At 39.5% G+C, this 138101-nt stretch overlaps 1 protein-coding gene and 1 long non-coding RNA gene across 15 annotated transcripts; one reads left to right on the forward strand and one right to left on the reverse strand.

Annotated features, from left to right (window-relative positions):
* Positions 1-2647: 2647 nt before the first annotated feature.
* Ezh2 (enhancer of zeste 2 polycomb repressive complex 2 subunit) lies at positions 2648-78760 on the reverse strand. 14 transcript variants are annotated; one of them, XM_078040744.1, is made up of 22 exons: positions 78616-78736; positions 46957-47036; positions 42332-42455; positions 41399-41527; positions 29413-29529; positions 26151-26271; positions 24989-25129; positions 24293-24325; positions 24060-24162; positions 23337-23515; positions 14241-14332; positions 12522-12762; positions 11720-11889; positions 11190-11284; positions 10060-10100; positions 9467-9592; positions 8514-8692; positions 6022-6117; positions 5319-5400; positions 4286-4366; positions 4032-4116; positions 2648-2973 (listed from the first exon to the last, which is right to left on the reverse strand). In XM_078040744.1, the coding sequence occupies exons 3-22, from the start codon at positions 42446-42448 to the stop codon at positions 2913-2915; spliced, it is 2289 nt and encodes a 762-aa protein (XP_077896870.1). In that variant the 5' UTR covers positions 42449-42455; positions 46957-47036; positions 78616-78736; the 3' UTR covers positions 2648-2912. The 14 variants fall into 14 exon arrangements, with proteins under 14 accessions (XP_077896870.1, XP_077896871.1, XP_077896865.1 ...); XM_078040745.1 differs by lacking the exon at positions 78616-78736 and adding an exon at positions 77734-78028; XM_078040739.1 differs by lacking the exon at positions 46957-47036 and having other exon boundaries at positions 41426-41527; positions 78616-78760.
* A 69-nt stretch (positions 78761-78829) lies between these two features.
* LOC144375489 (uncharacterized) lies at positions 78830-90402 on the forward strand. Its single transcript, XR_013435484.1, has 2 exons — positions 78830-79002; positions 86100-90402. It is a non-coding gene; the product is annotated as an uncharacterized LOC144375489 (long non-coding RNA).
* Positions 90403-138101: the final 47699 nt, after the last annotated feature.

Raw genomic sequence — 138101 nt, forward strand, 5'->3', positions numbered from 1 at the left:
CAGCCTGACAGATTCTGCTGGACTTGGACTGGTGGCCAGGCCCACTAAAGTATAGGAACCCAGTAGGCTCTTAATGCTCATGAACAATAACAAGAAAAGAGAAGAATAGCTGCTATAGGACCAACAGGTCTCCTCTGAAATCCTAAATATTTTGGAGCATTTTAAGATGCTTGTAATTTTTCTCTTAAATTTAGAGTTTGCCATACCTTACTGCAAGGAGGGGACCATGGTAACTTAAAATGTTTGAATTAAACCCCCCCCCCTTTTTTTAAGGAATCACAGTAACTATAATAGATTTTTTTTAATATATTATCTTAACTTTGCAGTTCAAACACCTGTTCCTGGGGCAGACCAATAATGACTTCATCTTAATAGGTAAGTATGGACATTATTGATGTCTTAGAGTGTATATAGTTCTCACTGGAATCATTAGGGCTGAGTGTATAAACAAACAAATTTCTACTAAGTCCATTAAGATTCAAAAGAATACTTAGGCTCCTTGGAAAGGTTCACATTCTCATCCGTTTCTGGGAGCAGGGGAGCAGTGCTGGGAATTAAACCGAGGACGTTGTGCATGCTGAGCCCCATCCTCAACTCTTGGTTCTAATCTGATCTTAAAGCTACTTGCTTAAATCACGCGACTTGTTAGTTTACGTAGATTGACTGGTGGGAGTCGTTGCATAGCTCCTCAGGCCTTGGTGCCCAGCAAGAGCCACTCATCTGATCTGAGGTCAACGCCAGAGTTCAAAACTGCCATCTTGGGCAGAGGGGCAGTCAGGACTCAATGGATATACCATGAGGGCTGGCTGGAGCAAGGCCGAGTCAACAATATTGGAAAATAAGCAACAGCTCAAGGTGATTGATTATAATCGTGGTTTTTTCCATACAAATTTCAGGACGTGCTGGATTGGAAGGAACCTGCGCAGAAATGTCACGCTCTGGTGCCTTGACCTCGCGTGTAGGTGAGGTGCTGACTAGCATCAGGCCCCATGTTTAGGTTTCCCCCCACTACACACAGGCCCAAGTCCACCACTGACAGGACCCGATTTAACATGACCTCTGATATATCAAATAGGGATTATGCCAAACCTTTCTAGTCACAAAATCTCAGTAAGTTGTTGAGAACATGAGGAAAGCAGTTCATGATATACACCAGACACTGCTCCTTGGGTGCAACTTGTGCTTTCTTATGCATTTGGGTCTCTGCTCTATTAAGCAGAAGTTCGCTAGTCTCAAGCCCTCGCCCCGAGCTACTTGCACCAGGGAATGGGGGCAGCCGTGCTGACTGGAACAAGCTGAGGGTAGGTACTGTTAGAGTCGAATGATCTTTGAGGTGTTCTGAACAGGCGCATGTGTTAATGTATAGATATATTCCATTTGCTTATGTCTAAACAAGGACATTAGATTATCTAAAGGAAAAAATGACCTAAACAACAATAGAGGAACCACCTCTTCAGGGGCCAGATGCTCTCATTGCCTAGGGTCATGAGAGTGCCAAAGGTGGAACAAGAGGCAACCAATGACAGGGACTGGAACCCCTGTTCTGTTAGAATCAGTCAGCAGAAGTCTATGGAGTGCAGTGTACGGTACCCTTTCCAAAGGGCAGAGAGGCCATTAGACAAATTATATCAACACTGTCACTAGAAAACTGCAAGAGACAGAAGAGCAACATACACGAGGCTAGAATCCAAGACAAGGTATTCTCACTGCCAAAATTAAATGACAAACCAACTTGAGGATTCAAGTTGCTGTGACCTGTGCACAGATGTAAGGTAAACCAGAGGAAATCTGGCAAACGGGGAGGCAAGGTGAGGCATGTTAACTATTACCCCATTATAAAAATTTCATCCAGATGTAGCAAAGGCAATATGGTGCCTAAATAGTAACACATCTAGGGCCAATTTTAGCCATTTGTGAGGGGCCTCATGATAACCAGTGCTTCCAGAGGATGTCAAGAAGTCACCACTTCTGCTGAGGCCACACACAAGAGGTACAGGAACCCCATCTCATGGGACTTTAAGAGGATTGCTTGTTTTAACTCCTTAAGATGTAAAAGTACAGTTTGGTTATACTTGTCATCTTTAGTGGTAGTTCAGGAATCCCAAATGTTACTGCTGTGTTTCCAAGTATATCCAGATGGATATGGCTACATGCTTAGGTGTAAACCCATTCAGTCTAGCCTGTGGCATGGTGGTGTACACCTGTAATCCTAGCAACTTGTGAGACTGAGGCAGGAGGCTTGCAAGAAGGCCTCTATCAAAAAAGGCTGAGGATGGAGCTCAGTGGTAGAGGTCCCCTAGGTTCAATCCCTAATACCTAAAAAAAAAAAAAATAAAGAGCCTAGTTCAATTATTGTCCCATAGAAAATTGAGTCACAGGCTAAGTTTCTCTAAGACACACAGGTGGTTGGAACATATCACACCCTGGTCTTCTCTAAAATCAAACTCTTTACAGTAATCCCCAGGATGTCTGTCAGTGTTATATAATCTATAAATCTGTATTTTGTAATTAGGCAAACTAATAACTGCTTGTAATGCCAACAGGCAATAAGAAGAGTGACAGCACCAAGGAGTAATGTTTAAGACATTCCCAGTGGAGACAATCCTTTCTAGACTCAGTTGATGATGCTTGATGACAGGTGACAACAAGAAGTTCAAGTATTCTTTATTCAAAGTTGAAAAATGTACCATACTGCATTATTGCAAAAATTCACTGGTACAAAACACTTTGCAGCTGGTGAAAAGGCAATAAAAAGTTGATTTTTATACTTGTTACTATAAATTACTGTTACAGTACTTTGCAAATTTAGAATTTTCAAACTGCATTTTCTTTTTCTAAATTGCCCACAGTACTCGAGGTTCCTGAAGCTAAGGCAGCTGTTTCAGAGGAGAGGGAGGAGGAGGTAGCAGATGTCAAGGGATTTCCATTTCTCTTTCAATGCCCACATACTTCAGAGCATCGGCCTGGCTGTATCTGAAACAATACGAAAGAAGGCAATGACCATGTAGCCAATATATGTGGTGAGATGAACCCAACCAAGCCTGATGAACACACACCCCCAATTACACAGCTGCAGGCATGAAGACTGTGCCACTGGTCATCTAGTTAAGAAGCTGCCAAGTTCTGAAGTGGACAAACCCTTGACTACAAGCAATCTTACAGCCTTCTGCCCTGCCCTCCTGGTGCCTTGGCAAACTGCCCCAGGGGCAGCTCTACATCATGGTGTTTGGGGTCTGATACTGAGGAAGCAAAATGGAGACAGGACAGTGATCTGGGAAGATCTAAAGCTTCATATCCAATTGGGGGCACTGAGCCCCCAATATCCATATCCAATTGGGGGCACTGAGCAGCTTTGCCTCCCACCCCAAACCTGCCCACTGCACTTGCTCAGAGCGAGCATGAAACAAGGCTGCTGGGAGGAGAAGAACCCTTATTCAGATCTTTCATTCAGTTCTTTGCCTATGCAGCAGGCTGCCATGAGAGCTGGGTACATGTGGGCCTTAGTATATTCAGTCTCAGGAATTCTTTAGACATCTTCGATCACATGTAAATAAATAATACATGTGCTATCACATTTACCCCAGAGTCTGATGGTGTAAACCAGCAGAGTGGCAGCATCTCTCAAAACCCCAACAGCTTCTTCCCTGTAAAGAACCCATGAGGCAAGCAGGTGGCTATCTGCCAACAGTGTCCCTTCCCAAGTACTGAATAATGATGTATTACAAGTGTGCTGATGCTTATGCGACCTGAAAAAGTCCAGGAGTCACACCCAGCTGTCAACACCAAGGTGAAAAACAGCGTTTTCTGCTTGCATTTTATTGTATTTTAAAAATAAGCATTACTTGTATAATTAATAAAGTGTACTACCAGGGCAGTGTAAGCAGCAATCCACCCATGCCCAGAATAGTGACTAGCCCTCAAAAGAATGCCCCTCCAGCAGATCTATCCAAGACTGAAAAACAGCTTTTGTGTAGTTCATAATGCAGGTACAAAAAAGTACTTAGATCACTTCAGAAATACACTTTACCAACCTGTAGTCAAAAAACAGCTCTTCACCAGTCTGGATGGCTCTCTTAGCAAAGATGCCTATCCTGTGATCACCATTAACCATCATAACTGGAAGGAGAGACAATGGTGTGAGTGGGCAGCTAGCATAAAGGCAGGCCAGGAGGTTAATGAAATGACATGTTCACATAAGAGACTGCCCAGAATTAAAACCCATTATCCCTGGGCTGCAAAGGGAATTCCTGTTAAAGTAACAATTCTGACTTCATAAAGTACCCACCTTTTGCATAGCAGTTAGGATTTACTGAATGATTTGCAAAACGAATTTTGTTACCCTTGCGGGTTGCATCCACCACAAAATCTAAAGAGAAAAAGCAATCATAATCCAGTGAATCATTTCAGTTCTAAACACAACATGATGATGATTCTGGAAATGCAACTGATTACAGTTTTTCAGAGTGCAACTTCAAAAACAAATAAGTCATTCAACCAACTTCATTCAGCATAAATGGCATTTGGAAGAAAATGCTGTTCTAGTTTAGAATTCATCCTTGATAATGCAAGTGACTCTGTCTCAAATGATATTAACTCATCAGTTATAAAAGTACACATTTCTAAGTAAACCATGGCCAAGAAATGTAATCTCAATTTTCTCCACATCAAGAACAAGCATTTGCATTTTCACATTTGAAATAATATGAATATTTTAATGGAACTTATTAATAGGGAGGGGAAAAAACCACTATTCTTCTTGGTCTAGATGACAGTGTCTCCGAATGTCTCGCGCCAAGCACACCTGCATCTTCGCATAGTCATACTACAGATGCTCACTGCAACGGCTATAAAAGGAGCAGCCTTCTTTCACACAGTCTTTGGATGACATCTGGGGAAAGTCTGGGAGGTGCTTTCCAATGCCGTGCTCCCCACCCTTCCCAGTCAGAAGAAAGACCAGAGTATGCTGCACTTAATCTGTTCAACCCTCAAAGTTCTCTGTGCTGTTGCTTCCTCAGTGCTTCAAAGTATGTCTCCTCAGAGCCAGAGTCTGGGGGCCAGCCCCATCCCACAGATAGTGGGTACTGCAGAGACCGATTTCTGTATCCATCTGTTCCCTGAGAAATTACCCAGCTCCAGTTCCCTTTAAGCAGGTAACCTCACCTGAACCAACACCAGGAGACGAGGAATCAGGAGCTGCTCCTAGGGAGCCCTCCTTCCAGTCACCCTGATGACCTCTCATTTCATTTCTAATGCTCAGCCAGCAGAAGGCTCCCAAACCAACCTGAAAGGATCAAGTGCCTTATAGCTGAGAAACTTACCATTGTTCAAGTTGAATAGAAAGCTGCACATGTACTTATCATACACCTTCCCTCTTCTGTCTGCTTCATCTTGAGAAATAATCTAAAAAGACACAGGAAGAAATGTATTAGTGTAGTTGATCAGGCCTGGTAGAACAAACAGGAGCACAAGAGAATCTTGGACCTTCTTGAGAAGACTCTCCAAAAGGGGTCATATAGCCAATCTCTCTTCTCCATTCAGGCTGCACACTGATTCAAAAAAAAACAATGTTTTAAGACTCTAAATCAAAGATATTTCCTTATTGAAGGTAATTAAGCTTGGAAAAAAGTGATTTTTCTAAAGTCTTTTTGCTGAATAAACAGTATAAACCATAGCTTCAAGGCCCAACAATTTTTTTTCCCTAACCCTACAACTAAAAAGATAGGTTATTAATGACACTGTTGTTTTGAGGTCCTTGTCAACTATGTTGTGGATTAAGACAGACACAACACAGCAAAGCTCTTGTTGCCGCTCTTGTCCCAAGGTGGTAAAAACGTGTCCTAAAACTAAAGCAGTCCAGTTACTAAACAAACCAAATTCACAAGCATGAAATAAGCCCAACCTGAAAGGCATTTTATTAGTTCATTAGTCAAACAGTGGACTTGCCCGGTGCAATCAATCCAAAACAAAGAAAAGTTTTAAAAAGAGCACCTGAACACATGTGATTAGTGTGCCGTGACTTACCTCTCCACAGTATTCCGAGATGAATTCATTTTTCTGTACAGGATCTTTGATAAAAATCCCCCAGCCTGCCACATCAGATGGTGCCAGCAATAAATGCTAGAGAATAAATGAATCACATAATCAAAACAAGGAGAGTAAAGCGACTGGTGACAGACAACAGAATGAAAACCAATCTATCGTTTAATAAGTATAAAACATTAAAGTGGTGCACGCCTATAGTCCCAGCAACTCAGGAGGCTGAGGTAAGAGGATTGCAAGTTCAAGGCCAGCCTCAGGAATTCAGTGAAGCCCTGCGCAACTTAGTGAGACCCAGTCTAAGAAAATCAAAAATAAAAAGGGCTGGGGATGTGGCTCAGTGGAAAAGTGACCCTGGGTTCAGTCCCCAGTAACACCAAAAACAAAAAATAGAAAACCAACACCTCAATATGGCCAACAAACTACAAAAATGTTTTGTTAAACAAAATACAGAGGAAAAGTAAAGTATCCAAGTATCCCCCCCCCACACCTTACAGAAAAATGCCCTCTGGGGTTTCAACTCCCCTCTGGCTGCAGCAAATGTGAAGACTGCTGCACTTTCATTTCCCCCTTTCAGTCCTTAACTCCTTGAGCAATTCACTTTCAACTTGAATGGTTCTCTCCAGGCCTTTTCTTCCACTCCCCAAAGTGCTTCCATCTATTATCAATTCAAGAACTTGGCACACTCTGGTTCTTCACTGATGTTCTTTCCTTTGGAGACCCACACATTTCCTCCCTGGTAGAATTCTTTTGGATTTGTTCTTCCCAGTACTTTCTTATGATAACATGAAAAACTATCATGAAGTGGTATTCTGACCTCGTCTGTCCTGCATCCTACTTGGAGCAGAGAATGCCAAGATAACCAGGCAGTTGATAGCACTGGCTAACACTTGGTTCCCAAACACACTAACTTTTCATCATGGCTCATGCTTTGATCCAGAATCTTCCTGTGACCTTTAAAAGGCTTCTTTGTCACCTAAACTTCTGTCACCATTCTACACCCACCTGTCAAAATTACTCAAATACTCTCCTGATCAGAAATGAAATTAGGTAACTATTATTAAGCAAATGAAGGCCAGTGGGTAAAAAGTTATCTATAGTTTTCTATTAACTTATCAGCACAAACAGTATCACCTATTTTCTGAACACACTGAGGGAGGAGTGTGTCCTAAAATGGCAAGCAACAGTGGGGATTAGGAGATTTTTAGATCTGAATAGGTGCATCACAAGAAACAGCCAACATCATGTGATCTGTTGACCTAAATAGGTATGCAACCACCTGGAGAAAATGATCCAAACGCCTAAAAAGAGAATCACCCTGCACCACTAATCCAGGTCAGATCTGCCATAAATACAGATGTTGGTTCAAAGACATAAGGGGCAAAAAAACAAGAGGAATGTTTTGCCCTAGGACAGGATTTCTTTATTTTATTATTTTTTTAAGGGTGGGGAGGAGGGTCTCCTAACAATAGGGTAATCTCAATCAGGTATGGTTCAACCACCTGAGATGTGCATATACCAAACACAAGCAAAAGAGCAAGTAAGGAAGGGTGCAGTGGTCAGCAGTAGGGAGTCTGGAGCCACAGTACCCAGGGCTCAGTTCCTACTCCTTGACTTGCAAGTCGTGTCCTTATCTATGAAATGGAGTAAACAGTTTTTCCTAACTCCCAGGATTATGAGAATTAATGAATTAATACAGAAAGCACTCAAACAGTGCCTGCTACATATTAACTACCTTAAAAATGGTGGCTGTTCAGCCATTAAAAGGATTAATTGAGAAAGCACCTAGTGCCTACCCTAAAAAAAAAAAAAAAAAAATTGAGGATACTGAATTTTTCTAGTACTTTGTGTTGCTAGTTTCTTTGGTTCAATATTTGGCTGCTACTTTTTAAAAAATCACCTACCTGCAATTCCCATTCTTCTTAACTCCTGGCGGGGTTATTTTCAAGGTTATTAAAAAACTGGAGCTAAGTGTACAAAAACTGGGAAATTTTACCTTTGATTCTGCACAAAAAGGAACTTAAAAAATACTTTCTGATGAGAATGGGTCTCTACATTCTGATAGAAATCACCATTTACGTGCACTGAAGCAAAACTTCTAGTTCTGTTTGACTCAGGAAGCTGAGGCAGGAAGATTGAGAGTTCAAAGCCAGCCTCAGCAACTTGACAAGGACCTAAGCAACTCAATGAGACCCTATCTCTAAATAAAATGCAAAAAAAGGGCTAAGGATGTGGTTAACTGGTTAAGTGCCCCTGGTTCAATCCCAGTACCAAAAAAACCAAAAAACAAAAAAACAAAAAACCATGAAAACCTTAAAAGACTCCATCACCAGAAAAAAAGAACCCAAAGAAAAACAACCATTCTTCCTGGTTAGCTGTACTATTCAGGGATCACTTGCACCTTTGTTGCCCCAGCTAAATGGCCTAAGCCTATCCTGACATCCAACAACCATCTTCCACGTGAGACTACGTCTTACCTTTTTGGAGCCCCGCTGAATACTACAGTTCTTGCAGGACACATTTTTACTGTCCCAGTGGTCAGCAGCTCCGCATGTAAGACAGAGGTCAGGATCACACTCTCGGACAGCCAGATAGCATGGACACTGCTTGGTGTTGCACTGTGCTTTGCAACGGCACCCAGGAAAGCGGTTTTGACCTTCAGATATAATGTTCTTCATCACCACCATCATCATTATCATAGTCATCATCACATGTAAAAATTGCATAATGGGCCATAACAAATACTGTGCTGAATGTCTGACTCATTTAAACCCTCACAACCACCTTATCACCACTGTATCGACAAGGAGGTAAGTTAATAACAAAAGTGAAGCCAGTAAGACTGAAAAAGATCACCACTGAGTTCTTATTTTCCATTTTTTATATTAAAGTTCTATGACTTGAAAAATTGGTATGAAGGGAGAGTCTGGATTAAAGAGTGAATATCCACAGTTCTAAACCATTCCAATAGTCCATTGTTCTAAATCTTTCCTAGAGTCCAAACTTTATTTTCAATTACAAAAGTCCATTCCCTTTATGTTACTCTTTCATTCATTCTGAACACTAAAACCCTTCTGACTTTGACAAAAAAAATTTACCCAAAATATTTGGGTAGCTACCTCTAGATTTCTCTTCCATTCTATGCCTCCTTTACTGTGATTTAATTTAAATGATAAAAAAAAAAAATCAAGTGCTTTAATAATTCTGCCTAACTGTACACAAACACACACAAATTACCCAGAGACCAACTGAACACTAGCAAAATGCAGTTATAGGCTCAATAAATACTTGCAAAATAAATAAATTTCCTGCAGTAAATAGCAAGGGAGCACTCCCATGTTCTTACGTTTTGCTTCAAATCACTACTTTAAATTACTGACCAAAGGCTATTTAGTTCTCATGCAACTGCACCAAAGCAACAAATACTTACACTCTGAACTACATTGACAAAACTTCTCACAAAAATTTTGTGCTATCACACAAGGGCATGAACTGTCACAAGGCTGCCGTGGATGGTCACAGGGTTGATAGTTGTAAACATGGTTAGAGGAGCCATCTGAATAAAGAATAAACAGCACACAGCCAATGAATCCAAGGAGATGGGAAATGTGCATCACAATTCACAATTAACAAGAGTATATTCTTCCCTGCTACCTCTGGAGCTTGTTTTACTAGATTCCCTTTATTCTACTTACAATGCTACACACAGTCCTGTCTACTAAATGTTGATAAAAATCACCTCCCACCCACCAAGTGTTTGATCACTTGGGTTCACATCTTCATCCCATTTCCAAAGTGCTTCTCCTTAGTGCTTCTGACTCATTCCATCCAATCAGCTTTCACTTTCCAAAAGAGAACTGACTAGAGATTCATCAACAGACATCTTCCATTTAAACTGTTTTAATATACAGAGGTCAATTAAATTAGAATAGCCCAAACTCCAATCCAGTTACTATTCTAAAGCAAATGAAAACAAAGGAGACATTTTTAAGCTAGTAATAAAGTTAAATGAAAGATGCTAACCCTTTTTCAGTTGTATCTTTCTGCAGTGCGCAGCCCACAACCTGCAAAAACAGAGAAAACAAACTTTTGTGAAGCTGGGAGTCAAAGCTACAAATCCAACCAAGGAACATTTAACTGGCTTTATGTGCACCATTAATACAGCATCACTTGAAAGCCAAAAAGAGTCATATTCTACCCAGCTTCTATTTGCTCACCAGCTCAGAGTGATTCAGGGACAGCTTTCTCACTCAGGTTGCCATGCCAAGCCAAGCAGAAGACCACTTCCTGAACTCTTCCACATTACCTGGTCAGGACTTAAACAGCCAGGCTTCATATGGCAGGTGTGCCCACCTACTGATTTATTCTGATCCAGATTATGTAGATACCAATACTTTCTCTAATGTCAGGCATCATTAACCATCTAATTGTGCTACAGGGTCAGAAATAATAATTCAACCAAAACTTCAGAAGCATCTCTGAAAGGTTAAATTCCTGTGGGAAAAACTTCTAATTTCTTTAAATTCTAAATTTCTTATTAAAGAAATGTAACAAAACATAACATGAGCCTCTACACAATTTCTGAACCATAGTCCAATTGCCTCCTTATCAACCCAAATATGCTTCTTAGTTTAAAAAAAAAAAAGTGGGTTGGGGGAAGAGGTGTCCATTCATGATTTCCCTAACTCTGGGTTTACAAATGGAATGCGCCTGGAAATGCCCAATGCACTTCATCACGACAAGCCTTTGTGCTTAGAGGAGGGTGACCCTTAAAAATCTCAGAATGCAGTGGCACATACCTAGAAAATTCAGGCTCCCAGAACTAAAGACACTTCTAAAACTGGCACAAAGCTCACAGTGGGAAGTGCATCTTTGAACAGTTCATATAACAAATGGCTAAGGTAATTATTTATGTAGTCTTTGCGCCAAAAGCTATTAAATGTTTTTCTTGACTAAAATTTTTATGACTCTTAACATGCCAAATTTACTGAAGCTACTTTGTTTATATAGAAAAATTCTAGCAACTGCCAGTTAGAAACAAGATTCTACAGATTTCTCTTTAACAGGCCAAGTGGAAATGGACCCCTGTGCCAGCAAGTTGGCCTACATGCAGCCCCCACCCATGTGGCTTCTCAGCCATCCGTAGCACATACCGGTGTTTCCTTTTCTTCTTTCTTGGGGGAGTGTCAACATCCTCCGCAGGAACTGGAGCTATGATGCTGGATTCTTTGACTCTAAACTCATACACCTGACAAAAGGCACATACACAGAGTCATCAGAATACTCTGCTTACATAAGGGACTTGTCTGTGCTTACATATACCAGGAAAAGGTCTTTATCATTCTTGTGCTACAGGGTACAGAGCAGAAATCACCACCCCCGCTCAACACACAGGTGGGAAGGAACAATTGCAGTCACATTCTGGTCAAGAGTATGATGATGTCAAGTTTAAATTCTTACTAGATTTTTAAAACCACCATGTCCAACTTAAATATATAAAGTGGGGAAATTTAGTGATACAACTGAAGAATAATTTTCATTTAGTTCTCTCATAGAGGAAAAAATTATTTTCAGAAAATCAATAGGAACTTAATAACCAAGAATTTTCTTTTGTTTGCATAAGAGTTACATATTATATCCATATATTGGAAGATCTTATAACCATTTTAGCAGATCTGCTTACCTGTCTACATGTTTTGGTCCCAATTAACCTAGCAATGGCACAGAAGTTATCATAGTAAGTACCAATGAGGACTCTGAACATCGAGGCTTCAGCACCACTCCACTCCACATTCTCAGGAGGTTCGATATTTGGCTTCATCTTTATTGGTGTTTGACACCGAGAATTTGCTTCTACAAAACCAAATGCAAGTATTGGTCAAGAGATGGTGATTAGTAATAGTAGTAGGAAGTAAAACTCAAGAGTGTGCTTAAGAAAACAAGAGGAAGTTAATCATATTTTTAAAATAAACTAGGGCTAGAAAAAATACCAACAATACTCCCCCAGCAAAACCATGAAGTTGGTATGCAACCTTCTAAAATGAACATAGACTATGACTATTACTATGCATGGTATAGAGTTGATAGAACAGCTAAAACCAATCAGTAATGCAGTAAACTCATCAGTAGTTCTAGTTTTCCAACCAAAATTCTCAGGACATCAAGAATATTAAACCAAAGTATCTAAATTTCATGATGCCCTGTCTGAGAAAGATGGAAAAAGGAAAATGGCACAAAGCAGGAGAATGAATATTAACTTTCCAGTAACCCAGAGGGTTGCTGTCACAGGCCAGGGTAAGGTGGGTAGACAGCAGTGACAATGCAGCCACATATCCTTAAGCAAATTCTCTGGTCTCAGCTCAGACAGTGAAAAATAACCAACCCAGAAAAGTATTCAAAGCATTACTTAATCTGCCACATCCTTAGTCTGCCACAATACGAACTTGCAAAGCAATAGTAAAACCCAAATATCAGATGTGTCTTACCAGAGGAGCTGGAAGTTTCATCTTTTTTCTCCTCCTCTTCTTTATCGTTGTTCTCTCCCCCAGTTTCAGTCCCTGCTTCCCTGTCACTGTCTGTGTCCTTTGACTCCAGCACATTGATGGTGGGGGTGCTGGGCCTGCTGCTGTTGTTGGGAAGCCGCCCCCTTCTGCGGCCCCCTGGGCGTTTTGGTGGGGTCTTTATCCGCTCAGCAGTGAGAGCAGCAGCGAACTCCTTTGCTCCCTCCTACAAAATGAAAAAATGTAGACATCAGGGTAAAGTTTGAAAACACGTTTTGGTGGAAGATGGGGGGAAAAAAAAAAGACACTGTATAAGGCAAATTAGTCAGGAAATTTATTATGATATCTACTGCAAATAACCCTTTGCAAATCTAAACATACACTTGTTAGTGATATGCTTTTGGTGGTTTGAAAACTGCAGAAAGATAAATACGGGTTCAAAATATTGCTATAGTAGTACAGAATCAGGCAAGACAGTTCTACATGATGAATTTGTGAATATATATTAACTTATTACAATTGAGTTAAAATACTATCTCTCTAAATATAAAACATTAAACTTTATATAACAGTATTCTCTCTATATACACACACAGTCTATTTAAAAGTGAATCATTACTACTAAAAGAAACGTATCAATTGTGTATCAAGTCAGACTCCCTATTCCAGGGCCTAAGATAATGCATACCTTTCTTCAGTAATAAAGTATACAAGAAAAACATAAAACATATAAACATGCATGACTCTTACGTCCTATCTTACTACCAAAACCATTTTTTTTTCCTGTGAAGGATGCATTATCACAGGAAGACATAAAAAGAACTATAGGAACAAGACTATAGGGCTATATTTTGCATTCTTAAATACAACAATCCAGTCTCAGAAAGTATAAAACAATGGTAAGAGCATGGTTTATAGAAAGACCACAGAAATATTTCAGATGAGCCAAATAAATTTCTGCATATTAGAAAACAGTATTCAAGAATTCCATTTTTTAGTGGAAATAGAAGGGAGAAGTTTGAGAGTAGCCAACAGTTTTATACTTCGTTCTACAAAAACCAAATTGCTTAAAAATAGGATACCTTCTGCAGGTGCCATTCACTGAATCTTCTGTCCAAAATCCAACAGGCAATATATACCCATTTAGTTCCTAGATAGGAGTGGCTTGGTTCAAAGAGGGGAAATGGTAAAAATAAGATAGTACCCGTAAAAAAACAACTTTTCTACCTCATATTTTCCTAACCCCTTACCTTTTCTCCATCACTTAAAAAAAAAAAAAAAAAGAAAAGAAAAGAAAAACACAACTCTGGGGTCTATATTATAGCTCAAACTACAGAGAACCTACCTACCACTCACAGGAGGGATATTGCTCTGAGATAGGTCTAGGAACTGCTGCACATGATTACTGAGCTTCTGGTGTCTAACTGGGCTATCTGTACTTCACTCTGTAGAAGGCATAGGGTCCTTGATCCTAAAGACCTTGAAATGTTGCCAAAGAAATAAAACATATAAACACAGAATAATACAAGGACTAAACTGTGCGGTACATAAGCTATGAAAGAAACACAGGTGAGAAAACTGCCTGTCAGGTGGCCAGTAGAAATATGGGTACAGACAACACATATCTGTCTTCATCACCTCCATCAAAGTATAAAAGTAAGCCTTCTCAAGAACCCTCTGGAATAACAAAGCACTAAATCTTACCAAATGCTGGTAACACTGGGGTCCACAAGGCTTGTTGTCCAGAGCTGTTTCTGTGTTTTTCCGCTTGTATGTGTTGGGTGTTGCATGAAAAGCTGGAAGATAAATTAAACAGAGTATCGGAATATAACTATAAAGGATGTACTTTTTCACTTTCCCAGCTCCAATGGAAAAATTAACTAAAAGATTACAATTTTGCAAATGTATTATTTACATAACTATCCTCCAAGCTCTTACTGAACTATCACAAGATATTCTCTATTCCTCCTACATCCCAAGTGAGGAAACATAGTAAACTGGAACAATAAATGATTTCTTACTATCTCCTTGCAAGAATAACTAATTTACATAAACTGTGATTATAAACATTGAGTCTTTAATATCAAAGAGTAGATATTCTAAAATAAAACTGTATTTCCTTTTTTTGGGGATTGAACTCAGGTGTGAGATCTCAACCACTGAGCCACACCCTCAGCCCTATTGTGTATTTTATTTAGAGACAAGGTCTCACTGAGTCACTTAGTGCCTCGCTTTTTGCTGAAGCTGGCTTCGAACCCGAGATCCTCCTGTCTCAGCCTCCCAACCCGCTGGGATTACAGGTGTGCGCCACCACACCATCTACTTTTAGTCAAAATAATTCTTTTTTCATTATCAAAAATAAACAAGAGAATTCTGACATCTCCAATTTGTTGATCTCTAAAGAAAGGTCAATAGTAACAGCAGCAGAATGAAATGGGTAGTTCCAGATCACTAATGTCACGGTCTGGATATGAGGTGTCCACCAAAAACTTACATGTGAGACAATGCAAGAAGGTTCAGAGATGAAATGATTGGTTATGAGAGCCTTAACCCAAACAGTGAATTAATCCCTTGATAGGGATTAACTGGGTGGTAACTGCAAGCAGGTAGGGTGTGGCTGGAGGAGGTGGGTCCCTGCGGGAGTGCCTTTGGGTTTTAATATTTTGTCCTTGTTCAGCAGCATTCTCTCTCTGCTTCCTAGTGTGGTGTCTTCAGCCTCTCCACCACACTCTTCTGCCATGATGTTCAGCCTCACCTCGAGCCTCGAGGAATGAGGCCTGCTGTCTATGGACTGAGACCTCTATACTGTGAGCCCCCAAATAAACTTTCCCCGCTCTAAAAATGCTCTCTTCAGGTCTTTCAGCACAGCAGAGAAAAAAGCTGACTAAAACAACTAACATTCAATTCCTCTGAATCACATGCAGTTCAAGAACCTAGGAAAAGCAAGTGCCTCTCTACAGGCAAACACAGTGGTCACAGAAAACAGGCTTTAAAAAGATAGTGTTTTGAGGGCTGGGTTTGTAGCTCAGTGGTAGAGGGCTTGCCTAGCATGCGTGAAGCACTGGATTTGATTCCCGGCACCACATAAAAATAAAACAAAGGTATTGTGTCCAACTACAACACACACACACACACACACACACACACACACACTATTTTTTTAAAAAGATAGTGTTTGAAACCTAAAATTTCCAAATAATATGAAAACAGAAAGATTGTAATGATGCTTCAAAGATAATGAAAGCAGTGTGAACACACAGTAGTACAAAATTCAGAAAATCTCAAGAAAGTGTGCTTCCTCCTGCATGAAGGCAAATGGTATAAATGACCTGTACAGAATGAGACAATTGTGAAAATCATTTTAATTTGGATAAAAATAAGTGAGAAAATCACAAAACCATTTTAAATATAATTGTAACAAGTAAAATTTAAACTTAATTAAATTCTAGAGAACGTCAAGATGTAATACAGACAGTCTGATGAAGGGGGGAAAAGGGGGGAAAAATGAGGACAGTTACTGTTATGATTTGGATATAAGGTATCCCTCAAAACCTCCTGTTACTGCAAGAATATCCAGGTGAATGATTAGATTATGAGAGCTGAAAACTGACTGGTCCATCCTAGTGTGAATGGGCTGAATGGGTGGTGAGCTATAGGCAGGTAAGTTTAGCTGGAGGAGGTGAGGAGATGGGTCACTTGGGGATATGCCCTAGGAAGGCTGTTCTTCCTGTATTCCCTTTCCGTTCCTCTCTCTCTGCTTCCTGACCTGTCAGGAGTCTTCCTCTGCTGAGTCATTCCTCCATGATAAGCTGCCTCACCTAAGGCCTGACCTGTAACACCAGAGCCCCTCCCTCCAATTTTTTTCTCCTTTAATTTGTTCTTATTTAGTGTCTGAGTCATAATGACAAAAAAGCTAACTAAGTGAGGTGCAATGGAGCACACCTGTAATCCCAGCATTTGGTATGGTTAACATTTTGACCAGCTGGGGATGCCCAATTCAAAGATTGAACATAGGCAAGGTTAAGGTTGTACCAGCAACAATGAATTACATCAAACTAAGAAGATTTTCATTAGCTAGAGTTTGCAGTATATTATTTAGAAATACACCTTTGGTAAAAATGTGGTTTTGTTTGAATGCCTCCTGTAGCCCGTTCTATATTTATAAGCTGATTTTGCCCTGACCCAAGTGATTACACAGGTACAAACAAATGCACGTGTGTATGCACACAGATGAGGAAAGCAGCCTCTGCTGGTCCTGCACTAGAACATGTTTCAATCAGAAAAAGAAAAGTCATTAGCAAGTCACAATTAGTAGCCTAATACAAAAACAAGTCAAGATGTAAAGGAAAAATTAACAAACAAATGGTTGAGAGGCACTTTAAAACTTTAAAAGTATGATTTTTAATTTCGAATTGCAGTTAGCTAAAACTAAAAAGACAACTATTCTTATGATTAGATATCCCTCGGAACAATTTCAAAACTTCGATTCTCCAGGAATACTACTTGTTGTTTGTGTTCAAAATAAGTTCTCAAAATATATTTCTAACTAAATATGGGGGGAAATTATACAAAATTACTCAAAAATCATTAAAAGGGAAATCAAGGCAAGCTGCTTTTAAAATTGTGCAGAAAAGGAGAGAACATGGACATTAAGGGCATTTTTATTTAAAAAGCAACTTATGGTTCCCCCCTCCACCCCCTAGCCCAGTGTGAGGGATCATAGACAGGACTTCACACAAGCTAGGCAATGAAAGACATCCCTACCTGCTACCTTTTACATATTGAAACAGGTGTCACTAAATTGCCCAGGCTATCCTAAATTTTCAATCTTCCTGCCTCAGCCTCCTGAGTATCTAGAATAATAGGTGTTTGCCACCAACCTGTGAAATCTTAAAACACTTCAGAGCAAAAATAAAATATTTATAAATTACAATACCCAACTCCAACTTTCTTTAGACCCAAATATGAAACTGAATTGACTAACATATATCAAGTAACCCCTTAGAATATTTTAATGTTTTACCAAACCAGTGTTAACTCAAATACAGAACTGTGGGATCAAAGAATTATAAAACTAGAACAAACCTTAGCAATCATCAATCTCCAGGAGTGATTTTGAAATTAGGAAAGAGAAATAAGGAGAATAATTTCCTCAAGTGCACCTCATTCTGTGCTCTTTCTGTAACTTCACATCTCTCTAATTGGTCTCTAATCATTGTCATTGGCATAATACTTCTCTTACACACTTCTTTATGCCTCTTATCATGTGATTAAATAAATGATCACAAATCAAGAAAAACTGTCAGTTTATACAATTTTGGGATATAATACTGATCTCATCTGCTCTCAGGGTAAAACTTAGTGTTAAGAATAAATTCTTGCCAGGCATGGTAGCTCACACCTGTAATCCCAGCAACTTGTGAGACTGAGGCAGGAGAATCGCAAATTCAAGGCCAGCCCCAACCTCAGCAATTTCAGCAGGCCCTGAGCAACTTAGTGATAACCTGTCACAAAATAAAAAATAAACAGGGCTGGGGATGTAAATTAGTGGTAAAGTGCCCCTGGGTTCAATTCCTACTTAAAAAATTATTTTTAATTGATTTTTTTAAAAATATTTATTTCTTAGTTCTCGGCGGACACAACATCTTTGTTGGTATGTGGTGCTGAGGGTCGAACCCGGGCCGCAGGCATGCCAGAGGAGCACGCTACCGCTGAGCCACATTCCCAGCCCCTTTAATTGATTTTTCTAAAGAATAAATTCTTGGGGCTGGGGATGTGGCTCAAGCGGTAGCGCGATCGCCTGGCATGCGTGCGGCCCGGGTTCGATCCTCAGCACCACATACCAACAAAGATGTTGTGTCCGCCGAGAACTAAAAAATAAATATTAAAAAATTCTCTTTCTCTTTCTCTCTCTCTCTCCCCCCCCCACTCTCTCTTTAAAAAAAAAAGGAATAAATTCTTACTGAATATACATGTACATGGAATTTTATAAACTCTCTTGTTGGGCTGGGGTTATGGCTCAGTTGATAGAGTGCTTGCCTTGCATAAACAAGGCCCTGGGTTCAATCCCTAGCACTACAGGAGGGGGGGAGGAGAATTAAATTCTCTTGTATGTATCAGAGATTATCAGACTTTAATGAAGAATACTTCACAAAATAAATAATGTCAATACTAGGAGAGTAATAACAGTCACAGTAATGATAGCAGCTAATAATGAATACTCTTATTTATATTTGAAGCATGTACTGAGGCTTACAGGAATTATTTAATTCTCACAAGAATGCTCAGGTGTTAGAATCATTGTCTCCATTGTACAGATGAGGGAAACTGAGGTTTAAAGGGGGTTAAGTCACTCTATTAACTACATGGCAAATATGAATTTATCTGACCTTTTTGGGGGATCAGGGGCTGTTACTGGGGATTGAACCCAGAGGTGCTTTACTACTAAGCTATATCCCCAGCCCTTTTTATTTTTTATTTTGAGAAAGGGTCTCACTAAGTTGCCAAAACTAGACTTGAACTTGCAATTTTCCTGCATCAACCTCTCATCACTGGAATTATAGGCATATGCCACCATGCCCAACTACATCTGAACTTTTTAATAATTATATACTCCAAAATGTTAACCAAAAAAACCAAAGGTAAATGTTCTCTCTGATATATAGATGCTAACACACAATAAGGAGTGGGCAGAGAAGAATAGAAGTAGCTTGGATTAGACATAGGGGAATGAAGGGAAGGGAAAGGATGGGAAAGACAGAATAAATAGGACACAACTTTCCTATGTTCATATACAAATACCCAACCAATGTTAACTCCACATCATGTACAAGAATAGGAAGTTATACTCCATTATGTATTACATGTCAAAATACATTCCACTGTCATGTATAACTAAAAAGAATTTTTAAGAAATTTTTTGAACGTTAACCATTGGGTTGGGGTTGTAGCTTGGCAGTGGAGGGCTTGCCCAGCAAGCGCAGGGCCCCGAGTTCAATCCTCAGCAAAACACAAAGATAGATAGATAGATAGATAGATAGATAGATAGATAGATAGATAGATAGATAGACAGACAGACAGATAGAGGAAGGAAGGAAGGAAGGAAGGAAGGGAGGGAGGGAGGGAGGGAGGGAGGGAGGGAGGGAGGGAGGGAGGGAGGGAGGGAGGGAGGAAGGAAGGAAGGGTGTCCAACTACAACTAAAAAATATTTTTAAAAAAATGTTAACTATCAACCACAGACTTCGAAATGCCTTCTTTGAAATTCTAACCATTTAAGGCATTAAAAATTCTACAATCAACATTAGTAGACATTCCAGAAAGAATAATAAGGACAGATTTTCACATATCAAAAAGGATAAACTGATACAACCAGGTCTTATACTTAAAATGGATTTCCTTTGCAGGAAATTCAGATAATAGAATGCATAGTAAAACATTTTTTTCTGTTACGAATTCTGTTCAGGCCAATTTAAGTATATCAGACAACAACCTCTGCTTACTTTCCCATGCTTCCTTCTTCTCACTCCCTACCAAAAATGTTGTGTTACTTGTTTTCTACCCAAGTTAATTCAGTAGCTGACCCTGGTTCCTCAAAGACTAGGTAGTCAATCTTTGGCTGGAGTTTTGATAAAGAATGACCATGATTCAACATTTGTGGATCAACCAGACTCCAATTTACAAAATGGATTGTGATCTAAAAGTAACCGGAAAAATGCAATGACTAATAGCTTCCTGACTAAAGCCATTTATCCTTCAAGGCTCATCAGAACATTCACATCTCTCTAACAGAAACTGAATTCCAGTGCAGGATACCCAGCCTCTGACCCGGATGGATTACCAATCCCTTACCATCCAAACATCATCCTTATATAAACAAATTGGAAGATACTCCTAAAATCTAAGTAACAAGTAAGGCTTAATCAGTAAGGCAACCAACACAGGAACAATAAAAATGGTTAGTTCATGAAGTCCATTTCATGTAGAAGCTGTTAATCATCCTTAACAATGAGCTAAATAAGAAAATATTTTAAAAAATTGAATTCCTTAAATTAATAAAAATGCCAAAATCTCACTAAAAGTGGAGACAGTTCTCTGAAGACAACTCACTGTGTCATAAACACATACACTAACACAAAGAGGAAAAAGTAAAAACAATGTTAAGGATCAAACTCAAACAGAAAAAAAAAAAATCAGTGAAACTAACAGTGGTTGGTTCTGAAGAAAAAATACACAAATTTGGTTTTTGAAAAATATATAAACAACTTCTTCATCTCATCAAAAACAGTATAATGAAAGAATAACCACAGAAATAAAAGAATCAGAGAACATATAGATCAACTTTATGCAAATAAATTTCAAAACCGATATAAAGAATAATTTTCTACAACTAAGAAGTGACAGAAAATAGACTCGCATTAATTTTAACACTGTAATGAATAAAACAGATCGAAATAAAACAGATCAAAAAAAATAAAAGATAAAAAAATGCAAAACCATCAATATTTGCAGGTAATTTAATTATACAGCTTAAAAACTCAAGAGTGTAGCAAGAAAATCACAATAAAGACAATTTAATAAGATAGCAGCTACAAAATATCTAGTGAGAAATAATGGGGAAACAATAGCAACAACAAACTAAATACCTAGAAATAACCTTAGCAAAAAATGCCCAAGGGTTGCATGAAGAAAACACAAGAGCCTCAATCATATGACTGATTAGACTTTACCATTATTTAAAAACAGTCCAGGGGCTGGGGATGTGGCTCAAGCTGTAGCGCGCTCGCCTGGCATGCGTGCAGCCCGGGTTCGATCCTCAGCACCACATACAAAGATGTTATGTCCACCGAAAAACTAAAAAATAAATATTAGAAAAATTCTCTCTCTTTAAAAAAAAAAAAGTCCAATTTTCCCTTAGGTAATCTGTAAACTGAATAGGATTATAATTTGTCTGGTTTTTTAACTAGATAAACCAATTCTAAAATTTGAAAAGTAAAACAAACAAAAATAGCCAGGAGATTGCTGAGTAAAGGTTCACCAGTAGACAGGCAAAAGGAACTTATAAAGTTGAGAAACAGACCAAAACACATATGGCAGTAAGTAATAAGTACTATATCTCAAAGCAGTGAAAGATTTAAACTTCTCAATAAATGATACTACAACAACCAGGTTAACTTTGGAGGTGAAGAGGAGGAGCTGGATTAATAAATCACACTGGAATAAATTTCACATGGATCAAAATTTATATATGTACACACACACACACACACACACACACACACTGGAATTCAGTTTTTGTTAGAGAGATGTGAATGTTCTGATGAGCCTTGAAGGATAGTCAGGAAGCTATTAGTCATTGCATTTTTCTGGTTACTCTTAAGAAGCCTAAAACATACTAGGAAAAAGTGAGAAGAAAGCAAACAGGTAAAGTCAACTACTCTTAAAAAAAAAACATTAATTTGGCTTAAACAACAAACTGTCACTGCAATTTAGATCTCAAAAAAAAAAAAAAAAGACCTAATTTCCTGCCTGGAATTTAGGCAATGAGACTAAGAATAAGAATAGTCACAGAAAACAAAATACAAATCTCTTAAAAATATAGGAGACCCTCAACCCCCATTCAAAGGGAGACTAATGCAAATCAAAACTAAGCTAAAAACCACTTTTCACTTATAAAATCAATTTTTTAAAATCAAAAGTAAGTTTAATAACACTCTACTGACAGGGCTTTCTGGGTACAGGGCCCTTCTACTTTGCTAGGAAGTCTTATAATTGTCATTTTCCCATATGGATGAATTTTCAACAATGTCTACAGGGCATGAGGTTTCTTAGTAAATTTTCCAGGTAAGTGGAATTTATTTAAATGCAATTTAAAAATCAACTACTTTTGAGGCACATAATTTGAAAATGTATCTTACCCTCTTAATTTTCCTAGAATTTGCTTAGATTGTGTGCTTATCAATTGCATGGTTCTACCTTTAGGGGCTTTTGACCCTGAGTAAAGTTATTTTTCCCTGTGTCAAATGGCCCCGAATATTTGCCTTCTTGAGTTTCTGTGACTACCTCTTAAGTTTCCCCAGCAACCCTGCCCCCTTATCCAATGGTGTTTTTTGTTTCCCCCTTCTGGTACTAGGGATTGAACTTATTCCCTGAAATGCCAGGGAAAAAAGTAATATCATATGTACCATCCTTAAATGTCACTAAGAACATTTTATATTTTGCTTGTACTCAAATCCAAATATTTAAAAAACAATTTACCCAGAGGAAATAAATAAACAAACATTAAATAGACAAAAAACTTTACATAAACATCTTTTTAGTCAATTTCTTATTCAACATAATTTGCTTATCAATATCAGCAATTCTGATCTGGCTATCAACTAGTTCTTAATAATACTTTTATTATAAAACAACTGCTTAGTCTTTTTTTTTTAATATTTTCTTTTTTGTTGTTTTAATTGGACACAATATCTTTATGTGGTGCTGAGAATCGAACCCAGTGCCTCACGCATGCTAGTCGAGCATGTTACCACTTGAGCCACATCCCCAGCCCCAACTGCTTAGTCTTTATGGAAAAATCACTGACTTCTATTCCAAGTTAATGGGAAAGAACACTATAAATTAAATGTACATAAAAGATTTCAATACTTAAGCAACAAAGTAAAAAATACAATACTGGAATCATAACATTTTTCAATCTTAACTACCAGATTAAATGCTAAATTCTAGCTATAATAAAAGGAAGGACTTTTCAAACTGCTTTAAGACATAATTCCACAACAAAGATAGAAAATGAAAACGTACAATAATTGCACTTACGATGTAGGAAGCAGTCATACTTAAAACATCGCCGACAGAAAAGCGTATGAAATGAATGCAAGCTTTGCTCTCTCTGAACAGATTTAGCATTTGGTCCATCTATGTTGGGAGTACATTCAGGAGGAAGTGCACCTGGGAGCTGCTGCTCAGTGAGTTCTTTATATCTGACATTAACCAAGAAAAATATAAGTAAGCCTGAAACAAAAACCATTTTTTAAAAAATAAAGTTCCTGAAAGGTTTCCAAGGGTTTTTGTTTGTTTGTTTGTTTGTTTTTCTTAAAACAAAAAGACAAAGTTCTAACCTACAACAATCTTTGCTTTGATAAGGAGCCAATTAAATATTATGCATGATGTATCAGGAAACAAAATCATTTCAGATATATTGTGGAAAAGAATATTGAGTTTTAATTAAATATCAACTACACTAACACTTCTACCAGGATCCATAGAAGTTTTCATATCATGTACTAATGTAAACCACCTGTGTGTATATAAATAAAACCACACGTGTATATAAAAATATACATGTACTTATTCTATCTACGATAATGTTTAGCAGTGTAGACAGAGATTATTTGAGGTATCCTATGAACACTGCAAACAAACAAAGTAGAGTGGCAAAACATCCACAGCAGGTCCATTTGCAATAAACCAAAACAATGAGCCATATAAGTACCTGACTGCATTGAAAGAACAAATCTTTCTTACTTTTCCTTTAGTTCTTCTGCTGTGCCCTTATCTGGAAACATTGAGGAAATGGCTTCAAAAATTTTATCAGAAGGAAATTTCCGAGGTGGACGGCTTTCTTTATCTAAATAAAGAAATAGGAAGAGGGAAAAAAAGAGTGGAAGTAAGTTTTCAAAACCTTTCATTTTCTCCACATGATATCTCAATAACAAAGCTGATTTTGTAAGAAATCATCAACTTCGTGTTTCACTTACTTCTAACATATTGTACACATGTCTGTGGAATACCTGTGGGTCAAACACAAAATTCAAATATGAAAAATTGTAAAAGAACTGGGAGGCAGAACTCTTAGGTTCTAATCCCAGCTCTACCGCTAATTGGTTTTATAATGGGGCTAGTAGTAGCTTAGCCACTTGTTTCTTCATCTGTAATATGAAGAAACTGAATCAAATGATCACTAAGGTGTCTTTCTGTTTAAACAACCAAAAAAAAAAATGTATAAGCTTCTTTGAAATTGCAATCCCAGTCTTCCATTAACCATGGTTGCTAAATAGCAAATATCCACTACAGGCTCTGTCTCTAGTAGGTGACAACTAGTGCAAAGCAGGTAAGTGCACAGCTCTGAAGGCAGTCAGGCCTGAGTTATCATCTTGGGGTCCAGAGTTCCACTTCTTCCCTATGATGTAATCTTAAATAAGTTACTTATAATGATTCTGATGATTGCTCCCTCAAGCCCCCTCAAAAGATTATATTCTTTTCTAGTCAAAGGAAACTAAGATGCTCAAGTGAAGAATAAAACATGGCAAATAATAATCTAATTTTTATTATACTATCAATTCAACCGTTAACAGAAGAATACAGAAAGAAGGAACTAAGTTCTGCTGATACTGTGTTTTTTCCTAAGAATTATGGAAGCAACGGGCTACACAGATACCTAGAATCAGACATACCATCTCGACTATCCTCTAGATCTTTCTGTTTTTCTTCTCTTTCATCGGGATCATCTCCATCATCATCATCATCATCATCATTGTATTGACCAAGAGCATTCACCAACTCCACAAAAATTTCATCATTTATAAACCCACATTCTGAAATGCATCAAGCCAAATGTTTAGAAATAACAGGAGAAAATGGTAACAATAAAAGTTCACATTTCACCTTTTCTCATTTGTATTACATTAGTATTAAAATGAGAAGGGGCCAATAAGACCATTTTCAAGATTGTTGTAGGCAAAATTAGGAAGAATTTATCTTCAACACCTGTCACTTTCTACTGAATCACCCCTCCAAGTTTCTAGGGCCTGGTACTAACCTAAATACTCCACAAGCTGAGGTTTTAGTCTACTTCCAAAGAAAATGATGGAGCTGGGGATATAGCTCAATTGGTTGAGTGATATAGCTCAATTGGTTGAGTGATTGCCTCACATGCACAAGGCCCTGGGTTCAATCCCCAGCACCACAAAAAAAAAAAAAAAAGAAAAGAAAGAAATACCTTATTTGGGCTGGGGTCATAGCGTAGTGGTAGAGCACTTGCCTAGCATGGGTAAATTCTCAGCACACATATAAACTTTTAAAAAAATAAAATAAAAAGGTCCAAAGAAACCTGTGTCCTGCGAACACTTCACATTGTTTCAACTAATAATGATAATGGGTAATGAGGTTATAACATCAACTTAGACACTTAAACAGACACTTCTGGATACAAAAAGCTAAAGTTGTAATTCTGAACACTGCATTTAGGTGGACAGCAGCCTCCTGAGAAAGCCATTTTTGAGCAAGGAGGCTTTTTGGAGCCCCATGCCACATGAACAGAATCCTAGTTCTATTTAAATTGACTATTAATAAATCTTAAAACGTATACACAACTTCTATTTAGTTTACATGTTATTGCCATTATAATTTATGTCATAAGCAACTGTGGATAATTATCATGTGGCAAATAGGATCCTCCAATTTAAAAAAATAGAGAAAACATTGAAAATGTCAAGTTTCTGAGCCCAGGCCATTTCTTTTATTTTAAAAATTGTTCTTTATATCCTGTGCTTAATAAATCACAGTACCTCTCAATTCTCTAGCCCTTATTTTCAAGAGAATAAACATATGGCTCACCTCTATCTCCATGTACTTTTCCATCATAATTTTTAATTAGTTCTTCAATGAAAGTGCCATCTTGGTCTAGAACTTCATCCCCCATATAAGGAATGTTATGTAAAACAGTTTCATCTTCCACCTTGAAAGAAAAATTTTTTCTAAAAACCAGGTTTCTCCGAAGTATCAAAATATTTTTAAAAACTCAATGTGAGATAATTGAAAATGTCTTTACCCATTTCTTTATAGTCTTAAAATACTAATCAGAACAAATACTACCATGACAGGAGAAAACAATGTTTTAAATACTGTATTTAATCTAACATGTCATCATTCCTTTGCCTATAAGAAAACTGCTGCAGATTACAATGTAATAAATTTAAAGATACATTCTTATTTCAGATGTTAAAATGAGAGATATGGGTCTTAGAATTGATGGAATATGGTTTATCAAAATCAACTATAAATATTCATACTAAAAAAAAATGATAAAGATTTTTAAACTTCATTTGATTATCTAATTAAGACATTTAATATAATAAAATTCTAGGATATAAAATACAGTATCAATGCTCCATTAAAGATTATGCCAAAAGAACTTATGCTTGCAATATTCTACAATAACAGAAAATATTTCAATACTTTGATGAATGATATGTGTATTAAAGTTGACTGCTTGTAAAGATGATGGAGGGCTGGGATTATGACTCAGCGGTAGAGGGCTGGCCTAGCATGGGTGAGGCCCAGGTTCGATCCTCAGCACCACATAAAAATAAAGGTATTGTGTTGTGTCCATCTACACCTAAAAAATAAATATTTTTTAAAAAAGATGATGGATGAGTCTATATAAAGGTTTAGAAGACAACAGGGAAGAAAAAGGGTGTAAGCTTTACAAAGCAGAGTGGACTAATGCAAAATTCAAGAAGCAACAAGGAACAGAAAGCAAGCAAGCGCGCATACGCGCGCGCACACGCGCGCACACACGCGCGCACACACGGAGAAAAATTTCAGTGAAGAATAAAAACGACAATAACTGTAGAGTGAACAGTTCTGAAGCATATGCAAAGTGAGGACAGACTTAAATCTTCAGAGGCCTTTGAACAGGGATCTAGTTAAAATAGAATTTTAGAAAGATAATTCTATAACAGAATAGACTGACCAAGACTGACTTGGAGGACAGAGCAGCTATTTCATTTACTGTGAGAAGGTGCAGGTTAGGAGATCAGACTGACCACAGTTGATAAGGCAGAACACATAGGTCAGGCAACAACAGGATGGAAATAGTAAAAGAAGGAAAAAATTTCAAATAATCCCTAAATAACAGAATTAGGACAACTAGAAAATTCATAAAGATAACAGAATTTCAGGGCTGGGAATGTGGCTCAGGCGGTAGCGCGCTCGTATGGCATGCGTGCGGCCCGGGTTCGATCCCCAGCACCACATACCAACAAAGATGTTGTGTCCGCCGAGAACTGAGAAATAAATATTAAAATTTAAAAAAACAAACAAACAAACAAAAAAAAAACCTAAAGGAGCTTTTAAAAAAAAAAAAAAAAGATAACAGAATTTCAGATAAACAAGGAAAACTGAGACAAAAGGGAGGAAAAGAGATATAAAATTAAAATTTAGGCTTTAATATATTCACCTATTCTGATTGAATTTAATGTATATATTCTGATTGAACTTAATGTATACATTGAGTCTTGCTTTCATACATCTCAGTTGCACTAATCCCATTTAAGCCAGCAGTGTTCCTTTTTTTGGATTTAAGCAAATATTAAATGACATTTGGCTCTTCTGTCTTCCCAATTATACTCACCTAATTTTTGCTCCACAAAACATCTTTTTATTTTATTTTATTTTTTTGGACTGGAGATTGAACCCATGAGTACTTAACCACTGAGCCATACTCTCAGCCCTTTTTACTTTTTATTTTGGGACAGGGTCTCACAAAGTTACTCAGGGTCTTGCTAAGTTGCCAAGGCTGGCCTCAAATTTGAATCCTCCTGCCTCAGCCTCCCAAGTTGCTGGTATTATAGGTGTACATCACACCATGCCCTGCTCCAAAACACATCCTAACCATAATAAACAGAAAGTGCCTAATTTGTTTTGGTCACTGACCAAAAAAACCTAGAGATGATACATAAATAATATTTCCTGACAACTTTAAATGTTATATTCTTTCAGAATTTCAGTCTGTGAAAATGTGAAACTTCCTAGAAGGTCTTAACCAGTCTGACTTTCTTTCCAACATTCCACCTAGAGACACAAAATTCTCAAACTAAAGGTTTTTTTTAAATAAAGTCTTAAACACATAAATTTTTTCAACTACAGAAGACTGATTGAAGTTTACATTTAACCATCTACCATAAGAAGTATAGAGGAAAAAAGTCACTAAAGATGTTAAAAATGTCTCTTTTTGAAAACCTCTAGTAAACAATTCTTTAAAGCAGGCTAAGAACCCCCTCCCTCAACATTTTATCAGCTTCCTCACTTTCTATATCAAGGGAATAGTAAAGCCATGCATTTTATTTAACAAGTCAATGTACACTTTAATTTTTTTTGTTTCACCCTCCATTATTTTACCCTATAAAAAATTACATACCAACATTTTATCACCAAAGATAATAGGCTAGGATTATCTATGGAAACATGTTTGCACTTGTTTTCTAGTCCTGAGAACAGGACACATCCTGGTATATATTATCACTTATTAACATGCTCTTAAAATTGTTTTAAATAAAAGTGCTCAATAAAAATGAAAAGCCAGACTAAGATTCTAGAATACTAACTGGCTTCTTCTACAAGTTTCACCTTGTAAATGGCTTAATCATGGGTATAGTTTTTGCTTAAAACTCTTCTTATGGAGAATACAGGAAAAGAGCAATAAAGCAAAAGCTTAAAAAATTATATTCATTATTTTTAAAATCATTCCAAGTGCCTTTTTTTTTTTTTTTTTTTTTTTTGATACCAGAAATTGAACTCAGGGGCACTCAACCACTGAGTGGAGTATTTTATTTAGAAACAGGGTCTCACTGAGTTACTTAATGCCTCTCCATTGAAGAGGCTGGCTTTGAATTTGTGATCCTCCTATCTCAGCCCAGCTGCTGGGATTACATGCATGCACCACCACACCCGGCTGCAAGTGCTATCATGTTGATAAGCTTTTTTAACTTTTACTGTCTTGATTCACCATGACAAATATATATATATATATATATATATGTTTACTTATTTAAAATAAGTTATTATCAAATAAGCAGAAAATATATTACTCACATACCATAAAATTCTGCTGTAAGGGAGACCAAGAATACATTATGGGTACTGAAGCAACAGCATTCAGGGTCTTTAATGGGATGACTTGTGTCGGAAAATCCAAGTCACTGGTCACGGAACACTAAAACAGAAAAAAAAAAGAATTCACTCTGAAGAGTAAAAGGACAACCTTAAGCTACAGTCATCACATTGTAAAGAGCTGGGGCCTACTTGAATAATTTTGAAAAGAAAATTCTTTACCTCAGACAGCAAAACTCATGAAACCCAAAAAGGATCCTCTCTCTTTTCTCTTTATTAATTAAAAAAAAAAAAAAAAAAAAAAAGATTCTTCAGATTTTGCAAATTTTCAAAACTCTCTCATCCTTCTCATACTTACCAGTAAGAATCAAAAACTACTTTTGTTAACCTCAGCAATCTGACCAATCGTTTCACACTTTCACTATAATTTCTTAGCTCATGCTTACATCCCAACCACATATAGGAAAAGTAATATATATGTCAAATCTACACTTAAATCTTAAGAAAAACACTTGCTACATTAACCTGTATCTTTAGCTTCCCTTTTAAGAAACCAAGTGTCATTTGCTCATATTATCAGATGATACACAAATATTAAGAGTAACAGATTCAATCACAACAAAGTGGATTCAAATCAATTCTGCAAAATTGTAATCTCTAGCATCTTTTGTATGCTAGGCACTATTTTGAACATATTACATGCCTCATCATATTTAGTCCTTTTTGTAACACTGTAGGATGGGTACAGTCTTAGCCCGTTTTACAGGTGAGAAAACTAAGGTAAAGAAAGGATAAAGTAACTTGTCCCAGGTCATCAGATAGAGCTATAATTTGAACCCCAAAAGTCTAACTCTGGAGACCCTGCTCTTTACTCTGACAATATTGCCAGGATCTCATATCTCTATGTTTAAGTGCACCTGGTCCCCTGAAATACCGTATTTCATTCAATCTATGATGATACTGACTTCAAAGACACCATTTCTTCTTTCATTAACCAAAAAAAAAAAAAAAGGGCACTGAAGTATGATGTAATGCTTCCCTCATTGCAGTGATTCTAAGAAGCATGCTAGTTTAAGATGTCCAAATTTGGTATCTTTGATTCCATGAAATATGTTAAAAATTTGTGCCGAAATAATCCCAGCACTTTTTACTGTCTAGGAATCAGCTTTTCTTAAAAAACAATACTATTGGGCTGGGGATGTGGCTCAAGCGGTAGCGCGCTTGCCTGTCATGCGTGTGGCCCGGGTTCGATCCTCAGCACCACATACCAACAAAGATGTTGTGTCCACCGAGAACTAAAAAATAAATATTAAAAATTCTCTCTCTCTCTCTCCTCTCTCACTCTCTCTTTAAAAAAAAAATACTATTACCCAATTATCAGGCCTCCAAGGCCTTCTCAAAAATACTGCAGCCATATATTTATAATCTACAATCAATGAAAGCAGAGCAAAAAAAAATTGAACAAAATAAAACAAAAAAAAATCATATACACACATACATATCCAATGTTTAAATTTTTTATTTAAGGTGTCTTAAAAATAGCAGGTCTATAACTGGTGAGATCAAAGAAGAAGTCTTTTGGCATGCACATGTGGTCCTCAGCACTGTATCAGGTTAAAGGGACAATCTTGCAATTATTACAGTCACTGCAGCACAAAACTAATCTCTTCCTTAGTGGAAGTGAAAGTTTAAGGATAGAGTAGTTAGGAAGAACTGTCAGTGATTAATCCATAAATTCACTTTCCAAAAAGGCAAAGATAGTAATACTAGAAAGCTTGTAGTTTAAGTAAATCAGTAAGATTCCAGAACCCACAATCTTTCTCCTTCCTGCTATTTGGCCTCTGATACAATCCTTCATCTATCCATCCAATAATCCAATAATAACAGCAATTAACATTTATTGAGCCCATACTATGTTGTAGGCACTGTGCTAAGTGCTTATATACATGATCTTCATTATTCCTCATTACAATTTTATGATGTAGATAGTTTTCGTACCACAACTCCATGAATGAGGAGACAGGCTGAGAGACGTTAAACAATTTGGCTAGTCAGAAACAGTAAATTACAAAACCAGGATTAAAAACTAATTCTGACTGCAATACCCAAGAGCTAGTTACTATGCTGTAGTTCTTGCTCTTGAGAAGTTCATAGAGCAAAATCATAATAGACCTGCAGGATCTGCTATATAAAATAGAAATACCACAACATGACAGGGGCATCTCCTCCAACTTCTTCAAATTCCTTATTACTATCAAGTCTTGTTTCCTTCCTTCTACTTCACTGGGTTAATCTGAAGGTAAGGGGTAGTGATAATTACTATTTTTTTCATCTGTTAGATAGGAAGGATCTTTGCTTCGTTTATGTCTGAAGGCAGACTGTGACTACATCCAACCCCTACCTCTTTCACACTCCCACTACCCATCAATTCAATTCTGAGTCATACAAGAGTCATCAAGGGACAGAAAATAAGTTATCAGAGGGCAAAAGCAGCTAAAGCAAAGTGTCATTTACCTCTCTATCTTAAAACAACACTCAGCACAGTGTCTCCAAAAAGAAGTAGGCACTCAAAAAATGTTTCTGGAATCAACAGACTACATTTGCTGATTCTCCCTAATGGAGACGTCAATTTCAATTCATTTAAAGCTAAGAGAGCACCTGTGTGGACAACTGATGGTCAGCCCTGCCTCATCAGCTCTGCAGCATTCCAGAACTTCTCCCACTCTTCAACTATTAACCACTCCCCTCTCTCATTTATGAAATAATACTCAAATACAGCAGTATTTGCTGGTAAAACAAGTTTGGGAATTCTTATTTATTGACTTACAGGAAAATTACTCAAAACTCCTAGTTACTTACCAGCAACTTTTATTTTCTTTGAAAATGTATCATCCTTGACAGTTTATGTAATTCAGTCTCATATTGTTTGTAGTAGTGAGAAGAACTTTGACATCATAGGCTTCCACCACATTTTACCTGATCAGAGTCTTGTATCCTGGACTCAGGAAGTCACCAGGAGACCTATATCAGCAAATTAAATTCTCTAATTCTAGTTCTGACTTGAGGGTCACACAAGGAAGTTATTACAGATTATTTTCAACAATGGTAAAGAAAGGAAAAAACTAATTATCAAGGATGCTACATTTTCAGAGAAACGCAGCTTACTGGTAAGTAACCAGGTTCCTCTGAGGATGGATAGACTTACATCAACCAGCTGGTACAATAGGCGGCTGTGTGGCTGGACCATTAGGAGCTGGAGAGGGAAGTCAAGCCAAAAATAGTAGTTGTAGGAGTACACAACCAAACTGAGACTCTTGGCAGAAGGCTGGTTCCAAGTAAAAACTGTGTTATGGAAAATCGTAGAGGGAAGAGCAGGTGAATGGCCTGCAGGGAAGGGAAAGAAATTAACACACCCTACTATGTGCTGAGCACTGTGCCAGAGACTTTACCAAAGTTAAAAAACTTCTTTAAAATTTACAACTATTCTGTGAGGTAGATATGAGTCCCCATTTTAGGGCAGGTCATCCCAAAGGACAACAGCTACAAGCCATTCTTCCTCTGAATAATCTTTAACATGAGTGGGGTTCTGTTCAACGTTCATAAAGTAGGGGAGAGCTAAGATCCATTTAATTCATGCCAGAGACACAATGAACAATTGCCACTGACTAACATACTTCAGCTTTTCTATGTGAGAACAATGAGGAAAGTGCAGGAAGGTTATCACCCCAGGAGAGAAAGGGTCAGGAGAGCATCAGCTGCCATCCACTCTGGAGAAAAGCTGAAGATGACTTCTAAAACTACCTTGTACTCTGTCTTCATGATTTGAGGAAAGAAAAGAATACACCCAGGTTTTAAATTAGCTAGTCTTTCTGGTAAAAATGGATAGTACATAATTTAAATTCAGACTACTTTTAGGTGAAGAAGTACTGAAGAAAAAAACCAGAAAGAGATAAATATTAGTCCAGATAAAGAAACGCAACAATAAAAGTGAGTTTATAATGAGCTTTAGGAAGCAAAAGAGAAAGGTGACTAAAGGAGATATTCTTGAAATAAAAAAATGAGTGGCTCAGACAGGAAAGGAGCAGAAATAAAAGTGGCAAGAAAAAACCCTGTTAGGGTCTTGACAAAGACGTATTTAATGAAAGCAATTAATCAGAGGTGGTAGAGTTAAAGAATAGAGTGATTCGTTTCAGATTTTAAGTTATTTCAGGTTTTGCTGTTAAGTAGCTATATAATACAGCCATTCCAAATTGGGAGAACCACATCTACCAGGCAACATAAGGCTGAGTTGCTTGGCTTCGGAGTTGCTTTTGTGTCAGTTTTTACACCTTTTCTTGGAGGGGACACAGGTAGCATTTAACACAGAACACAGAACATCAGAAATACAATTTCAGGAAGTTTAACCCCTGACACTCTTCCTTGCATCTTAGCTTCGGAAGCCTACATCTAAATCTAGATGATCTAAGTTAAAATCAAGGCAGTCTGGGGGTCTGATGGGGAACTCTAGGGGAAATCATTTCCTCATTATTTACAACTCTGCTAAAAATTTTAGATTTGCTAAAACATTGGAGACAGGAGGAAGAGCAACAGTCATAGGACATAAACTGGTAAAACTATAAAACACTCAAAAAAAGGAAAATTCATGAAACAGGAAATCAGAGCCATGTTCACCCTGTGCAAACTCAAGCATCTAATTCACGAAGGCCCTGTGAACAGAAAATATAATTTCTGTCACTGAAAATAAAAGGAAACAAAAACTAAGAAATGGACATAATATAGAATCCATGATTTCCATAAGTTGTACAGCAAAAATCATTTCAAAGTCTTGCTTAAATGAAGAAAAGCAGAGGTACCAGCTAAAAATGAATAGGCAAGAATTGTCACAGCCATGGGCTGAGAGCCACCTTAACATCTTTGCATAGAAGATCCCCAGTCAAGCTGCTTCTGCTGCTCTTCACAAATTATAACTACCCTCAACTGTTCACTGAATAGCCAACAAGGATACTGAAATGACTGGACAGCTGAACAGAAAGATTATCCTCCCTCTTTTTTTTTTAATCACTAATTTTTTTTCTTTTTTGCAGTTGTAGATGGACAGTATTTCTTTCATTTATTTTTATGTGGTGCTAAGGATCGAACCCAGTGCCTCATACCTGCTAGGTAAGCGTTCTGCCACTGAGCTATAGCCCCAGCCCCAGCCCCTCCCTCAGTCTTTATGCCAAAAGAAATTCCTAATGGTTTAAATGATACTAGAAACAAAAATGAAAACAGAAAACTAAACGACATGGGTAAAGGGCTGGGGTTGTAGTTCAGTGGTAGAGCACTTGCCTCACATGCATGAGGCACTGGGTTGGATCCTCAGCACCACATAAAAATAAATAAAATACAGATATTGTGTCCATCTACAACTAAAAAAAGATTTAAAAAAGAAATGGGTAACTTGTAACCTTGAAGTTGAGAAAGTCTTTTTTTTTTTTTCCTAAGTCCTTAAGAAACAAAAATCAATATGGGGAGAAAAAAACTGTTTAACCAAATATACCAGAAATAGTATCAAAATAGAAAAAAGATCTGCAAAAATATAAAATGTTAGTGTTTCCAATAAAAGCCTTATATCATTTAAAAAGGCCAAACCTAACTTAAAAAGATTAAACACCAAATAGCCAATTCACAAAAGAAATATAACAAGCAGATACTCAACTAAACTATAACACAATTTTTTACCTCAGACTGACATGAGACTAATAATATTTTGTGTGGGGAATATAGATAAACAGACATTTCCATAAACAGCTGATGGGGCTACAATGTACAACTTTTGTGGGAGCATTTGGTATTATCTGTTAAGATTTTAAATATTCATATTGTTTCAAAAACCTAAATGGTCATCAATTAAGAATAGGGCAATAATTATGGTATATCCATTGTTCAAACATTATGTTTTTGGGGGTATTTTTGTTTGTTACAATTCTGGGGATCAAACCCAAGGACTCACGTTTGCCAGCATAAGTTAAGCGCTCTACCGCTATATTCCTAGCCCTCTCTACATATTTTTTTTAAGCAGAATGAGGTCTGAATAGAGATTGTAAAGGGATGGCCCAAAATGACAGATACATTTTAAATAAAACACACTTGAACATACATGCAAGTATAATACAGAAAAGGCTGAAAGAATAAACACCAAAGGGTCGTTGGACTACGGAAACATTTGCCTTTGGTTTTATATATTTCTGTGTTATTTGAATTTTTACAATAATTACTTCACAATGACCTCTTTTAATGAGAGAAGAAAAATAAAACTTTCAAACAAGTTTCATTAACCCAACAGATATTTGAATTAGCTAGTATAAAACTGCCACATCAGCTGCCAGGATGACTGGCTAAATCTGCATAAACCTCTCAAAATATTACCCAAGTAATATTCTTTTATAAAACCTACAAAGATGATAAAGCAGAATCCTAAGCAACAAATTTAAGCCAATTCACATTACCCAGTTAATTTACAACAAAAATTATAGGTCTAATAATTTTTTTATTTATTCAAAGAATAAAATAATTTTTAACATTCCAGATTAGTCAAGCATTATCTTTTGGTTTTGTTTGTTCTATTATTTAAACAGTTGTCAAAATCTGTATTTGGGAAAGAGACAAGATCTCTATAATAGCCAATTTAACAACCATTTTAAAACACAAACTATAAAAGCAGTATCCTAGAAGAAAAACTGTATATTATAAGCACTTCTGCTGCTTTATTATTTACACAAAAGATAAGCATTATTAAAATTTTGTTTTTTAAAATTTTTATATATATATAATCTTGTTTAAAATATAAACTCAATCAAAATGATACACACATTTAATATATGCAGATTATAATATAAACTCAAATGTTATAAATGACCTTCCCTTTCTTTTAATCAAATCCTTTGAAAAACAATAAAATGCTTACATTAGTTTCTTTAACAAAAAAGGGGGGGGCGCACAGCCCCTTTATGTGATCATTTAAGAAATGTTGCATCCATTTCATCCTAAAGAGAGCCAGAAAGCAAACAAATGTTGTAACAATTTAGAAGCTGCACTGGTAGAAAGGACCACAGAGCTAACACAAGACTCCCTTCCCCAAGTGAATATTCAGACAGGCAAGCAGCCACTGAAAACAACTTAAGAGACCAGTTTCTGGAGGAAAACAAAAACAAAAATGAACAGATATGTCCAAACTGAAAATAAACAGACACTTGAGAGAACCACCTATTTCAAAGACATGAGAAAAAATGACTACGGGCTCCCTACCATATTTGTCAAAAGACTCATAATAATCTAAACCTACAGGTCATATAATCCTAAAATTTATAAAATAAAGCGAGGGTGTTACTGTACTTAAAGTTAAGAATGTATTTGAGGGCTGAGGATGTAGCTCTGGGTAGAGCACTTGGGGTAGGGAGTTGAGTAAAAAGCACTAAATTAGAGGTTGGATACCCTAAGAGTTTTCTTCTTCTAAATAGTAACTAAATTTCTGTTTACAATTAACTGAGGAAAGTACAGTACCAAGTCCATAAATAATCCAATATTGTTTACATGAAGTTTTCTTCTTCTTCAACAAAGTAAGTACAAATTGCCACATTCTATTATTTTAATAAAATCACTTACACATACTTACACATTCTATTATTTTGATAAAACTCGCTCCAAAAAAGAAATCATTTACCAATTTCATGTGATAAACAATAAACTTATAATCACTTCAGATATTACCAGGAAGAGTAAATACATAATTTTTTTCTGAAAATTTTTAAGTTATTCACGAATACTAGGATCATTGTGTCTATCTGATGCTGCCTCTACATTAGACACTTTGAAAAGCCCCATGTTTAAATACACACCAAAATTCTCATTCTTTAAATTAGTAAATAAAACAGAACTCTTTTTTTTTTTTTTTAGATATTTTTAGACATTGATGGACCTTTATTTTTTATTCATTTATTCATATTTGGTGTTGAGAATCAAACCCAGTGCCTCACACACACTAGGCAAGTGCTCTACCACTGAGCCACAACCCCAGCCCAAGACAGATTTCCCCTGGAAATATAAAAAAACAATGGTGAGATATTTTTATTAAATTACTAATCATACTATTTGCCCAGAAGACAGGTATTATCTGAGCAAGCTTCTTTTTCATAGCAGAAAGAATTGTTACATTAAAAAAAAAAAATCAATGAAGGAAAAAGTATCTTGTGATTTTTACCATGCAATGGACAAAAGCAGTACAAAAAAATGTATTTATGACAATTTCAAGAATAACTCCTATACAGTTTCTTCACTAAAAACCACAAAAAGAGACAGACTGACTATAAGGAAAAGCCTTAGAGAATACCATTTTTATTACTGCTTGATAAGACAAAACCAATGACAACCATCTACAAGGTATTTTGATAAACAGCCACATATTATGGCAAAGGAGCACATCCCTTGGGCTTCAAATGGGGAATACTGTGGACTTCACGTGTTTGGATTAACAATACCTAGCCTTCCCTATTAGCAAAGTCTCTGAAAATAGACTCACTTTTATTTTTCTCCTTTTGCTTGACCTAGAGTTCATACTCCAGCATTTTAAATGTATAAAGGCAATCTATAAATAAATGGAGATGCTCTAATCAAAGAAAGACAGATATACTCTCATCTGAAAAGACAGGAGGTTGAACTATAACATCTATATGCATTACTTAATAACATTTTGAAGCTAGATGCTCCTTAAAAAGATTAACTGAAGAACAAAGGAAAAAAACAGTCACTGTCTTCCCAAAGTCAGAAGTATTGCTTTTATAAAGGAACATATTCTGAATTAAAATTTCTGTGGACAATGCTACTTAAGTTTTATAATCTCAGTAACAAAAATCAAGTACCCCAAAATATCTTAGAACACAATAAAGACAAGCTCCCTAGGTTCAACTGCAGAGCGCCTGGATCTGAAATTACCATCGACATTAGTCACTCCATTAGGTCAGAAAATAAATTCTTGTCAGACATTCTTTACAAAAATAACCTAGAGAAAATAATTTCAAAACTCACTATATCTACTTCTACAACTTTGGAAAGGAGAAAAGCATAAGAAGGCTGCTTGACTGAAGCACTGAAAAAGTAAAAATTGCTGTTGATATGTCATGCTGCAAGGATTTAAACTGAAGATGTCAGCACTTACATATAATTGGCTTATAAAAGTAAGCAATTAATTAAAACAATGCCATAATGGCACTTCAAATGGGGGATGCTATAGACTTCACATGTTTGGGTCAATAGTGCAGTCTTGAAATTCTACCTAGTCTATACCCACAAGGAAAGTCTCTGCAAAACAGGCTCACTTTTATTTTCTCCTCTTACTTGAACTTTAAAGGCAACCGATATATAGATGAAGATGCTCAAAAAAATATAACAATCAGGGATATATTCTTATCTGAAAAGTTAGAAGGTTAAACCATAATGTCACTAAAGTTCTTTTCAGTCCTAAACTTCATGATTTCTTGAGATAAGACCAATAAGCTTATCACAAACTGAATAAACTTTCTGCTTTCAAAAGTCAGTGATGATGTTTTTATAAGGGAACAAAAAATGAATTATTTGAAGTAGAATCAGCTAGGAAGAGTGATTCAAAAAATGAATGACCCTAATCAGGACAGAGTTCTATGCAATAAAAAATGAATTCTGAAAGCTAGAGACTATTTTCTTCTCTTCTCCCATTTTATGAAAACGTTTTTTCCTCAACTTTTGTGGGGGTACTTATGGAAATACCAGGTTTAGATAACAATTTTGTTTTACTAAAATCCTGATCTCTTCTCACAAAATATCATACACTCAAACATCCAAAAATTAGGTGTCCTTACATTTAATGACTTACCTCCATTTGACAAAAAAGCAAAAATTCAGCTAATAAATATGCACTTGAATAAACCATACTCAAATTTAATGCCAAAAACTTTATTAGTAGCAATTCAAGTTGCACATAAATAAGGTACTCTACTATTCCTTAATGTGTACTCTTCTGGGCCCCCTTTAGATCATCAAAGCAAACCAAGTGATTTCTTCACTCCTCTAAGGCTCAGTTTCCTTCCCTATAGGAAAAAGTATAACATAGCTACTATGAAGATTAATTGAGGTAATATAAAAAGGATCCGGCATAGTGCTAGAAATCACTATTACTGTTAACTTTTATTGTAAATCTAAATTGGGCTTTTTGTAGCATTTTGAGATTTGTAATGGGTAGCAAAAAAAAAAAAAAAGTTGGGCACTGTAATCCCAGTAACTTGGAAGGCTAAGGCAGGAAGATGCAAGTTTGAGGACAGCCTCAGAACTTAGTGACACTGTCAGCAATCCCATTAAACCCTGTCTCAAAACAAACAAAGAAGGAAGGGGGATATAGCTCGGTGGTAAAGTGCCTCAGGGTTCAATCGCCAGTACCTACCAATGATAATAAGTATTTCATGTAATTTTATTTTACTTCTACACAATTCTAAGACTCCTTCCTCCAAAAAAAAAAAAAAAGAGAGAGAGAAAAAAATGAGGTTTGTTTTTCCTTCACCTCAAAATTTCCAAAAGATTACCAGACAAAACTTTCAAAAGAATTACTTGAGGGCTAGGACTATAGTCCAATGGTAGAATACTTTCCTAGCATGTGAAGGGCCTTAGGTTCAATCCCTAGCATCACATACACACAAAACAAAACAAAACAATTCAATTACTGGAAAGCCCTGCACTTATTCACTCTGAGAATGTTTGCAGGGGCACAGAAAAGTCCCTTTCACCCTTGGAATATTAATAAAGCACTTCTAATATCTAGGCTCTAACTTGTACCAAATAATGGGAAAGGTGTCAACATAACATATACATTTATATAATTGTGAGTCAGGATTTATAAATTGTAACATGAAAAAATGTGTAAGTGACTAAGAACCATACCAAGTCATGTGTCACCATCAAGACCAGCAAAACATCACCAAATTGTCATTAGGATCTCATATGTAGCTATTGGGATTATCAGAGTCTTAGAAGCCTGTATATCACACAACTTTGACAAGTCTCATATAGCAGCAAATTATCACTTTTAACAATGTTATATTGAAAAAATGGTTACTCATAAAAAAATTAATTTGTAAGAAATTTCATTGTTTAAGTTTCCCATGTTTAGGCACGCAGATAAACAAACTACTAAAAAGTATAATCTTAATTCCAAATCACTCTCTCCCCTCTTTCTGCTTCAGCTTCCATTTAACTATCCTATGTCATCTCTTTCTACATACACAAGTACTTAAATGAATCACCTAAACCAGAACTTACTGATCAATTCTATCCCATTCAGGCTTCTACCATTTTCTTCTCATCTTGCTGCAAGTGTGTTTTAATAGGATATTTAATTACAGATTATACCATTGATTTATTGCCTTTCTTTGAAAATAGGAAACTGGTTATCCACCTCTATAGAAAAGGATATTACAAGCTCTCAACATTGAATTTAAAAATTCTTATAGAAAATCTTACTATTTGAATAAGAGATATAATAAAAAGCTTTCTTAATCCATGAATATGAAAGAAACATTTTTTGTTACATGGCTAATTCACATTTAAGGCGGGGGGGGGGGGGGTAGGGAGGAAGACAACTGTGAGTCAGGAAGCCTTGCTCTGGATACTGATCTGATGGGGACATTAACATATTCAATTTAAAAGTCATTTTTTTTTAAATCAACAGTCTTAATAAAATCAGGAATGTATCTACCAACAGAGTATATTCTAAACACTTAGAGCTCTGTTGAAGGAATCACTAGCAGTGTGATCTAAGGCAATCATTGGCAATTGCACATGAAAACGAAATAGTAATAAAAATAGGGACATCCTGAGGTCAGTGACTTCTTCCCAATAACCATTCAATGTTCCAATAAGCAAAAACCAAAATGTGCTGATAATTACTACAACATGTTATGTTGACCAACCTCCCTAGTCCCGCGCAATGAGCTCACAGAAGTCATGATGTGCACAGGCTGTATCCTTCGCTGTTTCCATTCTTGGTTTAAGATTTCCGTTCTTTCCAATATTTTCTGACGATTGGAACTAAACATACTCTTTAAAATAACAAAGGAAAGGAGAAGAGAAATTGTTCACTGTTAGAAAATGTGTAACATCTCTAAAGCAGGTTAAAAATCTAATGATTCCTCACAAATACCAGGAACATTTCTTTAAATACATCTACATATATTTTACACTAAACTGTAATCTCCCACATTCAAATAATATAAAAACACAACACCTATTTTTTATTTCAAGTGGGAGGGAAACAGAAAATTATTTCCATCCTTTAACTTCATATTTAAAAAAAGAATTGTGATGACTTCGGAAACATAAAATCATGAAAACACATTCCCTTATATTTGGATCCTCAGTCCACACATGCAATATGAAAGTAGACTAAAAAAAAAAAAAAAAGACCGATTTCCAGTGGGGTGCAATGGAGCACACCTGTAATCCCAGTGGCTCAGAAGACTGAGCAGGAGTATCTCAAGTTCAAAGCCAGCCTCAGCAACTTAGCAAGGTCCTAAACAACTTAAACATCTCAAAATTGTAAAAAAATCAAATAAAAGCACTGGGGCTGTATTTCTGTGTTCAATCTCTGATACCAAAAGAAAAGACTGATTTCCAACTAGGTGAAAATAACCCTTAGATTAAAATCTTTCCATCATCATTAACATACATGATACAATGTTAATTAAGACTGATCAAGATCCTTAAGTTTCCAAGGCCTGAATTGATCTTACTGTAAATATGACCTTGGGTAAAAATGTACTGTTTCAGATTAAAATTTATTAACTTTAGGGAGGAATAAACTAGCCTCAATTATATACGCATTTTTATGGAAGATAAATTTATACCTTTACTTCATCAGCTCGTCTGAATCTCTTGAGCTGTCTCAGTCGCATGTACTCTGATTTTACACGCTTCCGCCAACAAACTGGTCCCTTCTCAGATTTCTTCCCAGTGTGGCCCATGATTATTCTAAAAGCAATGGTTTCATATTAAAATCACTAATCTAACCGGCTTTAATATGATCACCTGCCTTTAATCCTAAGCAAATATTTTTTAAATTTTTTAAATCAACAAAGAAATATACACTTTATACTGCTGATAATTGCAGAACAATGCTCTTTTGTTCTGTATGGTTAAATCCTTACAACACTTCACTGAAAGTTTTCATTTCATTAAACCTTTTTTTTATTTATAAAAATTCTATACTCCTGAAGAGCAGCCATCTTACAGAAGTATGATCTTATTACAGGAATTAAGTATATTACAGCACAAGCTAGCTTTTACTCTATAAGGCCCACATTTCTGGAGGGGGGAGAAAATGTACAAACATTCTATAATTTTTTTCTCATTTAAATAGCTATTGCATAATAAACAAGATATAACAGGATAACATTCAGTCAAGCCCTCTGTATCCAGATTCCACATTCATGAACTCAATCAACCCTGGGTCAAAACATCCAGGAAAAAAAGTTCCAGAAAGTTCCAAAAAGCAAAACTTCAAATTCTTGCACACACCACCACACAGTATGCTAAATCCATGAGAACCAACAGATGTACAGGCATAGCCTCCAACCATTTCAAATTTGAGCACTGTTCCTTTTATCTCTCTTTCTTGTACCACACACAGCTAGGTTTCTGCACTGAACATGCACAGACTTTATTCTTGTCTCTAGTCCCTAAACAAGAGTGTAACAACTGTATATTTAATACTTTCATTATAAGTAATCTAGAAATGATTGAAAGTACACAGAGCATGTGCACAGGTTATTTCAAATATCTTGCCATTATATATAACGTCTACAGATTTTGAAATCCAAAAGGGGCTGAAACCAATCCCCCTCAGATACCAAGGGAAAACTATAATCAGAAAAAAATAAATAAATAAAAGTGAAAAGGAAGTAAAATTTACCTATAGCATTAAAAATATAATATATAATATAATACATGTACATATTAAAATACTTTTTCCAGCACACACTTTTAACCATGCTTCTCACCTTAAACACTGGGTGATAAAAAATCTGTATTTTTATTTCTTGTGTCATTGTCATTTACATAAGGAGGTTCTGCCATTAAGAGGAAGGAAAAGTCTGTATTTTTATTTCTTGTGTCACTGTCATTTATATAAGGGGGTTCTGCTATTAAGAGGAAAGGGAATGCAAAGTAAATTCTCTGCCTTATCTTCAATTGTGAGCTCTAAGCACCAACCATGTTTAGATATGGGCAGAGCCTACAGCTCACCAGATGTCTAAGGCACACTACAGTCCTTACAGTAAGTATAAGTAAGTATCTTTTTCTGAAAACTTTCTTTTAAAGGTATTAAAATGACACTGTATCTTCAAAAGCGTTGTAAGTCACACCATCTTCAATTTATCTTAAGAACAAGAGGAATTTACAGTATTTGAGGTAAAGGGGGAAGGTAGGGGTTTGAAAAGACCAAGCTAACAGCAGTATACAAACAGGAAGGTAGGTAGGAAGAACAAAAGTATAAGGGTACAGCTAGATTAGATGCCGCCATTATGTAATCTGTAAATAAGAAATGATAGTAGCTTTAGACCACAATGGTGATGAGAGAAGAAAATAAACTCAAAAGTACTTAAGCAATTTTCCCATCATATGATTTAAATATGAAAAATGAGGGAGAAGGTAACTTTCTGGCTCAAATACCTAGTAACTTGTTTAGTGCTTCATTTACCTGTTTACATAAAATCCCCAGGCACAGAGAAAAAAAGCCCAAGGAGAAGACTGAGAGGGATAAAAAGGGCCCTGCGATAAGTGGGTATCTTTCTACAGAATATTACCAACCAACAAGAGAGAGAATGCAGATGGTAGTCAAGAGCTCAGCACAGTGGCTCAGGAGGCTGATGCAGGAAGATCAAGAGTTCAAAGCCAGTATCAGCAAAAGCGAGGCACTAAGCAATTCAGTGAGACCTTGTCTCTAAATAAAATACAAAATAGGGCTGGGATGTGGCTCAGTGGTCGAGTGCCCCTAAGTTCAATCCCCAGTACCAAAAACAAAGAGCTGAAGGAAATGGGCAAAGAAATGATTTTTCAAGGGCTGGGGTTGTGGCTCAGCAGAAGAGTTCTTGCTTAGCACTTGCAAGGCCCTGGGTTTGATCCTCAGCACCACATAAAAATAAATAAATAAAGGTATCAAGTTGGGGCTGGGGATGTGGCTCAAGCGGTAGCGCGCTCGCCTAGCATGCGTGCGGCCCGGGTTCGATCCTCAGCACCACATACCAACAAAGATATTGTGTCTGCCGAGAACTAAAAAATAAATATTAAAAAAATAATAATAAAAAAAAATAAAGGTATCAAGTCCAACTACAACTAAAAAATATTTTTTAAAAAAAGAAATTATTTTTCAAGCATGTAATAAATGTTATGAACCAGGCAATGAGGATACAAAATTGAATAAAATGAACACAGAAATATAAATAAAGTCTTGCTCTTATGGAGCTTTGTATTTACCTAAGAACTAGATGACCCATCTTTGGGATAAAGTAGAAAATGGCAAGGTGAAAAATGGTGAGGTGGAGCCAAAGGACAAAGTTAATGAGAAAGTGAAGCTTTATTTCAATAAATAAATAAATAAATAAATGTGGCGATGTTTGCTTTCCTAGCTAGTAGTTGGTGAAGAGATCAACCTTAATTACTCCACCCAAATTATTTTCAGATCACTTATCACTTCAAAGGCCTAGAAACTAGAAAGGAAAGAAATGAGAGAATGGGAGATTATCTGTAGGTTTCATTAGCTATGGGCTCATCACAACTAGTCCATTTGTGGCCTTGGTCCTTGAAGGTAGTAGCACCTCTGTGCAATAAGCCTACAGTAGAAACATGTGTTTAGTTTTAACTGATTTGCAATATGGGTATTACTACATTCTTTTTTTTTTTAAGATGCACAATTGGTCAAGAAATATCAGTGTTTCATAATTAGAAGAAACATGAGTTAGCATTTCATGTTTTAGTAACAGAAACCTTCCTGTCTAAACTTTCCATGTTGTTTCTACCATTAATAATAGTATTTTCTAATAAAGTATGTCATGACAATAACCTGAAAGTGTTCAGACTGTTCTTTGAAAGTATAGGGATATAAAGTATAGGGTAAATAGGCAGGCCCATTAAAAAAGAATACATTTAAGGCACCAATTAGACAGACATTTTACATGAACAAACTCCCAAACTTCCATTCATTACCACAGCATTTGCAACATATTAAAACCATATTTGCATATTTTCACTCCATTCCATCTCCTCTGTAAATTCTTCAATTACTATTCTCACCAGAACCATTTTTATTCATTTGTAAAATCTAGCTGTGTCTAATATGTAGTCGGACTTAAAAACAACAGGAAAAAAACAGGTATATTAACTTACATTGTTGGAAAAAAATCAAGATGTGCCCTCTTAAGAAGAAACCCTCAAAAGAGATGAATCTCAGGGACAATTTGGTCCCTATGGTTCAGCTGTCCCTACCAATCCTGGAGATCCTGGGCATAAAACCTAGTCTCTCTAGAATTCTTTTTTTATTAAGGAAGCTAATAATGCCTTAAGTCCTTCTGCGAACACAACAAAGTTTGGTTCCACATCAAACATACACAGACACACTTTCTCCCCGCCTGGTATGTAGAAAAGCTTCCCCTTCACTCTCTTCTGACAACAAAGATCAAATGCATTTAGTGATCTTTCCAAACAACATAGCCAAGGATTAAAGTACAATTCCAAATATTCATGTAGTCAGAAGGAAATTACTTGCTATTAAATGATGGGGAACTTGTGAAATCGTAGAGTTTTTAATTTTTTCATTCAAAAGATTCATTTAGTTTTATGGATGAAATCTTATTATTTTTATCCAGAATATGAAAACAGCTTATCTTTTTCAAAACAATTATAGCTATCGCCATTAAAATAAGAGTCTACCTTGCTGGGGATATGGCTCAATGGTTAAGTGCCCCTGAGTTCAATTCCCCAGTACCAAAAAAAAAAAAAAAAAAAGATTCTATCTATTGAAACCAAACAAGAGTTAATCTTTAATTCAAAAGCCAAACCAGATTATGGCAGGGAACTTCAAAACCTTAACAGAATGCAATTAACACCTTCCAGAATTATATGTGTATAGGTTAAGTAAACTGAAGTGAAATTTTGTTGTCTATTTTCTACAACAAATTAAACTCAAAGTACCCGAACAAATGCCCTTGTAAACTCACTTTGCCGCACTAGAAAGACAATGTCTGAAACTCAGCAACAATTCTCCATTCTCTGGGAATTTTGTATCAACTGTCCTCTAAGAACTACCAAGTATATGGGAGGGAGCCTACTCAAGCTGCTGTGATCCCAGCCTGCCCAAGGTACCACATATCAATCTGGGAACAGAGACTAGTACAAAGATGGACACAAGACCAGAATCAGTCCAGTCACCATGAAAACCTCAGATTTCCTACAATGCTACTAGGGCAAGAATACTCACTTTCTTCCACTTAGATTTGAATCTGGACAAATGCTGCCCAAGGACTTGCTGAAAGCCACCTGCAACTACCAGAGAAGAACCTGCAAAAAACAGAAAGGATGAGGTGGGGTGGGGGTTCAAAGCCAAGAAATGGACCCTACTTACAACACCTCAGTCCTAAATAAGGCACACCTTGCAAAAACAATTCCAGAACTACTCAGTTACGAAGCCAAGAAATCCCTTTTTTTCCTTAAAGCAGTATGGACTACATTCCTGCCACATGAACTACAGAAGGTATCTTAGCATTGAGATTATATACTCAGCACTGAGTATGTAAGTATGTACTTAGCACTGAGATTATATCAACAAGACCATCTCAATTCACACTAAATAGCTTCTCAAAGCCTGTTTCATGACCATCAATAGCACCATCAGAAAGAACAGTTATGCAGTGGTGCTCTGCTCTCTACCAAGGATCTTTCCAGGTTTATGGAGGTCCCATGATGTAGCTAAAGCACACTGTTCAACCTCTAAGGCGACCAGGCCACACAAGCCCAAGGAGTCAGCATTCTTCCCCATCAGATATTCAGATATGAACCTACTCCACTTTACCTGAACAAGACTCCTCACTCTATTGCCAATGACAGAAAAAGCAATAGTGTCCTTGATATCTTTAAAGTTCCTCCTAAGACATTTGTTTAATCAAGGCAACAGCCATCAATTTCCTCTTGCCAAGTAGATGTTTCTGTTTCTACATGTCTGTGAAAATGAGGTAAGTGAACTACATATACTATTACCTTTCATAACTAAATTAATAGCATTTACTATGACTCAACTGATTACCAGGACAAATAATGTTAAATCAAAAAATCAACAAAATATAAGTAATATAACAATATTCTCAATGTTCTTCCCTGAAAAAAATTTACTTCATGAGATTGTCATAAAATTGCCTATTTTGGAAAAAAATAAATTTCACTTATTTTTCTCAATTAAAATCCATTGTTTTATTATACTGAAATTGTAATGGTAAGATATTATAGGTAAGGAAAACAACATAAAGAGAACCTAGACACAAGGTTATTAAACAATTAGTAACTTGTAAAAATTAATCACCTACAAGAGAAGATCTTATGCGTGACTAGAAATGTAGACAATGTGAAGCCTGTGGAAAGGAAGATCCTGAGAAGAATCCAAGAGAAGCAAATGGTAGCACTAGATAACCATAATCAGGATGGGAGATGGCAAGCAGAGTCATCTCACCTGTTTGCTCTAAGCACTATCTCTAAAGTTCTGAGGCCAGACCTATTCTGGCTCAGCAGGAAGGACAGCAAGCATGATTAACAGTACTTACTTTGGATATGGGGTAAAATTGAGGGCAGCAGCACTTTCCATTCCAAATATACTAACAAGATGGCATTCAGACCTATTTATTCTAAGTCCTACACATAATCTAAAGCACAAAGTAAGAGCAAAAACTCCAAAGCCACACTACCTGGTTCATATCCCCATTCTTCCCCTTACCCAGTTCTGCGTGAACTTGGCCAGATAACTTAACACCTTTGTGCTTCAGTCTCATCAAAAAAAGGTTAGTTAATTCAAAAGTATCTACCTCAGAGTCATACTGAAAAGCCAGGATCTGTCGGATAACAAGCACTCTATACGCACTACCTACATGTGACTACTAATTAATAAAACGGTAGATGGGATCTTCATATAAAAGAGTTAAGTTAGACAACACCTCAATGTTAAAAATTTAAGTTAGGGGATTTCAAAAAAGAAATATACAATGAATCCAACAATATTACACTTTTTTAAGATATTTCTTAGTTATAGATGTATACAATACTTATATTTATTTATTTATTTTTATATGGTACTGAGGATCAAAACCAGTACCTCATACATGCTAGGTGAGCCCTCTACCACTGAGCCACAACCCCAGCTCAGTATTACACTTTTATGAGATAACTTCATGGATGAGGGGGATGAAAAAAGACATATAAAATGGCCAAAAAGGCTAGGGATATATAGCTCAGTGGCATGTATGAGGTCTTGGGTGGACAGGAAGAAAGAAGAAAGCAAGCAAGCAGGCAGGCAGGCAGGCAGGCTGACTATACATAATTTACCAGGTGCAGTGGTGTTCACCTGTAATCCCCAGCTACTTGGGAAACTAAGGCAGGAGGATCACTTGAGTCCAAGAGTTTGGCACTAGACTGGGTAACATAGTGAGAGCTGGTTCTTAATTTAAAAAAAAAAAAAAAGCCAACAGGTATATGAAAAAAAAGTTGGACAACATTCATCCATCATCAGGGAATACTATATCAAAACCACAATGAGGGTCTGGGGCTCAGTGGCAGAGATCTTTCCTAGCACATGTGGGGCACTGGGTTCCATCCTCAGTACTGCATAAAATAAATAAAATGAAGGTATTCTGTCCATCTACAAAAAGAGAGAGAGAAAGGGAGACAGACATCACTTCATTCCAGAAAGAATGGCTATTATTAAAGACTAAAGATAAGAAGTGCTGGCACTGGTGGGAATATAAATTAGTAGAGGCATTATATATAACAGTATGGAGATTCCTCAAAAAGTTAAAAATAAAACCACTATATGATCTGGCAATACCCACTATTGGACACCTGCAGTACTATTCACAATAGCCAAGAAATGGAAATAACCTAAGTGCCCATCAAACGATGAACAGATACCGAAAATGCGGTACACACACACAATGAAACACTATTCATCCATAAAACAAAATGGATCCTGTCATCTGTGACCACAAAGATGGAACTAGAGATCATTATGTTAAGTGAAATAAGCCAGGCACAGAAAGACAGGTACCTTATGATCTCACTCACAAGTGGAAACGAAAAGATTTCATGGAAGTTAAGAGTACAACAGTGGTTACTAGAGGCTGGGGAAAAGAGTAGGGAGGAAGAGAAAGAAAAAGGTTGATCAATGGGTATAAAATTACAATTAAATAGAAGTTCTGGTGTGCTATTTTCACAGCAGGGTGACTATAAACAATGATAATGTACTATGTTCCTCAAAAAAACCAGGGGGATTTTTAATGTTTCCCATAAAAAAAAGTTTGAGGAGGTAATTATGTTTAACTTGATTTGACTATTATACAATGTACATACGTATCAAAACATCACTTGGTAGGTACCCCATTAATAGGTTTCTATGTTCTTAAGTATTAAAGAAATTAATTTAAATAAAAATATTAAATGCATGAGTTCATAATTTTTAAAATTTATCACTAATATCTTTGAAGGGCACTAAAGAACCAATTCCAATTATTGGAAATTGGCAACTAAATAAAGGGAAAGAAAAAAAAATAGGCAAGGAATGGTGATGCTTAGAATCAGAGATATCAGGATGAACTCACACAGATAGACACATGAGACTTGGCATTTCCAAACTCTGTCCACAGAGAACCTGGAAACTGTGATCCCCCAATAACAATAGGCATACCCACAGCACTGTAACTTTTCTTTCTAAATACCATTCTACAATACAAGAAAGCAGGACATGGAGAAATGGTTAACTCTAGAGCTGGGAGAGGGGAATACAAGGCAAACAAATTGTAGAAAGAAAGGCAATGCTAAAAAATAAGGGAAGGGGCTGGGGATGTGGCTCAAGCGGTAGCTCGCTCGCCTGGCATGTGTGCCGCCGGGGTTCGATCCTCAGCACCACATACAAACAAAGATGTTGTGTCTGCCGAAAAAAAAAAACTAAAAAATATTAAAATTCTCTCTCTAAAAAAATAAAAATAAAAAAATAAGGGAAGGGTATGTCAAAAAGAGAAAACAAACAGAAGGAACTCGAAATGGTCAAAGCTGGAATAATTTGAGCAGCAAAATAAATCACAACAGCATTATAACCAAATTAACAAAATAAGTATCCATGATACAGGTGATTAAATAAGTGGGGGAGAAAGGACAAATCTTCCTTACAGGGAATTTCAAATGCATGTATATACTTTCCCACTCAATGCCCTCCCCGCCTTTGGTGTAAGGCAGACTCAGTGATTCACTTCCAAGAAGAGAGACTGGAAGGGAAAATAATATTGTTTCAGTGGCAAAACCAGAAAGACCCCACATAACCAGGTGATCATAGCTAACACTATCAATGAACCTTGCTACTGTCATGTCCCTTCTAAAGGAATGTAATGAAGGGGCATTTCACTCTGTGATATCCTTCCCCCAAACTTCATAACCTGTAACTTCAGTCTAGTTAAAAGACATCTGACAAACACTAATCCAAAGACACTCCTACAAAATATCTGACCAATACTCTTTAAAACTCTCAAGATTTAACACCAACAACAAAAAAATGTAGCTGAGAAACTACCACAGATCAGAAGAGCCTAAAGAGACATAATGACTAAATGCAATATAGTATCCTGGAATGGATCCGGAAACAAAGGCCTTTGTGGAAAAACTGGTAAAATTCAAACAAAATATTTAGTTAATAATAGTGTACTAATACTGGTTTCTTAATTTTGGCAAATATACCATGGTTATATAAATCTAGAATTATTCTGAAACAAAAAATAATTTTTAAGAGAATTGAGTTTTTCTAACAACCAATGTAAACAATCATTTTTTAAATGATAAACAGGGGCTGAAGATGTATGTAGCACAGTTGGTAGAGTGCTTGCCTCACATGCACAAGGCTCTGGGTTCAATCCAGAGCACAAAAAAAAAAAAATGATAAACAGAACAGAAACCATTAAAAATACAAAATACTACTTTAAATTTTTAAATAGGAACAACAAAAATATGCACAGATGATTAAAACTATTTAAAACTGTAGAAGGTTAAAGACAGGTATCAATCAATATAACCAATAATTTTATGGGTCTTAACTTCAAAGGAATTTGAGAGAAAAATTCCCACTTACAATTCTACTACTTTAAAACTGTGCAACATTCCTTAAGAGAATTTAAAAGGAAAAAAAGATTTCCACTTTATAGGAGACTATAAAATGATATGTCCAATTGAAATGGTGATAAATTTAGGCTACATTAGTAAAAATACAAAAACTAAACCAAAAGAGCTAATTGTGCCACTGACTGTACATGTACTGATCAAATAAAACAAAAGGATAATATTCAATTCAGGGCTATTGGGGAGCAGGGAACAGAACATGCAAGTGAGGTAAGGCAAGTAAGGTAAGGTTGGCAAGCAGGCCCCTGTGCTAAGGCACTAAGTGTCCTAGCCATGCAGTAAGGCAGTAGTATGCAGATATCCCATCAACCAGCAACATTTCATCAACAGCAAATCTAGTAGTAAAACAGGTTATAGGATTTTCTCTAGTAAATATCCAAGAATAATTGAATTAAATATCCATTAATGCAGAGTTCAGCAATTACACAATGCCAACACAACTTTAAAGACTTTTCAAAAGGCATTAAAACTGGCATTCAAGGATCACTAGGTATAGAGAGCAGACTGACTCTGTGACTTATAGAATAGTAGTTTTCAGAATGTCTAACCCCAAATTACTCCATTTTGAGCATTAAGTGCTGAGGTAGAATGAATCTATACCTTGTTTGTTCAAGTAAACAATCATCATCTGCCTAGCACAATCCTAAGGTCCAATGTAATAAATCAATCATGCTAATAAAAATGGTCACCCGTGAACTTATCAAATTAATCAGAAGCACAAGGATGCATGAGCATATCAAACCCACACGGGAAAAACCAGGCCCATGAGTTTATGGAACATACCAGACCACCAAATGAGGATAACCTCTTCAACCACAACTCATGAAAGAAGGAGCCCCCTAAGACTGGACACAACAGCACTAACGCTGTTGTCACCCGGTCACTGGTCATGAGCCTTGCCCCAGAAAATCACCACAGCAACAATCCTCTGATCCTCTGTCCTCAAGCTTCAGCACAGCAGTTTCTCTTGCCTGTGACAACCACACAACAGCCCATTTCAATCTGACACTGCCATCTGTCCTGACCCTGGCCTAGAATAAGTTCCTGCACTTTGACATCTCTGTACCTTGAACAAGTTCTTCAGCAGGTTCTAATCTTTTCTGACCACCTACAGTGACTTTTTGCACTCTTCCTTGGTTGTCAGTTCAGCTTCCTAAGCCCCTAAGGCTGCCTTAACCCTTTCTTACTCTTCCTTTAGTGTATTTATTTATTTATACACACACACATTATACGTATATAATATAAACATATACACACACACCTTTCTGTAAAGATACATACAAATATATATATAATTGTATAAAGTGTGAGTGTTATAGTTATTAATAGTTAAAATTGGAATAAAAGAATGTGTGACCACCTAGCTTATGGCTATCAGGTGACCTATCAGTATCTGGTGAAATGCCAATGTTGAGCATGGTGCAGCCTGTGAATTTATTGTTCTTCAATAAATTCTGACACTGTGGAAAGACATAAATGTGTTTTGTCTATGTTAATGGCATATAGCTTGCTAAGAACACTAGGTGGCCCTGTTTTAGTTATTAGTAGGTCCAATTTCCTAAAAGAAAAAAAAAGATTAAAAATTAACACTTTATTAAATATATTTATGCAAATAACTATTCTCTTTAAAAATTAACATCATTTTATTAAATATATTTATGCAAATACCTATTCTCTTTGTTAATATTATGCCAAATTAAAGAAATGGATTATAAAACTGGTCCTGATGTTATTATATCATTCTATTATAAGCTCTAACCTAGGCCATCAGTTTTAACAAAAGGGCATCATTAAATACGTACATCGAATTTGATAGCCTATATTTAATATGTAAATGTGCTTTTGTTTTACCAAAAGCAGTCACTATCTGTACATTTTTAGGGATCATATTAATAAAATTGAGATAAAGTTGATCCTGGAATTCCATTCAACATTCAAAGAGTTTTGGTTGGTTGGTTGGTTGGTTGACAGTTAATGGGAACTGAACCCATGGGTGGTTTACCGCTGAACTACATTCTCAGCCCTTTTTATTTTGAGACAGGGTCTGGCTAAGTTATTAAAGGTCTTGACTTGCAATCCTCTTGTGCCTACCATGCCAGGCTTCAATACTCAAGTTTTTAAAACACCATATTAGAGCCAGGCATAATGTTGCACAGCTGTAAATCCAGCAACTCGGAAGGCTGAATCTCAAGTTTAAAGAGGACCTCATCAACTTAGTGAGGACCTCATCAACTTAGCCAGGCCCTCAGCAACTTAGAAAGACCCTGTCTCTAAATTTAAAATAAAATAAAAAGGGCTGGGGATGTGACTCTTGGTGAAACACCCCTGTGGATTCAATCCCTGGTACCAAAAACAAAACAAAAAAATCATATTAGAAACAAACTATAGGGGCTGGGGATGTGGCTCAAGCGGTAGCGCGCTTGCCTGGCATGCGTGCGGCCCGGGTTCGATCCTCAGCACCATGTACAAACAAAGATGTTGTGTCCGCCAAAAAACTAAGAAATAAATATTAAAAAAAAAAAGAAACAAACTATAGTATTGATATAATTCAGAAATAAAGTGATAAGAACCCTAACTGGGTTGATGGTAGTAGGAATGGAGAGAGGAAAAAAAGATGGTGAGAAACATAACATCAAAATCCAGATGAAGTCATAATGAAAAGGAAAAATAGATCAAAAAGTAATATAGCCCTAAATAAGCCATTGCTATGACAAAGAGTTTGGATGAGACATTAATTATTCACATAGAAGTCAGCACAGAAAAAACCAAAAAGGGTAGAAAATTCAAACACCTTTCTGAAGCATTTGTCTCATGACACATTTAATTTGTTATAGCCATTGACATTTAACATTAAAAATTAAAAACAAAATTTCATACTTTTTAGATTTTATTAAATTGCAATAACAAGCCTATTGCATGTTAATATAAATAACATCTTTTTAAATTATTTTTTAACTTATTAAGTATTACACATTTTACATTTTATCTATTTCTTTAGTATATTAACAGAAGACTGGATTTTTGCATCTGCTTATATTCAATGTATTCCAACAAGTTGTTTTGGTTAAAATGTATGAATAAAATCCAATCTCAAACAGGTTGGCTAGAAAAGGGAAGAGTATCTGAAGAGTCTTTTGAGATAACTGTGGATCTTGCTAGTACACAAAACGTTCTGTGTAAAAAGTGGCTAGCTGAGCCTACAATTCAACCTCATTCCTCAAGACAACTATCATACTTCAGCAAGCAGTGGTACTTTCTTACAAGATTAGTTGCAAGGGGGAATCTGAAATTGTATCAATAAGCTTTTCCTACTCTGCTACATTAACAGTCACTGGCCTATTCATCCTGAATGGGTCCTTAACCCTTGTATGATATAATAATTATCATCATTCTTCACTTGAAAAGTACTGGTCCAAATTTTCACAAGTTGACCCTTTTTTTTAATCCCGTATTTGTTAAACCCATTAATCTCATCAGGAAGTAGAGCTGGGGATGTTTAGTTTAGTGGTAGTATAATGGCTGCTCACAATGTGTAAGCCTCTGGATTCAATTTCCAACACCAAAGGGGAAAAGTCTAAGTACTGGGAAACCGTCAAGCTCACAGAAAGATACAAGTTTCCAAAACTTAATTTTTACTTGAAAGCTCAAATGTTCTCATTGCCAACAAATATAGTCAGCTGTTTTCCTTGAGGTGGCAGGCTCACTTCCTCAACTTAAGGAAATGGCTGCCAAATAAATATCCAAGTCTTAATAATCATAGTTTATCAGTCCCTCTTTTAAATGAAAATGGAGGTTTCCGTGAAAACTAGATGCAGTGGTCCATACCTGTAATTATCTATAATTCCAGCTACTCAGGAAGGTGAGGAGGAGGATCAGAAGTTCAAGGCCAGTACCAACAATTTAGTAAGACCCTATCTCAAAATAAAAATAAAAGGGCTGGGATATAGCTCAGTAGTACAGAGGTTCAACCCTCAGTACCCCTAAATAAGTATATAAATAAGCAGTTAGTGCCTCTAGTCCTTGAAATCCATCATGCACATTCCCATCTTGTTACACAGAATATTAAAAATGTGTCCAAAGATCAAGATTTAATAAAATTAATCCTTTTTATTCCTCCAACAAAATGGAGTTTTGTTTTATACTGCAAGTGCTAAGGAGCCAACTTTTTTTTTTCTTTAGTACTAGGAATTGAGCCCAGGGGTGCTTTACTACTGAGCTACATCTCCAGCCCTTTATTAAAATTTTATGAGACAGGGTCTCAATCTTGTGATTCTCCCGCCTCTGCCTTCTGAGTCACTGGGTTACAGGTATGTGTAAATACGCTCAGCTAAAGTGCCAACAATTTTTTACCCACCACTGCTTTTGCACCATGGGCACAAATGTAAATGCAGTTTTAAAAAAAAATTAAAAGCAAGTAACACCTTAGAATTATATGAAAACAGTTTTGACCTTACAGATCCCCTGAGACCCAGGACCAATTTTAAAAATAGTTACCTTAAGTTTACCTATAAACTATATGAATCAGAAATCATGGTACCCTGCCTTTTCATTTGCCTAACAGAGAACATAGAACAGAAAACTTAGAACACATAATATATTCAAATTAGGTATTTCTAAAAATCAGATTTATAAGGATGAAAGCCTAGAAATCATTATTCTTGTAACAAAAAAAAAAAGCTAATAATGTGAAGAATACTTAATAAAGGTATGGTTCCTTACTATCAAAAACTATGGAGTCCAAATAATAGTGTGCCATCATCTGTGTCAAATTAAGAGGCTAACACCAAACAAAACTGGTTTTAAACAATGGTTTCTATTTTCATCCTTCTTCACCATTCATTAAGGGTTACGACTATCTCTTTGACCTCCTGCTATCTTGAAAGGACCCTATCCTACCAAACAACTCTCTATATGCCCATACATCACCCCACCCTCATAAAAGAGAAAAGAGACAAATAATCAAAAAATATAAGCTCACTGCTATGGGACCCAAACTTTCCATTCAAATGACTTGAAAAATACTACTTAAAAAAAAAAATTCTGAAGCTTCTATTGAAAGACTTGGGGAAAGTTGGAAATAGATTTTTTATCAATTAGTCAATAAGAATTTATTGAGCACTCTGGGCTAGGAATGTAACTCTCTGGGGCAGCGCTTACCTAGCAAGCACACCACAAAAATAATAACAACAAAATATATTGAAGACTGTGAAAGGTTAAACCCTGTGAGAGCGCCATCCAAATGTGGAAGGTGAAAGAAGAACCCATGCAAGACAAATCACCTGAGAAGTTCCGCTTTATTACAAAAGGCTATGTTCTTATATAGATCTAAGGATAGGAGGCAGGACTTAGGTAAAAGACGGGGCACTTGTTTACTGGTAAGTTCTTCCAGATGTCAGTTCCGGAGCCTACGAAATTAGTTCTTATTGGACTGCGGTTTCCCGCCAGCAGGATTGAATATTGGCGCTGGCGTAAGAATTGGCACCGCAGGACACAGAGACACAAGAAGAGAAGCTCCTGGTCGCCATTTTAGATAGGGCGTATATGACCAACATTTCCTCCTTTTGTGTTGTTTTTGGAACAGGGACATCATTTGACTCTAGCTGCTTCCTGCTGAGCAGGGGCGGCATCAGACCTAGAAAGGGGAAGTAGAGGAATGTTCAGGGAGGAGGTCTGAGAATACCCAGACAACCAGAAATAAAACCCAGTGGTTATAGACAACGACTTCGGTAGGGGTGAAGTCTATAAAAGTTCCTTGAAACCACAAGTCAACAATGGCATCGAACCAGTCCTGGATGGAGGAGATTGCTGGTATCAGCCACAGGTCTTGTAACAGGGACTCTAGTAAGTATTGGAAACGTTGCCTCAACATGGCATCACCAGAACCTGAAGAAGATCAGAGCGAACAAAAACAGGATAAAGATAAAAATTAAAGCAAAGGTCAGTTTTGGGCAGAAGTTCCATGTTAGGAGACTGACAGAGAAGAGGCCAAGGGCCATGAGAAGGCTTAAAAGGACATAAAGGCTCAAAAATCCAGGATGGCAGGCTAAGAGGTCCTCTGGCTTGTTGTCTCCCAATGTCTGATGTCCGCTGTTTTCTGTAAGCTTCAGCACTGAGTGAGCTGTTCTCTTGAAGATGTTGGGGGTTCATCGGTCATCAAAGGCTGATAGTTCCTAAGCAGAAGCTGGTTGAAAGTTTGATTAGAAATTTTCTGTAATTGGGTTTGAAGGAACTTCATTATTCAGGGCAAGAGACAGCAAAAAAGGAGTATTCCAATGAGGGGCCCCAAGAAAGGTAGCAAATACGTGGCGAGAGAGGATTGGAAGAACCCCGCTATGGGATTAGGGGAGGTGGGTTTGAGCAATTGGGTGGATGATTCCTGCAATTTAACAACATTTTTTTCTATAAGCCCAGACTCATTAACATAGTAGCAACATTCCTCTCTGAGGAATAGGTATGTACCCCATTTTTCTATAGTGAGGAGATCAATCGCCTGCCGATTCTGTAAAGCCACTTGTGCTAATGAGGTAACCTGCCGCTGCAAGGAACCCAGAGATTCAGCAGTGGTATCGAGTGCTTCTTGCAGTTTGTTGAAGGTCATTGGATGCCCATAGAGCATGACCTATAGCTCCACCAGAGAGTCCAAGATTCGCCACTGACATTGTTAATGTGAGGCCTACCAGAACCGGCAGAAAGACTGCCGTATGGGTGCGGGAAGGTGGGACCAATTGTCGGAATTCGGCGGAGGTATACAAAGACAGCTAAGGAACTACAGTAACCAAGAAACAGGTGCCAGAGACATTGGTCATTGTGGTACTTAAAGACCCGTTGCACTAGAGGAAGTGTCCAGGTTGCATAAAAGCAGGGCTCGACGGGGTACTATAGTTCAAGGAACAAATGGGTAAAGGATTCATTGTTGGTGAGTGGAAACAGATGAAAGGGAATGAAGCATTGGTGGAATAACTCTCCCACAGTGGGATATGTGCCACATGTAAAAGTTGTCCTTTCTTGGAGAAATTATAGTATTTGCTGAAATATTTCCTGCTGCTAATGGAACTGCTGCGAGAAACGGACGACTAAGTGAAGCACAGAGGAAGGATTGAGAAGTAGGCACAGAAAGGGGTGGAGTTTAATAATTGGAGGGTTTGGTGTAGCAAATTAAGCCATGTGGGAGGGGAGCCTGAGGGGGTTCAAGGCTCTGAATTCCCTTTGGATGGGTTATGAATAAGATCTTGAAGTTTCGATTCTGACTCCTTGATATGCTGGATTTCTTGGATGGTTGCCTTAGATGGCATTATCAGGGAGCGGGCAACAGTCATCCATCCTGTGGGTTTGGCGGAACTCATTCAAGCGTAGACAGCAAAGTCAACATAATCCCAATGTTTAGCCTTGGGGTCAGTTATATCTGAAGTGTACCATGAGTTCTGACTCCCATGTTGCCCATGTCAGTTAAGGATTCCAGTCGCGATGCGACATTTGTAAAATGAACCAAGCATAACCAGTAAGGACACCAGCGGCAATAATCTTTAGTCTGATCAAAGAGGAAGCAAATGAAAGGATCATTCCAGCTACTTTGAGTGAGGGACTTGGAAGGTGACAATATTAAGGACACAGAGGTGCAATTGTGGATGAAGCAAGTTTTTTCATCAACTGTGCGAACCTTCTGCATGCTGTGTTTCGAGTATCGTTCCCGAAGGGTAAATTTGTACATAGTAGGAGATGAAGGTGAAGACCAGGCCCAACAGAGCACAGAAAATAAGCAAAGAAAGAGAATTAGAGGGTTGGGAGAGCCCATTGTGCCTTCTTTAAGAGGAACTGGGCTGCGCGGAACGCCGTGTGAGCCGCAACTTAAAGGGATGAGATGGGTGTGGAGAGCAGGAGTAAAGAGGAGGTTCAGGAGGTGGCTCTTGGAGTTCCTCTGGGATGGTAATGTCGTCAGTAGATGAGACCTCTTGATGGTATGGCTTCAACCTAGAAATGTGAATCCAGGGGGTGAGATAGTTGTCTGATAAGGAGAGTTTGGCGGCTGTGGGGATACAGAAAATGACCGGATAGGAGCCTTCCCATTTTGGGGCAAAAGGCCCTTTTTCCTCCAGGGCATTATAATAGATTAAACTCCCAGGTGTTAAGGGAGGAGTGTTTGGAGAAGAGTCTGGGTCGGGAAGAAGCCAGTCCTGATATTTCCAAAGTTCCAAGAGGAGATGAAAGAAGAGAGGCAAAAACAAATCTCGTGAGAGAAGTCCCTGTGAAACAACCAACCCAGGTAGTGTAAGAGGTCTTCCATACATTATCTCAAAGGGAGACAGTAAAGATGGTTTCTTAGGGAGAGCTCTGATAGAAGCAAAGCCAAGGGAAGGAGCTTGACCCAGTCTAAATTTAATTCCATAGTCAATTTGGTAAGAACTTCCTTCAGAGTCCAATTTACCCTTTCCACTTTTCCTGAAGCTTGGGGGCGATATGGACAGTGGAAATGCCACTTGAAGGAGAGGGTTTGAGAGACCTTTGTTGGCCCAGGTCATTCAGGGAAGGTCATTACCACACGGACCTAATAAGACACCCTCTGGAGCTTGCTTCAAATGTGGTAAGGAGGGACATTGGGCCAAGGTTTGTCCTTCGCCGAGGACACCCTCCACCCCCTGCCCAAAATGCCACCAAAGGGGACATTGAGGGTCAGACTGTCCAACAACCCGGAGAGGGGGGCTGGTCAGCCACCCCGCAACCCCAGCCTCTCCTAGGCTTGGCAGAGGAGGATTGATGGAGCCCTGGGCCTTCCCTCCCAACTATTACCATCAAGAAGCAAGAGCCCAGAGTCACCTTCCTGTGGATGGACGCTCCATTACCTTCCTCTTGGATACTGGTGCACTTTTTCGGTCTTGAGGGAGTATTGGGGTCCTACCACGCCCTCGAAAACTCCTGTTGTTGGGGTAGGAGGAAAACAAATTTTCCCTCGGAACCCCCCCCCATCATGTTATATGCAGGGATCCCTTTTGTCCTTTGGCATTTTCGGCCTTCTGCCTGTGGCATTCGCTTTCATCTTCCCTACCACAGAAAACCTTGAAAGCGACGGTGAGGAGTCTGAGGGGTAGCAGAGCCCTGTTCAAGCTTCTTAAGCTTGGCTTTAATGTCAGGGTAGCTTTTGGCCAGGAAATATGTCATTAAGACATGGCGATGTCAGGAGTTTCTAGGTCAAGGTTTGTGTACTGCTGGAGGGCTTTAGTTAGTCTATTCAGGAATTCTGAAGGTGTTTCTTCCTTCTTCTGAATGACCTCCTCCACCTTTTGAAAATTAGCGGCTGGGGGCGGCCTTCTTCAGGCCTGCCAAGAGGCAGGATGCAAAAAGGTCACGAGAATGCAAGCCTCCAGGGGTGTTGTAATCCCACAGAGGATCCTGCTCTGGGACAGCATGTGGGCCCATAGGGTGGTTGGGATTGGTTCTATGATTTTCATCAGCGTGGGCCTGGGCTAGTTTCCAGACTAGTCACCTTTCCTCAGGGAAAAGTGTATTGGCCAGGAGCATGTAAATGTCGTGATGAGTGAGGCTATATGCTTGTAGAACCTATTGAAATTCCAGAATGTAAGTGGTGGGGTCAGTGGTGAATGAGCCTAGCTTCCTTTCTAGCTGAGTAAAGTCCGACATGAAGGAGGGCACATGTACTCGGATAAAACCCTCGGGACCAGCTACGTCTTGAAGAGGTGCGATTGTCATGGGGGCGGGAAGGGGTCCCTTGGACCTAGTAACAGGAGGGCTGAAAGAGTTGGTCGGCGACGGACAGGAAGAAGAAGAGGAGGGGGAAGGGAACGGAACAGAAGGCTGAGGATATATGGGATCAGGTGAAGGAGGAGGAGGGTATGGCGAGAGAGAAGGAGCAGGTGGGGCTGAGGGATAAGGTGGGGGTTCATCTGCCGGGTCAAATGAGGAAGAGTCCAAGCGGTCAGGAGTGGAAGTAGGGGAAGGGAGGGGTTTGCAAGCAAGGAGAACTTGAGGGAGAGCATGAAAGGCAGAGAGCAGGGTGCTGTGCGAGAAGGCTAAAACCTTCAAAGGAGGGAATCTCCTTCCATTTTTTTCAGATGCTGGCAGTAGTTAAAAAGGTCCCAAAGGTCCAGGAGAAGATCTGGATCTAATGAGCCTTCTAGAGGCCAATGATTGCCATTATCCAGAGGATATGTAGGCCAATCTTGGGTACAGTATTTGATCAGGAGTTTGGGCTTGATGCCTGGTATGAGAGAGAGTGTGGCCAGATTTTTTATTAGACATTTGAGGGGCGAGGTTTCAGGTATGGATGAGGAGGTGCCCATGTTCACAGAAAGAGAGAGAGAGAGAGAGAGAGAGAGAGACAGACAGACAGACAGACAGACAGACAGAAAGAGAGAGAGAGAACCTTCAGGCCAGAAAACGATCAGCAAGGGCTAAAAGGGCGTCCCCTTCTAAGACCTTGGGGATTGTGGAGACTCTAGGAAGAGTCGGGAAACGAGAGTCAGTGAGAGTCCTCACCCGAACTGCAATCCTCGGGAGGCAAAAGCCAGAGGCCACCAAGAACCTAGTACTAGGATTCACTGGTTATAGAAGAACGAGAAGGAAGAAACAGAGGGGTCTCTCGCCTGAACCCAGAAGCCTCACACCCCAAAAGAAAGTGGGTCGTCAGAGAGTCCAATGTGGCCATAAAGGCCTTAGAGGGGTGGGTTCTCTCCCCTCTATCAGGCGTCAGGAGTGTGCTGGACGATCATGGTCACAGTTCCTGCTGTAGCCTGAAGAGGGTGACGACCAGGAGGGGAACTTACCTAAGCCCAATCAGTGGTGGGTGTAAAGAGCCAGCGCCTGAAAAGGTAGACAGGGCGAAATGTATCGGTGGAGCCGGGAGACAGGGCTCTGTTAAAATGAGCTCACCCTCTCCCGGTTTCGGCAGAACCGACATGAGACAAATCACCGGAGAAGTTCTGCTTTATTACAAAAGGCTATGTGCTTATATAGATCTAAGGATAGGTGGCAGGACTAGGGTAAACGAAAGGGCACTTGTTTATTGGTAAGTTCTTCCAGATGTCAGTTCTGGAGCCTACGAAATTAGTTCTTATTGGGCTGCGGTTTCCCACCAGCGGGATTGAACATTGGCACCAGCAGGACACGGAGACACAGGAAAAGAAGCTCCCTGGGCGCCATGTTAGATAGGGCGTATATGACCAACAGAAGGTACAATAGGTTTTAGTGTTTGCACTTCAGTGGATTATCTGTATATGCAACTACAGATAAGAATAATATAATGAACAGCATTTACACTCAAGAAGACTAAGAAAAAGACATGCCAGTAACTAATAAGGGAAAATAAAAGAAAAAATAAAGATTATATTTGTAGACCTAGTTTCAGTAGTACTAAAAAGTTAAAATGTACATAAAAACTACAGTAATTCAGCAATTTTAGCTGAATGGTAGACCATATTAACTTGACTATTGCAGAAGTGAGTACATTCCGCAGTACCATATTTTCCACAAAAACAAGAACACTCTCCTCCTTCCAACAAAATAGTAAACTCATGACTTCAAAATGGATATCATTCCTGTTTATTTGAAAGTACTATTGCCTTACAAAGACATATTTTAGAAAAGAAACCAATTATGAGAAATGAATTATGATAAATGTTTTAAAGGATCTGTTTGAAAAATAGATAAAACAGATTCAGTAACCTGACATCTAAAGGTTAACATTTTCTTTGAACACTATACAAAATCTATTTCGTAAGTTAAATTCTCAAATTTTGTTGGGTATGTAATTCAGTTTACTGAGAGACTGTTAGAGGAAAATGGAACAAAAAAAAATACATATATATATATATATATATATATATATATATACTAGGAACTAATGCTACAATATATAATCCACTGTAACTGAAGGATATGAGAAATACATTATTTCAATACTCCATTAAATATGAGCACAGAGAATAAGAAAGCAGATAAATCTGATGGCAGGATGTTCTTTCTTCTACCATGTCTATTTCAAATCTTATAACTCACATAAGCCAATATCTAATTTAACTTACAAAACCTAACAACACTGAGCAAAAGTTACAGAAAATTTTAATTTAGGTAAATATAAGGGATCTACCACCCTTATATTTATGGGATTGCAGCCTGCAAACATATGCCTAGCTTAGGTAAGCATGGGATGATGACATACACCTGCTATTCACACCAATTGCTCTGCATTGTCTCTCATATCCAAGGGTATTTAGCCACTGGGAGTGATTCTATTATTTAAAGGTAAGTATGTCTCATAGAGCAACGGCACCAAGTACAAACCAATAACTCTGCTCAACATAAAAACAATGATCTATCCTCATTATAGAGGAAAGACAGGCTGGTCTTGGCCTTAGAGAAGGTATTTGCAATATAGCATCATCCTACAAACTTTTTTTTTTCCCCAGGCAATTTTGCCAAACACTATTTTCACCTGGAACACTGACCTTATATCCTAATGCAAAAAAAAAAAAAAAAAAAAAGTAATCCCAGATCATAAAAAGGATTGGGTGGCCAAACTCCTAGCCCAAAATGTTAACAGAGACCTTTCACAATTTCCAGGTATCCTACAACCAATAGACTATTATCTGGTGGTTTAAATATCTGAGTTTGATATATATCATAGCCAGTTCTTTCAAGGTCATCAATATTACAAGTATGACTTCTTTAGTCTATGGATATTAACAGAACCCCTCACTGAAGCAAAGACCCTCCAGAAAATCCTTTAGCTCACTCTGGCCCTACAATTCATGACCTGCAAAGAATAGTTAACAGTTCAGAGACAAAATGGAACTAATGGAGGTAAGTGGCGGTTATTAGTTATTAGCCTTGTCACGGTTTTTGTCTACTTATCACAAATATAAAGAACTAGAAAAATAAATAATACTTTTTATTAACAATCACACTACTTTGTGCTATGGTTTGAATGGGTCTCCTTCAAAATTCAGCTCCCGTCAATAAGAGGGTGATCAGGTCCGAGGGTTCCTCCCTCATGAATGGGATTAGGTGCCTTGATACAGAGGATTGACAGAAGGAGCTGTTCTCTGATTGCTCCTCCATGTTCTAGCATGTAAAGAGGCAGTAAGAAGGTCCTTGCCAGATGCCAACATCTTGATCTTATACTTCCCAGAACTGCAAGAAATAAATTTCTAAGTTACCCAGTCTTGAGTGTTCAGCAGCACAAAATAAAGACAATTTTCTTTATCCAAATACATCCATTTGTTAGATTACTACTACATAACTTCGCTTATGAAAAATAATTAAACCCAGAGAAAATATGTGAGTCCTTAAACACAGAAATGCTACAAAGAATTGATCAACCACAAAATCAGTTATATAATTCCTACAGTTACTTCACTGCAATTTCCAGACCAATACAAACATTCTTGGAGGTGGGGGGTGGGGGCGTTGAACAGAGACACTGCTATCTCAGCACTACCATGGGGGAAAAGAAGAAAATGAGAGCACTAGGATAAATGACTAAAATTCAGGATCTACAGATTCAAGGATAGAAACACTGGACTTTTGTTTGGTAGTCTATATTTAAAACTTGGCATTTTTCACTTGTATAGAATGTCTCTAGAGGATATCTCACCTTTTATTGGAATAATTCTAATGGGTAAAGTATCCAATACATAGTTTGAAATAATTATCTTTTCTAGATAGAAAATGTATATGGCTGCAGCAACTGGCTACCACTTGCAATTACTAAACAAAGGACAATGTTGCTGGATAAATAAAAGAAAAGGAACTATTTTCTCTGAGTACAAGGATATCTAATGAGTTTGAACTTGCCCATTTAGGTTTATTGGTTACACAGCTAATTTAGTCAGATACATCATAGTACATTAAGGTAAAAGCTTTTAGGTGGTATTATGCCCATAACACAGATACATGAAAGAGAAAATAGGCCTATCATCAGTATCAGATGCTTTATGAATTAACTGATAAGAAATTCAGGAGAAATGCATATAATGATATCACTCAATTAAAAGTCAGCTAGGAGGGGCTGGGACTGTAGCTCAGAGGCTAAGCACTCGCCCAGCGTGTATGAGGCACTAGGTTCAATCCTCAGCACCACATAAAATAAATAAATATATATAGATATATAAAACCTATAACCAAAAAATAAACATTTAAAAAAGCCAGCTAGGGAAAAAAAAAAATCACACAATCACCTGTGATGGTAATGTGAACTTAAGTCCCATATTTTCTCCAAATCTCCAGAGAAATGGTTCTAAGTGGGTGACAGAAAATCAAGTGCTTAAAAGTCCCGGTATTTAGAGCTAAAAAGGACCTAGCGACCTAGCAAAAACCTACTTCAACTATTTAAGAGACCTTAGCCCCATAGTAATCTAGGCAAGTTACTCACCTTCACCAAGCCTCAATTTCAAAATCTGCAACACTATGCCCAAGGCCCTGGGTTCAATCCCTAAAACCACAAAATAAATAAATAAATAAAATAAAAACAAAATCCACAACATGAAGAAATACTTTCTGTAGAAAATGATAAACCCAAACTGTTCATTTGTTCATTATTTGGTGTTCTCATTCATTTTACAATGAAAATGAGATTCACAAAATCTACTTGCCAAGGACCTACAACTTGTTTAATGGAAGAACCCTATCAGAGCATATCATTCTGTGCACATCTAACTGCCAGTAGAAAGCAGCCCTTAAAAAATATCTTCTTTAGCCAGGTGCAGTGCTGCACACTGTAATCTCAACTTGGAGGCTGAGGGAGGAAGACTACAAATTTGAGACTAATCTCAGTAAGTTAGCAAGGCTCTAAGGACTTAGACTCTGTCTCAAAAGAAAACATAAAAAAGAGGCTGGAGATGTGATTCAGTGTTTTCGCAACCCTGAGTTCAATTATCAATAACAAAAAGATTTTTTAAATAAATATCTTCTTTACAGCATAACTTGAGTTCTCTACTTCAAGAAGACAAATATGTTCCAGAGAGGCAAAATTATTAATGGGGGAAGTGGGACAACTCTACACTTCCTTCCTCTATGCTGGTACAAGCAACATTTCTGTCATCTGTAAGTCTTCACTGATTACTCCAGAAGGACTCAAACACAAATACTTGCCAACAACATCCTTTTGCTACCTAACAGTATGACAGGTCAGCATGCTGTTTAAAGTACTTACAAAGTTCATCTAAATAGAATTTCTTATAAAATTCATAAGGTTAAGATGCGAGTTTCCCCACTTAACAATCAGTGTATGGTATTTATTTTTTAAAGTAAGTAAAAGGCATTATTTTCAATAAATTAAAAAGTAAAATGTCGGGCTGGGATTGTGGCTCAGCAGTAGAGCGCTGGCCTAGCACAGGCGGGACCCGGGTTCGATCTTCAGCACCACATAAAAATAAAGGCATTGTGTTGTGTCTATTTACACCTAAAAAATAAAATATATTTTAAAAAAAGTAAAATGTTTGGGGCCAATAAACATAAATATATGCTCAATCTGCCTTATGCAAATCCAACACAATGAGGTAGCATCTCATACCCATTAGGTATGGCCACTATCAAAAGAACAGAAAATAAAAGTGTTGCCAAGGATATGGAAAAACTGGAACCCTTGTTCACTAATGGTAGGAATGTAAAATAGTACATTCATTATGGAAAACAGTAGGGAGGTTCCCAAAACAATTAAAAGTAGAATTACCATGGAACCCAGCAATCCTACTTCTGGGTATATGAACAAAAGAATTTAAAGCAGGATCTCAAAGAGATATTTGTACATCAACATTCACTGCAGCACCATTCAAAATAGTTGAGAGGGAAAAGCCACCCAAATGCCCATCAACAGATGAATAGAAGTTTTAAAATGTAATATATACACATATAATAGTACACAGCTTTAAAAAAATAAAAAGGAAACCCTGACACATATAACATACATAAACCTTGAAAACATTATGCTAAGCAAAGTAAGCCAACTGAAGAGGGCATACACAGTATGATTCCACTACTCATGAAATATCTAAAGTAGTCAAACTAGTAGTAGAAACTAGAAAGGTATTTTTTGGCAAAGGTTTGGGATGCACAACAATATGAGTATATTAACAGTACTGAACTATACACTTAAATAATGGTAAAAATAGTAGACTTAATGTTATGGAGTTAAGTTTGGGGTTTTGTTTGATAGTTTTTGTTTTTGTGGTGCTGGGGCTAGAGCCCAACAGCCTCATGCATGCTAAGCATACATTCTACCACTAAGCTACTTCCCCAGCCCTACTCTATATGTGTGTGAAAATAATCTTACCCTTATATACATAATATACTTTTTGTTATCTTGTTTCTGCAAGTGTGTAACATTTTAAACTAAAAATTAAATGACTTGTGAATTAAGAGTAAGTTTATTTTCACATTTAGTACACATACCCACTATTTTTTTTTTTTAACAATAAAAAAAGAGTAAAATGTGTCACTTAAGGACTGCATGTATATTAGGCACAGGGCAGGTTCTCAATAAATAGTAATTAGTTCTGATTTATAGGCACAGGTTGGTATTCATTACAAATACAATACAATGAAATTTATAAACTATGATATCAAAAAACGCAAATATTGGTAGCTGGGGTTGTGGCTCGGTGGAAGAGCGCTTGCCTAGCATGTGTGAGGCACTGGGTTGAGTCTCAGCACCACATAAAAATAAATAAAATAAAGGTCCATCAACAACTAAAAAATATTTTTAAGATATACAAATGTTATCTTAATGGGGATTTAAATCCTTCAACTGTTTAAATAAAATCAACTAATTTTCTTAGATTTGGCTTATACGCATTTCTCGGTCTTTAGTACTAAAAAAGCAAGGCACTACAGTGGATAAAATAAGTCATGTTTTGACTTTTGAACACTTTTTTTTTTTTTTTTTAACTTTTTGGAGACATCTTGATGTGCTTTGCAAAAATTTAGTTCCCATGAACATACCTTAGCAATGAAGATCATCATGAGTTAAATTTTAGACTAATCATTTAAGCATCTTCTTTCACTTCTTTGCATCAGAGTTCCTCAAGCTTTCTGACTTTAGCTATATCTACTAAAGATCCAAATTTAAAATTTTGTAATATGAAAGCAGCAAAATTCACTGGGTGATCAGCATAAACATGCAAAACTCACCTGATAGATCCTTCTGGCTCTACTTAAGGGGAAGAGATGGTGTTAGATGATTATTAATTTCTGCTAGGAAAAATTCTCCCAAGCATTCAGGGCTCTGGCCCACAAAAAAATCTGGTAAATATTTTATCTATAATATACAAAGCCCTTTTCTAAAGTCTGCTATAAAATGAAGTGTTCGGGGAGAGAAAAAACACAACCAAGCAATACAAGTGCTATCTAAGAAACAGCTGTCTGTCCAGTTCAGCTGGGACAGAGAAAGGGGCATTTTGAGCCACAGGCTAAACAGTGTCTTGAGATGCTAAAATGGTAAGGCAGAGATCCAGAAAGAGATCTCTTTAAAATAAAATACACATTCTTTATTTACGATGATCGTCATCCATTTGGTATATTCATAGGAGTTGAATTTTCTGTAGACTGGTAAGAAAACCAGTTGAGATCAATAGGGGAAACATATAAGAAAATGCCAGAAATAAGACTAGTTAAGAGGGTTTGAGCTGTTCTGTAAACTGCCCAGAATGCTAGCTTTGGAACTTTTTTATGTGAATCTATGGTCATGGGAAAATTGAGCTCAATAATGGCATGATCCCCTGGAGTGGTATATGACATCCAACAAAAACCCAAAGGCTTGCTCCCTCCTCCCCCACTTCATTAAACAGAGAAGCAAAGTTTATGCATTACTTGAATAAAGCTAAAAATTATTGTGGAGAAAGTTAAGTATTAAGTAAAAGATAAAGTGACAGTTTACAGAAATAAAATAGTATACAGAATATGAAAAGCCAATCATTTCTATAATAAAAAATTTACTTATCTGTATCAGAACAGGTAGACTAAATTTGACAATCTAGTCATTTCTACATACTACATTCTACGATCAAGTATTTTATTCAAGTATATTTTACAGTTTAAAAAAAATGGATTGTCTTTCTTGTAAGAGATCTTTAAGATATAAGATCAAGTTTATTTTTAATTTCTTATAACATTCTCATTTATCCTTTGAAGAAAAAAGGTCTCAGTAATAAAGTTCTAAATTATGCAAAAGGAAAACTTGAAAGAATTATCAATATTACCACTTTAAAAACTAGTTAAATTTGAAGACTAGTCATGCTACACACAGCAACTTATATAAATAATATACTTTTTGTTATGGTGTTTCTGCAAGTGTATAACACTTTATACTAAAAATTAAATGACCTATAAATTAAGGGTAAGTCTATTTTCACATAATTAACCAAATTTAAACTATTATTCTCCCAGTATCAACAATGTTTGACATATATTTTTTTAAAAAAAACTCAAAATCAAAACTAAAATATTAAGGATAAAATATTGCAATACAAGGTGAAAGAGAATATGTACCCTGAAAATATAAAGATCTCTTGCAAATGAACGAGATAGACAATCCAATTTTTTAAATGGACAAAATACTTAACAAAAATAAAATTCTCTCTCTCTCCCCCCCCCAATGGAAAATCAGCATACAAGAAGATATTTAACGTTACTGATCTGGGAAATGCAGATTAAAACCACAGTGAGATACTTAACACTCATTAAATGGCCATTTCTTCAAAGACTGGAAATGCAAAGATTGGTGAAGATGTAGAGAAACTGCAGCCCCTATGCACTCCCAACTGGAGCTGCAGCTTTCAATGTATGGCACTCTGGAAAGCAGTTTGGCAGTCTATATCTTATAAAGTAAAATCAATATTTACCACATGACACAGCAAGACAATTCCAAGGCATTTGCCAAGAGGAACTAAAACATATGTCAGTAAAGATATGAATGGTCATATCAGCTTTATTAATAGCCAAAAACTGAAAATGGCCCCACATATCTATCAACAGGTAAATGAAGTTTAAAAAAAAATGTAATATGGGCTGGGGATGTAGCTCAAGCAGTAGCGTGCTTGCCTGGCATGCTCGGGGCGCTGGGTTCAATCCTCAGCACCACATAAAAATAAAACAAAGATGTTGTGTCCACCGAAAACTAAAAAAATAAATATTAAAAAAAAATCCTCTCTCTTTAAAAAAAACTGTAAAAAGTCAATGAACTACTAATCAACTAAGAAACAAAAAACTAATGATATAAGCTATAACACAGATATTATTTCAAAAACATGTTAGATAAAGGAAGTCAATCATAAAATATATATGTATAGTATAACTTGCATTTACATGAAACTAGTGAATAGGAGAAATCTGATCAGTGGTTGAGAGAATATGAGATGTTTTATAAATCTTGATTGAGGTGGTGGTACAGGTATATACATTTGCCAAAAACTCTTTGTACCGTTAAAATGTATGCATTTTGTTGTGTGTAAATTATAGGTCAATAAAGTTGACTTTGTATCTAAACAATTAATACCTTTCTAGAAAACAATTTGACAATGTCTATTAAAACTTGAAGTGGCAACTTTTCTTATACAAAATTCTTACACAAATGTTCAAAGTTGGAAGGATGTTCAATTCATCTGAAGAGAAAAACCAATATATAAAAGGAACAGAGGGCTGGGGATGTGGCTCAAGTGGTAACGCACTTGCCTGGCATGCGCGGGGCACTGGGTTCGATCCTCAGCACCACATAAAAATAAAATAAAAATAAAGATGTTGTGTCCACCGAAAACTAAAAAAAAATATTAAAAAATTCTCTCTCTCTTTAAAAAAAAAAGGAACAGAGGGCTGATTTGCTGTATGATAATACATTTGTAAACTGAAATACTATGCATTCCACTTAAAAAGATACAAAGCCTGATAGTTTAGAACACCAGGAAGCAAACTTTTTGTGAAGAGCTACTGATCTTTCATCTTGGCAGGCCACAGCCAGTCTGCCCTGGGTATTCTTTTTCTTAGGGGCAGGGAAGGTGGGGTCATTAAAATTCTTAGCTTGTGAGTTTTTTTGTTTTTTGTTTTTTGTTTTTGGTGCCTGGGATTAAACCCAGGGACAACCACTAAGCCACATCCCCAGCCCTTCTTTGATATTTTTATTCTGAAACAGGGTCTCACAAAATTGCTGAAGCTAGCTTTGAACTTGCAATCCTCCTGTCTCAAGCCTCCCAGACTGCTGGGATTACAGGCATGTGCCACCGTGCTCAACTAACTTGTGGGTCTTACAAAAAAAAAAAAAAAAGACAAGAGGCTGAAGGTGTAGCTCAAAGGTTGGGTATTCGCCTAGCATTGGCGGATGCCCTGAGTTTGATCCCCAGCCTTACCCAAAACAACACCGATGAAATGAGAACTTTAAACCAAAGTGTCCAAATTAAATCCTTCCTCGATGGGCATGTAGCCCAGGCCTGTAATCCCAGCAGCTACAAAGGCTGAGGCGGTAGGATCACAAGTTCAAAGCCAGCCTCAGAAATAGCAAGGCACTAAGCAACTCAAGTGAAATCCTGCCTCTAAATAAAATACAAAATGGGGGGCAGGGGGGGATGCGGCTCAAGGTCAGGTGCCCCTAAATTCAATCCCAGTACCAGTAATAAATAAATAAATAAATCCCTCCTCAACTACTAAGTAGTTCTTGTTACCCAAGTGCTCCATCTCTTGATGTTAAGGTTATCTATATAAAATAATGAGCATAAAGCATTTAGACCAAGTGTTAAGCACATAACAAGCCCTAAGAGAAATAGCCAATCTCAATAAAATAGGTCTCTGCATTGACCTAAAAAAATTGTGTTAAAACCAAATAACTTGGTTTCATTTTTATAATAGCTTTGTAAAAATACACATTCATATACAAAAATTTGGGAGAAATATATACCAAACTACTAATAGGATTATAGGAATCAAAAAATCATTCATCTTAAAAACATCTGTGTTGTTTCAATGTTTTAAACTGAACACAGCTCTCTCTCTGCTTCCTGACTGTGTCCTGAGCCACTTTCCTCCATACACTCTTCCTCCATGGTTTGCTGCTTCTCATCAAGCACCAAGGAATGGAGCCAGCCTTCTATGGACTGAGACATCTGCAACATTGAGCCCCAAAATAAACTTTTCCTCCTGAAAAAAAAATAATAATCTGAGTGCTAGCATAGTGGCACATGCTTGTAACCCCAGCAGCTCCAGAAACTGAGGCAGGAGGATCCCAAGTTCAAAGCTAGCCTCAGCAATTTAGCAAGGCCCTAAGCAATTCAGTAAGACCTTGTCTATAAATAAAATACAAAAAGGGCTGGGGATGTGACTCAGTGGTTGAGTGCCCCTGAGTTCATTCCTGGTACCCAAAAAAATAAATAAACAAACTGAAAACATTACTTTTAATCAACGGACATTTCTAGAAATAGATAAAAAACTAAGTAGCACCATTTTCTTTGCATACCTAAGCACACATTTAAACTTGAAAAATGTTTGGTTTAACGAATGAAAAATACATCAATTCAAAAACAATATTGGTGCAATAATAAACTTTGTGCCAGGGTTCTAAGGTTTGGTGAATATTAATTTCTTTATTTGTCACAATCACTTTATTTTATTTATTGATTTTATTGGATATCATCATTACCCTTACCAATTTACAGATAAGAAACCTCAAACTATTAAGAAGACAACATCCCAAGCACAAACTAGCAACTCAGGATCTGAAACCCAAGCAAGCACCTTCTAATATACCCCCCATAAATTCATATTATCAAAGCTACGGCTGAGACAGAAATCTTCAAAGATATCTTTTAGTGCATAAACTACAATGATCTACTTTTAAATGTAACTGATTGGTTCAAATGAACTCATTCTTCTTGGAGGTGATATATCTTTAATATCCAGTAAGTCAGCATTATAATATATAATATGGGATTCAAAGAGAATGGAAGTTTGGATCCTGACTTCAAATAATCCTGAACAGGTTCTTAACCCCTCGAAACTAGTTTCTTTCAGTTAAATTATAGATACAGGTTTGTAGAGTGCATTGTTTTGTATTCTAGTAAAATATATGCAATGTTTACCACTTTAACCATTTCTAAATGTCCAATTCCGTGACATTAAGTACCTCTGTACCTTGCTATCCGAGAAAGCTAAGTTCCAGAACTCTACACAGATACCCAAATCCATACTCAAACTCCTTAGACAAAATGGCACGGTATCTACACAGAACATACACACATCCTCCTGTCTTACCACATTACCCAAGCTGGTATCACCCTCCTGGATTCAAGCAATCCTCCTTCCTCAGCCTCTCAAATAGCTGTGATTACAAGGGTACATCACCAATTTTGGTGATAGGGTCACTTATAATGCCTGACATAAAGCAAATGCTATGTAAATTGCTATTATAACGCACTGTTTAAGGAATAACAGCAAGGAAAAATATCTGTACATATTCAGTACAACACTATTTTTTGGTAATATTTTCAACCAGCAGTTGGTCAAATCTGTGGATACAGAAACTGTGGACATGGAGGGCCAACTGTACAAAGTATTATTCAACCATCCATCTATCCATCATCTATCTCCAGAATTCTGTCATCATTCTAACCACAAATTCTATATTCATTAAATAATAACTCCCCATTCACCTCTCTTCTGTCTCTGGTAACCTCTACTTGCTGCCTCTCTGAAACTGCCTATTCTAGCTACCTACACAAATAAAATCATTCAAGTTTTGTATGTTTTTTTGTACAAAAGGTCATGTCTGACTTAATTCATTTAACATAATATCCTTGAGGTTTACCCATGTTGTACAGTATGTACCAGAATTTCATTTCTTTTATTTCAGAATATTTTACTGTATGCATATAACATATTTGTTCTCATCTTTTAATAGTTGCAGGGTAGATTTTATAAGAATTTATAAGAATTAAAAAGTATTCAATATGAATGTTACCATAGTAAGAAACCAAGCATCTGATAAATAGTAGGCACTTTAATATAAAATTCACATGTTACTTAACAACAGGATACATTTTCAGAAATGCACTGTTAGGCCATTTTTTCATTGTGTGAACATCCCTGGGTGTACTTATACAAATTAAGATGGCTACAATGTCACTAGGCAATATGAGCTTATGGAACCACCCTTACACATATGATCCATCACTGACCAAAACTTCAGTATGCAATGCACAACTATAATTCCTTTATTCATTTCATTTTTGGCATATTTTTCTACAAAGTGGAAAAGTATGTAACTGTATCAAATGTTTGAGATATTACTGGATTTACTAATCTATATCATTTTAAAAGAATAAAGAACATCCCAGTAAGTGATCCCTAACTACATCATAAGGAGTCTAGTCAGTTTCAGCTTCAAGACCCACCTCTAATTATTCTAAGACAAAATACATTAATTCTAATACCTTCCAATTAAAAAAATATGCCACCCTCTCTTTCTCTCCCCTTCCTCATATTTTTGGACAACAGTTATCAATATCAAATCAAACAGATACTAAATATCCACATGATTCATCAAGCTTCTCTCTAGTTGCCCAAAATACCAAATATAAATACCAACAGATATACTTAATTTACAATTTTCAATATCACAGATTATAACAAGGAAAAAACACTGGAACTGATTTACCTTGACAATTTTTCTTCTTTGTAATCATTACTTCTCAAAAAGGGTGGAAAACACCTTACGAAGTTCCTCATGACATAAATATTAATATATCCTGTTTGCTTTGCAAGTTCCTTTGTCAAATTATTTCACTACATCTTTCATGTTTCCTTAATTTATTCAATTATTAAAATTCCTATTCTCTACCAACTACCAACCTAGATGATAGGTATACAAAGAAAATAAGAGCCTCTGACTTGAGGCACTTAAAGAGTGTAGTATTGAGGGAGAGGGATGAATGAACAGTGATTACAATACAATTTGATATGAGCTATAATAAAAGTGTGAACAAAGCCCTATGGGAATTCAAGAGTGCCTGGGAATTCAGGGAAGGCTTCTGCAAGGTAAAGCACATCATCTGATGAACCTTCCTCTGAATTTAATGAACTATTCCTCTCCACCTATGCTGCCCCAAAGGTTTCACTGCCCCACAAAAATTTTTCATCATCTATATTGACATAAAGACTTCAAAGCTAATTCATAAATCATTTCTAATTGACCTCATAACTCATTATATCATCATCAAATTTTTCATGCTGGTTTTTAAAAGCAGCATATCAACTTTCTTAATTATTCATTTAAAGACCAATACTAAAATAAATTTATACTTCTTAAGAATAACACTTCAAAGGACAGAAGAGATCCTGGAAAAACTCCAGTGTGACCTGGAGAAATTTGCTTGAAATTTTTAAATGACAAACAGGAAGATAATCACACATATGTGTGATTATGCAAGACAAAGACAATCCCCTCCCCCCCAAAGAAAACTATTTGTCTAACTACACTAAATCAACAAGTGTTTTTCTTTTCTATCACTGCTACTTAAACTAAATATATTCTTAATTCTACCAGAAAATAATTTAAAACAAAAATGTTAGCCAATTTGCCAGAGACTTCTTAAAAAATATCTTGTGGCAAAGAGAGAGAGCAAATATCTAATACAGAAAATACAGAACAAAATGAAAATTCTCAAATCCTAAAATACCCAAATGTCTTGCCAAAAATCTGCACTGCACAAGTAGCTCATCTCATAATAATGGACAAGACTCTCAACAGGATTTTTAAATATTATTATTAGTAACTAATAAAAACATAAATCTTACTTTACAATCCCAAAACAGTAACACCTGGAATGTTTTACGTTCAACACTACAAAACGGATCCCATTCACTGCATGTCTTTGTCTCCATTTGTTTGAAAGTTAGCAGATGCACAGATTATGTCTTCCATCAGAGGAAACAATGTAACCAGAAGAGAGCCTATATTCCCAATTTCTTGACATATATTCACTTCCAACAAAATAAGAATTTATGACGGGATCTTCCTAAATGTTTCTCGGACTTTAAACATGACATTCTCAACACACCTCCGAAAAGAGAGAACAGAATTCTTCATATTTAAGACCAAAATCCCATCCATTCCTAACTTCAGAGATGGTGAACAAGGAATTAAAATACATCTTAAATACTTTCTTTTCTTGCAAATCAAATTATGAATAAAAAGGTTTACAAACCTGTTTTGCATTTTATTCCTTGGTATAAATTAATTGCTAATGCTGATGAATGAAAATTAATGGAAAATAAACTTCAAAACCTAACTTAGAAGCATAAACTACATTCAACTAAACCAGTATTAAAAGTTTATTTTTTAAATGTTTCATGTGACATTAACACTATAAAATTAAACTGATAACGACCATTTTGAAGCCTAGAAAGTAAGCCTTGTAGTAAACCACTGCAAGTATCAAAGACAGGTTTTTACTTCCAAATGAATTTAAATTTTATAGATCCTGTGCGATAAACAAAGGAAGTTTAGTTTGAACTGCGGGCAGCACACATGCAATTTCTTAGGCAACAAACAGTTGTCCATCCAGTCTTTTCTGACTCACTAATGCTATTGTTCACGGAAAACAAGACCAATTAATAAGAAATTGCCAACCCTGTGGTCTAAGCACACATTCGTCACAGACACTTTATTTCGATCACCTCTTCTACTATATCCTCATTCAACCCCCGGGGATTTGGGAATTAATCACTAAATGACAGTTGGTTTCGTTAGCACCTGTCGCCATTCTCATATATATCACGCAAGTTGGCCAAAACAGCCCGGCATTTTTTGTTTTTGTTTTTTAGGATTACGATTTTTTACAAAATGGGAACTCACGAGACATTCACCAAGTTTTCCAAAAGACCAAGCCTGTGCTTCTCCACTCCTCCGGTTTTCAGAAAGTAACCCTGCGGCACGCATCTCGTGCGGATGGCGGGGGACACCCAATGCAGTGGGCACTCCACGGAAAGCCCTCCACGCCAACGCAGCCGAGGGAGGAAGACAGCTCCGCTCTTGCCTCCAACTTAGCATAAAGCTCGGCGAGCGCGGCCCGAGACCGGGGCACGGGGTTTCGGACTGCTCCGGGGAAATGTCAGCCGCCAGCCACCGGGTCCCACGCCGCGCACGCCCTCCCGCAGCGCCCGGGCCGGGGAGGCGGCGCCGGGCGGACGGGGGCCGCGGGGCCAGCCCTGCCCACCCGCGCCCGCCCACGCCCCCGCCCGCCGCGGCGGGACCCGAGTGTCGCGCCCTCCCCTCCCGCCGAACCCTCCCGGGGCACAGTCCGCCCTTTGTCTGAGTGTGGACTCGCGGCTCGGTCCCACCAACTTGTCTGTCCCGTCCTACTCGGACCCTCCCGCCGCCCCGCCACACAAAGGAGACGTGAGGCTCGGGGCTGCCACTCCGGACCGGCCACTGGAACGCCCCCGGCCCGGGCGGGGGCAGACGCCCGGACAGGAGCCCCCCGCCCCGCGTCCGCATCTCCGCGGGGGGGTCGGCGCTGTCCACTCACGGGGTCGCGCCGGCCAACCCCGCGCCTCACGGCCCCTCCGAGGGGGTCTCCCCTCACCCACCCCGGCCCCTACAAAAGCGGCGCCCGGGAGAGCCCCGCTCGGGCCATGCCGGGGACCAGCCGGGCAGCGACGGGGCGGTCCCGGCGTCGCCGTCGCCCCAGGTCGCGCTCCAAAGCTTCGCCGGCCGGCCGCCGACAGCGCGCGTTACCTTCGTCCCGCGCGCCAGCCCGCGCCTCTCCCGCGCGCCGCCGCCGCCGCCGGGGCTCCACTGCCTTCTGTGTCCCACTGGGTGTCGGACGCGACCGGACCGAGCGCCAAACGCAGCAGCCCAATCGCCATCGCTTTTATTTGCCCCCCCGCCAAGTCCAATGAAGCGCCACCCCGATTGGCGGGATGCGAGCGGGTGCCCGTCCAATCACAGGGCCCGCCGGGCGTGGAGGCGCCGAGCGATCCCCACGCAGAGTGCGCTCGGGGCTCGCGGGCGGCGCGTGCGCGGGTGGCGGGGCTCGCTCTGAAGAACGCGGCTCGCAGTGTGGAAGCGCCGCCGCCGCCTCTTTGTTCTTTCGCCGAACGCTCGGCGCCTTCCAGGAAAGTGGTGGGCAAGCTGGCGGGAACCGGGGTACTCGGTGGAGGCCGAAGCTCTCCGCGGGCGGGGAGGACGGGATGGCGGGAACCGGCCGGAGGGCGGGACGATGCTCTCGCTGCTCTTGGCGGGAACCGGCTCCTCGGAGTTCCCGGGCGGGGGCGGGGCGGGCGCTGGAGCCAAGTTTGAACCAGTTCAAAACTCTGAGCGGTAACGGTTTTAACTGTCGCGCTCTTCTCCCCGCGCGGAAGCCGAGGCCTGGCCGGCCTGCGCTCGGTGTGGCGCCCGCGGACCGGAGGCGCGCGGCGGGACGTGTCCACGCGGCCAACTGGGCGGGTGCCGTTCGGCAGCCTTTCCCCGCCGCCTACACCTTGCCGGCGGAGCTTGCGGCTCCTGGGAAAGGGCGACGCTGCAGTCCAGACTCTCAAATCGCGGTGTCTCAGACCTTCCCCAGGTTCACGGTCCCAGCACGCAACCTGGTCAAGCACGCGTGAGGGCGTGTGCGGTTCTACCGCCTCTTGCTGTTACGCCTGCTAAGTTAGCGAGGTCACGTTTCCCGATGGTTCCTGAGGCTCCTGAGGGCAGTGGCTCAACCCAGAGGGATTGAGAGAGATCATGCTTAGAGCCTGGTCTCCCTGCTTCATCTGGCAATGACATTAAGGGTATTCCAAATTGTATTTGTGAAAGGATGCATCTGGAGGGCAGAATATCACTCCCCAGCGGTAACTGGGACTCCAGTGGTTGAGAGTTCCATGTCTAGAGAAATGTTTTTCTTTTTCTTTTTTTTTGGTGAGAGGCAGTGCCAAGGACTGATGGAACCCAGGGCCTTGCAGGTGGATGCTAGGCAAGCACCCTGCCTCTGAGCTCTATCCCTGCCCTTAAAGACTTTTTTTTTTTTTTTAATAATCAGGATTTTTAATGGCTATCAGAGTTCTGATTTAACCTGTGATTTTCCTACTTTTCCTAAATGACCATCTAACTCCTCATATTCTGAACCAATCTAATAATGGGTAATGCATGTAGAGGAAAGGAAGCTAAAAAAATAGAGAAAAAAAAGCAGTCGAGTCTAAATAAAAAAAATAAATGATAAGAGCACAAAAGTAGACATTGTGCAACTCTAACTATAGAATAGCCTGACACATTCCATCTGTTATACCTAACAGTCACCAATACATCAATATATTGATTTTTTGCTGAGCTTCAGGGTCTTGCTAAGTTGCAAGTGCTTTCTTTTTTTTTTTTGGTAGTTGGACACAGTACCTTTGTATTACTTATTTTCATGTGGTGCCAAGTATCGAACCTAGGGGCCTTGCACATGCTAGGCAAGTACTCTACCGCTGAGCCACAACCCCAGCCCCTTAATAATTGCTTTTTAACAAGCAATTTAAATCTCAAAAGCAACTACTTGTCCCTAGGTTACTATTACTGTTTTTATCTGTTCTTTAATATTAAGTATTAAAAATAGCATTTTTAGGGAAAAACTCAAGGAAATTGGGACTTAGCAGATCATTGCAGCATATGAATGATTGCAACATAATGTGAAATACATCATGAATTATTAAGGGATATGTAGAATCAATATTTTTCAAAAAAATATCTCAGAAAAGGACATTCCTCAGCAGGCTTCTAAGGAAAGCACAAGGTACAGATTGATGGAGCAGCAAGGGTTCTTGAGATGAACATCTACTCTGATCAGATGTACAGAATACAATTAAAGCTAAGAGTTTTCACTGGGTGAGAATAGGGTAGAGTGGTAAGTGGTATTATAGTATTTATAATATTTAAATATAAAGGCCAAGTTGAAACGGGAAGGAAGGATACCAGTGAAATCACAACGTTGTCTTAATCCAGTAATGACATTAACCAGTTAAGATAATTTAGATTCAAATGATGGATGGGAGAAAAGAATTTGAAAACATTGCAAAAGGAGCTCATTGTATATGCACAGCATATGTTGTCTCAACTATCTTTTGTATATTAACAAATATTAAAAGGTTACAAGGGTGCCGCAGTCTGGCTGGGCACAAAATCACAAGCCACTCACAGCCTTGTAGATTCAAACAGCAATTCTTTATTCCCAAACTCACACCGGCACTCTACACACGTTCTGGGGAAATTCACGTTCTCTGCAAAACCCAGGTACTCCACCAGGCTCTGAAACCCAAATACTTTTTTAATCCCACGAGAACTCAAGGAGCAGGTGTGCCCTATTCCCAACAGGGTACACCTTAAACCTGGAACCGCCCTAAACCCAAGGAGCAGGATACTCCCTAATCCCAGTAGAATACACCCTAAACCTGGATCTGCCCTAATCCAGTAGGATCCTCCCTAAACCTGGATCCACCCTGGTCCTTGAGCAGGGTCACCTTTCTCAAACATACATGCAATGTCACTGCAAATGTCCAAGGCAAGTCCATTTCCACAAGTCCTTCCTCTAAGCAACATGGGGTACGCTGGCAAGGAAATTGTCATACCTACTTGGCTAATGGCTCTCAGCACAAGGGAAAAAAGATTTCATTTTTGCTGCCAAAAAAATTGATTTTCAACCTTGGAGAGAGAAAAAATTACATTGTTAAACACTACTAAGTCATTCTGTCCTCAGTTAAAGCAGAGATTTGTTATTGCAGTTAAGTGATGAAACCAAAAATGGAAGAGTTAAACCCCAAAGTCAGAAAGCTGTACCTTATGGGATAGGGGCGAATTTACTTCTCACACCTTCACTTGTTCACCTAGCATTCAACATTTGTTTTTGCAGTACTTGGAATTGAACCCAGAACCTAGCAAGTTCTGGGCAAGTGCCATACTGCTGAGTTACATCCCCAGCATCCCTCTCCCCACTTTTTTTTTTTAATGTCTTATTATGTAGTCCAGGCTAACTTTGAACTTACGTCCTCTTGCCTCAGACTCTGGAGTAGGAGAGATTCCAGGTGTGCACCACTACCCCACTACAAAAATCAATTTATAAAGAAGCAATGAACAGGGAGGAATTAAGCTTTTAAAGTGATAATGTATACCTTTTGGAAAGCATCCAGTTCCTGCTAATCTGAGGAAGAATATGCAAGATCTTTACAAGTGAATATTACAAAATTATTTGTAGGAAAACTGAAAAAGAAAGAGAAGGGAGGGGCTGGGGATGTGGCTCAAGCGGTAGCGCGCTCGCCTAGCATGCGTGCGGCCCGGGTTCGATCCTCAGCAGCACCACATACCAACAAAGATGTTGTGTCCGCCGAGAACTAAGAAAAAATAAATAAATGTTAAAATTCTCTCGCTCTGTCCCTCTCTCTCACTCTCTCTTTAAAAAAAAAAAAAAAGAGAAGGGATATCACTTGTATGGTTTGGGAAATGCACAGATTTTGAAAAATCAATCGAAATTCAGGAATTTGTTGATGAGTGTACATGTGTGTTTTGTGTGTAGGTTGATAAATTGATTCTAAAATATACATGAAATGTGCAAAAGGTCAAAAAGAAACAATAGAATTGAAGAGGAATGAAGCTGGGCAACTTTGTTAAAGATATCTAAAGCTAACTTTTTATTATTTCATCATCATAGTTTTTGGTATTGGGGATAGAACCCAGGGCCTCATGCATACTAAGCACATACTGTACCACTGAGATGCATACCTAGCCTCTAAAATCTAAAAAGACCCACAGATGGATAAATAGACCAAAGGGTGATAAAATAGTCCAGAAACAGGACCATATTTATATGTTATCTGATTTATGACAACAATAGTTTTACAATGCAGTAGGGAAAAGGATAGTCTTTTCAATAATTAGCTATGGATCAGCTGGCTATCCATTCAATGGGGGAGAGCCAGGAATCTCCACCTCTGCCTCACACCAGATGGTATGTGTGAAGAAAACACAGAAAAAACATGCTTTGGAATGGACTAAAGGACCATAAAGGAGGAAAATGAACTATGTAAAGTTAAGGATGACATCTGATCACCAAAAAATACCATTAAACCCCAAGCTGTCAGTTCTGCAAATCAACAAAATTGACACAGGTGTATTAAAACCTGTATTAAAACAGGTTGGAAATCAATGGTGAACTTACATATATTATATATATATATATATATATAGTACATTTTCAGATGCTCTTTTCACCTATTTTTCAAGAGAATAGAACTCAAACATTTTAAAAGTTGACATTTGTTGCTCAATTTAAATTTATAGGTATTCCACATCTGGGATAATGGAACTTAATGGGTTAATATATTGAAAAAACAGTTCAAAAAACGAAGAAATTCACAGTACACTTATCTGATAAAACACTTATCCATATTATTTCTTTAAAAAAAACAATACAATTTGGAAAAGAGGACAAATATTAATAATTAGACAAAGGGGGAAAACCCTTTAAAAAGTATAAATGTCTAACAAACATAAAAAGTGCTTGATTTTACTAGTTATCAGAAAAATACAAATAAAACCAGAATTACTATCTATCGAATGGCTAAAACAGAAAAATATGCTCCTTCACTTAACTGCAATTCAAGATGATTGCATAAAAGTCTCACTGTGACAGATGAAAAGAGGGGCACATCTCCATTTGTTGCCACCTTCTCTGCCCTCCTCGGGTGGGAAAAAAAATATATATATATATATATGGAAGATACGAAGTGTTGGCAAGGATATGAAGCAAGCAAAATTCTTGTATGCTGCTCATAAGAGTATAATTTGTTGCAACCACTTTGGAAAATTGGTCAGATAGTTTGTATTAAACATGGCCAGGCACAGTAGTGCACACCTGTAATCCCAGCAGCTCAGGACACTAGATAAAATAACTGTCTCCAGATAAAATATAAAAAAGGGCTGGGGATGTAGCTCAGAGATTAAGTACCCCTGGGATCAATCCCCAATACAAAAGGGAGGAGGTTTAGAAGTTCAAAGCCAGCCTCAGCAAAAGTGAGGCACTAAGCAATTTGGTGAGACAAATACAAAATAGAGCTGGAGATGTGGCTCAGTGATAGAGTGCCCCTGAATTCATTCCCCAGTACTCCCCCAAAAAAAGAAAACAAATATGTAATACCCTATAAACTAACAAATTCTACTCTATAGATCTAAGGATTATATGTGCTTATATATTTGCCAAAATTTTAAAAATAAGGAAATACCCCCAAAAAAATTGCCAAAATACATGCAAGAATATATATAAGAACACTATTCCTAATAGCCAAAACTGGAAACTCTTATTAGAAGGAATAGGACTAGGGATGTAGCTCAGTAGTAGAGTATTATGCCTAGCATCCCTGAGACCCTGGGTTCAGTCCTCAGTAAACCAAAAAAGTGACATTGTGTTAAGGACAAGGGAACCATTCACAAAAGATAACACATTTTATAGTCCCATTTATGAGAAATATAGAATATGCAGACCTATAAAATGGCTTCGTAGGATGGGAGGGGTTAGGAAAAAAGACTACTAATTATGTGAGTTTGCTTTGGGGATCTGAAAATATTCTAAAATGAGATTATGGTGAATGTATCCTTATAGTATGTAAATTATATCACAGTAAAGTTATTATTTTTTTAAAGGGTGGTTGATAACTCGGGGACAAGATCAGAACTTGCTTGTTAAGAAGTTTCTCCCACCAAAAGATTGTACTTCCAGGGCAATGCTGTTTTTTCATAAGGAAAGTTCAAGACAATTTAGAGATGAAATTAATCATCTACATAGAAAGGGTCTCTGAGCCATCAAACAAAGCCATATGGAAGGGACCAGGAAAACTAGTTGTGTAGACACAAGGTCTTAAGGCCCAAAAAGCAACCGACTTTATCATCAAACTTCAAAATAATGACTTTGAGATATTCACAAGTCAGTACTAGAGCATTTTTGATCACTGTACTGAAAAGGATAAGAAAGGGAGGTAGGAATAAAGGAGGGGAAGAAGAGATTATGTTGAAGGAAGACAGTGGATTAGAATTCTGTAGGCTGGGGATGTGGCTCAAGCAGTATCGTGCTTGCCTGGCATGCGGCCCGGTTCGATCCTCAGCACCACATACAAACAAAGATGTTGTATCCACGGATAACTAAAAAATAAATATTAAAATTCTCTCTCTCTAAAAAAAAAAAAAAAAAAGAATTCTGTAGGCTGAAACACAAAAGTTGAAAAGTAAATTCTCTGAGAATGTTCATCTGAATAAAATAAACTAAACTTTTACTGAATCCCAAGATTCATTCATATATTTATATATACACACATATACTGGGAATTGAACCCAGGGGCATTTTACCACTGAGCTACATCCCCAGCCCTTTAATTTTTTTTTTCTTTTCTTTTTTGAGACAGGGTCTCACTAAGTTTCTGAGGCTGGCTGCAAATTTGTGATCCTGCCTCAGCCTCCCCACTCACTGGGATTACAGATAAGTACTACTATCCCTAACCCAAGATGTTTTACCACTCCTTGAATTCTGCAGTTTATTGAAAGCAATTGAGAATCACTTCACTTAACTGGTCACAGTGGCACGTGCCCATAATTCCAGCAGCTTGGGAGGCTGAGGCAGGAGGATCCCAAGTTCAAAGATAGCCTCAGCAGGGCTGGAGATGTGGCTCAAGCCGTAGCGTGCTCGCCTGGAACCCGGGCGTGCGGCCCGGGTTCGATCCTCAGCACCACATACCAACAAAGATGTTGTGTCCGCCGAGAACTAAAAAATAAATATTAAAAAATTCTCTCTCTCTCTCCTCTCTCACTCTCTCTTTAAAGATAGCCTCAGCAACTACTCAAGGCCCTAAGCAACTCAGTGAGACCCTGTCTCTAGATAAAATATAAAAAAAGGACTGGGGATGTAGCTCAGTGGTTAAGTGCCCCTGGGATCAATCCCCACTACAAAAAAAAAAAAAAATCACTTCACTTGATAAGTAACAAGATTAAAGAATTCATTTCCCAAAAATACAGTATAACTATTCAACTCTAGAAGAATTTTAAAATGTTTACATAGGAGTTTAAAGTCAACATGATCCCTCATCCACATGAAAATATTCTAAAATTGATCATGGTGAAGGTGGTACAACTCTGTAAATGTATTAACCATTGAATTGTATAGTTTAAAAGGCTGATGCTTACAGTATGTAAATTATATCACAGTGAAGTTTTTTTTTTTTCAGATTACTGAAGTGTTGATTGTTCTTTCAAAAGAAGCCTTCATCACACTGAGACTCATTTTAAATTTGTGGTCATTCTGCCCTCTCTCAAGATCTTTATATGCCAAACCTTGGCTCATTATAGTTATTAATTTTCTCAGTTTAGTTAATTAAAAGGTAACATGTTTATTGTAAAAAATAAACAATACTCTATTTTAATGTTAAATTGTTTTAAGATTAGTTTTTAAGTAATTAGCAGTATGTCATTCCATAAGTCTGGATATTTTAAATACATTTATGTTTAAAATTGTTATGATCATCGAGGTGAGCAGAGCACACCTATGATGCCAGCTACTCAGGAGTCTGAGGCAGGACAATTGCAAGTTTAAGGCCAGCCTGTTGGTGAGTCCCTGTCTCAAAATGAAAAAATGTAAAAAGAGTTAGGGATGAAGCTCAGTGGATTCCATTTGAAGTTATTTTTTAAAAGGAAAGGGAGTGTGGATCACTTGGGACAATAGAGTTTGTTAAGACATTTCTTCCACCAGATGATTCTGCTCCAGAGCAATGACATATCCCCAAAAGCAAACTTGAATAATTTAGTAGTGTCTCTTTTTCTCCTCCTTCAATGCAAATCTGTGCTCCATTCATACCAGGTCAGGAGTATAGATGGGGGTTGGAGGGTAGTGACCTACATAAGGAAGGGTTCCTCAGGAAAGCAAGAAGCAAGGGAAGGAGGGGTGTGGGCTTTGGAGCACAGGACTAGGTAGCTGTGCCAAGATAAGAAAGTGGCCAGGTCAGTGGTGAGGCAAGAGCAGAATGAACTGGTCCTTTAAATAGCCTGGGGTGGGGGGTAAGGGGTGTACTGATTTTCCTACCTCTAAAATCATCCTGTAGGATCTCCAAAGCAGATGTGTAACCAGGACTCTGAGATTGTTGTCAGACTCTCAGGTTTCTGACAGAATTCCCGAGTTACTGGATGTGGTGGGTGAGCTTTGAGTTACTAACACTTCGGATAATAGATATTTTTGTCAGTTAAGATCCTGATCTCTTCCACTGTCCAGGGTGGTGCTGTCCTCCAATTCTGAATGTCCTTAGTGGGTTTGAGCTACAGGGTTGTCTCTCACTGCATGTCCTTTCACCCCTGAGGCCCTGTGGGCCCATGGGAAGAGTGCTGTGGCACACACAACATGCCAACACCTGTGGCCTGCGGGCACAGGACACCAGGTTGGATGAACAAGTAAGGCAAGTCTGATTGATACAAGTTCTACAGCAGCCTATTGACAGAGGCTTTGCAAATCTCAGTAATGACTGCTGAGGAAAGACATCGCCACCATTAAAGGAACATATTCTGATTCCATGTTTTAAATGTAAGAAATATTTCCAACTGCAGAAACTCATTCCTAACTCAAGAAAATATTTTCCCACTGATGAAATTTACCAAACTGGTGTGTAGTCTTCTAAGAGAAACAGTGGCAGATTTTTAAAAGCAGCCATTTGAAACTAAGGGCAATATGTCAAGTAATAGAGTTTACTCACTCTGCAATGGGGTCACACATATTTTACCTGTGAAATTTATGGGGGAAAACCTTGAACTTAGAATATTACACTGGAAATTGACCTCATAAACTTTTGAAACTCTCATACAAACATTAACCTAGGGGAGCTAGGGTTGTGGCTCAGGGTAGAGCACTTGCCTTTCGAATGTGAGGCCCTGGGTTCAATCCTTAGCACCACATAAAGATAAATATCAGTAAAGATATTAAGTACAACTACAACTAAAAAATATTTTTTTAAATTAACCTAGGATCTTTAATCTATGACTCAAAAATTTATCATTTGAAAACAAAAGATAATGTGTTAATGAACAATGGCAGAACATTTTGAATAAAAAGCTTACTCATTTTTGCCACTAAATTTATTATATGACAAACTTCACTTTATAAGCCAATGTCCTTTTAAAATAAGCTTAATTATGGCTCAAAATAACAAAATTATTAAGTTTTTTCGTTTTAAAATTTTTTTTAGTTGTTGGTGGACACAATACCTTTATTTTTATATAGTATGGGAGTATTGAACTCAACCCCTGAGCTACAATCCCAGCCCAAGATTATTTTTTTTTCTAAGATGCTTAAATCATTTCTACTTTTAGATTGTAACAATTATGTGTTTTAATAACATCTTAAATAATTCACTCTAATACCCATTCCAAATAAGTGTTTTTGTGTCCTGAAAGCCGAAATCGGTACTGTTTTGGGGTATAAGCAAACAAGCTCCCCAACTGTGTGGTAAACAAACAGGGACTTACAGTACCTTTCATTTTCTTCTCACTCTCTCCTTTTCTTCCTCTATAACCACTATTTTTCTATAATATTTAGTTTTAATATTAACATTCTTGCATTTAATTACCTGTTCCTTTTACAGATTATGAAAGAAATAAACATTGCCCACAACCAGTCTCCAGAAAAATCACTTTTACCATTTTGATGCCTTTGCTTTCCTGAAAAGTCACATTTCAACATAATTTTAAAACATTTTTCTCATTATAAAAGAAAGACATGCACATTCAAGAAGTCTGTCAACGTTCTCGATAAATCTGTTGACTTTTTCTTGGTAGGATGTCAGCAAACTGCTAGGATCTTAGGAAACAGGGTTTAATCCATGACAGCTGGGCGGGGTGTGGCACACCTGTAATCCCAGTGACTCAGGAGGCTAAGGCAGGAGGATTGCAAGTTCAAAGCCAGCCTCACCAATCTAGCAGGGTACTTAACAACTCAGCAAGACCCTGTCTCTAGATAAAATATTATTTAAAGGGGCTGGAGATGTGGCTCAGTGATTAAGCACCCTTCGGTTCAAGTACAGAAAAAGAAAAAAAGGTTTATCCGTGTATGGGGCATAATGACAAAGTCTGATAGGAAAGCAGCATGACAATGTTTGCCATCATTGAATATGTTTATACTCTCTGACCTAGAGACACTGTTGTCTCAGAATCCTTCTTACAAAAGTTCTTATTTATGCATGTGAAGATGAGGAGAGTTCTTAAAGCATTCAGGGCTGGAGTTGTGGCTCAGCCATAGAGAGCTCACCTAGTACTACCAAGGCCATGGGTTCAATTCTCAGCGCCATGTAAAAGTAAATAAAAGGTTGGTTTTTTTTTAAAGCATTCATAATTTTTAAAAAGTTAGTAAATGGCTTCATGTCCATCATTCAGATCATGGTAAAATGAATTATGGTACAGCTATTTGGAAGTATGTATTCATATATAGTATATATTTAATAAATACTTTGTAGCTATTAAAATGGATGAGACTGGGCTGAGAATGTGGCTCAAATGGTATTGAGCTCGCCTGGCATGTGTGCGGTGCTGGGTTCAATCCTCAGCACCACATACAAATAAAGATGTTGTGCCCGCCGAAAACTAAAAAAAAATATTAAAAAAAAATTTCTCTCAAGAAAAATGGATGACACTATGAATAAAGTAAAATTTTGAATAAAAACTGTGAGCTGTGAGGGGTGGAGTTGTGGCTCAGTGGTAGAGCACTTGCCTTGCATATTTGATGCACTGGGTTCAATCCTCAGCTACACATAAAAAATAAATTTTGGGGCTGGGGTTGTAGCTCAGTGGGTGAGAGCTCACCTCACATGGATGTGGCGCTGGGTTTGACCCTTAGCACCACATAAAAATAAATAAAGATATTGTGTCCATCTACAACTTAAAAAGTATTTTAAAAATAAGTAAAACAATTTTAAAAAATGTATTTTTAAAAACTGAGGTAAATTAATATGTACTGATATTTTATCCAGAAGATCCCCCCAAGATGTGGTGTAAGATAAAGTTAAATCATAAGCAGTAGATAGGGACCAGAGGTTTGGCTCAGTGGTGGAGTGCTTACCAGTATGTGCAAGGTCCAAATTCAGTCTCTAGTACTGAGAAGGAAAAATTAAGAAAAAACTACTTAGAAGGATCACATTTATGTAAATATAAGAAAGGTATATGCGCATACTTGCACAAAAAACAGTCCCCTTTCAAAGAAAGTGGAGGAAGTGAAGAGAGAGCTTCTGGTTCAACTCTGTGGTTAGAGCTTGCCGTGTGTGTGTGTGTGTGTGTGTGTGTGTGTGTGTGTGTGTGTGTGTGTGTGTGTTTGGTTTTTGTTTTTAATTTGAGACAAAGTCTTAATATGTTTCCTCCAAGTTAGAAGGATCCTCAGCCTCCCAAATAACTGGGATTATAGGTGTGCACCACCCTGCCCAACTTGCCATAATTCTTACATAGTAAGATTGTAGTCATGTATTCCTTCCATAGTTTTGAAAAATAAAACTGCACAATGTACTTCTTCATTGTTACAGACCATATTTTTCAATACCACTCTTTAGATTATAAAATATGTATTTATTCTGAAATATTTAGATAATATAGAAAAGTATAATTAAGGAAAGAGCCTCTTTCTCCTTGGTGGAATCACTCTGCTCACAAATTCCAGAGCCAGCTCAGCACTTCCCACATCCTTCTTGCTTGGCTCCGTGTGAGAGAACTTCTAATTTGAAAAAAAAAAAAAAAATGTGAGCACACAGAGTAAAGAAAGCATGGAGATAGTTGGTGCTCACAATTCTGCACCTGACACTACCAGCTGTTTTTGTGGACTCTACCAAGCCTACAGCCTACACTCTGGAAGCAAATAGTACAAACTGTCTCCTGCCTGATGCTTGTCAAACTGGGATATCTGGTTGCTTTTTCCAAATCCAACTCAGTCTCCTTTATAACATGAAACTTCTCCACTTTCTGCTCCAATCAAACACTAACGTCCTTTTCTCTTTAAGACTTCTGTCACCTGACCTGACATTTCTTTAAAATGATAATCACTTCATGGAAACCACCACTATATGTACCAATTACTAGGAAGTATGACAAAGTGACAATGCTTGTCCTCAAACAAATATGCCAGAATTCATGTTCTCAATCAGCAGCACACTTTAAGGAGGAAGAGTTTATTCTGTTAAGTGCCCAAAAATCTCTGAAAATCTTTTGAAATTTCCTTCAACTGAATCTCCTTAATGGTGACACATTTTTTCCCCTTTTGACAAATTTTATTTACAAAACACCTAACAGGACTTGGAGCTAAAGCTGAGGTGATCAAGTTAAGGAACAGTGCTAATGCTAAAAGGGAGCTTGGACCCTCCAACAATTAGATGACATTAGTCAGCCATTACAGGCTGTTAATGACCGGTTCTATTCTGAGTGGTCAGTGCTTGTGCCTATTGGTTATAAAAATAATTTCATCCCCCTAGGGTGCTTGACTACTTTCCCATTTTCATTATCCATTTCCAGAGCACCCCCAAACTCATGCCATTCTTGTTAAAGAAGCAAAATGTACATACTGGTTGAACAAATAGCTGGAGACATGATTTTCATGAACGCTTTCTTGGGTGTAAGGGATATGTTTCCAATTCATACCAAAAGTACCCTTTTGAAAAGAGTTAGTATAACTTAAATGAAAAGTTGGGCACAGTGGTGCATACCTGTAATGCCAGCAAGTCTGGAAGCTGAGGTAGGAGGATCACCAAGTTTGATGACACCCTCAGCAATTTAGCAAGATCCTGTCTCAAAAACTAAAAAATAAAGGATGAAACTCAATGGTAAATCCCCTGGGTTTAATCCCCAGTATCAAAAAAGAAAAAGGAGGGCTGGGGTTGTGGCTCAGTGGAAGAGCGCTCGCCTGGCACGTGGAGGGCCCTGGGTTCGATCCTCAACACCACATAGAAATAAGTAAGCAAGGTAAAGGTATTATGTCATACTACAACTAAAAAATAAAAAGTGATAGAGTCTGGGGTTGTGGCTCAATGGTAGAGAGCTTGACTAGCATGCATGAAGCACTAGGTTCTATTCCCAGCACCACATAAAAATAAACAAAGGTATTGTGTCCATCTACAACTAAAAAAAGAAGAAGAAAAGAACAACCACCCAAATGACTTTTGAAACATTTAAACAAATAAAGGTATTGTGTCCTTCTACAACTAAAAAGAAGAAAAGAATAACCACCCAAATGACTTTTGAAATATTTAAAAGTCCAAAGATTACTCCCCCGCCCCAATCAATCAGCAAAAGGAGAAATTGAAGGTGAAGGGTTTAACTGCAGTCCAGGAAGATTCTTTTGGTTTGACTTCAGGGAAGTTTCTTCAAATGTTGCTCATGTGCCAAGTTAACACCAGATTTCAGAAAAGAACACAGAACTCTTATGATAAAAGATCAGGGAGGGAAAAAAGACTTCTCAGTGACAGTGGGAACTCAGCTGTGACTGGGAATAGAAGAACTGCCTACACACTCCTCAATGGTGCTGAGCAACAGGAGGGAAAGGACCTTGGGTTGGACCCACCAAAACATGTCACTTAGAGCAATATTTCAGACTGCCAGTCCACTGGGGTGTGACCACTTTGTGAGACCAATGAGGACAGTGATACTGACGGCCTCAGCAAATGCAAGTGCTTGGAGTATTAGAAAACACATGTGTTTTGTAAAATGCATTTTTCTTTTTTTCTTTTTTTTTTTTTTAGAATTTTTTTAGGGGGCTGGGGATGTGGCTCAAACGGTAGCGCGCTCGCCTGGAATGCGTGCGGCCCGGGTTCGATCCTCAGCACCACATACCAACAAAGATGTTGTGTCCACCGAGAACTAAAAAATAAATATTAAAAAAATTCTTTCTCTCTCTCTCCTCTCTCACTCTAAAAAAAAAAAAAATTTTTTAAAAAAAGAATTTTTTTAAATATTTTTTTTCAGTTTTTCAGTGGGCACAACATCTTTGTTTGTATGTGGTGCTGAGTATCCAACCCAGGCCGCATGCATGCCAGGCGAGTGTGCTACCACTTGAGCCACATCCCTAGCCCTAAAATGCATTTTTCTAGCAGTCAACCCAAATCCTCAGGATATAGTGCTCAAAAGCAATCTTCTGTATGACAACTTTGAAAAAAAATGCTGTCATATAGGTACCTAATCTATCTTTACAGCATGTACATTTCATGGTGTCAGTTTGCCAAACTGGGCTAGAACAATAGTGTGTGTACTGTTTGCACAGAGGTGATACAGGAAGCAGTTTGTACATGCACTGTTAAGCAAGTGACTAAATGAGATTAACCGGATTCAGATCCTGGCTCTTTTAGCTGTGACCTTAGCAACTTATTTAACCTAGGACTCAATTTCCTAATGTGCAAAATAGGAATAAAAAAAATGTCTACATCATAGAATTGCTGTGGAGGTTAACATGAAATAATTTATGTCAAGAACATGGCATCTGTTATTACTATTCAAAATATTGGTCATTAACACATTGTGGATCTTGTTAATATAAACTTTGTACAATTCCAGTATACAGAGAGGCAAGAACAATGACAAAACAAATTGTTTTCATCCCATAGAAATACCAGGCTTACTCTAGAAAGGTCCATGAATACAATGGAGATAAATGGGGATTTTTAAAAAGCATTGTCAAGATACTTCTAAGCATCTCCTATGTTAAGTGTGAACTTTGTCTTTCATGATAGAAGAACCAAACATGTGTCTTTCCTAAGATAGTTTAATTTGTAGCTCAGTTGGGTTCAGAGAACTGAGAACAATGACAGAAGCTGAACTCCTTCCATCGTGTATCTTACTCTTAATTCTCCCTCTTCCTCTTGGGAACTTGTCATGGGCTTACAGTTTCTCCCTCCCAGAAGTGAAGTATATTTCCTCATACTGTGAACTCCAGACTTCACCATATGACACAGTGTGTTAGTTTTTTTGTCACTATGATCAAAATACCTGACAAGAACAACAAGGAAAAGTTTATTTTGGGCTCACAGTTTCAGAAGTCTCAGTCCATGGTCAACCAACTCCATTGCTTTGGGTCTAAGGTGAGGCAGAACATTGTGACAGAGGGAAGCTGTTCAGCTCATGGCAAGCAGCTAAGCACACAGAGAGAAAAGAAGAGGTCAGTAATGGATATAGTCAAAGTGCATGACTCCAGTGACCTACTCCCTTCGATCATGCCCCACCTTCTGGTTGCCACCCAATAGTCCATTCAAATTATTAATCTACCAAATGGATTAATTCACTGAGGAGGTTAAAGAACTAATCACTGCCCAAAAGTCATACCTCTGAACCTTGCTGTTGGGGATCACAAACTTAGAGGAAAATTTCTAAATCCATACTGTAAAGCTCAGGTTAGCCAATGACATGTTGGTGGCTATGAGACAAGAAAAGGTGAAAATACATCTGCATTTGACTTGTCCTTTTACGCCTCTTGTACTGCTGCAGTTTTACTGTTAATTTTCAAGAAGCTCAATGGTTGTCTATACAGGGACTAGTCTGAATCACATGCAAATTCTAGGTAGAAGGAGGAAGGGGCTTAGTCAAACACTGCTTTCTCATGTATCAAGAAAGCAAAACGGGGCTGGGGATGTGGCTCAAGCGGTAGCGCGCTTGCCTGGCATGCGTGCTGCCCGGGTTCCATCCTCAGCACCACATACCAACAAAGATGTTGTGTCTGTCGAGAACTAAAAAATAAATATTAAAAATTCTCTCTCTCTCTCTCTCTCTCTCTCTCTCTCTCTCTCTCTCTCTCTCTCTCCCCCCCCCTCACTCGCTCAAAAAATAAAAAAAAAAATAAAGCAAAACGTCTGCAGAAGCTTCGATACAGACTTCCTCTAGCATCATATTGGCAAAAAATGCAGCACATATCCATACACATTCCTAATTAAAAGAATGGCTAGGAAATTTACTGTCCAATGAAAGGAGATTAGTTTGTCATGACAGGTTTTGAAATATCATTCTATGAACATTGTCACATCACACAAAATTGAGGTTCTGTTAAGAGAAGTCAGGAGATGACTCTGAGATCGCCAAACATTATCTACACATTGCCTTAGCTACCCTTGTCTTCTCAAGAAAATGCAGAGATGAGATTTTTACCTTTTTTAGGGGATCAGAGGTAACCTGAACTTTGAGAATTTGAGTGAGCAATGGATTTTGCCTCACCTTGCAAATTCCTAAATGGGGGATTTCTGGAAGTGCCCAGAGGCCCAGAAACCCAAGCATAGGTAATTGAAGTAGGCCTGTTGAAAATCAACTCAAGTTGGACCTGTCCATGGCAGGTATAGAGCTTCTGGGTTCTATTCTGTCTTTTCAAATTTAGAGATGTTGTGGGCCTGTTGGTTGGTAGTATACCATCTGTATACCATCCTATCTTTCCTTCTCTATATGTAACTGAGCTTGCAACTGAGGAACCTTGACAATGTCTAAAATGAGATAATAAGAAAAATGAGATTTTCACTTTTTTCATGGTTTATTAAAGAAACTATTTGAAACTGAATTTCTATTTTAAAGCATTATTAATGTCAAGCATCTAATTGCAAAATATTGTACACAGGGAATTAAATAGCTGTAACTCCTGCTAACTAAAAATTTGTATCTGAAATAATCTAGTAATAATCTCACTTGGATCATCAAACGGGGGAGGGGCAAATAATGTTATTAAATAATGTATGATTAATTTTAGAAGTTTAACCTATTTTGAAAATCCAGAATTTTGAAATCAGTTAAGTCCATTTGCTATTCTAACAAGTCAAATCAGAGTTTGCAAATTATGTCTCAAATCACATTTGCTAAACAGAATATTGTGTCTTCTTTGATTATGAAATAACGGCATTGACTTTAATGCACGGTTTATAGAAATCAGTACCCTTCCTTTGTAGTCACCCCTGGTGATAATGTGAGACAAATTTATGATAACACAATGATAATTCCAAATTTATTCTTAGGCAGAGAAAAAAAACACAAAAGGGATAGAACAAAAATTGTGGGGAAAATGTAAATATAGTTCTTTTTTCTGACTGGGATTTGACTTTCAATTTTATTTCCTTTTTGCCCATCCAGTAAGACAGTTTCACGTGCAACTTTATACTTTCTTTAAAAATTCTAAGCTTGTGCAGGGCTTGGATTGTGGCTCAGCCATAGAGCACTCACCTAGCATGTGCAAGGCCCTGGGTTCAATCCTCAGCACCACATAAAATAAATAAATAAAATAAAGGTATTGTATCCAACTACAACTAAGAAATCAGAAATTTTTTTAAAAAAGAATCCACTAAAAAAAAAATCCTAAGCTTGTGGTTCAACTTACCACACTTCTTCCCTAACGAGACCTTTTCCAATGCTCCTTCATTTGGTCTCTTCACTCCACTAGTTTTGGCTGTGAAGACCTGAATCATTATAGAAACAGTTATGAAATATCTCCTGTAGAGTTACAGCCCCGGGCAGATGGAGGAATTAACTCAAGGGAGAAGAGAGCCCTAACGAGCTTTTTCTCAGATAAACTGGTCATTCCATCAACAAGATTTCACTGAAAGCCATCACTCTAAAACATCAGTCTGCCTCCAGTATGTGGGCCGTTGGCCCACAGATCAGCTGGTGCTTCAGTCAAGCAGAGCCTTGATTCCATGGAGGGAGAGTCTAGGCTAAGGTTGCAGCTCAGTGACTTCAAGATCCCATTTCCTCTTTGTCTGAGCTCAGTTGTCTAAAGCTTCTGCATATTGGATGCTGCCTGTAGATGCAACCCTTACCTCAGTGCTTTATCATTTCCTTCTGGCTCAGCCTGCAGCACCATGTCAGCAATCCAAAGTTACTCCTGAGCACTAGAGGAAATGACATAAATAACCCCAGCCTTTCCAGGGCTTCATAGGATGAATAAAGTCCGGATTCTCAGGAAAACTGGATAAGAATTTCCCTCTACACATAATCAAAGTCATAATGATTCTATTCTTTATTTTTGTTCCATGTATGCCTTCTTTTTGTATTTTTCTTCACAAATTTATAGCAGAAACCTGACATTCTGGTAATCTTAAAGCTATTTTACTCTAGTATTAAAGATGTCCTACATAACAGAACTCAATTCATTTCATGAAAATTTATTTTCATACATACGAACTAACAATTTCAAAGACTCCAGTGCATATAAAATTAATAAAACCGAACACTGCTTGGTAGTACAACCATGGTGAAATATTGTCTGTTGCAGCCCAAATATATTTATCATAAAACCAGATGTCTTTCCTAACCAAATCAATATCTGTCCTATAGTGAACAGTCTTGGCATGGGTAAGGGGTGCACTATAAGGGCAAGTTCAGATGTTCTTAGGATACCTGAGTTAGGACAACAGGAGCAGGTTGAACGTTGGGTCTGTGGAACTATACTGGCAGCACAGACCAGAGGGCAAGATTTGGAATAACCAAAGATGGATCAGGCAAGAGAGGCCCCTACAGCAGAAGGGGAAGAGGATCAGAAACTATGAGTACCTAATACATTTACTACTGGCTTCACATATTATCAGTTCATTTAATCTTATGTTCAGTGTATGGGAGGGTTCTCTTCTCACAGATGGAGAAACTGAGTTTTATGGGAACTCCTTAACCAGAAGCCTCTGGCCCACAAGTCGTCCAATAGCATAAATCCCATTTATCTTATTCATGATATCTTCATCATTTTGCACTGTGTCTCATACATAGAAGGCACTTAGTAAATACTGTTATATAAACAGCCCTCCCTGACTGTCTTCTTGGTGAGGCCCATGGGTTGGAACAGATGGTGCTGGACTTTAATAAGATTTTAAGTAATTAAGGGTGCTCTCTGTTTCCTTTGAGACAGAGGATCATCCATAAGCCTCCAGTTCCCTGATACAAATCAGGACCACATGCTCTGGCCATGTCTGTGTCTAGGTCCTCATATTCATATCAGGAACAAGTTCCGGGAGTCAGGTTCCCTGGCCTGCAGTTCAAGCCCCACAGGTGGTATCTGGATCTTTCTTCAAGCAAGGCAGTCACGTGACAGCTATTATCTTTCCTCCATCTGACTTACAGCCCTCCCCACTCCAGGTATCTTAACAATAATATTGTGTCCTGTGTCCCCACAAACATTTGATAAGAGCATTTAGAACAAATGCAGATCCCCAAGGGGATTATAGTCCTATTAATTTTTATTTTACATCTACGTTAGTCAAATTAATTCCTTCTGGGCTCAGATTAATGCATATTTCGCAATTGCTGTAACAGAAAACAACCTTTTCATTTTCTGCCCTGGTTTATTCAATTATACCTCTTTGCAACTTAGAAAAACAAAAAGATTAATTCTCAAAACACTTGAAAAGTTGAGGAAACTACAGAATGAGATTTCAAGATTACCAGTTTCTTTGGAACTAATGCTATTGAGTTTTTATTGTTCCCTACCCATAAACAACACCCACCACACACACCCTACTACCTCAGAAGACACCCATAGATGATTGCTAAAGAGATACATTCAGAAAGCTGCTCAGCTGGAGTCTTACATGTGTCTGTGGTTGTGGTTATTTTCTATTACATTGAATCCTGTGAGATTAGTGCTAACAAGAGTTATGAATATCTTGATATATAAGGAACTTTGGATGTGGGCCTCTAAATGGATGGCCCACCACCACTACCACGAAAGGTAGTGGGACAACCGCTAGGGAGAGGGACAACCCAATTCCCCTGGCGGTTTGTCAGAGTACAGGAAAGGATAAGAGCTACAAAAGTCTTCTGCAGACTCCTGGGCATCACTGAATATGGTATCCAGTGTACACAGAACATGGGGTTGGGTTCTTTGGTGAATTCGAAGAATGAAATCCATAGACACAAGGATGAGAGCATAGTAACAGGATTTATTAGAGTAATGAAAGAGAGAGAGAGAAAGAAAGGGAAAGAAAGAAAGAAATGAAGGAAAGAAGGAGGGAAGGTAAGAAGGTGCGCCCAAAGCAGAGGCACTCTCAAGAAAGGGATACTGAAGACTGGCTATCATCCAGGGGTTTACTATGGATCTACAGGGTAAAGGGAACTAGCCTCCTGCCCAATCCTGGGTAAGACACTCAGTGTCCGTGAGCTTTTCCCATGCTCTTTGGTCCAATCAGGTTCCCATGCCCCCCTTTTTGTGGGGGTCTAGGTGCCAGAGAGCTAGATGCCCCACTATCAGTTTTCTCTGCTTACACAAGAGTCACTCTGACCTTGATGAGACCTGGCTTGGGTCTGTATTTTCTTAGCCCTGCTGAATAGAAGCCTAATCTTGAAGGAGCCCTAATTTCCTGCCTATTTTAACCCTTTCTCCTGCCTCAGCAGTTGAAATAAATATTTCCAAAGCAAGGAGAGAGGGCTGGGGATGTGGCTCAAGTGGTAGCACGCTTGCTTGGCATGCGTGCGGCCCAGGTTCAATCCTCAGCACCACATACAAACAAAGATGTTGTGTCCGCCAAGAACTAAAAAATAAATATTAAAAAAATTCTCTCTTAAAAAAAAAAAAAGCAAGGAGAGAAGTGTCTCCTCCAGTCTCCTGAACTGTGGTCTAGAGGCAATGAAGATTCCAGGAAAAAAAAAAAAAAAAACTAGCTTGAAAAAGAGCAACCAACTCAGGAGGCTGAGGCTGAAGGATCACAAGTTTGAGGTCAGCCTTAGCAACTTAGTGAGACCTGTCTCAAAAAATAAAAAGGGCTAGGAATGTAACTCAGTGGTAAAGCACCCCTGGGTTAAATCCCTTATCCAAAAGAAAAAGACCGCCTTGTGATTTAGAACTCTTGGGGGTTTCAGTTGCTCTTTCTGGGTCCCAAGATATCATTAGTGCCTTTAGAAATAATGCTTTCTACAACCTAACCTTGTTAATCAATATTAACAGTTGGGAAGCAATGACTCAGAACACCTCAAAGAACTGTCCCTAAATCACTAATATTTGGCTTTAAAGTGCATTACATTGATTCTAGTAGATTCATTCTCCATTAGGAATCATTGTGCTAGATCATATGGGATAATGGTCCCAGTCCTATCTCCTACCCCACATGCTTTTATGCAGCATGACTTTGCCACAGCCCCTTAATAGAATGCTTTTCTGCATTGTAACCTTGCCATAGCCACTTGATAGGTTTGACGAAACAGAATACAGCAGAACACTGCTGTACCAGTTCCCTGCCAGGGCCTCTGGCACAGCTGTCTCTACTTTCTGTTGCATTGGAATGATCGCCTGTGAGGCACTGCCATGCTTTAAGAACTCCAAGCCACATGGAGAGGCTGTGTGCCAGTCCACACCCCCAGCTAAGCCTCCCACCAATGATTGCATCAAGTGCACCACTTGAACATCCAGCCCAGGGGAGCCTTCAGATGAAACCAGTCCCAGCCACCATCTGTAAGGTCCTGAGTGAGAAGGACTCCATGGAGCCCCATCAACCGCAGAAACATGAGAGGTCAGTTAGTTTTGCTCTAATAAAATACCACAAACTGTGTGACTTAACAACAAAATTTCATTGTCTCACAGCTCTAGAGAGAAGTCTGAAATCAAGGTGTTGGCAGAACAGTACCTTCTGAAGACTCAAGGGAAAAGGATCCTTCCTGGTCTCTTCCAGCTCTTCTGATAGCTCTGGGTGTTGCTTAGCTTAATTCTTTCTGGTACCAGATTAAACCCAGGGGAACTTAACCACTGAGCCACCTTCCTAGTCATTTTTTTTTAAAGGCAGGTCTCATTAAGCTGCTGAGGGCCTCACTAAGTTGCTGAGGCTGGTTTCAAACTTCCAATCCTCCTGCCTCAGTCTCCCAAAAGTCTCTCAAGTCACTGGGATTACAGGCGTGCAGCACTGTTCGTGTTGTATATTTTAATTAATTAATTTTTTTTTCAATTTCAGACAGGGTCTCTTGGGCTAGGGTTGTGGCTCAGTGGTAGAGCACTTGCTTCACACATGTGAGGCACTGGGTTTGAGCCTCAGCACCACATAGAAACAAATAAAACAAGGGCTGGGGCTATAGCTCAGTGGTAGAGTGCTTGCCTAGCATGTGTAAGGCACTGAATTTGATCCTCAGTACCAAGTACAAATAAGTAAATAAAATAAAATAAAGATATTGTGTCCAAGTACAATGAACAAAAATAAATAAAAATAAAACAAAATAAAGGTATTGTGTCCATCTACAACAAATATATATATAAAATAAAATATATATAAAATAAAATATATATAAAATAAAATATATATATATAAAATAAAAATTTAAAAAAAACAGGGTCTCAAGTTGCTTAGGGCCTTGCTAAATTGCTAAGACTGGCCTCAAATTTATGATCCTCTCGCCTCAGCCTCCTATGTCACAGGCATTACAGGCATGGGCCACCACACTAGGCTTCTTGGCTTAATTTTAATCTCTGCCTCCAGTTTCAGGTGTCCCTCTTCCTTCTATGTCCAAATTCCCTCCTCTTATAAGAACACCAGTCATATCGGATTTGGAACTACTCTAATGACTTCAATTAATTTGCTTACATCTGGAAAGACTCTATTTCCAAGTTAGGTCACATTCATAGGAACTGGCAGTTAGAACTTCAACATATCATTTGGAGGACACAGTTCAGTCCACAAAGAGAGGTAATAATAAATTGTTGTTTGCTATGTTGGGACACTGGTTGACCTTCCTTTAGTGCACACCTGGTTATGCCAGGAAAGGAACATAAGCTCAATGTGTCAGGGAAGAAAGCCAGTCTAGGATTAAAAAGTGAATATACAGGGGCTGAGGCTGTGGCTCAGCACTTGCCTGGCCTGTGTGAGCCACTGGGCTCGATTCTCAGCACCACATATAAATAAATGAATAAAATAAAGGTCCACCAATTTTTTTTAAAGCAGATATACAGAAAATTGAAATGCACTGCTTCAAAATGTGTTTGACTTGGATTTAGTATAGAGGTGTTTTATTTGTTTGTTTCTTCCTCTCTCTACACTTTGTTCATTAGTTCCTTTTTTTAAAATTTAAGATTATCTTTTTTGTGATACTGGGGATTGAGCCAGGGCCTCATGCATGGTAAGCAAGTGATCTACCACTGAGCTATAGCCCTAGCTCTCTTTATTTTGTTTTTATTTCGAGAAAAGATCTCACTAAGTTGCCCAGGCTGGCCAGCCCCTCTCAGACTCCCCAATAACTGGGATCACAGATGTGTGCAATACCCCTCCCCACTTAGTTCAAGATCTTTATTCTGAGTCTATTCTACCTAAAAGTGATGGCTGAGGCCAAGAAGATGTGTTGTTCCTATTGTGTGATCCCTGGCAAATCAATCTTTCTGGGCATTAGCTTCATTTATTCAATATTTATTGGAATCCCACATACAGTGTGTCTGATAGGGAAGGAGATTCGAAGGTCTGGCCCCTCTTTTTAAAGATCAAGAAGCTGAGCCCTAAGCCGTTAAGGGGGCTGTCCAGTGGTAGATTGGTTATATTCCAATGGTGTTCCTCCATAAAATGATGCATTTAGAAAATTTTTTTCAAAGGTTTTTTTCCAAGGTGTTAAACTGACTCTGATTCTAAAGCTATGAATCCATATTCCATATTTTACCCGTTTTAAAATATAAAAATACTACATTCAATTCAGCTAAATGCATTTCTGAGACTCAGATATTATGACTGCAAAAATCACATCACCACAGTTTCCTTCACTTTGATACTCATGAATTTTGAAGCCAGCGAGTTGAAAGTCTCATCAACTTGTCAAAGGCTAAATTATTTTTTTGTACTTTCAGTTTACCTGATTTTAAGGATCCTGTTTTTACTAATCTTAATAATGTCTCTCTACTTTTAAAAGTCCCCAAAAGATCTGGTCATGGCAAAGTTGAGTCACAGAGCTCCTTTGCAAAGAACTCAGTCCTGGAAAGTGTTCTTATTGCCTGATTTAACAGGAAAAAAGACAAACGTGAAAAAAAAAAAGAAGGTGATGTTGCTCATCTATAATTTTCTTTGAAAAATAAGAAGTCTCAAAGGTTGTATGGATATATGTCAGGATTGTTTGTTTGAAACATACCTGATCCGTCCTCTATTCCTGGTACCAGGGTATAACAGTTTAACGATCTGCAGAAACATCTATGCCAATGAATTTCTTTTAGAAATGAAAGGCACCTCATATAAAATACAAGTTAGGTAATGACATAAAGCATGTACTGGATAAAAAGGTATTTTTATAGTGCATCATGAGAAGATGGTAGCTGATATTAACATATAAGGTTTAAGACCATATGTTCTGCCATGGTAGTGAAACCAGATATTATGAATTAAGATGAAGAAGACATAAAATGAGAATGTGTTTGCTACATAATCAGAATACAATTGCAATCACTGTTGGCTCTGAATGTCAGATATCCATGCCAGCAGCCCACAGGGAAACAAACAAAAGACAAGTCTTTGTTCCTGAGCAGAGGCAGTGATTTCATCTTCTCTACTCCCAAATCCTTGCTAAATGCCTTTTGATAGCACTTGACCCCATGAAGTATTTATACTTCATCTCCCCATCTAGGCTAAGTCTGTAGAAGAGAAGTTGTCTTCCTTCTCTTTATTTACCTGGGCTCCACTCACTACTTGGGTACAGAAAGTGACCAGTGGATGATGTCTCTCCTGTCCACTGAATGGCAGCAAGGGAGTTGCTGGGGAGGACACAGACGCAGAAGGCAGCTGAAATCATGCCGGTTTGGAGAGAGTCAGCCACTTTGTTGTTTATCCCCACTTTCCCCCATCCATCCCTCTCTGGTGCACAAGAACTTGCCAGCCACTGCATTGCCTAGTGAAGCTCTTGTTACAAATTGCAGTGCCGTCCTGAGCCTCAGGGCAGCTGGCTCGCTAGCACCTGCCGCTTACTCAGAATGCAAACCAGGTCGGGCCCCTCAGGGTTCTGGCTCAGAATCACTCAGGATCACTTCTGCCAGATCAAGAGCATGACTCACACATGCCAATGAGGAAGGAGGGGGAAGTAGTCTCAAAGAGTTTTGAAAGCAGAGACTTTATCAGGTCTCTGGAGATTCCACCCACATGCCCCCTCAGGGGCTGCCTGAGGGAGGGGTCTGACCCAGCTTGGTCCCTGCAACACTCTCCCACCCCCTCTACATGAAATCTGCCTCCTCCACCCTGCTGCAGAGCAGGTCCGCCCTTCTTCAGTTCCTCCAACAAGATTAGCAGCACCAGGTACCAGGTACAACAGCCCGCCACCCCAGATTTGGGAAGGAGGGCAAGAGCCCACTGAACAATTAGTTTTAAAATATATATATGGACACAATAGCTTTATTTTATTTATTTTTATGTAGTGCTGAGGATTGAACCCAATTCCTCACGTGTGCTAGGGAACTGCTCTACCACTGAGCCACAACCCCAACTCAAACAGGTTTTCAGGTGGGCAAGAGCCCTCCCAATAGTTACTAACAGAGGCTTAGCTGGATGCATGGTGGCTGTCTTCTCAGTTGTACTGGAAGCTGCTTTGTGACTTCTGTATTCTCTTCCTCCTGGTTATTTTTTTAAAATATTTTCTTTTAGTTATACATGGACACAATATCTTTATTTTGTTTATTTATCTTTATGTGGTGCTGAGGATCGAACCCAGGGTCTCACACATGAGAGGCAGAGCTCTACCACTGAGCCACAACCCCAGCACCCCCTCCGGATTATTTTTATCCATGAACGAATAGAAGCTTGGTTCTGCCTTTCAGTCAACTTTGGGTCTCACAAAATGCTTGCCTGCTACCAGGAGAGACTTCTACCTATCAAGTTTTGTGGGGTTCTCTTGTTGTTTTGTTTCCTTCCCGCTGCTTTGAATGAAGGCCATCTAGAAGGGGCTTCTGTAACACTGACTGAGGCAGCTGATGGTCCCTGACACTTGCAGAGTACTGTCCGCTTTCCAAAGGGGTTCACTGATCCTCCTCAGGGGAGGCAGCCCCTGCCCTCACCTTCCACTCTTACCTTGCTTGGCAGCTGGAAGTGTCTAGTTAGCCTACTCTTCAGAGAAGAAGGAGAAATGCAGGGAGTTCTGCTTCCAGCTCCACCACAGGAACAAAAGGACCGAGAAGAACAGCCAGAGTTCTTCTCTCCACCTTCACAGAGAAGTCCTAATAAAAGGGAACCCACCTAAATGTAGCTATCAGGTGCCTCTGGGAGCCAGGCACTTTCCACACTGGCAATTCATACTCTGCCCTTACAACAGCCTTACCAAGAGGACATAATCCCCATTCCACAGACAGGAAAATGGTGGTCCCCAGAAAGTCAAGGCTTTCCCAACTCCCCCAGCTAGGAAGCAACCAAGTCAGGCTTCAACCCTGGTCTCACTGTCTGCAGAGAATACTGTAATGTTTTGTTTGTGTTTCATTTGATTACTTCACTAAACTCCCTTCTCCTGTGCTCCCTCTGGTATATTGTTTATTCAGAAGCCTCACAAATTTAAAGTATTAGAGAATCTGGTTGTGTTTTGTCTGAGTCTTCCTGGTTCCTAGTTCAAGGCAGAACATTATTGCTGCCTTTCCAAAGTGTGGTCTGTGGACCAGGGTCTAAAAGTATTCCACATCTGCCAATGGATAAATATGAAAACTCAGCTGGGTGTGGTAGCTCATGTCTAAAATCCCAGGGACTCTGGAGGCTGTGGCAGGAGGATCACAAGTTCAAGGCCAACCTCATCAAGTTAGCAAGTCCCTCAGCAACTTAGTGAGACCCTGTCTCAAAATAAAAGGCTAGGTATAAAGCTCAATGGTAAAGCAACCCTGGGTTCAATCCCCAATTCACGCCCCCCCAAAACAAACAAACAAACAAACAAAAATCCAGAATTAGTGATTTAGAAACTTTTAAGGCAGGGCTTTTCTACCTTAGCACCACTGACATTTTGAGTCCAATAATTCTTTATTGTGAAAGGCATCCTGAGCATTGTGGGGTGTTTAGCAGCATCTTTGACCTCTACCCACAAGATGCCAACAGCATCCTCCCCCATATACCCCAGTTGGGACAACCCAAAGCATTTCTAATATTGCAGAGGGGAGGGATACAACATCAAGAGCCCTCCCTTCCTCCTTCTGTTGAGGACACTGTTTAAAAGCAGGTTGACAGAGGAATTTTTTGTCTGTTACATCTAATAACAAAAAAGAAAAATTGGACCTTGAATTTTGTATATCTTTGTTGTTTTTTAATTTCATTTTTCCAGTAATTCATTTTTATTGATATTATTAAAGTATCAGTCTGCAAGGCATTGGGGAAATAAAAAACAAAACAAAACTGGTCTCTCACTACAGACAGTTGCAGGAGCCTTGCTTGGGGAGAGAGCAGCGGACACTCAAATGTGACAAGGGCACTTGAGGAATACAAAAGGCTCCATCAGACACTTCTCCCTCTGACCAGTAGTCATGGGATGTCAACCTAAGCACAACCTTTTAACTTTGTTTTGGTGCCAGTGCCTGGGATTGAAGCCAGGGCCTCACACATAACTAAACTTATCTTCTTTCACTGAGCTACACCCCCAGCCCTTAACATTGTAAATTAATTTATTTTTTACACATCACCCAGCCCCATGGTACAAAATCGAAAAAGCACAGTGCCCAGATACATGGTTGCCTTGCATCTGTTTCAAAATTATCTTTGTCCATGCAGACAGACACCCCCCTCAGCTGTCTTCTTTCCCGCCTCTGATGATGAGTGGCAGATCTCTTGCCACTTCAGGCTGTGCTACAGCATGTGCCCTCATACACTCAAGCAGGTATCACTCGTGACAGATGAGTGTGCAGCTAGATTGCTTTCAGGCTCTTTGCAATACTATTTTTCTTGTCAGTGTCATCAACTTCAACTCTGTATATTAATATATCTCTTTCTGATTACAAAAGCAATATATGTTTATTGTAAAAAATCTAATACTGTAGAACATGTAACTCCACAGGTAAAAATACTCTCTAATCTCACTCTGTTCTGCTGCTCACTGTACTCCCTATGAAATCTGATGTTTAATCTTCCTGAGTTTTTTGTGTATATGTGTAGATTTTTTAAAAAAGGCGTCTGACTGTATATTTTATCTTATGACTATTATCCTTAGAAATTAAAGGTGACATGCAAAATGCCAGGCAGGGGTTTCTGATATTAAAGCAAGAATCATTCAAAACAAAAATCTCTTTGTAAAAGCAAAAAATTACTAAGAAAACAGTTTCCAGATTTTAGAAATGTGAAAATCCACCAATATGTAACCATATGGTAGCATGTTTATTTCCTTGAATTTACCCAAAAGGATTGTTCTCATGCAGTATTTATTAAAATGTATGCTTTCTAACATTATTGAAGAAAACAAATATTTCCCTGGACTAGCCTAACCATCTTATTAACTGTAAATTGCATTATCTAAAATGCAATCAATATTCTCCTGGCATCCAGTACTCCTAACATATCATTCTAAACCACATTAATAGACAGAGAAGCCTGCATGCGATTTAACAGGCTTTGTCTTGTCTAGCTATTGTTCAGATTTCTTCGTCCAGACCCTGCAGTCGGAGCTGAGCATTAATTATCACCGAGGGCAGGAAAAAATGCCACTCAGAAAAGCAAGAGCTACTATAGGTAAAGAAGTGCTACTTTCAGGTTTGGATACCCAAATCAAACACTCCTTGAAAAATATTTTTTGAGCTTGTTTTATATTCTGAGCTCCAGGCTGTAAGTAATACAAAGACAGTTAAAATAGAGTCTGCTTTGTAAAGGTTTCTTAGGAGGTAGTTTCTCTCTTTAAGAAAGAATGTGCTTTCAAACATGCTATTATTTTTGGTGATTTAAGCTCATTTACTGGGTATCAAACCAAATTATTTACTTTCAAGCAGGCATTTTTGCTGGTAGGTGCATATTAATATGTTATATTAATATCTCCTCAGTGGAAACGTCTCTCACCTAAAAGAATGGAATTTTTAAAAGTTTTTTTTTTAAATGGGTTTCTGCCAAATGAATCCTTCTGTTGTAAAATCAGATAGGCTGTCTGAAAATTTTTTTTTGTCTTTGAGTTTGAGAAAATTACAATTTAAAAAAGCAAGCATCTGAACATTGCTTATACTGAAAATGTGTACAGCATTAAACAAGTACTCAGTATATTATTTTCATTGTTGAATTAGCATATTAATGATAATAATATTGGTATTCTAAACACTCCCCTCATCCATAAAGGGCTTATCCACTTACTAAATCTGACTCAGAAAATGCCAACATGACCATCACTGCAAAAGGAAATGTATCTAAATTTATCCCCAAATCCTGACAGTGTAATTGTGTGTCTCCACTGTTTCACAGCCTAGTCCAACTACAGACAATGCGTGTAGTTCCTGGTGCTTTGGGATTTGGTTAAATTCTACTTCAGCTCAAACCTCTAGGGGTGTCTAGCTGTATCTCTCAAGCAATTTCTTAACTGCAGTTTCTCGATAGCAAAGGATATAGGGAAAACTTGATTTAATTTCAGCCCTGAAAAAGGCAGTCAGTCAACTGCTGTCATCAAAATCTCAACTTTAACTAAAAAGAACAAACAAATTTTAAAAAATAATAAACCTACTGAAGATAGCCAATTCTGACCCATTATTTTGAAAAAAAAAAGAAAAAGAAAAGAAAAAATTTGAGGTCCCTTCAGGTTCCTACAACAAAGTATGATAAATGAGGTGAATTATAAATAACATAATTTATTTCCTACAATTTCTGGAGGCTGGAAGTCCAAGATGAAGGCTCTGTCCCACGTGAGGTCTGCTGAGGGCCCGCTTCCTAGATGGCACCTTCTCCCTGTGTCCACCTTGTGGTGGGGGAAATTGTAATAACCCCATCAGGATGGCTCCACCTCACCACCTAACAACTTTGAAAAGGTCACCCTTCTAATTCCATTACCTGGGAGTCTGGATATCAACATGAATTTGTGGGGGCTCGGGACAGGGGAAAGCTTTCAGGTCATTGCACAACTGTTAGGTAAAGTGTGGGACACCATGTTGCACAGGCTGGCTTGAGCGTGAACTGGAAGGACTCTTTTGGAATAAAAGTTTGACAATAGATTTTAAAACCACAAACGTGGTGCCTGATGATGGAAGCTCTAGGGACTAACCTGCGTGTAGAAGGTCACCCTGGATGTGTCCTTTGTCTTTCTGAGACCTTCCCTCCCTGAGCAGTGAAGCAGGCATCACAGGATGCGGGGAGGGCTGATGGGGTAATTTGTGTAAAAATTAAAAAAAAAAAAAAACTATAAAACCCTGGGTATTTTTTGTGTGTTCAATTTTATTATAAAACCAGCTAAGGAAAGGCAGGGTGGTCATTAACTGTGTCATTTGGCATTTATATTTTGCTCTTGGAACAAGTTGATACACAATCCAAGAACATCAACAAACTGAAGTGCCCATTGCTCACACCCTGTGGAAAACACTCAGGCCTGTGGGAAAGTCAATCCAGGCCACTCCTGGCGTGTCCTGGACGCTGTCCATGGGCTGACTTCCACCCTCAGGTGGAATCTCTGAAAGCAGCACTTCTTTTCCCCTCAGAATAGTAGATGAAATGAAGACAAATGTTACTTAACATAACCAAAAATAACTGCCTACCATGTTCCTTAGAAGGGTGACCTTTGTAATTTTTGAGAAGATGGAGGTGTGTCTGTCCACCCAGACCAGTCTATTTATGCCATTCGTGTTAGTGTTAATGTTTGCCTCCATCTTTCTTTAACTTTAAACTTTCACAATTTAAAATTTCTATTTAAAAGATTCCAACACTCCTGGGGTGTATGGAACACCCCATTGCCACCCTTTCCCTCAAACTTACCACTGATAAAAGCATTCCTGTCCTATCCTTTGTTCCACACATTTCCATAACTGTATATGTTCAAAAGCTCACAAAATTTGTTAAAATGCATGTTGTTCTCTTTCTATCCCTAAACCTCCAGAAGGAGGACCTCCTTCTTTTAGACATGTCCATATCCGCTGGAATGTTCATAATATAAGATCCTCATATAGTGCTCTTAGAGTCTGAGCTTTTATGACTTAGGTTGGGAACTCAATAGAAACTATTCGTAAGTGCCGTTTAAAAGCTATTTTATTTAAGTTTAGGACACTTTTATTACCCTATTCCCTATCCCACAATATGGTGCCTACAACAGCTGAATATGCCTACCACAGACAAAAGGCAAAGTTTCACCGTACAGCTAACCGCAACTAAAGTCCATGTTTACTCTGAGAACAAAACCCAAAGTGCTTAGAAATGTTGTTTGTGAAGAAAACATCTATTATGTCGACAAGCTCAGTGAGTAGAATTTAAAAATTCAAAATTGAATATGGATTTTATGAAGATCCAATAAGATACAGATTGACCTTGTCAGGCTGGGGATGTGGCTCAGCTCTGGAGGTTTGCCTGGCATGCATGAGCCTCGGTTCCAGTCCCAGCACTGAAAAAAAAGATTTTTAAAAATTTGATCTTATTATCAAAATAGTTGTCTTCAACTCTTTAGGTTATGGTGGCTACCCTGCCTGTCTCTGAGACTTATAAGCATGGAGTCTTTCATAAGTCTTTTTTTTTCTCTGCTATCTGTCCACAGCCCATCACCCACTGACCTTCCTAAATATGTGTTGGCCTTGACTGCCCCAGGGTCAGTGGAGGAGTCCTTGAAGCCTCTCCCATGGCAGCTGCTGCTCACGACCTCTGCTCAGCCTCTTCCCTGCCCCCCTCTGGGACCGTCGTACTCTCGAGAACTTCCAAGTCCAATTTTTCTCGTCATACCGCAGAAGAAGAAGTTGGGTGGGCTGGGTTAGAGAGTGAAGATTTGAGTACCATTCAGTTCTCATAATAAAAATGGGCCCATACCTTTCAGGTGCCTATGGACACCTCCATGTGGGTTGGTTGTCCTCATCAGCCCATCCTGGGAACTGGTTATAATGAAAGGAAGCACATTTTTATGGGAAGGGGAAACCATAGTTTTCCACTATATCCTTAAAGACATCCTTGACTCCACAAAAAAGCATAAGACCCACTGAAGGGAAAGAGAGGAACCAGGAGACGGGAGAGTGAGAAATGAAAGATGGAGACCAGGCAGTGAAACACATGAGAGTTCATTTGTCAGAGGTGACAAATAAAGGCCATCTCTCCATAGATGGAGACAGTCAAAACAGACTTGGGGTTCAGAACTTTTATGGGGCAGGCTCAGGAATTAGAGCCAGTTAGTTGACAGTTAAGTTGTGAGGGTGTGGTGAACCTTTCTCAGAAACGACCAAGGGCAGGAAAGCAAAGTTTTTCTTAAAATGGTGGCTGTCACTTAAGATGGCCATCCCGATGCTAAGCAAGGGCCTTAAACCCTCTGCCTTAAATATTAGAATTTCTTCTGAATTTCAACCCCAACCAGAGGTGAGAGGTAAATTGGACATTCATTCATTCATTCACTGGAGTGAAGGCTGTCTCAGAGACTTGAGCAAGAGGGCCAGGAACCCTGCTCCAGGATAGGTCCCTCTATCAGGGTAGCTCACAAGGTGAAAACACAGTGTAGAGTCAGGCCCTGAGGAACTGCCTTGGGGAGACCAAGCCGAGATACACAAGGTGCACCGGTTCAAGGTCATGACTTTGGCTTTTTTATTATCTAGTTGTTTCAGGACTTGGCTGATTTAGGAGAATGAGATGGCACCTGCCTGTGAAACGGTGGCAAATGATCCCATCTGGCAGCTGGCAGCACATGGCTTTTCTCCAAAACCCAGCTCCCCATCCTGATTCCTATAGTGGGACAAAAGGCAGCACCCCAAAAGCACATGTGGAAAAGGGGTCTTGACAGATAAAATGAAGACTCTTCAGATGAGGTCGTCCTGAATCAGGGCAAGCTCTAAATCCAACGATAAGTGTCCTAATCAGAGAGGGGAGGTTCCTGAGGAGGGAGGCAGGGGCTGGAGTAATTTGTCTGCAAAACAAGGCTTGCTGGTCACCAGCAGCTGCTGGGAGAGAGGCCTGGGACCGGTTCTCCCACGGAGCTGGGAGAGCGTGAGCTCCTCTTCCTGAGCCCCCAGGTGGTCCCCATTTGTTATGGCAGCCCTAGAAGCTCGCTCTTCATCCTTTTCCTCTTCCCTCTCCTCCTCCTTTTTCCTCTTCCTCATCATCTTCCTCTTTTTTGACCCAGGGGTGCTGTTCCATTGATCTCCATCCCAGCCCTATTTATTTGTTTATTTGTTTTGCAGACCCGTCTTACTAAGTTGTTAAGGCTGGCCTTGAATTTTGGACCCCCCCATCTCTGCCTTCGGGTAGCTGGGATGACGGGTGTGGGCCACCTTGCCCAACAGGACCACTTTTCTTGCTTCCACTTTTGTCCTTCCTCAGTCTCTCTCTACCTCAGTGAACAGCAGTGGATCTTGGTTGGCCTGGTGCTCCCCCCACACACACCCCTCAGCAGGACAGCCTCGGTGACCAGGTGGGGAATCCTCAGTGCCTCCTTGCTTAATTTCCCCCATAACAGATGCCTGGAGTTTTTAATTTTACCTTTTTGTCTGTCTCCCCCACTAGACTCTAAGCTCACTAAGGGTCAACAAATTCCAGCTGAGCAAATGACACATTTGCCCTTCACTGGGTGGCACTCTCTGCATTACCCTTAACTCCCGGTCTTAGTTCTCATTTCCACATCGACATTCACCGAGATTTATGGGTGCCCCACTTCTGATGCCTCAAATCTGTCCTTTCCTCCTCTGGCCACTACTACCACCACCATTTTCCCCAGCGCATTACCTTCTTAAATAGTCTACCTGAGGGTTCTTCCCTGATACAATCTAAATTGCCACCATGGTATTACTGTTCCTTACACTATCGTTAATCTTTCTCTCTCCCCAACCATGAAGAAAAAGAGAACAAGCCACCATGTCTCTGAGAGGAGAGATCATGAGTGAAGTTGATCTTTATACCTTTCCATTTTTTTTCTATTTTTTTTTTGCATGAAAATTATACTCTTTATTGTAAAAAGTTTTGAAAAAGAGAACACCTGAACAGTCCCCACTTGCTCATTAATTGTAAGGTCTTTGCTTAGCATCTAGTTGGCCATCTTAAGGGACAGCCTCCATTTTAAGAAAAATTTCCGCTTTCCCGCCCTTGGGCATTTCTGAGAAAAGTTCACCCCTCCCTCACACCTTAACTGTCAATTAGGACCCTCCTGGCTGTAATCCCTGAGCCTGCCTCATGTAAGTCCCAAACCCCAAGCCTGTTTTGACTGTCTCCATCTATGGAGAGATGGCCTTTATTTGTCACCTCTGACACATAAACTCTGGTGTGTATCTCTGCCTGGTCTCCATCTTTCATCTCTCACTTGCCTGTCTCCCGGTTCCTCGCTTTCCTTTCGCTAATATCTTCGTAGGTTCACACGCAAAACTGCCCCATCCCTGCTCCCTGTAGCTGGTCCTGCTATAGAGGTCTGGCTTCCCCACTTTTCCATTTTTTTTTTTTTTCTCTTGTGTGATACTGAGGATGAAACTCAGGCCCTTGTCTATGCTGGGAAAGTCCTCTACCACTGAGTACATCCTCAGCCCTTTTTACTCTATTCTGAGACAGGGTCTTACTAAGTTGCCCAGGCTGCCTTCAAATTGTGATCCCCCTGCCCTGCCTGCTCAGAAACTGGGACTCCAGACTCTCGCACCAATCCTGGCCCTCTCTTCCCTCTTGGATGATTTCCGCCCTTCCGTGTGCAGACAGAACTGAACTCCAACCTGTACTTGAGTGGGAAAGTCTTTTGAGGATCCCACAAAAGGCAGCCAGCTGGGCAGGAGCTATTCCAAGGCCCAAGGGGCTCCAGACAGAGTTAGAGAGAAGACATATGTAAGCGTCACAGATCTGACCAAGAAAGAATACCCAGTGGAAACACTTGAGTCTCAGTTACATTCCTCACCCCAGAATTCAAAAATTCTTTCTCCCTACTCTGTTCTATTTAATTTGAATTTGGAATGTTGCACTGATTGTTCTCCTTGCTTACTTTTTAATGTTAGCATGGTCGTTGTGTTTACTAGTCAATAACCATAGGAAACTGAAAATGGAAGCCCGACTTAGATGAGAAATGAAATGGATTTTTTAAAGCCATTTGGATTCACCAGAAAACAACTGCCTTTTAACACTTGTCTGAACTCCTACATAATTATTTTTAGGGCTTTGGGCTAGAAAGCAAATTGCATTATGTTCTTCTAAAAGTATATACTTACAGAACCATCTGTAATCCCTTCAGAGCAATCTTTGCAAGTCACTACTGGAATATATAATGTTATAAATCCTCTTAGATCATCCAGTCCCGGGGTTGGAAGTGATCTAGAGAACCAACAGGTCCTAGGACTCCCCATGTCTTAGCAGAGGCCAGAAAAGAAATGACCAAATGTTAGTTCCCAAATCCGTTCCTGCCTCCACCTCCTAATCCTTACAAATTTTTTCATGGAGAATGAGACCCAATACATAAGCAGTGGAATTTTAAAAGGGGTTTAGAGGAGAGCATTCTAGTCTTAGGGTCCATAGCAATGTCCCATACTAGGAACACATGCAGGAATTGCATCTAAATGCTCTGTGACAGGCTGCCCCCAATCACCCTTTCTTCTCCTTGTCACTAGGTTAGCAGACATGGTGGCCACCAGGAGCCACATCGTCCAATGCAGTTGATCCCCCCTCAAGTTCCCATGGCAGGAGCCAACAGAAAGAAGAGACAGACTTTGTGACATTAAAATGATGGCTCTTTATCACCAAGAACAGACTCATTCAAACTTGGGCAGGCACTAAGAAGCATTTTTTTCATAGGGTCAAAGCAAGTCAGGCTTTGTCTTAAAATAAAAGTCCTGGTCACCTCTGGTCACCACCCATGTACCTACCATGCTTGCTGTTTCCACCTTCCCTGCAAACAGCCAGAGAGAAATAGTCGGTACAACCTGCACCTCCAAGTGACACTGAGCCCAGACCTTGAGCCAAGCACTTCCCAGGGATATTCTCCCCTGGACTTTACAGTGTGGCTCTGATGTGGGTGCTGGGATTTTCCTCATTCAGCTGATAAAGAAACTGAGGCACAGAGAAGTTAAGTAACTTACCCAAAGTCACAAAGCCATAGAGGAGGCCCAACTTCAGTGGCCGTGCTCTGGATGGCTACCTTCTTCAGCCTCCTCACAGGCACGGGGCCGCCTCAGGGAGCTTCCAAGTTGGTCGTGGTCCTGATGCTAAGGGTTAGGAAGAAGTATAAGGTACTTTGAGAGCACAGTATTTGAAGGCCTGATCTGCTCAGGGGAGGGAATGGCTTCTCTGTGGGTGAGACATTTAAATTAGGAGAGTGACCAGGGAATAAAGTAGGGAGGAAAGTTTCAGCCCAGGAAAGGAGTTCATCCATTCTTTCATTTGGGGTCTACTTCTGACCTTCAGTGAATGCTGCTTGGCTCCCCAGCGGGAAGCACAGGTTCTCATTGGCATGCTCCCTTTAACCCTACAAATGGGTCTTGACTCCTACGTTGTGCCTGGCTGTGCCCATTAACCTGTGGCAGCAAAGGCCCATGGTTGAGGACCCTTCCCATTCCTCCTGAAATCCACATGAAGCCCCCCTGGCAGGTGAGGCCAACTCTGGAGGAAGGGCCTTCGTTTGACTCATTGTTCATGGGTCCCTCTCCAGGGAAGAGGGACCAAGCCTGTCTGACTCCTGGTGCACCCAGAGCATCACACGGGGGGGGGGAGCCACCCAGGGTGAGCCACACCTGAGCCATTCTCCGCGGGCTAGGCGAATGCTCTACCACTGAGCCACAACCCCAGCCCCTCATTTTTCTTTGTGGCTGTATCAAACTCCATTGTGTATATAGACCACATTTTCTTTACCCATTCATTCATTGTTGGACACCTAGGCTGGTTCCATAGTTTGGCTATTGTAAATTGTGCTGCTATAGACATGGGTGTGCCTATATCACTGTAGTAAGATGACTTTAATTCTTAAGGATAAATACCAAATTGTAGTATAGCTGGATCATATATGATTCCATGCCTAATCTTTGAGGAGCCTCGATACTGATTTCCATAGTGGTTGTACTAATTTACAGTCCTACCAATAGTATAGAAGTGTTCCTTTTTCTTTACATCCTCTCCAGCATTTATTACTATTATTATTATTTTGTAGTGGGATAAACCACTGAGCCATATCCCCAGCCATTTTTATATTTTATTTAGAGACATGGTCTTGCTAACTTGCTTAGGGCCTCACTATGTTGCTGAGGCTGGTTTTGAACTCATGATCCTCCTGCCTCAGCCTCCCGAGTTGCTGGGATTACAGGTGTGCACTACTATGCCCAGCTGTTTTAGGGTCCTATTGAGAAAGTCATTGCCTGTGCCTAAATGCTGGAGTGTTGACCCAAGGTTTTCTTTTAGGAGTGGCATGTTTCTGGTCTACCCTAGAGATGTTTTAAAGGTAAGCCATACCATGATAATTAGAAATCCTAATTAAGGTAAGAGAAAAGAACTAGGCAAGGAAGATGAGAGTTCATTTTTTTATTTCTCACACTGAAATAAAATTGATTTATTAAAAAGTTAAATGAGGGGCTGGGGATGTGGCTCAAGTGGTAGCGTGCTCGCCTGGCATGCGTGCGGCCCGGGTTCGATCCTTAGCACCACATACAAACAAAGATGTTGTGTCCGCCGAGAACTAAAAAATAAATATTAAAAAAAAAATCTCTCTCCTCTCTCTCTCTCTCTCCCCCCTCTCTCACTCTCTCTTTAAAAAAAAAAAAAGAAAAAAGAAAACTCATTCATTAAAAAAAAAAAAAAAAAAAGTTAAATGAAGGGGCTGGGGTTGTGGCTCAGAGGTAGAGCGCACTCACCTAGTGCATGCGAGGCGCTGGGTTCGATCCTCAGCACCACATAAAAATAAATAAAATAAAGGCATGTGTCCCAACAACAACTAAAAAAAAATTTATAATTAAATGAAAATTAAGAGCAAAATCTAGAAGAAAACATAAGAGAATCTTTAGCTAAATTACCAGTGCGAAGAATATTCCAAGAAGCAATGGAAGAAAGCATAAAATAAACAAGTGAAGACTAAAAATGAAGACATTATACATCAATACATCAAACAATTAAAGGCAGACAACACACTAGAGAAATATTTTCAGCCTGTGATACAGATTCAGTTAATTTTTAAAAAATTACGCAAGAGGTATACAAACCAATAAGGAAAGCACCTGATTGGAAATGGTTTTTTTTTTTTTTTTAGTTATTGGCAGACACAACATCTTTGTTTTGTATATGGTGCTGAGGATGGAACCCGGGCCGCACGCATGCCAGGCGAGCGCGCTAGCTTGAGTCACATCCCCAGCCCAGTGATTGGAAATGTTTATTAAACACAGAAAAAGTTTGTGCTAAGGGCAAATCAAACAAGTGCAAATTAAAGCTTCAGGAAACCAACCACTGGCGGGGCAAGGTGACACACACCTGTAATCCCAGCAGCTCAGGAGGCTGAAGCAGGGAGATTGCAAGTTCAAAGCCAGTCTCAGCAAGTCAGCTGAGGCCCTGTCTCTAAATAAAATTTAAAAAGGCTGGGATGTGGCTCAGTAGTTAAGCACCCCTGGGTTCAATCTCCAGTACCCGCCCCCCGCCCAATAAACCAATCAACCACTGTCACCTTTTAAATGATCAGATTGAAGAAAAAAAGATCATTCCTTCTAATGTCACCTAAGTAGGCTCTATTCATGCCGAACACAGCCTTCCCGAGAAGCTCTTGTCAAGTTACAACAAAAACCTAAAGACTCTTCTGAGATCCGGTGATTCCACTCACCACAATACCAGGGAAATACCAGTCTTGGAAAAGTTGGGAACCCAGATGTACACGTGGGCGTTGTGTAAAACAGGGAAAGCTGGATGCCTGGGATGTGCGGACACTGTGAGCAACTGATGGGCTGGCCACAGAGGGGAAAGGTCCAGCTTCTACAACAATGCTCAAGAAGAGACTTAGTGGCATGGAGAAATGCTTCATATATAAACCTGGCGCTCCTAGACCCTAGGTAGCGATCCACTCAGGATTTAACACAGCAGCCACTATTCATTGCTGTGACATGGTACCAGAAGCAGAGCAGCCACAGCAGGGACACCTGAGTTGTCTCTTCCCAAACAGAACCTGCCTGGCCCATGAAGTGCTTCCTTCTCATGTGACCAGGCTGTTACTCAACCACATAGTTTAAGAGAAAAGAGGGCCTCATTAGCATAATCCAGGAAAGCACCAATGCCCTGGATAACAGGGGAAAGGACCTAGATGCAAACTTGGACAGTTACTAAAATTACAACTCTGCAGCACATTCAGTGATCATTAATTAACAAATTCAAACGAACCTCAGTGAACATGCGTGAAAGAGTGAGAGATGTGTGAGCTAAGAACTAGCATTTCAGCACATTTACATTCCACCTTTTAAGCTCAGAGGGGGGAACTCCTCACCCTGTACACCTGTGGCCCTGGCCCAAGTTATTTGCTTTGCCTGATTTAACTACCTGATGGAGTCCTCCAAGAGTGAAGTGAGATGATACCTGTGAACTGCTTGGCACAGTGCTGGGCGTGGAGGTAAATGTCAAGAAAACATAACAGCATTAACTTAATTTGAGGACTCAAGCGGAGGACTAAAATCATTTCTGTAAAGATCTAGGGCTACCTAAAAATTATTTTTTTAAAATCATTTTTTTGGGCTGGGGATGTGGCTCAGCGGTAGCGCGCTCGCCTGGCATGCGTGCGGCCCGGGTTCGAACCTCAGCACCACATACCAACAAAGATGTTGTGTCCGCCAAGAACTAAGAAGTAAAAATTAAAAATTCTCTAAAAAAAAAAAACAAAAAAAATAAAATAAAATAAAATCATTTTTTATCTAATAATGGTGCTGTGTGTGTAATACATACATGCAAGTTATGACGCATAGCACAATGAAGACTCTGAGCCAAAGTGTCATGTCAACTTAAGAAATCCAACATTACCACTCACATCCATCTTTGGTCTCCCTCGATATACTCATTCCCACCCCAACCCCCCCAACCGCTATTTCTGAATTTTCTGTTTATCATTTCTTTGCTTTTTTATCACTTCACTTATCATATATCATTATCATATATATTTATCATATATATATGATAAATATATATATATCATCTATCTATCTATTTATCTATCTATATAGCTTGTGTTTAACTTTATAAAATGGCATATAACAAAAAGAATACAAAACTCCCCTCCACCTATATGCCCAGTTAATCTCTTTGATTGGTCGTGGTTCTAGTAGTTCATGGTATTTCTTTTAAGTCAATGGGGAAAGGAAAAAACTTTTCCTCTACCCTCTCATGTTCAAGACATGGGAATTGGAAATTAGATTGATAAAAGGCAGATAATTAAAAGAAAAAAAATAGTTTATGTCTGTAAAGTACACACACACACACACACACACACAGGAGTGACTCATGGGGGTAGTTAGAATTTGGGGCTTATGTACTTAATTTGATAGGGGAAAGGAAGTAGGAGAAAGGATATTATGGGAAGAACAAATGGGTTTAAGCCAAGTGGGTTTTCAAGTAACAAACAGGAGATAAGAAGGGTTGTGATAATATTTGTCTGAACAGATATGAAAGGTCTTTCTGTCTTCTTCCAAAGACAGAAAGCAAGGCATTTAGAAGTAGACCTGACCCCAAGATGGAATTTACAGAAGCCTCCTTTCCCAGAATTTACTGCTTTCAGTCCGATAAGGGAAGCTCCAAAGAGGTTTCTTTCTGCAAGCATTGATTTGCAGCTGCCTCCAGTTGACAACGCTCCTGATGCTACTGTGGTATATTTTGGGGTAGCCTATCCTGATCCCTTTAGATTCAATAGGAATTATGGGGCTGGGGGCGGTGCAGCTAGCGTGTTCTACCAATTTTTAAAGATACCAATAATGTCATATAAATGAGGTAACATAAAGAAAAAATGTAAGTTATTATATAGACTACAAAGATGACCAGTAAATTCCAACCGTAGTGAAATGATGAAATCAAAAGATCGATCATCCACCTTTAAAATACAGCATTTGGCGACATTCCTAATAGTCTTTCCTAGATCACCTTTTTTCTTTCAATCACAGAGTCAGCTACTTACGTATAGAAATCCCTAAGCTTTTTACACATCATTTTCTCTAAAAGAATCCACCACCACCCCCAACTTCATCACTGTGCAACACCCTCAGCCCCTTTCATTTTTTGAGGGAGGGTCTCACTAAATTGCCTAGCCAGGCCTCCAACCTGCAATGACACAGGCTTGCGTCACCGCGTCCATCTCTAGGACGAGTTTTAAACATCTTAATACATTTAAGGCTTTCTCCTATTTTCTGAAATCCTCAACCCCACCCCCCCAAAACCCCCAGTTTCCAAAGTTTTTTCTCCATCACAATAATCATGAGGTCACCTGGGACCTTTTTCTGAACAACTTCCTGGTTTTGCCTTTATAGGAAGAACAGCAAGTTGCTAGGAAAACCCTAAGAAATCGTTTTAATAAAATGCTGTATTTTGAATCAGTGAAGGAAATCTGCCAAAATTTCCCCCAAATCATTTTTTTTTTTTTTTCTCAAACAGACTTGGCAGAAATATCCGTTTAGACTCTGGATGAGCGCTGGTGTCCGAGAGCGCGTAGGTGTTCGTCTGTCTGCTCTTCTGGTTTCGGACTCCTTCCCCGCGGCCGAGGTAACCTCCTGTTTTCGCGGCTGTCCCCGCACCACCGGGGCGAAGGCTGCGGGGTCGGCTTCCATCGCAGGCTCCCAGGGGTCACCAGGGGTCACCCGGGCTTTGCCCTTTCTCAACGAGTGATTGACAGGAGACACCCGCGGCCCCTCGGTGGGCCGGCAAGAGGTGGGTGACGGGTGGGTGACTCCAACTGCGGAACCCGCCCCAGACGGGGCTGGGGGCACCCAGGGGCTTCCCGGGCGGTGTCCACGGTGACGGCGGGAGGGGGCAGTCTGGCGGGGGACCCCGGTGCGGCTCCGGGGGACGCACTTACTCTGCAGCCCGCAGAGCCCCGGGGGTGGACGATCTGGGTTTCTGGGGAGGGGTCTGCTCTGGGGGAGACCAAGCCACAAGTGGCACGTGCGAGGCGGCGCCGAGGGACAGGCCGGCGTGCGCCCTCTCCTCCCGGAGCGGCTCGGTGCGCCCAAGCCGCGTCCACCCCGGCTGCGCGGGAGACCCGACCCCGCGCCGCGACCCGACCGGCCCCGCGCGCCCGACCGCGACCCCGCATCCTCCCGCGGCCGGCCCGGCTGCCCCGACCCTGGCCCACCGCGCCCGGAGCCCTGGCGGCTGTCAACCCCCGCGCCCCGGGTTACTTTCCTATTTATCGAGGCGCTACCCACAATGCATTTGTAAAAATGAAATGCAAAAGAGCTTCGGGGATTACCATAATTCCTACAATCAAGACTTAAGAGAGGGTGATTTTGTTCTATTTTCATTATATTTTCATCTAGAATTTTAACGCATTTTATTTTTCATGGTTGTGACACAGACCATGAAAAGTCTCCTTACTTAGAAAAGATTCTAGATAGGAACTATAAATAATCAGAGATTCACACCCAGTTTTAGTTGGTCCGCGGGTTGTGGGTTATTGTTAAGTTCTTTAACATTGTCTCCCCCCACAACCATACTTGACTAGCTTTGTCTTTTGCACTAAGTAAATTAAAATATAATTTAAATATAGTACCCACTTCAATCTAATGTATGAAATATGATATGTCAAGAGCTTTGTAATGTTGTGAACAACCAATAAAAAAAAAGTAATAAATAAATAAATAAATATAGTAATGTTTTCTTGATAGCTTCAAAAGACATTAAAAGAAGCCTCTTTGGTTTTCGAATGTTTTTAGCAAAATTAACTTTCCAGCATTTATGTATCAATCTTCAAAGTGCCTGGAAAAAAAAAAAACTTAGGCAAAAGAAATAATTGTGTTTTAATTGGCTTCGAACTTATTAAAGAGTATATTCACTTTTTATCTTATTGAGAGATTATTCGCAGTTAAACTATAATGCATTTCTCATCCTAAATTAAAAGGAAAGAGGGGGAACTGACTTGAAGAAGCCTCCTTTCAAAGATACACATAGCACAACTATAGTGAACCAATAGAAAATGTGGGGAAAAAAGAGATATACATTGCACAACTATAATGCACCAGTAAAAAAATATAGGAATAAAAAGATACACATAGTATGATCTCAAGTACAGTGTGTACTGTACAAATATGTGTGTATATTTCTATGTGGATAGAATAATCTGGAAGATAATACACCAAATTATTACCAGCGTTTTACATAACTTTGGGGAGTGGCATTTCAGATATCATTTAAGGAAACATTCAGAATAAAAGATTAAAATTTTTTGCTATGAATTCAATAACCATGTAGGAGTCTGTGAACTCGTAGAGAACATATTTTTTTGCATAAGCTTTTCTATTTGCTTCACATCTAGAGTGTATAGATCCACAGACTAAGATCAATAACCAACACACAGCCAGGTGCAGGAGCAGGTGTGATCTTCTGCTGTGTGGTCAGGCTGCCCAGTCCTTTCATCCAGGCTTTTAGTTCAGAGTGGTCAGCCAGCAGCTGCATCTCTGGTTCCCTTGGCTGCAATCCGTTGGAGTTTATGCCACACTCAACAGGGCCTGGCACAGTGGCTTTTCTTCAATAGCAAATAAACTTAGTTGCATTGTTGAGAAACATGCACCCACTATTATAAAATTGCTAACAACAACAACAACAAATTAAACCTTGAAAAAAATTGGAAAGCAGAGCCCACGTCACTAAACCTTGACAACCAAAAGGGCGTCATTATCAACAAGGACCTTTCTTAGCTGGTGCACTCAAGGGCTGCCAGTGAGCTCTGGTATTCATCATCCATGCCCTTGTGTAATCCCCTGTCCTTGAGTGTGGCCTGAACTTATTGACTCATTTCTAAGGAATCGAATGAGCAAAAGTAAACTCTCTCTCTCCCTTGCTCTGGGGAAGCCAGCTGCCACGTAGTGAGCAGGCCTACAGAGAGGCTAGGAACTGCCTGTGCAGCCAGCAGCCAGCAAGGCCCAGAGCCTGCCAGCAGCCCTGTGAGGGAGCCCAAGGGCGGAGCTTTCCCCACTTGAGCCTGGAGATGACCACAGCCCCAGCAGACACCTTCACTGCAGCCTTGGGAGAACCCTGTGCCTGCACCCAGCTAACCCTGCCCAGATTCCTAAGCCATGGCTACTGTGAGAAAACAAACGCTTGTTGTCCTCGGCTGCTAAGGGCTGGGTGAATTTGCTGTGTAGTAATCCATAGTACTACATGCACTTTACCAAGAAGGGCTGCTGTTGTTAAGCACACCTGACCCTTCTGCTGTGAAAGTCTCCTTTAATGCCAAAGTATGATCCACACAAGAAAATGGGCTGCTGGCCTTAAGTCATCTCATTTTTGCCAAGAATGTGTTTCCAAGCTTGTTCTTTTCAGTTTCGATGTCTTCGACTTGGAGGGATTGTGGGCTGTTGGAGAAAACCAATCTACCTCCAAAGAAGAAAGATTCAGTGCTGGAAGGAACACTAAACAAGTATTCCAGCTGGTCACAGTGAGTGACACACCCTTATAATCCCAGCTATTGGTGAGGTTGAGGCAGGAGGATCATTCAGAATAAAAGATTAAAAGTTTGTTGCTATGAATTCAAGTTGAAGGCCAGCCTGGGCAGTTTAGCTAGATTCCCCCACCTTCATCTCCGACACCCCCCACCCCGCCGCCCCTGCCACCACCAATCTCAAAATAAAAATTAAAAAGGACTGGGGAGTAGTTTGAGAAATTAGCTCAAACTAATTCCCTCAGTGGTAGAGTGCCCCTGGGTTCAATTACCCTCCACCACACCCCCCTGCCCACCCCAGTATTCCATGAAAAGTTCAATTGTGAACATACCAATGACTATAGCATTGGGACAGTTCTTCTAAGGTGATTCTTTTGAAAGGCTTAACACTTTGAATATTTAATGCACTTAAAACTCAACTATTAAGTTGTGCTATTTGTATATTTATTATGTAACTTGTGACATTTCCTACTGGTGGTAATTCTGGGCAGCAGATGCTATTACTCCTGTTTTATAGATGAGAAAAGTGAGGCAGAGAGAGGCACGGCCAAGGGCACACAGCCAGGAAGCCGCGGAGCAGGATCTAGGTGGTCTGGCTGGTGTGAGTTGGCTCTTCGCTCCAAAGCTATCTTCCCTGTTTGTTCACTTGTATTCTAGTTCTATCTCACACAAGAACGTGTTCAAGGCAGTAACAGAGTTAGTTCCTTAATTGTCGTTATAATAAAATTTCCCCTCTACTCAGATAATATTTCAAATTGATGGGTTTAGGAAATGTGCAAAATATCAAACTGATGTTCATTCATGCATTTTCTTGTAAAAGAGGGGGAAAAAAACGAATCAGAGCAACTATCTTTGGTCAAAACTAGGAAGGCACAGGCTCAAAGGAACAAACTAAGATTTTTGTCTTTTTGTAATATCTGAACTTTTTTCTTTTAATTTGTAACATATCAGACTTTGACTAGAATTTTCCACTCATTCAGCTAACCAGCTGCCTGACAGCAAAGTTGGCCATGCTCATGCAGGATTTGTAGTCTGGCTTCTGAAATGAGGCATTTTATGACAGACACCAACTCTGGTGCCCAGTCAGAGACTTAAAAGAGCCGCCAAGGTACTCAGAAGGGTCCCTTCCCAATGACCTCCCCTTTGAATTTCTTTTCTATTCTTTCTTTCTTTTTTTTTTTTTTTGCAGGGGTTGGGGGTAGTGGTTATGCTTAGTGTCACCAAGAGCTGGGTCCTTGGTGGATCACAGTTGCATGGGGCCAGCTGTCCTCCCTTTAGTCTACTCTTCCATCTCAGGAACCACAAAGGACCCTTTTTATATGTTGCCACTTATCATATGCTTTGTTGTTTTCTAATAATTTGCAGATGTGTCATGTGTCCCCAAGTAGATGACAACCTCTTTAGAGCTGGGCACACAATTGTGTTCATTTTATTGGCCTCCCAATGCTTTGTATATGGACTTATTTTTTAAAATGTTCACAGATTAATGGTTCCCACTTTTGAGGACCCATGTTATTAACTATAAGCAAGATCTAGTTGGCTTCAAAATCACACAAGCACGAGAAGATGCTCAATCTCTGATCTTGAAGCTGCTCAGCCAACCTTTAAAGATTCTGAACTGCTAGGGATACTGACAAAACCCAGCATCAAGATCACAGAGCAGCAGGGAACTTGACCACTTTGATGGCTTCTCAAACTACTCATTGTTGGACGCCATTACTTAAAAATTATAGCTTCATTTATATGCATTTGCACAAGAGCCTGAACACAGAAGGGACTCCAGGTATCCACGTCCTAACCCTTGGGTCCTCCTCCCTTCCTGGCCCTTACACAGAGCCATCAGCACAAGTGTCTTAACAAGGAGACTGTCAACAGTCACTGGCTGCTGCTATTGACAAGAACTCTGGCAAGAAATACACAAAAGAAAGCACCTCTGTCCTCAAGTAACCCAGTAAATAATGAGTTTTTCCTGCCACCGAGTTTCTGTAAAGTGCCACAAGGAAGCCGGGTAAGGTGGTGCATGCTTGTAGGTGCAGCTACTCAAGAGGCTGCGGCAGGAGGATGGCTTAAATCCAAGAGTTTGAGGCCAGCCCAGGCAACATAGGGAGACTTTGTCTCTCAAAAAAAAAAAAAAAAAAAAACCAAAGCACCACAAGATAACCAAGGTATTATGTAAAATCATGTTGAAAATTTTGTTTTCTCTGAAGCAAAGTACAGCAGGTAGGGTAAAATTGTGAGATGATAAATGGACTTAGGAATTACAAATATTCCTTCTATGTGACATTTTATGGTATATAATAATACATATGTGTGTGTGTGTGTGTGTGTGTGTGTGTGTGTGTGGTGCAGGGGATCAAACCCAGAGCCTCACACATCATTAGGCAATCACTCTATTGCTGAGCTATATCTCCAGCCCTATTTTAGTCTTTCCCCAATCTGTGAATAGGTACCTGCAATACAATTTACAGGAACATGGGATTAGAGAAGTCAGACTACTGGCCCAAAGAATCAGAGCTGCAAAGCGATCCAATCAGGAACACATCTTGGTGTTCCAATGCCAAACCCCATGTTCCTGCCCCCTAAATTTGATGAATGTATAAAAATATACATTTGCCTGAGGAATTTCCAAGGAACTTCCATAGTTTAGCTAAAGAGCTTTCATTGCATTTTTTAAAAAGTTGTAAATACAGGAGCTGGGGTTGTGGCTCAGTGGTAGAATATGTATCTAGCGTGCACAAGGCACTGGGCTTGATCCTCAGCACCACATAAATGTAAAATAAAGATATTGTGTCCACCTAAAACTAAATGTAAATAAATATTAAATAAATATTAAATTTAAATAAATATTTAAAAAGTTGTAAATACAATTATTTGTGAAAATGACTAAAGAAAACTTGCCTAAAATTATAATAGTCTATATTTAGTGATGAATGCTAATGTGAAAGACTATATTTCTAAGAAAAGAACATTCATAATTTTTGGCTGACAAATGTCAGTAGGAAGGAAATCCAGGCCACTGGCCCATGCTGGACCTAGACTCACAGGATGTGCTCAAGGTGGGAAGTTAGTAGGGGGAGAATGGAGGAGGCGAGCAGGGTAGAGGGACTCACATGGCAGTCACCTCACCACAGGGTAAAGACAGTTGACCTGGTAACAATCCCTGCTTTAATATTTGTTTCCTTAGGATAATATGTTGTTGCCATTTGTCAATGTACATTCTTTACTAAATTAAAAATACGTTCCACAACCTAGGTGCCAGGTGTCTGGGCTAAATGTCACAGACATAGGAGAAAAGCCCGAGCACCTAGGAAGTTTGGTACGTTAGAAACTAAACACGCTGCCACCTTGCTAAGGACTAAATGAATGTTTGCATCCCCTATGCCCCAAATTCATTTGTCCAAACCCTAATTCCCAATGTGTTGGTTTTAGAAGGTGAGACCTTTGCAAGGCGATGAGGTCCTGATAATGTGGCCCCTTATTAAAAGAAGCATGATATCTGAACTCTCTCTGCCATCTGAGAGCACAATAAGAATGCTGCTGTCTGCAAACCAGGAAGAGAGCCCTCACCAGAAACCAAATGAACTAGCACATTGAACTTGGAGTTTGCAACCTCCAGAACTGTGAGAAATAAATTTTGTCTCAGCCACCTGGCTAAGGGCTATTTGTTATAGCAGCCAGAACTAAGATACTCCTCATTAGACTGCATTTTTGCTACTCCCCAGCAGCACCAGTATGCCCAAGTTACCCTTTTAAGGCCCTATTGTCTCATTATTAAAACGGGTATTATAATAGTACTGCCTCTTAGAACGATTAGGAGGCTAAAAACTGTGTTTAGCAGTCCCTGATCAGCAATGGCTCATTTACTTATTATGATGATTTTCACTGCTTGCTCTTTATTTCACAAGCATGATGTTTTCTACTATGAAGAGATGAAAATTGTTTTGGTATAAATGAAATTATTTTAAAGATTTTTATTTGACTCCTTGTGATGATTTTAGGGACAAATAAGGAACTTGTGGGGCTGACATTGTGACTCAGCGGTAGAGTGCTCTTCTAGCACGTATGAGGTCCTGGGTTCGATCTTCAGCAAAATTGAGGTATTGTGTCCAACTACTTCTAAAAAATAAATATTTTTTTAAAAAAGGAACTTGTACCGAATCCCAGAGCCCAAGGCACGTGTGGGGTGGGTGTGGGGATGTGTGGGCCCCTGCCTGCTCCCAATTCTCCAGTCTGTTCTCTTTGAGGTCCTCCAATCCTGACGCATCTTGGCATCCCATCCTCAAACCTTGTCTTCCTGCCCAGGCCTCCGGTGCCTGGGACTGGGCCCTGACTCGTGGTCCCACCATCTAGCCCCGAGGCCCCACTGCCAACCTCCCTGGTAAATGTCCAGTGGGCAGTGTGGGGCAGTTCCTGGACACAAGGGCAGGGGTGGTAGGAGGGTACTCGGATGACTTCTGAATAAGGCACCTTGCCAGGTGGACTGTGCAGAAGGAGTACTGTGACCGAACCAAGAGTCGGGGCAGGGGGCACAACGGTGGTGTGCCGTGCGGTCCCCTCGTGGTCACCTGGCCTCTAAGGACTCCTTCCTGTTTTACGAAGGGGGGAAAGTAAGACCCAAAGAGGAGACCGGCTGGTTCTCGAAAGTGATGGCAGCAGAGGGACCAAAACAGACCCAGAAACCAGCCCCGGGGTCGGGGGCCTTCCCTCCCAGTCCCCACCTGTCCTCGCCCTGCGGCGCCTGGGTGCTGGGACCCTCCGGGAAGAGCCGACGTGTTGGGACCGAGGCCGCGGGGTGGACAGAAAGAACAAGTTCAGCGGCGAAAGAGTCCCTGCCGCGTCACCTGCCGAGACCAAGCGCCCGGAGGCTCTGGTCGGGGTGGGCGGGTGGCCACCTCGCACCCTCGGCGGAGCGCGGCCACTGCGGCCGGTGGGGATGCGCGCTCCCCGCTCCCCGCGCTCGCCGCTCCTCGTCCTCCGCTGGCGGCCCCTTCCCCGGCCCCGCGGCGCCCCGGGTTGGGCGGGCCGGTCTCAGAGAGGAACCTAGGGGCTCACCTCCTGGGGAAGGAGGCGACCAGAGCGCCACCCACCCTTCTGAGGCCCTTCCCCAGTGTTGGGGAGCCACGAGGTCGCCCCTCTGGTGCAACTTCCCAGGCTGATGTCCCTGGTTCCCATAACCTTCAGGATTCCAGCCTGGGTCCTTTCCAAGTTCTCCTCGGTTTGGGGAACCCCAAGCAAATCAGATCTAAGTGTCTCTGTGGTGTCATCTACGCCATACATGGACTTGTTTGCTCTTGCTTTGAGTCTTAAGAGCTGAGTTGGCTGCAAAGAAGGAGTGAGGTTTCTTGTTCATGACACAAGCAGCACTATTACTGTCCTATATTGGAGTACACATGAAAAGCCCGTCAAACTTTAAAAACCTTTAGTTGACATATAATAATTGTTTGTATTCATTGGGTGCAATGTGATGTCGGTGCATGTAGCCCCTGCAATAATCTAATCAGATTGAGTATCCACCACCTCAAACAGTTATCATTTCTTTGTGGTGAGAACATTAAAAATCTACTCATCTAGCTATTTTGGAATGTACAACAAATCCTTAAGGGTTCACTACAGTCACCCTGCTGCACTACAGACAACTAAACTTGCTCCTCTTGTCTATAATTTTGTGCCTGTAACCAACCTCTCCCTATCCCCTCCCTTCCCTGCCACTGGTAACCACTACATCAGACTTCTGATATTCAGTTTACTTTGCTGTATTCTCATATAATTTTCCTGCAATCGTGAGCATTATATGATTTTATTTTGTTTTATCACTGAACTTAAATTTTTATTAATGCATTTTTAATATTTATTTTTTTAGTTTTTGGCGGACACAACATCTTTGTTTGTATGTGGTGCTGAGGATCGAACCCGGGCCGCATGCATGCCAGGCGAGTGTGCTACCACTTGAGCCACATCCCCAGCCCTATTAATGCATTTTGATTGCACTGAATAATGAGGGTCATTGTGGCATATTAGTACATGCATATAACAAGTATCATACCCACCACCCCCACCCCATTTTCCTCCTTGCCCTCCCCTCCTGCTCCTGATCACCTTCTTCTTCCCTACTTCACTGAACTTTCATGTGAGAACTTTCCTTTGTTCTGCTCAGTTACAACTGAGCTTTTGTAACTGAAAAATTGTAACGAAGTTACAAAAGTTACAATTTTCAACTGTAAATCATCACAATTCTCATCTCTTGAACAGCTGTATAAAAATAACTTCACATGTTCCCTGTTGTGTGTTCATCTAGAGGACTTTGGGTTTGAATGCCTTGAGGGTAGGGGAAGAAGTAATTTTGGAAGCTAAGGCCCTGCCTCCCAAGGGTGGCTCTGGATGGGATAAAGGAACATGGAAGGTAAAGAAAGTGTTTGAAGAAGAGGATAAACTTTTTTTTTTTTTTTTTTTTGCAGGTTTAGGTTTACATTAAGTTTTCTTAATTTGGAGTTCATGGTCAGGGTTGAAAGTCCATGGATAAATCCTTAATAAGGCACCTTTCCTGCTAGATTTGTGCAGGTAGATAACTCTTGAAATCACACACACAACGTTTGTACATGTGAATGTAGGCAAGTTTGTGCAAGTAGATGCATCAGCGTTCCAAGGAGTTAATTGATTTTTTACTTTTTTAAAAATGTTTTTTAGTTGTTGATGAACCTTTACTTTATTTACATAATTATATGTGGTGCTGAGAATCGAACCCAGTGCCCCACATGCGTGAAGCAAGCGCTCCACCGCTAAGCTATGACTCCAGCCCCTTAATTGACTTTTTAAAAATATTTTTTGTTAGTTGTTGTCGGACCTTTATTTTATTTATTTATATTTATATTGAACTCAGTGCCTCACACATGCAAAGCAAGTGCTCTACCACTGAGCCACAACCCCAGCCCCAAGTTAATTGATTCTTTAAATATTTTAAGAATTACTGACTTGAAGAGAAACATTTCACAGGACCAGGCTCCTCTGGTCACCCAGTTCCTGCTATCCCAGAAGACATGTGATGGAGTACTTGGGAACCACTCCCTGGAATGCAACTGAGGCTCGACTGGGTGGGGGTTCTCAGGAGAGATGAAATCTCAGACTTCTTTAGAGAGTGGTGTAAGATGTGGGTTGATATTGTTTGACTGGAGCACGGTTTGCAGAAAGGTACATGTGAAGTAAAGAGGGAAGGTAGGGTGGGGCCAGCTAGTTTCAGATGTATCATTTAAAAACACAACTTTAATGAACAAAACTGCTACCTTCTTTGAGTTATCTGAAGCTTGGTCACCTCCTGGGTCCCTCATGTGGCCAAACACAAGACTCTTGCTTATATTTCCCAGCTCCAATATGGCTTAGTCTTTTGCTATAGTTAGGATCTTGAGGGTCTTTCACATGCTCATGGGTTACAGGCCTGCTCCCCCAGGGTGGCTGGACTGGCACATGGTAGGGCCTTTAGGAGGTGGGGTCTGGTCAAAGGTCTCTTGGTCATCATGGGTATGTCCTTGAGGGGGACTGTGGGATCCTGCTCTCTCCCTCTTGTTCTCTTTGGCTCAGGGGATGAGGTGAGCAGCTTTGTTCTGTCCTGCCCTCCTGCATTGAAGTGACCTCACTCACCAGAGGCCTAGAAGCAAGGGATCTATCCAGTCATGGCTTGGAACCTCCAAATCTATGAGCCAGCTCTTTATAAGTTGATTGTCTGACACGTTTGTTTTAATGGCAGAAAGCCAACACCCAGCTTTCAGGACTGGATGGTAGCGCTTCCCTTTCCTCCCTGGGCTGGCCTTGAACCGGGTTTCTTCCTTTCCTGCTGATGGAGAACTTGGTGATTACTCACCTGAAAGAGCTCAGCAAGCAGAAGATCCAAGTGAGAGAACTGAATCCTGGGCACAGTGGAACACCTGGAGTTTATGAATTAGGCATTCAATTAAATCTCTTTGAGGTCAGGTTTTCTTCTTCGTCATTTTTGAAGTGTTCCAAGTACTTTCCACATAGGGCCCAGAAACTAGCAGGACCACAATCAATGTGCGGTAATGAAAATAACTAAGCACTGGAATCCCATCACAGTCACTTTTTAAACTCCCAATTTTTACTCATTGCTAAAATAAGAATTCAAGTAAGTTTTTCAACAGCTTTATGTGCCATAAAATCCAAACTTTTAGTAAATTTATAGAGTGTCATTGTGGCATATTAGTACATGCATATAACAAGTATCATACCTACCATCATTATATTTTAGTTTTAGAAATTTCTATCATTCCCCAAAATGCTTCATACAATTGTGTGTGTGGGAGGGGGAGGGTTACTAGGGATTAAAATCAGGGCCTTGCACATGCTAGACAAGGACTGTACCACTGAGCTACATCCCAATCCTTTTTTTAAAAATTTAATTTTGAGCTGCCTAAAATCCCAGCAACTGGGGAGGGTGAGACAGGATCTCAAATTTGAGGCCGGCCTCAACAACTTGTGAGACCTTCATCAACTGAGAAAGGTTCAGGGCCTGGGGATATAGCTCAGTTGGTAGTGAGCTTGCCTCACATGCACGAGGCCCTGGGTTCAATCCTCAGCACACACACAAAAAAGTTATAAAAACCCTTTGGGGATATAGCTCAAAGGTAAAACACCTTTGGGCTCAATCCCCAGTATCAAAAATAGTAATGATAATAATGTTTCTGGAAATCTTTTAGTCAGGGCCTCCATAACTGGTCCAGGATGGCCTTGAACTCGAGTTCCTCCTGCCTTAGGCTACCAAGAATCTGGGTTCACAGGTGTGTGCTACCATGCACAGCCTTTACAAGTAACTTTTCAAAAGAAAGATCCACCTGAGGTTCTATCTCCATGACACTAGTGTCGTCATTTCTTGTCATATTCCTTTGTGCTCTTTGCCCAAGGGCAACATTTGGGTTGTCGCCTCTGTTGTTTGTAGTTTTATTCTCCTTGTGCATTCTGGAAGAGGCACCTGTATATCCCATGCACGGAGATTTGTAAACAGAGAAGTCCCATTAGAGAACTGCCTAACAGAGCTGGCCGAAAGGTTTTGTCCACAACAAGGCTCCCCTTAATTAGAGTTCTTCTTCCTCCTTTCCCTTCCTTTCCCTTCTCTATCCTTCAAACATGCAACTCTGGTTGCAGTCGGGATGGATGGGAGAACACCAGGCCTTTAAACTAAGGAGGGCCGAACTCTTTGAGGTTCTTGGTCAGGTTGGAGAGTAGGGCGCACGGGGACAGGAGAGGGGACAGATTGCTAAGGTAAACTTAATGGAAGACAGGAGCTGGAGAAATTAGGGGATTTAAACATTACCTGAAGGCAGCAGGGAACCATAGAAAGGCTTATAGAACATTCCAAAGAAAAACCCAGGTTAACATGAAAAATATTCACCTCTTTGACCCCGGTGGCCAAAGGCCCAGCTTACTAAAGAATCACTATTTTCCCCCAGGAAGTCCAGACAAAACTGAAAAGGCACCCAGTCCGAATGTCAGCCTGCCAGCCACTTCTTCCCACATCCTTTCTTTGTCTGCCACTCATGTTCCGGCCAGCAGTTCCCGCTAGCCTCAAAATCATCAACTTCTAGGAAAACACAGTTATGGCAAAAGGCAGCCAGGCTCCTTTTGGTTAAAAAGAAGCTTAGAAGACCTATTATCATTAAACTAAGATTTTTTTTCCATCTTGATATAATCAGAAGATTTGAAGGAGAGTCAGGAAGGAACATCTTTCTCATTATGAGAGGCAATGTCATTAAAGCTAAGTGTGTATAAAGTGCACCTAAAAGTCCTCATAACCCACTGGTGATCCAGAGATCTGTATTACATGATTTAGGTACTCTCTTCCCAACAGCTGGGAAGGCGCTGAGCTGTATGAAGTAGGGGCTTAAACCTTTGTTTCTTTGTTACTATATTTCTCTCTATTATTATTATTATTATTTTAAATGGCTCAGCTCTTGTGAAGGCCTCTGGGTGGATGGCACCACATGGGAGCAGGTGCATGTGGGAACCAGAGGTCATATCCTCAGACAGGAATCGAGAGAGTGTCCTTAGAATAACCCTTAGAATAACTCACTCTTTAGACCCTTCCACTAGGCTCCACCTATTTTTTTAATATTTATTTTTTAGTTGTATTTGGATACAGTACCTTTATTTATTTGTTTATTTATTTATTTCTGGTGCTGAGGATCGAACCCAGAACCTGCTAGGTGAGCGCTCTTCCGCTCAGCCACAACCCCAACCCTAGGCTCCACCTCTCAAAGGTCCATACCACCTCTTACATCCCACACGGGAGACTAAGCTTCCAACACAAGCACTCTTGGGGAATAAACCACATTCAAACTACAGCACCTGCGCCAATTTACTGTCCACATGTCACAAAAAGCATGAAGATGAGCTGAGTCCAGGAATGAAGTCCCACTGTGTCACCAAGGCCCCCAGCTCTTTCCTCCTTCTCCCCAGCCAGCCTGACAGAGGGCTTCTGTTCTCAGTCAGCAGCTTTTCTAGCTTCAGGCCCCAAACTCCATTTCAGGCAGGAGGAAGCAAGTACAATGTGTCTTCTTTCTTTTCACCCCTTTTTTAATATTTCGTTCTGATTTAAGGAATCAGACAAATGCATGTGCTCGTGGTAAGCAGAAACTGGTTTCTTATATTTTAATAAAAGAGGCACGTGAGACCTGAATGGGCTCTCATCCTAATGAAGGGAAGAATCCGAGAAATGTGGGAGAAGTGGAAATAAGTTTAGACTGGCCAGGCTTCCGGGAAATCCCAGCTGGTCTATCTTGGCAAGTGGTCCTAATCACTCCTAAGAAACTGTAAAGCTGATGGTAAGAGACTGTCTTCTCTCTCTTCTTCACTCTTTCCCCAGAAAGCTCAGCCCTTCCCTTCTCTAAGCCCAGGTCACAGCAGTCACGATTCTCATTCCAATCACTTTGAAACACTTCCCACAAATAGTCAAGCTCACTGCGTATGATGTTGGCAAATGTTACCCCATAGAAAGTGTTTTCTCCTTTGTCCCAGTGAATCCTAATCATGGACACACATTTGCTTCTGTCATTTAAAACTTGCCATTACATTAACATTTAGTATTTTTAAATACAGATGATTTAAAACAGGAAAATGAAGACTTTACAAGTGAAGCTAGTAATAACTATGATGTCTTGGCCACATTTCTAATCCTTCCCATTCCTTATTTTCTGGTTAGTGTGGGATTGCTTACCTGGAATTTGGCAAGGATGTTTATTGAGTGGGATTTGGCTTCCAAAGAGACTGTTTTGGGCATTCTAGGGCAACTTTTGTATATCAGCAGCAGTCTGCTGGAAGGTGAAGGATCTGGTCATATTAAACTTGGTGTAACTGTCTGGCTTATTGTAACTATTAGGGATTTTTAGGAAATGAAGGAAAAGTTTGAAAAAAATGATCCCTATGATCACAAATGTATGTCCAGCGACGAGTCCCAAGCAGAAGCTTGTGTAGAAAGTGGGTGGATTGTGGATCCTCTGTGTCTTACTGCCATCTGCTGCCACCTTGGGTCTAGAAGACCTTCTTCAGATCATAGGCAGGAAGACGGTAAAAAAAATAAATAAAAGTTATTTTGTTGATATTAAACGTTTAATATTTCGATCACAGAGCATTTGGCACAAATATGTTCATTTTTGTGCATGTGGGTCACGAATGTCTTAAGGTTATTTGTGAAGGACACAAGCTTTCTGTTTGGTAATTTGTTTCTATTTCCCATCATGCAACAACATTCATTTTTGAATATCAATGTGTGTCAAGTTATTTAAAATCCAAGGAAAAGAATCAGGAAGTTGTATTTCTTTTTACAGCATTATGTGGTAGGGTTTATATAACTTCAGACTTTTCTGAATAGTATTAAAACAGCTCATCCTAAGTTATTTAGAGTAGCTACTTCAGAGATTTATATAATGAAAGTGAAAGGGTTTTTCCCGGCTGGTCCGATGGTAGTGGGTTATCAGAACTTATTAACATTAGTGTCACTAAAGTTGATATACAACCCCCCACTGCTAAATTTGACTGGCTTTTTACCCTTTGATTTGTCTTTGATTAAAAAGCTATCTTTACAACAGATTCACTTTGAGGGTGAGGGAGACATTCTTATATAAGAATACTAAGACACCGTTCATTTTCATTGTAATCACCAGAAATGGTATCTTGCAGATCTGATCCTTTCATTTGTATTCAGCTTAAATGCTAGTCGGTTTCCTATGGTTTGGGGATTGGAGTGTACCTCCTCTTTCTTAGCCCTTTGTGCAGGCAGAGACTGAGCTGGTGGGGTATCCCTGCTAAGTGTTAAGCCTCTCCGAGTTGGCCTGGGAAAGGGGAGGGCTGCCCAGGGGGCCTGCAAAGGTAGCCTTTGCTCACCTGCTCAGAAGAGAGGAACAGTTTTCATGATATCTCCTCTGAGGATAAGCTCTTCTATATCTATTGTTGTGAGTTCTTGTCAATCAACACCTCTTAGACTAGCTTCTTCATTTAGAGGAGTTTAAGGGTGGGAACTATTGTGTGGGATAAAATGGGGAAACAGCTCACAGCTTCCTTTGATATGTTCTATTATATATATATATATATATATATATATATATATATATATATATACACACACACATATATCTCAGTAATGACAGTTTTTCATAAAATAAACTCACCACAATCCTTCCCTAAAAAAAGAGACTGGTCATTGGAGCAAAGCAAGAATTAACAAGGGTGCTATCTCTCAAAAGTTCCTGATTAGGTATGAATATGTATATTTCATACACACATATTTGTATGAAATAATCCAAGTCCCTGGAAATACCTCACCAGATGATCCCTCGTCCAAATTACATGGTGATTTCAATTTACAGACGTGGTCACAGGAGGTGAGGAATCACAGCAAATATCTGGATAACATGGGCAGATTCCACACTGCTCACCTGACCCCTTTGCCTCGTATCTGAAGAATGTTTGCTCAGTGGCTGGGTTTGTGGCTCCTGCTGCCATGTGTGAGTGTGGAACCAGTGTTCTAGAGACCAGAACAGCTGGAGCAGATGTGCTTGGGGAGAGTGTCACATAGGCACCTGCCACATAGATTCACGGCAGCCTGGGCTGTCTCCTGGCATGGTCCCTGGAGGTCCCACAATTGTGTTGATTGGGACATCCAGTGACTTACTCTCCAGGGGCCAGAGAGGAAATTGATCCTTTGGAGGAACTCTGGCTTCCAGGGCCCAACTCTCTGCTTCCCCCACCCCATTTCCCTACACTAAGCCACTACCTTTGGCAAAATACACCCTCCCCTCCCCCAAGGCAGAGTCCCCACACTTCCTCCATCCTACCACCAGTTGCCTCATCCACCCACTTTCCTGGTTTCCTGTTCCCTGAGTTCCTCTCACCCCTGCGTCTCTGTGCCTCGCCCCCTAGCTCCCACTTTAGAGGACTCAATAAGAATTTGGGGAAAGAGTGAACAATTGGGTGAATAGACATTTATCCAGATTCACTGACTAGTGTACAGGTTTTTCAGGGGCTTGGTGTAGAAGTCAGTTTATTCCTAATCAAGGGACGACACCAGGGGCCCCTCTGAGAGCCCAAGCAGGTGGTGAGTAGTGGGATTCTTGGGATGGGGAGGAAAGAAGGACAAAATGGAGCCAGCCTGGCTGCCCATGCTCTGTGAGAGCCCCTGGGATGGGACCGGAACTGCCTGCCCCTGGGCACATGGCTGTGGCACAGATAAGGCCCCTCTCTTGTCCCCACTGTGAGCAGAAGCAGCTCAAAGCACTCTCCTGAGTCTCTCGCAGCCTCCTGAGGTGAAAGGCAGGCCCTGGCACTGCTTCCCTTCAGCCCAGGCCTCAGCAGGCCATTGTCAGAAAACAAGGGGTCCCTGTTCCCGGCAAGCTGTGCTTTTCAGAGGGTGACTTTAACAACCCCAGTCTCACACTTATTCACCATACCTGCCACACTCCATCTCTGGAATAAAAGCCACTCAAAACAGACAGCGCTGGTGTGTGTGGGGGTTTTCTGCTCTGCCATCCCTGGCTCTTCCCCAGGGATGAGAGCACAACTGGGCGAGAGCAGGGGCCTCATGGAAAGGGACAGAACCGCTCCAGAAAGCTGTGCACCTGCTCGTGCTGCTAGGCATGAACCTGGAGTGGGGGGTCCTGAGCACGGTGGGTGGGTGGCACTCGTTTCTTGGCCACCAGCTGGCAGTAGACCCTGTCACCGTCACCACTGTCCTTGTTTAAAAACAAACAAATAAAATCCTGAGACAGTGGCTTGAAGAACATTGTTGAAATATATGCAGACCCCACCTGGGAGGGATTCTGTGTAAGGAGAGGCACGAGCCAGAGCCATCCTCCTCCTCCATCAAAGGGAGCATCTCAGGCAGGGGAGTTGGGGGGGGTGGACACAGAGGACGCCTTTACAACTCCAAGCTTTGGAAGAGAGGGACGCTCCAGGAATTGGTCCCTGGAAAAAGAATTATTGACCAGTCAAGAATTATCAGAATCCACTGTTTGGGGACCCTGGGGTCCCACTGAATGCCCATGGCATTGAGGGAGGACGTGGGGAAGCAGAGGCAGGTAGATTTGGGTGAATTTCTGAATTTGTGCAGCAGCTGCCAGCCCCTAGTCCCCAGCCACACAGCAGGCACCCTCAAGGGACAGGGCCATGGATCTTCTTCCCAGTAAAACTCA

This window comes from Ictidomys tridecemlineatus, chromosome 2 (genome assembly GCF_052094955.1).
Source record: "Ictidomys tridecemlineatus isolate mIctTri1 chromosome 2, mIctTri1.hap1, whole genome shotgun sequence".
NCBI lineage: Eukaryota > Metazoa > Chordata > Mammalia > Rodentia > Sciuridae > Ictidomys > Ictidomys tridecemlineatus.

Bases quoted from the DNA above. Each gene is read 5' to 3' on its own strand.
- Ezh2 (XM_078040737.1), bottom strand. From the start codon at position 78,746: ATGGCGATTGGGCTGCTGCGTTTGGCGCTCGGTCCGGTCGCGTCCGAC. The intron at 24,326-24,988 runs GTATGTCTGATT...TTTGACCCACAG, and splicing joins TCTAGAGGATAGTCGAGATG to GTATTCCACAGACATGTGTA. The intron at 5,401-6,021 runs GTAAGTCACGGC...GTGTCTTTTTAG, and splicing joins TCTCGGAATACTGTGGAGAG to ATTATTTCTCAAGATGAAGC.